At 37.6% G+C, this 144,179-nt stretch overlaps 1 protein-coding gene across 1 annotated transcript; it reads left to right on the plus strand.

Annotated features, from left to right (window-relative positions):
- The first annotated feature begins 21,830 nt into the window (after positions 1–21,830).
- LOC114247935 (suppressor of lurcher protein 1) lies at positions 21,831–113,520 on the plus strand. The gene is made up of 15 exons (XM_089728136.1): positions 21,831–22,086; positions 31,854–31,884; positions 62,872–62,944; positions 70,347–70,527; positions 102,691–102,917; positions 105,174–105,330; positions 106,085–106,144; positions 106,741–106,829; positions 107,497–107,616; positions 108,435–108,506; positions 109,857–110,043; positions 111,105–111,292; positions 111,763–111,970; positions 112,357–112,592; positions 113,388–113,520. Exons 2-15 carry the CDS (start codon positions 31,879–31,881, stop codon positions 113,456–113,458), a joined length of 1,875 nt encoding a protein of 624 aa, XP_089584262.1. The 5' UTR covers positions 21,831–22,086; positions 31,854–31,878; the 3' UTR covers positions 113,459–113,520.
- The last annotated feature ends 30,659 nt before the right edge of the window (positions 113,521–144,179 follow it).

Raw genomic sequence — 144,179 nt, forward strand, 5'->3', positions numbered from 1 at the left:
GAGAGGCTATTTCAGCGTAACCTTAACTAGTAGGTAAGCTCACGGTGCTCAAACCGGAGTGATGCTAACACTGACCCTAGCAAGAGCAGTGCTTCGCACTGGTGGTAGGACCTCTTGTGAGTCCGCGCGGATAGGTACCACCGCCCTGCCTATTTCTGCCGTGAAGCAGTAATGCGTTTCGGTTTGAAGGGTGGGGCAGCCGTTGTAACTATACTGAGACCTTAGAACTTATATCTCAAGGTGGGTGGCGCATTTTACGTTGTGGATGTCTATGGGCTCCAGTAACCACTTAACACCAGGTGAGCTGTGAGCTCGTCCACCCATCTAAGCAATAAAAAAAAGAATCTATCTATGGGCTAATTCGCTCGTCGAGCCCTTCGTCGCAAGCGACGGGTTTGTCGAGGACGGTGACCGGTGCTTGTGGTTCCTAAAATACCGTTAATGGATCGGGAGGATCCGTAATGACGTGTTTTGGGCGAAGTCGACTGTTTACCATTCGGTCTACAGGATCGGGTATGTAGTTTCCAGCGGCCACGACAAGAGGGTTCTCATGTTGTGCCGCCTTCTCAAAGTGGCGCAATGATGCCGACTGTAGATACTTACTGACTGACCACGTTCCTGAGGAACCATGGTGCTCCGACGGCTATCCTGCAAAATCGGGATTGAATAACCTGAAGGGGTTTCAAGTTAGTGCGGGCCGCGTGAGCGAGCACTACGCTTGCATACGTCATGACGGGGCGTATGCAAGTTTTGTAGAGAGTTCGCTTGCAAAGCATAGGGTTGAGACGTCCTAATATAAAGGCGGCACAGTCGTGTACCGTTTTAATATGGGGACGGAACGTCATCCCTCTGTCGAAGATGACGCCTAGGTATTTGACCTGCGCGGCCCACGGTATGGGCTGGCCAAAAAGAGTGACGGGGCTAGCGGCGGAGGTGTTAACGCGCCTATTAGGGAGTGGGATGCTCGAAGTGGTATTCGGAAGGCGACCCCTTTTGAAGTCTGTAATATATAAATGTGTATTTCTGTATGTCCAAAACATTTCTTTTTATATTTTGTTATTATGTCATACATCGTTCTAAACTTAGAAAATTGAACATGGCTTGTTACTAGTTTATCACCCTTGTGATCAATAATGACTGACACTAGCACATCAACAGTGAACACGCTCAACGTTATCTTTAAAAATACTTGACAAGGCATACACTGCCTGGCAGGACTACCAGAGCCGGCTTGCCTCGATAACTCTTGGGTCGGGCTTTCTAAGGGTGGCGTCGCGAGTTTTGTTTGTAATGTTGACCATGGGAACCCCCTAATCTGGGCGGGTTATAACCCCGTGCGGAGATCGGACGTCGGGTGAGAGACTGAAAGGGGAGTCGTTTGGGAGGTAGGGCTCTAAAAACACCCTTGGACCTGAAGTCTGCACCCAACATCTGCAGACAGTCGAGTCCAAATATACCATTCGTCTCCTAAGCGCGAACACCTCGTATGAGGATCAATTTTATTTCAGTTCATTGAATTTTGAAATCACTTAGCGAAATAATTCGTGTTTCAGAAGTCAGTTAACATGACAGCCTATGAGAGTTTCTCTGCAACCTTAAAAATATCACTTCATGAGATTCTTTTTTCGAAAGCTACCCTAAAAACTAGAGCTTAATTAATATACTAAAGTAAACAATTTCAATGTTCTAATTTTGTTGAACATGGAAATTACTTTTGATACTCATGTTTCGAAACAAAAAGCTATTTTCAGCATTTATTAACATATTATTTTATTGTATTTTGGTAAGCGAATGTGGGATAATAATCCTTTCAAAGCGAACATTGTAATAAAGGCTCAGTCAGAACGCGGTAAGGGTTTGAATTTTAAGCAAACCTTTTTTTTTATTGCTTAGATGAGTTGTCGAGCTCACAGCCCACCTGGTGTTTTGGTTGCTGGAGCCCATAGACATCTACAGCGTAAATGCGCCACCCACCTTGAGATATAAGTTCTAAGATCTCAGTACAGTTACAACCGGACCCTTAATTTGTATCTATTTTGAAATTTGTTTGTATTCATTGATTAGATACAATTACATGTGTATTAACAAACTCCGTAGCGTGGGTAGGCCTTCCACAAGATGGACGGACGACCCATTGAGGTTCGCGGGGATCCGCTGGAGGCAAGCTGCGCAGGACCGATCTTTGTGGCGAGGCTTGGGGGAGGCCTATGTCCAGTAGTAGACGTGTGTGGGCCGAAAGAATAACAAATTCATTTTGTATTGTCGCGGATCATCTGATTTCTAACTTTTTATTTTATTGCTTAGATGGGTAGACAAGCTCACAGCCCACCTGGTGTTAAGTGGTTACTTGAGCCCATAGACATCTACAACGTAAATGCGCCACCCACCTTGAGATATAAGTTCTAAGGTTTCAAGTATAGTTACTACGGCTGCCCCACATTTCAAACCGAGACGCGTTACTGCTTCACGGCAGAAATAGGCAAGGCCGTGGTACCTACTTGCGCGGACTCACAAGAGGTCCTACCACCAGTAATAAATTTCTAATTGTCAATATACCTACACTAAAAGGACTGTTTGTAATTTCCAAACTTTATATAAACTTGTATCTACATCATCACAATCAGCCCGATTTTCCGCTGACGAACCGGTGTATTAAATTAAGTTGATTCGTGGATCTTCACTAACAAAGTAAAAATGAAATGTGTAAAAATAAAATTTGTTTTACATTAATTAAACTTAAACGGAAGCGGCTATATTGTGGCCGTAGTAATGCCGTCTGTTAAGGAAAACTGACAGCCTTTCAATACCATATCATCATGAGTAGTTTCATCATGTCATCATGAATGGATTCATTGGAATTCAAATATAACGCAAAACAAAAATAACATGAACGTTACAATAAGATAGAGGAAAACGATAAATAATTCTAGAGAACTAATCTAAGTTATTAAAAGTTTTACAAACTCTGTTTCGAGTATTCGGCATGTTGGCACTACATTCAGTTTTACGACGGCCATAAATATCGGCCGTCCATTGCCCCGCTGCCTTACACTCAAAGCTATGAAACAATTAATGTACATAATGTTTACTTAGTACGTTAAGCAAATAGTTTATTACTAGCCGGAAAATTTATGTATACGATGTCTCGGAATGACCTTTTGTTAGTTCGTTAATTAACTTCGCACTTTGAACTTTAAAGTTTAAGAACTTATTTACGTGTAGCTTGCGACAAACGTGGTCTCGGGGAGCTCATGAATCACTAGTTTAATTTTTACGTTTTTGTGATAATATGTGCACACGAGTATACCGCCATTCTTTCTTTTTACGCCAAAAAAAGTATTATTAAACATGGATTTCGTAGTAGAACATAGCTTTAGTAATAAAACGACTATCATATAGCAGTATCGGCTTGAAGATGGATGGTGACATATACGTTGCCCCTTAATACAAGATGACGATAATGACATTAATAAAAAAGGTTGTAAATACAAAATTATCTATACTTTCCTGGGTAATCGTCTAAGAAAATTCAAAATATCTTTTTTTTTTTCAAAAATATATCTTCTTTTTCATTTTCAATTTCAAATACCGAACGGAAACATTGAACCTCTTTGAACCCCAATCGACATTGTAAGATTGCTCATCGTGCTAGTTTATATTTATTGAGGGCATTTTTTTTTCTTCATATAACTGCACAGATACACAATGAAAATAAGTCCACAGGAAAAAAAAAATCCAAACGAATGAGAGCAGAATTCTGAAAGTACAATAATCGCGAAAACAAACTTTTAAACGGCTTAACTAAATACAAATAAAGTCTGGATTAAACAAAAACTTAACAACACTTAGACGAAAACCTTTTAATTATGCTAAACTCTTTCGTCCTTGGCTAACGCAAATTCTGCTACCGAACAAGGGGCGCCCTATCCAAATTTATACCTCCACAGGAAAGGGCAAGTGGATTTTATTAAAAAAGTTCTTTAGGTTCTCTGCTAAATGATCATCAAGTGTCTTAATTGCTTCAAGTTTTTTTTTAACATTTTGACATTTTTGCATGGATTTTAACAATGGCAGATTTACCAGAACGTTTCAAGACATATATTTTTTTTTTCATTAGACTAACAAGTTACATGTTAATGTACAAGAGGCAAGGAATTTTTACTGAAGCTCAAAGATAACACAACCCCTCCTGTCCTGGTGAGACTCAAAAGGCCTGCAGGACAAAAGTAGCCCACCACTCTCAAAAAAAAAAGACAACACAACATGAATACCTATTTTGACATACGAAGTGATAATTTCAACTATATGGTATAATGGCTTTTCCACTCATCAAACCGAAACAAATTTGTTCTTCACGGTAAAAACAGGTAGGTGGGTAGTCAGTACCCGTGCGTACCGAGAATACACTCTAAATCAGTAATAAAGCAAAATAAAAAATCTCGTTTTATTTTTAAACTACAAAACGTCATTATTCCATCGCGTAACTATTATTATTATGTTAATTCAAACAATGCGTTTGTTGTTTTTGATCGATTTAAACTAATATTAATTCCAAATAGTGATATGTATATGTGGGATGGTATGGTGAAATCTAATGGATATTTAGTTAAACAATAAAACTTAAATTAAACAATAAATCTTATATCTGTCATTTATATTTTCTTATTTTAAAATAAAACTAGTGTGCCAGTGTGAATTAACCAAAAAGTACCGGTCTTCTTACTTATACCTAGTCAGGTCATAAATGCTGTCACATGTTTAATGTAAAATAATTGAAACAAGTTTATTCATTATGTAATCATTCATATACCAAAATTTACTTAACAAAACATAGATTCTTATGACACTAAAGTTTATTCAAAATGACCTCCGTGATTTTGAATACAGGCCTTCAATCTGCGCGGCCAGTCGTCTATCGCAGCACGAACGAGGTCCATGTCAATATCGGCGGCTGCCTTAATCAAGGATGTCTTGAGTGACTCCAAATTGGGATGAGGCTTTGAGCACGCCTTTTCCTCCAAGTGTTGCCATATCTTGTAATCTAACGGATTCAAATCTGGACTGGAGGGGGGCCAGTCTTCGTGCCGGATGAAGTCGATTTCACACGCCGCCAGCCAGTCTTGTTTGCTCTTCGCTCTATGAGCTGGCGCAGAATCTTGTTGGAATACCCAGTGCCTGTTATTGAACATGGTATGAGAAATAGGTTCTACAAAGTTCGTCAGGACTGTATTTTGATACACAACTGCATTCGTTTTTACACCTTTCTCACAAAAATGTACCTCTGTTAAGCCCCAATAAGAAACTCCCAACCATACCATGAGCGAGGATGGAAAATGACCTCGTTGGACACGCGGAATACGGTTGCTCGCTTCTTCACTACAGTGTGCGTACACCTTATCATTTTGTTTGTTGTAGCTCTCATCTACGGTAAAAAATTTGTCATCTGAAAAAAGAATTTCCCGATATTTTTTTCCCGCGTACCGCTTGAACAAAACGCGGCACCTCTTCAGTCTCAGGTCCATTAGACGAGCATTCAAACGATGTCCTGTTTTTCTTCGATATGCCCGAAGCCCTAAGTCTTCATTTAACACCCTTTTCACCGTGGTTCTGCTTAACCCCATCTGAAGGGCCAACAGTTTCTGCTTACGTTTGGGATTTATTTGAATTCGCGCCTTCACAGCTTTTATCACTGCTGGAGTCCTAACAGACCGAGGGCGACCACTTCTTGACCTGTCATCTACACTAGAGTCTTCATTGTATCGTTTGATGGTACGATAAACGAATCTTTTGGTTATATTCAAAAATTTTCAGTATGTTAAAAATTTGAATTGGCGCGTAACCGCAACGATGCAACGCAATAACTGCAACACGGTCTTCTTTAAGCGTCCACTCCATATTTAAGAATGAGTAAAATTCTAAAAGTATACATTTTTATTTTCATGAACAATTGGAAATTCGAATTCAATAAACTTTTTTGTGGCCAGCATTCTAAAAGAAAAGTTTTTACTGTGTGACAATACTTATGACCTGACTAGTTATATATTTTTTTTTAAACTTCTATTGAACGCCAAAAAAACACAATGACCGAAGAAAACCAGCAATCGATTATCATCGTTCGTATTATCATAAAATCGCCGGCTCCGACCGCGAGTTCCGAATACCCGTGGAATATTATCGCGCCTTCAAAATTATGAGGTCATTTAATTTGTGACAGGCCCCGAACTGTTTTTTATCTAAGGCTCGATTTATCATCTTTTTTTAATGGTTCCGCTTACAGTTGATTTCCCTGTCCTATATAAATGCACGTATTTTAGTAATTCATTTACAGAAGCTCAGAACTTTACAAATCTACATCAGGTTCAAATATGAATGTTTGAAGAATTCCACGTGTTTGGGCTTCAAATTTGAGATTTCAATGTTCTGAACTTAGACAGCGGTATGCATTCACCTCCGGTATGGAATAAGATTGAATGAGATATTTTACCCAACTATAGCAATGGAAAAATATTTGTACACTGATAAACTTTTCAGTGTTATCTGGGCATTATGCCTATGTACCGCAATTAATCGGCAAATGGAATTTAATTGTGAAAGAGCGCAAGGCTGTACGGGTAGGTATTGCCATTCTGTATATTCTTGTCTCGAAGCGGTCATTCGTTCCAGTTGAAGGGTGAGACTGTTGATATCATGGTGGTGGACGAGTTCACGGCCCGCTTGGTTATAAGCGGTTACCGGAACCCAAAGACAACGCAAATGTCTCCACTGACCTTGAGACATGAGTTCTAAGTCTTAAGTTAAATAAAAAATACTATCTTCAACATTCTCCCACCAAAGTACAAAACACATCGATAAGACGTAGACCATTAACTGTATATATGGGACGCGTTATGCGACCACGGTAAAGTCAAGAGTCTAGTGACTTAGGTAATTAAAATTTTAATGAAGGTTTCCATATTTGTACTTCAGCACTTGTTAATTAATATCTAGCATCATTTGCGGTGTTAAGTGAAGCAATATATTTTAATGAGCGAACTTACCACCATTATACTCATACATAAACAATTAAAATTAAATGAATTTGTATTTGTTTAATATTTATTAACCAAAGTAAGTTAGTGGCATATATACTTATAGTATAGGGGTCTAATATCAAAAGTATTACGGTCGATCATACCTTATAAATAAATATAGAAAAATATTTTGGCGACACAAAAGTAAGGGAATGGATATTAATTGCATTCTTCGATAGCCAATATCCAAAAGAAAGATGACGACGTTGACTGGGAATACAAATGGGAACTCTGAATCGAGAACCTGGTCAAGGTGAGTTCACCAGTGAGGATTGTGAATTAAAAAACAATCGATAGTATATTTTATGAAGACGTAATGAGATGGTAACAGTTTTAGCACGTACAGCTACGCATAAAAATCCTATGGTTAGGGAGTTTTAAAGTTGCAAAGAAGCTTTCATTACTGGCAGCGGGTAGAGCAGTCTCGAGCTTGCATATTTGTGCTGCGAAGGAGTCATGAGTTCCGGTTTGAAGGTTCAAACTGTCGCTATACTATACAATTGAGATGCAGACCTGATGTCTTAAGATGGGTTTCACGTGGAAATGTCTATGGACCCCGATAACCATTTTAAACCAGATAACAGGGCTAGCTTATCCATTTGAGCAATAAAAAACCATTCAAACAGTAGGCTTCTAACAACAATTCCTCAACTATCGAGTTTAGGGAAAAGTAAAGAGAGATATTTGTTGGTACTTGAAATATTCCTCTCAGTTTCTGCTACCCCTGAACATAATCCAAAACGATTTTAATTTGAAAATCCGATTCGTGGTCTTAGACCTAAAAATAAAAACTTCGAAATGTCGTAAATTATTAAATGTAGAAAATAAACGCGATATTAAAACTATGTATATGAGTTGACTTAAATGACTGTTATTTCTACGCATTGTATACAAATTTGATGTTTTATTATATGCAATTATTATCTAGATCTTGCCCCAAAAAGCCACTTACGATACAAAGCCACACTTACAAAGGCAATTATGTTGCTTGGAGCTTGTAAAGCGCCATTCTTCTATCAAATGACACAAAATATCAAGGATTTTTCTTTACGGACAGCCACTTATTCACCACAAATTCACAAATTTAAATGTTCCGTTTTTATGTAAAACAATTTCGCGGGCCTTTACACGGCCGCGAATTGTGTAAAACGAAGAAATAAGAGGTCGTAATAACGTTGCTGGGGTTTCATCATACAAAGGCTTCGCTACTAATGTGATAAATTAGGAAAATTCGTTGTTTATTCTTGTAAGCAAACGAGCAGACGGAACCTAAACAAAAACTGCAGTTAATTCAAGAGCTGAAATAGAAATTATGATCGTGTTATGTGCATTGGAGTAGTGGCCATGTGTTCATTGCCTTATTACTTTTATATAATATAAAATATATAGAAGGCAGTTAAGAAAATAAGATAAAAATTGATACCACAGCACGAGCTGTTGAAAAATATTTACTGGCAGTGGATGACTTATTAGTATCCACTGATTAAAAGCCGTAGTGACTGTTTGATTAATGGTCTATTAATTTATTCTTGCCTAGCTATTTTGTAATAACCGTATTTATTTGTCGACAAGTTTTGATCTAAAATTAATCTACCAGTGATACAAAAAAAACATGATCGAAAAATTAAGCTATTGAAAGGTTATCTTATTATAAAGATTTCATTGTCTATTTGTGTGTGTGTATTACAGGTTTCATTATTTGTTTCTTTAATCGACAGAATCACTCAATGATTAGTCATTACAGTAACTACTACGGTACTTACAGTAACTAATATTATTATTTAACTAATTTTATTAAACTATTTTTTTTAAATTCTAAGTTTATTATTTTTAAAACAGCTTTATCATAAATTAAACTACAGCGTGTTTGTTTTTGAACTGAAATCGTAATAATCTCGTGAAATTCTGTAAAATTAATGTCCTCTTTCAAAACTTACGTCGCCCAAGTTGAGTCGAATACATCGTAAAGTTTCCCATAAAACATTTTCACATAATTTCAGCCATTCATAGTTTAGTATTAACATAAATTACTCTTTGACCTCCCAAATGGAGCGTTGTGAAAATTTGAATATTTACACGAAACATGAATTTCGAAGTTCATAAATTCATCTTTAGTGATGCAGATTTTGTAGTATGGAAATTTGATCGCGATCCACGTTTAACATAAATTATGATGATCGAGGGGCTCATTGAGTCTTTTACGTTTTGAACGCTTCAATTTCAAATCTACATGCCAATGTTTTTCACTCAGCCCACCAAAAAACCCAGCTTAAGTATCTTTAACTAATTAGACCGACGTATTTTTTAGATTGCGAGAACACACTGCATGCAAGCAGTTCAGAACCGGTCGCAGCGAAGCTTTGTTAAGGGCTGTGTCCACCAGTGGACGTCACAAAGCTGATAATGATGTTTTAATGAAAACGAACGTTTGTAGGTGACACCAAAAATTGTAAGCTGTTCGAAACGTTGGAAATAGTAAAATTATGTAAATAATCGCGATATTAAATCGTAAAAGTATTTTTTTAGGGGATATCGTCATCATGATGTGTTTACTCAATCGTGAGAATTGTTTTTGCTTTTAACTGGTAGATAGATGACTGATGGTGTTAGTTGGTTACAGAACCCAATAGACCTCACAGTATGAATGTCGCTACCCAAGATGTGGATATTTCAATTATGTCCAGCACCACTGTACCGACCTTAAAATGTGACCCCGTTTTTTACTTATTTATTTATTTATTGCACTGATGGGCAAACGAGTTTACGGCTCGTCCACTGTTATATCAAGGAGGCCTATAGTCATTATAAGTTGAATGTCATTCCTGTCTTGAGACAAAAAATGAAGCCTCAATAATCTGGAATGCATGACAGCTCCGTGACTGAAATAGGCGATATGGTAGTAGTACCCATAGGTAGTGGGAAGGATAAGAGACCCGCTGTATTTGAATTGAGCGAAGCGACTATGCTGGTGTTCGAATCCTGCAGAAAGATACCAATTTTTCTTATGAAATACGTACTTAACCACGGCTAAGGATTAAGTTCGGGTAAGAAAAATCAAACCAGCAAATATTTTAATAAATTGACTCTGATTACCACTTTTCAGATGGATCGTGAGCTCGTACACTCATCTTAGCAATAAAGAATATCTACCCGTACGCACGAATTTACAATAAGCCTTATAAAATGATTGCTTTTCAACAAACAAACAGGATAGTGAAAGTTACAGATTTTATTTTTTCGAATTTTTTTTACGAAAATATTTCTTCACCCTAGAAGTATTTTGTGAACATGTATTTTCTTCCTACAAAAGTTGAAAAGCTTGACATAGCCGCATACGCATCTCGATCACAATGCATCTGGTATCTAACACGCCCGACATAATTCATAAATAAGTTTGAAAACAGTAATTACATTCATTTAAGTCATACATCAGCCAGCTGAGTTTTTCGCCGGATCGTCTCAGCGGGTCGCGATTCCCATCTAGTAATAGATGTATTTGCGAAGTAGCTGCCCTTGAGCTGTTAGGTCTCCTTCGGAGGTATTTGAGCAGCTGTTAGCAAATTATACTGGATTCTCTGGCTTTTCTGGCTGAGCCCGTGCTCACCAACTTATCCTGGTGAAACTGGAAAGGCATTAGGGCAGCCAGCAATCGTTACTTCTGAAAAAAACACTCAATTAAGATTCAAAAGTAAAAAATGATTTGTTTGTGCATTTAGACTTAAATCAGAATATCTTCTAACTCCAAGTTGAAGGCAGTAATTTTATTTTGGGAAATGATGTTGTCTTTTTCTTCTTTTTTGTCGTTTCCTCATTATTGAGGGTCGTGACCACCTTGGGCCAATTTTTGCACCAGCTTCTTCCAATGTTGCCTGCATTCGGCCTGCTTAATGGCGCCCGGGACGCTGGTGTTTGTGGCCTCCTTGACAATGTCCGTCCACCTGGTTGGCAATCTTCCTCGACTTCTCTTTCCTTCCACGTGACCTACAACTATTAATTTTTCCAAGTTCTCAGGATTTTGTCGGGCCACGTGTCCGAAGTACTTGAGGAGACGCTGCGTACAGATCGTAGATAGACGGGTCTTGACGTTTAGTTCCGAGAGAATTGACACATTTGTACGGCGCTCCGTCCATGATACGCCCAACATTTTGCGCCAACACCACATTTTAAATGCGTCAATTCTCGATCGGGTACGGGCCTTGATGACGTTATAGATTATCGTAAAAAAAAACGCAAAGAAAATTTCACTAATATTTTTATATAATTTCCAAGCTCAGATGTCCACGGCGTAATCTGATAATTAGACGTCGGCCGAAAAACGTCCAAGCGTCAAAGTTAATTTTAATAAAGTGGAGACCAAGTTCGGAAAGCTCGTTCAATTGAAAAGTATACTTTTCACTCAGACTAATTGGCGATTCTACGGAGATTCGCCTGTGACACAACGAGATCCGTTATCATAAGACATTTGCGAGATAATGTCTAATACTTTGATTTTATCGATTATCGCATGCTTTGTTAAGTGAACAGTGCGTTTCTCTCAGAAGCTGATAATCTAGAAGTCACAGAGGAATTCAAATCAAACTATTACCATTTAATTTAATTCATAGTTTTTTTATGATTTCACTTTGGTGCATCTGTAATATGGAGATATAAGCTGAATTTTTTTTACATCAATTAATTTACAGGTCTATAGAAGCCTTATAATATATAGCCTATAAAGACTTATAGGCCGAAAAAAACTACACTGCGATCTTATTTTCACAAATTTTACTTTTTTTTTAAATCTATGAATTTTTTTTTTTTTTTCCCTACCTATGCTGATAGCCTTGAGAGGCTATTTCAGCTTCACCCTAACGTTAGTAGGTGAGCTCGCGGGGCTCAACCGGAGAGTTGCTAACACTGACCCTAGCAAGAGCAGTGCTTCGCAGAATCTACCACCGGATCGGAAACGCGACCCACTGAGAAGATCCGGCGAGAAACTCAGTGGGCTGTGTCTATGGGTTAGTTCGCTCGTCGAGCCCTTCGTCGCAAGCGACGGGTTCGACGAGGACGGTGACCGGTGCTTGTGGTGCCTAAAAGCACCGTTAATGGATCAGGAGGATCCGTAATGACGTGCTTTGGGCGACGTCGACGGTTTACCATTCGGTCTACTGGGTCGGGTATGTAATTTCCAGCGGCTACGATGAGAGGGTTCTCATGTCGTGCCGCCTTCTCAAAATGGCGCAATCTATGAATAAGTAGCGTAATAAAAATTGCAGTGTTGTACAAAGTAGAAATATGCCTGATGTTAATGCTGATCTGTGTGGGTTTACAAACATATTCTAAAACCAGTAACTACCGGTTTTCATTTGCATTATACTGAAAAATACCTCACGTCCTTGTCCATTTTCCCGTACAACAAAGTCGCATTGACAGCACCCACGAGAAGATATTGGATGGTGTTATTCTAAGCTAACATCACAAGGCCACAACATTTCCATACCACATAGACCATAAATGAATTTCTAGCATTATCCAACCGTAGTCTATCACTCGAGAGTCTCCCAAGTTTTCGATGGCCCACAAATACCGTCTTTTATACTAGAGATTAAATCCATTTGATCTGGACCTATCAACCGAAGATCTTGTCAAATTTTATTTATGACTAGCTGCCCGGCAAACTTCGTAGTGCCTCAATCGATAAATAAAATACCTAAACTTTTGTATAAAATAAACTTAAAACAAACAAAAGGAATCCGTCCGACGGGGGACACATCAAAGGAAAAACAAAATTGTTATTTTCATTTAATTCCGAGCATTTTCATATTTATCTACCTTTTAAACCTTCTCTGGACTTCCACAAATAATTCAAGACCAAAATTAGCCAAATCAGTCAGCCATTCCCGAGGTTTAGCTAGACTAACGAACGATCTCTCGGATCGTTTGGAACCTCTGGGTCTGCGGAGGGACTTCGGTTCCCTCTGTATTTTGTACCGTATGTTCCATGGGGAGTGCTCTGAGGAATTGTTCGAGATGATACCGGCATCTCGTTTTTACCATCGCACCTCCCGCCACCGGAGTAGAGTTCATCCATACTACTTGGAGCCACTGCGGTCATCCACAGTGCGTTTCCAGAGGTCTTTTTTGCCACGTACCATCCGGCTATGGAATGAGCTCCCCTCCACGGTGTTTCCCGAGCGCTATGACATGTCCTTCTTCAAATGAGGCTTGTGGAGAGTATTAAGCGGTAGGCAGCGGCTTGGCTCTGCCCCTGGCATTGCTGAAGTCCATGGGCGACGGTAACCACTCACCATCAGGTGGGCCGTATGCTCGTCTGCCTACAAGGGCAATAAAAAAATAATAAAAAAACGGCAATTCATTTTTATATATATAGATAGATAGATAGATAGATAGAGATAGATATACAGATTTTTCAATAAAAGAAGCTAGCCAACAAAATTCTTGAAACTGTCACAGGGACCCGAAATGAAACATGTATATTCACACAGTTCAGCTGTAATTTGTTGAGTACTCCTCAATAGAGGCCCGGTTTTTATTTGAAGAATTCCTACATTTTCGATTTTCCTAAGTTATTGAATACATAAAGTCACTCAACAAATAAGTACATTAATTCAAGAGCCGAGTTTCGATGTTAAGCTTACAAGCGTTTTCATTCGCTTTATTTATTCGTTGCTTAGAAATATTGTTTGCTTAAATATATTTAATATTAAAAATAATTATAAAGACAGAAACACGCAACTAGCTAAAAAAAAAAACAAGGCTCTACAGTAGTTGTACGCCTTGTCTTTGACATCTTTTGAAATAACAAATTACGTTTGCTTCTTAAAAAACTTACCCTGAATTCAAATATTTTGTTCTTAATAGACGTTCCAATTTGTTTTTTTTTTTTGATACTTGCTATTATTCGAGACAGGCAAAAAAGTTTTTTTTTGGCATAAAGCCTTTTGGTTTTTCATGACCTATGTACAAACTTCTCACTATTTAACTACCATCACCAGCATTTTACAGGTGGTGTATGTCATCAACGGTAACTTCAGACCTAATATCACAAGATAGCAGCGGCAACATCAGTTGAGCCGCTTCATTTAGCTGCTGGGAGTTTTCACGTCAAGAGATGTCAATGTATGAGAATTCAAACTCTATCCGCGACATCCAAACCGACAGGGCAATTGCGCTGTTAAACGAACTTCTGTCCGAAGTCCAGGATGCTGACGTATTTACCGATAGCTGGGGAATACTTTTTTCTAAAATAATGTTATTTTTAGCATAATAATAGTACTTAATAATTTTAATAATGTTTTTTGTGTTAAGGAGTCAGGCGTTTTGGTGCAAACTGTAAGCCTGACTTTTGAATTGAATGGAATAAATAAATAAATAAATAAATAAGACTCTAGACAGTACATAATTTTGACATCAATTATTTAAGAATGGCCAAGGTACCTTTTAATGTGGCTTTGAGTTTTTGTAAAAAGAATTTGTATGCCTTACTCATGAATAATTATTATAACGAAATAAATAATTATGTCGACTTGGGATAAATATTGTATTTTTACGCTAAGATTGGTGTTGTTCTATCGCATTCTCCCCGCGGCCAAACAATAGAAGCAATTATAATGTGAAAAGTTTTAAGAAGGAATATCCGACCGCGCCTCTAATTTAAAGATAAAAGAAAATATAATTTACTTTCAGAACAGACCTTTTAAGTTTCTCTCCGAACACTCACCTAAACATATTTTACCCATTTCATTTACGACACATATTCAGAATTATGTCAAGAAGTTAGCCGTAAAAATGCCTCGTTGTTGCCGTAAAATATGCCATAAAATATAAAGTGATGTTCTAAATTGACATTTTGGAGATATTGAATAAGTTTTTCGCGTACTTTAACCGCCCGTAAGGCTCGTGACATATTGGACAAGCATTCGCGTTTCGTCCATGAATCAATGAAAATTATTTTTGTTATTGCTATAAAAATACTTATGAGCTCTCGGTCGAAAACTGCTTGTAAGTGCCTATCGACAATTGAATGTGATGTTAACTACCGTCAAAATTCTATAGATCTACAGAAAATAATGAATGTCATTAGATTATTAGAGATATGTAGTAGTAGAAGTAGAATATAATGATGTCCCTTACCTAGTACCTTAGTCGTTAGTGACCATGAAAACGGTAAATATAAAAAGCAGGAAATAATAAAAGTGAGATTAGAAAACTTATTATTTTATTAGAACCAGACCATGGTAAATACGACGAGCGCTATAAGTCTTATTACTAAATTATATACTATAAATCTTCCATACAATAAATCTTCTATACTATAAATATTCCATACTATAAATCTTAATACTAAATTACTTATTACTAAAGCGTTATCTTCCAGACAAATGATAATTAAAAAATAATACGTTTACAGAAAAACAACAAATACATGTTGGTATATTTATGACGAGTTTTAGTCTAATGTTTATTTTATTATTTTATCGCTGATTTCATTGTCGTGTCCTCTACCTAACCGACCACGAGTGTCCGAAACGAATTTGAACAGGGAAAATATTTTGAATGTTATTGCAGACTTTTTGTTACATTGGGCATGGTGACGAGGGTGATGGGCTCGAAGCCTGCCCGGCGAGAACTGGTATCTCTTACCGCTAAATAGATGCTTATTCTATTGAAATAGATGTACACGATTCAGACATAGTGTCATTAGCTTGATCGATTTTTTGACGTGACAACGTCTTATAATTCGATGGAGCCGGCTACACGCACGAAAAAACATGACTCATGCGGCGTTACCTCGCTCTGAGGCGTATTTTCTTATGACGTTGTCACGTTCAACTATCGTCAGTAAACCGACTTTACAGACAACCGATTTTTTAATAGACGTGATGTAACATAGGTTCAAGGACATCGAGCTGAGTCTTTTTTATTGACATTCAGCGATCGAGACAGAGAAAGTATGTTAATAATTTATTGACTTACTGAAAATAATATTTTTCTGTGTACCCTGGATGGAGTAAAAGACGTTTACAGTATTTCGCCAAACTGGCAAGAATTTTCTCCGCTAGCCCTGATTAGGATTAGGACTGAGGTTTTCAGTATAATGCTTGTGACTTTAGTCTTGATCCCAAAGCTAAATTATTACATTTAAATGAAATGAAAGAGCGAGCTCATGACTCATCTGATACCGTCGAAATTTACAAATATCACACTCTGTTGTATTGACTAATTGACCTATTGTATGTATATCCCTACTTTTTTCCATCCCGTTCTAACCTCGAGGGGTTTTACTTAATTCACAGAACTAGCAGATGAGCTCATGGAGCTCAAACGTGACGACGTTGCTAACACTAGGCCTAGCAAGAGCAGTGTTTCGCAGAATCTACTACCGGATCGGAATCGCGACCCACTGAGAAGATCCGGCGAGAAACTCTGTGGGCTGTGTCTGTGTGGTAATTTACTCACCGAGTCCTTCGCCGCAAGCGACGGGTTCGACGAGGACGATAACCGGTGCTTGAAGTACCTCAAAGCACCGTTAGTGGATCGGGAGGATGCAAAATGACGTGGATCTCTACGACTGTATTTATACCTATTGACTATTGTAACCTTTAAGTCGAAACTCATGACTGCTTCGCGACAGAAAATACAAAAATGCACCGTGACATCCATAAAACACCAAGGGAATATTCTGTTATACTAGAAAATATTTACTTTCAAATTCAATTTTCATCCATCTCATCAATATTTCGGTTTCGGGAGAATGTGCCCCGAATTATTTACATTCGGACACCTCTGTTCCTCGGGGGCTTATCACACCATTGATACGTTGTGATTTAACAATAAAATAGTTTATTTATTCGCGAGATACGACCGAAAGTGTGTCATAAATCGTGATTTTGGCCGTGATACTGAATAATAAATGACACTCGTAAATCTAGTATGAAAACCCTATAAATCTAAGCGGATGGGTCAGGTTAACCACGGTCGGCCGAAATTTTCAACATTAACTGTTCATGTTTCCATTAAATGGTCATTTTTGTGGTCAGGATGCTACACCGCTAATTAATTTGTATGTTGCAACTGTTGAGGGTTTGGAGTGTATCGTATGGAGTGTGTTTTTTTTTAAATTAAGCTTAGTCGCATATCAGTTTATATACATACATACGTCCGATCTCAGTGATGCTACATACTCGGCTCAAACTTTGTTCGAAGAAAGATATTTTAGTAGCGACTGCGAAATTTTGAGTAGCTAATTCCAGAGCCATTAGGTAAATACTGTATTTTCAAGGAACATGGATGAAGTCTGATCCGCGGTTGGTATAACGTTAAAACAGAGTGGATGATTTTTTACTAGTGGTAGGACCTCTTGTGAGTCCGCGCGGGTAGGTACCACCGCCCTGCCTAGTTCTGCCGTGAAGCAGTAATGCGTTTAGGTTTGAAGGTTGGGGCAGCCGTTGTAACTATACTGAGACCTTAGAACTTATATCTCAAGGTGGGTGGCACATTTATGCTGTAGATGTCTATGGGCTTCAGTAACCACTTAACACGAGGTAGGCTGTGAGTTCGTCCACCGATCTAAGAAATAAATAAAAAATCTAAAATAAAATTTCTTAAAGCCTTCCCCAAAAAAAACATGTTTAGACAGTCTCTTATGGAATAACTGTTATTAGCTGTTAAACACATCATCGAGGTACGTCTCAAAATCGCGTAACACCACGATACAACCAAACTAATTCTATTCCACGTAAATTTCTTCTAACACCCAACTTTATAGAGTCACGACTCCAAGATGTGACAAGCAAAATGAAAACATATCGCTCTACAGGGGAATCCGGCGTATTCCAACTTTATCAATTGATTTCCTTCCTCTCTCCACTGGGAACGCTACGAGAATTTTATTTCACTATAAATATTTATTTATAGTACTATTTGCATAGTATCAAATTGTTTGGCGTACGTGTCTAATAGGTAATTGTTTTTAATTAAATAAAGCAATCGCTATCGATTTAACGGAAAGAAATATTATAAATGTTGCTGTTAAATAACACGATTTTCATTATGCAGTATATTTAAAAAAAATACGTTATAATAATTGAACACATTTAATGGGCTATTTTCAAAGTATCATCGTATATCTCATATTTATTTTGACACTAGCAACGTAACCCTAATTATATTCGAGAACTAAATACATTAACTGTTTTTTATTACCTAAATGGGTGGACGAGCTGTGAGCTACGAACGAGCTAAATAGTTGGAAGTGTGAAAGGAGCCCGGTAATCAACAAATTAAAAAGTGGACGGTTAGCGTGGTATGGATATGATGTGTAGAGATAGGATGCATATGACTAGGAGATGTATGGAAATGGTAGTGCAAGGTAGGGGGGAAGAGGTCGACCGAAGAAGACATGGATGGAGTGTGTGAGTGACGATATGAGAGAGGAGTGATTGTTGAGATGACGGCTGATGTAAAGAGAATGGAAGAGAAAAATTAGCTGTGTCGACCTCACCTAGTGGGATAAGGTGGAGAAAAAGAAGATATGGGCGGACGAGCTCACGGCCCACCTGATGCTTAATGGTTACCGGAGCCTGACTATAGGCAGGCATATTAGCAACATAAATGCCTGCACCCACCCTAAGACTTGAGTTCAAGTTTCAAATTCATGTACAAGGAGTGCGCATTCCTTCCAACTGAAACGCATTACTGCTCCACAGCAAAGATAGTTAACAAAACCGATACACCACAAATCCGTTGTTATAAAACAAAGAGTCAACATTTCAACATCGAGTAAAATTTATCAATAGTAACAAATATCGATTAAAAATTTCAAAGGCATACTACAAAGGCTCGTTCTGTCCACTTCGACACGTTGTTTGAAGTTAAAAGGCTTTTAAAATAATTATGTCAATTGTTGTGGACCAATACGAAAACATTTTCCATTTATTTCTTGTGTTTGAATATAGCTGACTAGAATATTTTATTATTTGTTTTCTTTGGTATCTGCTATAAAGTTTTTATCTCAAGCGCATGACATCATAATTTAACCTCGATGAGCCTTGAGGAAGTTCTTATTTAAATTTAAAAAAAAAACTCTTCTTCCTTTGCTACCGGAGTTTCACTATAGAGTTAAGAGGTCTATTTTCAAGGAACGTATGTGCAGTAAAGCATTATTAAGGGATGGGGTATGAGCTGTTTTCTTCAGACCGTTCCACTTAATTAATTATTTTGTGGGTTTTTAATTTAAAAATTTAAAAGCTCTTTGACGGAACAGAACAGGTAAGTAAATTAAAAAAAAACTAGTTAGTTTATTCTTTTCGGTACATATGAATTTTTTTAGAACCGGTAGTTGAAATAATGTGTTTTGAAATTTAATTGTTTCACAAGCTATACGATCAATAACATTTTAGAATCAATGATTTGAATTCACCCTTATGAACAAACAGACAGCAGTAGTGATGATCTAATCTCAAAGCAACCTTCCCCACAAATACAGGTAGCAGTTGTTAATGGGATTTTATTAGCTTGATCATAATCAGTTTTTCAAAGTAACTTTTACCAACTAATTAATAATAAATGAATAAACGTCTGATCAATTAGAAAATTTGCATACGTATAAAAAGACCAACTACATAAATAATATAATATATATTGTAATAATAATTTAATTACTTTATTTAATATCCGAACCAGAATCACTAGGACAATAAAAGTGTTTATTTTAAAACTTAGTTCGGCTCTCTAATTCAGTATGTTTTATCTACTTTTATCTACTATATCTACTTTGTTGTTAAGCGCTTATCTCAATGACTTAAGATTCTTACAATAAAATTCATCATATGAATTATTCCTTCATCGTGGTGTAATTCGCGAAAGTGCTAGGAACATAATTACCCAGTATTAATGGTACTTGTTTCACCTAAGGTATTCTAACTTGGCCGATTACGAGTCCACATTAAGTTTTAGGCTTGTTGAATGCTGATGTTAGTTTAACATTTTAGTCAAGCCTCAACGCAAGATGAGATGTTTTTTCATTTCTGCAAACATCCTGTAGAACACGTCACACATTTTATAACTTTTATTATATAATTAGCATTTTTAATATTAGAGTGTGAATAATTGTTTTTGTCTCGTATGTGGGTTTAGCATAAGCGGTGAAGTCTTTTGCAGTCTCCTCGCCGATAGTTTCCATTATTCTGTTTTCTGTGTATCCGTTGTGAACCAGCCATAAATCCGAGATTGGCCTATAATAGCACCACTCCATATCTCCATCTCTTTTTACGATTATGGGAAAAATGCGACAAAGGAATTAATTGTAGAATTGGCGGTAGTGTATTCTAAGTGCTATACCAGCATATTGCAATCGCCAACTTGCATTTACTGAGGGTAATACCCCCTGCACTATAACCACACGCAGAAAAATACCAGCATCTTGCTGATCCCAGCCGCGGTTTTTTTTACTGCCCGTGTAGGCTGAAGAGCATACGGCCCACGTGATGAATGATTACCTGATGAATGATTACCGTCACTCATGGACGTCAACAATGCCAGGGGTAAAGCGAAGCTAATGCCCAAGCCACTGCCTACCGCCAAGCCGTCAGCTGCTATACAATCCAATTGAGACTTCGACCATATGTCTCACAATTGCCAATGATAACTAGATGAGACGTACTTATGAGTACAGTTCAAGAAGATCACATGCGTTTTCTTTGGTGAAATCCAAATAATAAAGTCAACAAGAATTATTACTATGTTTTTAATACATGTTTTTAATAATATTGTTTGCAAATCTATTTAACAAATAGCTCTGCTATTTACACTGTTTACATAAGCGGCTAGCGATCGTGTGTCAATTATAGAGTTCCAGTATTCACTAATTACACGTAATGATTTTTGTTAAATGTTTTGGCTCACATTGCCTTTACATATCATTGTAGTCTTTAATATAATATTGTAACATGGCTTTTTATAAACGAGGATTGAAAGGAGTCAAGACAGTCTAGTGGTAGTCAGCGGCTCAGCTTGTCTTGACGTTACTGATGTCCATAATCGTCGATATCCATTCGTTATGAGATGGGCATGATCGTCTCACATCAAATCCATTAGAAAAATATCTCATGCATGATATTGAGTACAAAAAAAGCGAGTTACGCTTATACTGAAAATTTCGAATAAAAAAAGAAGAGAGCTACAAAAGTGAATTTTATCGTTTAGATATTCATAAAGGCAAACAAAAAAATTACATTTACCTGTCTAGGTCACACAATGTAAAATTTACGTTTCACCTCCCCACTTTAGTACGAGATATCTGGCTTAAGCGTGGTATACAATGTTTTGAATGAAGACGTTTTCGTAAATGACTAACTACTTCGGAATTAATTTTGAATTCGAATTATTGTGTTATTTCTATATATATTTATGTTTCAGATTCATCAAAAAAACTACTAGAGAAAATGATACATTAAAAAAAAAGCTGCAAATTTGAACTTCTTTTGTTCAGTTTGTGGTTTCGGTGCGATCCTCTGGACCATAAATTTTAATAATACATCAACAAAACAACAATAAAACATCAGTCTTTGGAAACTAATCTTCATAAAAGCTATTTTATTGTAGTCACGAGCTCGAAGTAAATTTGAAACCGTCTCACTTAACAATCTCTTTCTTCTTTTTTAATTTTTTTTTATAGCTTAGATTTTTCAGCGTATCTTTATTTAGCTTTTAGATAGATCACAAAAACGAAATAGAAAAATTGGGCATTTCACAGAAACACAGTATTTGAATTCAATACTGCGACGTACGTATATTCCCTAAAGTGAATCGAGCATACAACATGCCCGAACAGTCAGTCTAGCGTTAAAGCCTCCGGGAACGGTCGCCTACGGCGTAGCAATGTCGTAGCATAGAGCGCGCTACGAAAAACAGTGATCATAAGTTTAAATATTGAACTATTCCTAATTAAGTTGTTTTAGTTTTTTTATTTATGATCTAAGTGTAATTCCATGAATAAAGAATATTCATTAGAAATGTAAGTATTGAGAACTACTTTTTTTTTTGCTTTGACAAGTATAATAATTTAAGACAATTAAGTTAATATGTCGATTTTAAAAACTTTTTGGTGCATAAAATATTAATGTATTTCAGTGTTAATTATATAAATTAGTGATTTTTATTATTCAATTTACTTTTTTAGTTTAATCATAAAAAAATAATAAAGTATTCTAAATATAGTAAATATTTTACTTTAAATGTTTAAATACTAAAATTAAAAGTTGGTTTGTTGGTTGATTTTAAGAATCATGGTTGATTAGCGAAATATTCGCTGAAAACGATAAAAGCTTTATTGTAAGTTTATTCTGGCTTACTAATTAACTTTTTAATTTTCATCATATCCACAAACTATATCTTGCAATAAAAAAGGTGAATTTTTAGAGACAATAAACTTCTAAGAAAAATGTATGGTATTTTCTCAAACCACACGGTTGTGGCTAACCTTATTTTGGTTTTTTTTTTCCTACCTAAGTCGGTAGCCTAGAGAGCTAACCTAGAGCATAACCGTAACTAGTAGGTGAGCTCACGGGGCTCAAACCTGACGACGATGCTAACACGAACCCTACCAAGAGTCGTGCTTCGCAGAATCTACCACCGAATCGGCAACGCGACCCACTGAGAAGATCCGGCGAGAAACTCAGTGGGCTGTGTCTGAAGGTTCCTTATTTTGGCATGAAGCAGTCACTATAACTAAACAATTGAGTCTTTAGCTTTATGTGTCAAGGTGTTTTTTGATAACGCTTTCAACATAGCAGTAAAAATAGTTGTAATTTTTTTGACGTGACAACGTCTTACAATTCGCTGGAGCCGGCTGCACGCAAGAAAAAACATGACTCATGCGGCGTTACCTCACTCTGAGGCGTTCTATTTAAGGCTTGAAGTGCAAGCGAGAGCGCGCAACCAGCGACAATATCTATCAAACAAATAAAATTTAAATTTTCTTTTGAAACATTAAACCATTCCGTCAGTATTTTCTTATGACGTTTTCACGTTCATCTATCGTCAGTAAACCGACTTTACAGACAACTGTTTTTTTTTTTTTTTGTAAATTTCCCAATTACCTACACTTGAAACGGACAGGTACAAAACTAATTGTCACGTTCAATATCGTCCTAACGGCATGATCCTTAAAATTGATCCGCTTAGAAAATATGCTTGAGTCACGGTGAAATTACGAACACCCTGTAGCGTTATTAATGAGTTTCCGATATTGCTCCGGCGCCGCTTCGAATTTAATACCGAGCCTAAAAATATATATTTTTTTAAAACGGTTCCCTCTTTATGAACGACGTTTTTTCAATATCTTTTCCGTGTAATTTTATTCGAAGGGTTTCGAGTGTTAAGATTAGGGATAGCTGTAATCATCGGATCTCGTCACTTCAATCTATGTGAATACAAAAGTGTCACCGCCTATTATTAGCCGAATGCAGTTAATAATTTCAGATTTTTCGTTTTGTATCATTTCTCATTTATATTCGTATTTGTATTAATTTTACTTATGTGTATTGGATTGCACAAACAATTTGAGTATTGTACATTTCAATTCACATTTTTGAAAATTTTTACTTGCTTTTTTTTATGATATATAAATTAAACAGGATAAAGTATGTTTGCTTCTAATATAAATAATTTTTTATTTTTAACTACATAATGCTTTTTTATACTTGAAATACGATAAACTTACTGGTGGTAGGACCTCATGTGAGTCCGCACGGGTAGGTACCACCACAGCACCTATTTCTGCTGTGAAGCATTAATGTGTTTCGGCTTGAAGGGTGGGGCAGCCGTTATAACTATACTGAGACCTTACAACTTATATCTCAAGGTGGGTGGCGCATTTACGTTGTAAATGTCTATGGGCTCCAGTAACCACTTAACACCAGGTGGGCTGTGAAAGATAAAAGAGAAAAAAAAAACTAGTCTTTGGTCCATGATCAAGACTCGACTATAATTACTAATACCACAAGATTCATTTTGAATGATAAAAAAAATCAAATGATAGAAAATATTAATTTTCGGTTACTTCTTTTTTTTTATTCCGGTATAACTAAGGCGAACAGAAGAGAAATCGATGCTCAACTGTTTTAACTTTGCCTATTCATACATATTTTTTAAGTTTTATTTATTGACAATATTAAAAAAAAAAAAAGTCACATTAAGATATCATACAATAATGTCATTATTTAACTATATTTTTAAATTTTCAATTGGTAATATTTTCTTTTTTCAATATAAGAAAAAGTATTCTTGAGTTACATTCATTACCTTATATACTTAATAATTTGCTATAAACAAAACATCGGTTACCCAATTATTACCCAATTATTTGATATGATACTGCAAAGGGGAAATATGAAATGAATTTATTTAATATCTCGTGCAGAATAGACATATCGATTTTTATGAGATAACTAAACATGATTGGACATTGGTTTTTATGAGATTGGTGAATTAGATTTTATGTGTGATCATAAATAAATTATATCTTCTTATAATCGTGTTATGATAATAACATTGACGGTATTTATAGGTTCCGATTAATTCCAGTAGGCAATGGTTTGACTGAACCCCTCGCATTGATAAGATTCACGACGGAGAATATTTATCATCAGGTAGACCTTATCCTCGTCTAACGACTGGCAATATTTTGATTTTTATTTTATTTCGTTAATTTACGTTGCCGCTAGAATAATGCTTAAGAGTTGTTTTGTCACTTTAAAATATAAATATTTTTGGTTTTAAGAGCAGATTAGCATCAGAGTTGATGAGTGTAGGTGTTTCTATTGCTAAACTTTCTACTACTACTACGACTACTAAAATGAGTGCTATTGCCACGCCAAAGGACACTTCAGATAGACAATTCCTTTGGAGAACTCCCAACGGAATAACCAATACACAACACAAAGTGAACCAAAGTCCCCCTTCGAAGGTATTATGAAAATCTTTACTACGAAGTTATGTACAGATTTTAATAATTCATTAATTATCTTTGAGAATCAATCTACAATTAATAAATTGGAGATTGATTTTCACAAACGAAGATGTCTGAATTTAAATTATTGTGTGTTTACACATGTACTTTTGTGTGTTAATTTTTTTAAAGACTATACTTTAGTAAATATTTTCAATTCAGTATACAAATAGGAATTTCTGAAAATTCTCACACCCAACATTTTAATTTTTCATCAACAGGTCACTACAAGCCCTTTTAAATATTCGTATCTTCACCTCTGATTTAGAATGGGCTCATAGGCTTTGACAATCATTTCGTATAGAATTTTTTATTTATTGCCCGAGCAGGCACTTGAGCATACGGCCCATCTGATGGTAAGTGGTTACCGTCGCTCATGGACGTCGGCAATGCCAGAGGCAGAACCAAGCCGCTGCCAACCGCTTAATTCTCTCCACAAGCCTGGTTTCAAGAAGGACATGTCATAACGCTCGGGAAACACCGTGGATATGAGTTTTACCATCTAGAATAATAACAATCCCTTCGACAATATATTCTGTTCCGCCCTACAAAATACAAACGCTTCGCGTCCGAAATACAGAAATTACGTATGGTATCCTATTCTTGATATTTTAAAAAACCTTTTTTAGTAAAGTACGCATTTTGATCAATTTAAAAGCTAGTTCGCCTTTTTATCTCGGTTGCATTTTCAGTGGTCTGATTTCTATTTATGTTGAAACTAGCGACCCGCCCTCGCTTCGCTTCGGAAACATTAAAACACACAAGAAACAAAAAAAATAAATAAAAAAAATAAATAAAAAAAGTAGCCTATGTTCATCAGGGACAATGTCGGCTTCTAATGGAAAAAGAATTTTTCAAATCGGTCCAGTAGTTTCGGAGCCTATTCGAAACAAACAAACAAACAAATCTTTCCTCTTTATAATATTAGTATAGATATAGATATTAAAATGAAATCTCGCGAAAACAATTCTGGTATATTAATAATAATATTAGATGATGACCGAGCTTTGCTCGTTTTTTTTTTATATCGCCTTCTTGTTGTGTCTTTAAAGCGGTTAGTTACCCTCAATTAAGAAAAATAGTATTATTATTCGCCAATAAATGTCGGGAAGAGTTGATTATCAAAAACACGAATAAGACAACATTTTTTGAAAATAAATCGTGGCTAGATCGATTTATCGCCCCCGAAATCCCCTGTATACAAATTTTATGAAAATCGTTTTAGCCGTTTCCGAGATTCAGATTATATATATATATTAATATACAAGAATTGCTCGTTTAAAGGTATAAGATAATTTATCTTCCTTCAAATGATACTTAATCAGATTCTGTTAGATAGCCGCCATGGAGTTGAGACCGAAAAGAAAAACACACGTACAGACCAGCCATGCAAATTGGTCCCCCATCAATCGTGCTACGATCTATGTGTGCTTATCGAAGAGACCAACTAATCTGAGTTGGGTTCGCGGGATCGCTCTCATAACAATCGAAACGAACGGACACGCCCCGAACCGGACTAGCCACGCGTCAATGCGTTGCCAATAGTGGTCATTCGACCCATTTACCGTCGAGTGCACTCGCGAAAATAACACGATGTTAATTTAGTATTTTCTACGGTTATTTAAAGTCTGAAAACAAGTCATTTTCACTTATGTTACGCGAACGTACTGTAATAAAAAACCGTACTAAATAACCGAGTAAATGGTTGGCAATTATCTAATAATACTTGTTAAAATCTTATCTGTTATCGTGAAGACGACAGCCCAGGTACAACGAACTGGCCAGACCTTCAGATACTGATAATTCTTTCTGTATACAAAGAGATGTAAATATCAATGAATATTTAATAAAAAAAAATAGATACGGCTTAGCATAATTTTCAAATTTCGACAAATAGCACCGCAGTTGTTGGTGTGCACATAAACTGTAAAGTTAAAAATGTCGGAAACACTAAAATAAAAATGACAATAATAAATAAGCCAAGTTTAACTGTCCGGGAATCCGAACAAGAAAGCTATGTCCTTGATATTTAAAGTTTTACAATTGATAACGACACCCAACAGAGGCTTTGAATAACTGCAATCATTAGCTCAATAATAGGACCTAAGAACACAGTCCCGGTTACGGGATATTTGTATGACGTTTGTACATCATATCTAATTGAATTTGAAGTATATATATTTTGTTGACGAGTAAGTGGTATTTTGAGACACAAATAAACACAGCTGACTTTAATGGAATACAGCACATCGACCGGTCTTTGTCAGTTGATAAAGTCGCATTTGAAAGTTCAATGCGGGTAACTACATTTCAATGCGTATATTATTTGTAATTAATTACGTAGGTGTAGTGTTTTGCTGATCTGGCTCGTGAATTTTTGGAACGAAGTTCCTTATGGGACGTTGCGGAGGTGTACCCTAACCGGGAAAAAACGTCAGTAACGTAAGATTTTTATTAGTAATGCACACAGTGTACGACTTAACTTTGTAATAACGTACAAAAAAAAAACATATTTTTTTATCATACATTGACCACGATCTCAGAGCGTTCGTTTAGCTACTTTTATGCAAACAACTGTGAATGAAGTGTACCACAATAAGTTCGCACGTTACCGAATGACTGTGGGTTGTTTCGAAACCTCCAGTTTTCTTTTTTTTATACCTCGAACAGAACTTAAAATTAATATTTTTATAATAAGGGACTTCGTTCCTATCCGGTGTCCCACGACACCACACATCTTTTTTTGTAAGTATAAAACTACTGAACTATTCAAACACTATGAATATTTCAGGCAAAGTTTTGTCATAATATCATCGACATATATTATGATACTGTGGCGGATGTACATCATAGAACGCAGGATATCTATCTGAAGCCTGAATATTGCTAACGACATTTTCAAGATAAGCTTACATATATACAAGTTGCGATCAACAGCATTTGTACCGTCGGTATACCGAGTAATCTGCTCTGTGGAAGATCTTCCCGATGCCATTTACTAGCTCATCAGCAGTATTAACAAATGGGTGCAGCTCAAACACTTAACGATAATCACACCGTGACTCAGACCATGTCCGAATTTACTAGTGAGTGACATTTAAATCTTATGCTAGAAAGAACACACTTACATTGTACAAAACAAAGTACATTGTACAAAGTTATAAGGATAAAGCGTCCTTTGAATCGCATTTTTTACTCAATATCACTTTTTTATTTGAGACCCGAGATTAATTCCCGATCGGAGATAAAAAATATCGTAACCTGGTACTGTAGTTTTTTATTTTTATTGCTTAGATGGGTGGACTAGCTCACAGCCCACCTGGTGTTAAGTGGTTACTGGAGCCCATAGACATCTACAACGTAAATGCGCCACCCACCTTGAGATATAAGTTCTAAGGTCTCAAGTATAGTTACAACGCCGCCCCACCCTTCAAGACAAAAGCTGCAAAATAGCAATCATCTCTTTAGTTTGAGTGTGAAACATTCGGCTTAAAATACAATAAAATAGAAACTTCACCTTCATAATATCTCAAGATGAATTCTATCAATTCTTATGAAAATTTCTTAAATAGAACCTTTATTAAGTGCGTAGTAAGATTTTGATAAACCTTTAATACCATCTTATAAATTTCGGATTTTAATGTGTGTTGCTGTGTCTAATAACACAAATTCCGAAGTGATTAACGCTACACAAAGTTATTAGTAAAGTTTCTGAGAACGCTATCTCAATGCTGAGCTAGGATCTAACCGCAGAGCGGACCCCGCAACTGTAAGCCACTGATTGTCTTAGTTCGTATGCGCGTGTGAGACTAGCCTTTGTCATTAGTTCAAAGGGGATTAATTAAATTCTAACGATATTAATTACAACTTTATCTTTGTCGTCATTTGTCAGAGGAACGCTTGGAAAGTATCTGAATATGTGATAGACATCGGCTTAGGTTTCTCTGATTCGTTCATAAAATATTTTATGCGGCGTTACTAGGAGCATACTTTTCTATATGTATTAAACACATTCCTACCCGATTGAATAAGAACGTTCGTATCAGGTGATAAATAATTATTTATATACTTAGTCTGGCCATAAATACTGTTACAATTAAAAACAAACAAAATATTACATTTGAAATTGGAATCTGTCATTTTTATATGATTGCTCATTGCCTCATTGTTCCGCCTGGTAGAGTCGCCGCGCCGTACCATGGAGACAAACGTCGTTGGTCGTCGACTATCGTCTCGACGACCCGTTGAATGGGCGTCGTCGGGGTAGCGCCGCGAATCTGGCTGTAGTGTTGACCGCGGAAACCACCCTACTCAGACCGGGTTCTGACCCAGGATGGAGATTGGACATTGGATGTAAGAGTGCAGGGGAGTCATTTAGTACTGTAGGAGAGCTCTATGGGCCCGCGGTCTGCTCCCAACATCTGCAGATCGTCAAGCCCCACATACCCCGCGCGCGCCCTAGGCACGGGGACCTCGTAGGAGGTTCGGTCTCCGGCCCGAAAAAGAAAAAGAAAAGAGTCGTTGTACTGTAAAAACTCAGACCTTAGAACTCATACCTCAATGTGGGTGGCGGCATTTACGTTTTAAATGTCTACGGGCTCCGGTAACCACTTAACATCAGGTGGGCCGTGAGCTCGTCCGCATACATAAGCAATAAAAAAAGAAAATCTCGCGACATTTTGATAGATTGAAATTTATATTTAGTGAAAACTGAATATATACTCAAACTCAAGCAGTGTTTATAACGTAAACAATGTTTCCTCAAATGAAAGATTTCATCAGTGCCAACAATGTTAACAATGGTTGGAGTTGCCATTACAAACTATATCCACATACGGACTTCAAATATGATTTTGTCAAGAAAGTCGTACAGTAGGTACATAAAAAAAAAACTTTTCAAACCAAAAAAAAAAGTCCAGAAAAGCTAATTAAAATTGAAGTAGGGCTTAAACCTTCATTTGTTGAGATAGTGATTAATGCAGAGCATTAGATAGTGCCTGACCTCCATTTGAACCCGTAAGGTTTGTCGACCGGCCGATTGACTTCTGACGAAAATTAAATAGATACGGTTCTGTTTTTAATGTTTTATGGCCTTTGATAGATTTGGCAGTAAGCGTGGCTTAATGATATCAAGGTAATGGCCACTTACGAAGCCTTTACCATTTATAGAAATTCCAATCACAATACTTCTGATGCATTGAGGAACTTTTCCGAAATCTAGTTCATCATGAAATTGGATAAAGCTTTGAAGAAATTATCTAAGATGCTTAGAGCCCTCACAGGGTATTTCGACATTGGGAAGTATCAACACAAGATCCTACCTGATAACGCAGCTTAATAATTCTGCAAAGAACACGTTGAAATTATGTGTTATATACTTTGTGACGGCCTGATAAGGATAAAAACGAACGTCTTAGGCAAATATTTCGTATGGTAAGGCGAGTATTTAGTCCTCTTGATCAAATGATTTTTATTGCCAAACGCCATTGCTTGATTCATATGAACAGTGTTTGAAGATTTGAACTGGTGGTAGGACCTCTTATGAGTCCGCACGGGTAGGTACCACCACCCCGCCTATTTCTGCCGTGAAGCAGTAATGTGTTTCAGCTTGAAGGGTGGGGCAGCCGTTGTAACTATACTGAGACTTTAGAACTTATATCTCAAGGTAGGTGGCGCATTTACGTTGTAGATGTCTATGGGCTCCAGCAACTACTTAACACCAGGTGGGTTGTGAGCTCGACCACCCATCTAAGCAACAAAAAAAAAACTAGAAGCTGAAAATTACACAAAAGGCACCCAAGGGCTAAACTATGGGCAATTGTTTGTCCTGTTGCTAAAATTCAAGACAGGTGGACGTGGTTTCAGGAGATTACTGTACAATAAGTTAAGTCCTACCGAATTTACTGATGTGGCCGTGACCATAAAGTATCAGAATAAAACAAAAGGATATTTTTTATTACAAAATTATAAAAATTACTATTGCAATTTGTAAAAACTAAAACTGTAGAATCATTCCACCCAAATTACGGTGCCAAAAATTAGGCATGTCAATGCGTATACCAGAATTTACATAAAAATATGAAATTACTTTTAAAACTGTTTTACTGTTTGACTTTTCTTGAAAACGCAAAAGAAATATTGCAGTTCTATTTATCCAATTTATTCCAAAGGCTTCAAAACTAATTCATTTTATTTTCATTTATCATCATTATAATTAATTAGCCTATCCTATCCTACATAATATAAATATTCCCGGAGGTTCGCCACAATTATATTTTTAGTTAACACAAAAACCAAAATTGTTCGTTCGCAGTCAGTCTTCAAAAGGTTCTCAATTAATGAGAAGGCCCCGTAAAGCGGTGTCACAATGAAATCTTTACTAGCCTCTGTGAGGTAGATCCCTTCTTGCCGCGTAAAATGTCTCTATGTGGACCCTGCCTTACACAAAATGTTTGATTAAGTCTTTTGGCACGAGGTCGTATGGGAATTAAAAAGATTATACGGGATCTGTTTTTCTTGTTACTATTTCTATAGGCTCCCTTTTATATCTGAATGTAGTCTGAAAGGAGGTAACTAGTTAATAAATATAGTTGTAATTGAATTGCCAATGGTATTGTAGTTTTTATTTTAAGGTCCTTTACAAGCAGAAGTACTCACGGCTCACCTAGTGTTAAGAGGTTATCGAAGTCTACAGTCGTAATAACCTGAACACATGAAATGTATAACGAATAAAGTTTGTAAAACGTTCTTAATTATTATTTCTTTTGTTTCAGAGTTTACGCAGGCTAAAGAAATAGAATGAGGGTAAGTTAAAAAAAACATAATTAAGGAACAAAACTGACTTTACTATTATTACATACTTTAAATGACATTATTATAAGTGTTAGGAAACCTCTGCCGGAAAATGATGTCATTCAAACAATTTAAACAATCACACACCACCGGAATAGAGTTCAACCCTGCAATCTAGAACAACCACATTCTTGAACAGTATCTTTCTAAAGATATTTCTTGCGATCTGTCTCTAGAATCAACTTACCCGAATGATCTATGCTGTGCATCAGTGTTATAACATATCTTTCTTCAAATTAAGTTTTAAAGAAGTTCAAAGCAGGAGGCAGCCTCTTGGCTCTAATCTACTGATGCCCATCGGCAATGGTTACATTCATTATTATGTACTATACTGTAGTGTACTATTCACAAATCTGCTTCCAAATACTATTGTCTAAATAAATTTTTTTAGAGGGCAATCATTTAAATATTATCTATTTTCGTATGAGGTTCGATCGACGCTCACGGCTCATGGCTCAAAAACTAGGTCTTGCAAGAAGACAAAGATATTATGCTATTGAAGTGTTATTTGCATTGATTAATTTTAACATCTAAGACATAGAACTGTTGGTTGTATTCGTTTGCAAGATATTGTAGTAGTAGAAAATCAAAGATAAATTAATTTTCATACATTTTATTTATAATTTTTTTATTCCTACGATGGATAGATGAGCTCACGGTCCACATGGTTTAAGTAGTCACCGGAGCTTATAGACATTAACTACGTTAATGCCGCCACCACCTTGGTATATAAGTTCTAGCTCTCAGCTTTTATATAATAGTATAACGGCCACATAAAATTTCAAACCGAAACGCATTAATGCTTCACGGCAGATATAGACAAGGTGTTGGACCTTACCCGTGTGAGCTCACAAAACGCCCTACCACCAGTAATTTGAATGAATCTAATCATAGACTTTGTACATTAAAAGTTAGTTTCGGATACATAATTCAAATACATTGTTCATACACTATACGAGTATCTTAGCCATTGTGTTACAACAATATTTATGGGAAAAAAAAATTGTTATTCTTTTTTGTCGGGATCACACCCTGTATGTAGTTAAGCCAGTTTGACTCTCCTACTCTCAATTAACTCTAGACTAATAATTCAAAGATTTAAAAAATTATGCTCATTCACCTGTAATAAATGTAGTGTCATCGACAGCCCGTTGAAAAGTTTTTTGATTACAACTCCTGAATTTTTTCACGAAAAATTAAAATTCCCTTCGACGAAAAAATATTCTTTGATGAAAAAGTAATGAAAGGATGTCCCATAGGAAATTACGATGTTACGTCAAACGCTTGTGTATTTTTATTTACGGGGAAAGTAGTAGAGTACGGAGAAATCGTCACATAAAATTTGGATGAGAATCAATGCCGAAATTGTTATCGAAAAATTAATTACAATTGTCTAAGGACATGATTGCAACTTTTTATTATTTGTTGCTTTATAAAGAAAGACAAGCTCTCGCAACTCACCTTGAGACATGAGGTCAAAGTTTTAATTGTACTATCATATTTCGTAATAGTGCAAATGATGACGGTATGATTGAGGGTGATTGAGGTATGAGGGGGGATTGAGGGCATGATTGAGGGTACAAGATCGTGTGGCACCAATACGATGGACCGATCAAACAAAGGCAGCCCTAAGCGTTTCCGTTAAGGAGTGCACAGGAAAGACCGCGGTACGCGAAGCATGCGATGTCTTGTAAAGCGTACCACCACCTGAGCTGGCGACCTTAACCAAGTGTGCCAAGAGTGCAAACGACTAAGAAGAATCATATTTCGCGGTTGTTCTATAGTTAATTTCCAAATAAGTTGGTTTCGGGACAAAAATGACAGTATAGTGGTACTTATCGACTTGGGTCCAAGCTTTGCCCTATCACTAGCAATTCTTCTTCACCCAGAGAAAACAAATTTAATGCCATAAATGTCGGTTTCTTGGCATATTAAGAATACCCGTTAGCGACTGTTGGATTTGGGATCCTTATTCCTCTGCGATGCATGCCAAGGGAAGTCGTGGAGTGAACCTCTAGTGCAAGCGGTATGTAGGCCACGTAAATCTAAAGGCACTCTGTGGCGTTGTAGATGAAGATAATTGGGCAAACCTAACCCGAGGTAAAGCGCGTAGCCGAAGATCAATCACAATGGCGAACTGCTGTTAAAGCTCTTTGCTCCCCTAGAAAGCCTTCGGGCCTTAAGCAAACGAAAAACAACTTGTCTCTCGGTGCAAGCTAAAAACTGCACTCGTAGTGATTGGTAAATCACTCGCCAAGCATGCAGCATGTATTGATTTCTCGAAATGAAAACCACGAATCACAGTAAACTGAAGTCAATACTAAATGAACCCGCACGAAAACAGCTCACGTACACTCCCGGAAAATTTTACGTAAAACTCAAAGCAACCAGTGAATGAGGAACAATCTTCAACCAACTTGTGCGCTTCTAAAACAATGGAGCCCTTAACAATTAAGAACTCTCAGTGATAATTTCGTTTACGTGAAAGAGCTTGAAGGGACAATGTGTTTTGTGTTTGAGAAAAGGCTCTAGCTGTGAGCGTTTTGTTGATTGAAATATAATTGTACTTCCGTCATTGTATTTGTTCTTGAATTCGGTACGAAAATTAGAAAAGGTAAGTAGATCAGTTATGATGTATCTTGTGATTAACATTTTTAGCATAAATGCCAGGGTCAGTCGTGAAACATGCTTTTATTTCATTAGATAGTCGCAAAAGGTCATGATCTACCTGTTGGTAACATAAGTGTAATACACGAGCCACTAAAAAGATTCTAAGTGATGCTACAACAGAGGGCATGCTAAAGGCCCAGAAGGAACATATTGGTCCTGGAGAACACTTACGCAACATAGATCTGGCTGATGCTTTTGCTAGAGCTGGTGCTGGAAATTGCTCTAAGATTGAGCCCCATCAGCTCACTTACTTATATAGGTCCCTAGGCTTCCAACAATTAGCATAGGAAAAAAAATTTGCTAATGACAATACTGACAGGTCCCATGTGGACTATGCATCGCATACTTTACGAGTACTGTGGTTTAGCAAGCAAGGACACTTTGGCCAGTAGAGGTCTGGACCAAGATGTCTATTGGTTTTAATTGATAAACTTCTTGATGGAATAGAATATTTCCAAGCGGTATTTGGATATCAAGCCTAGAAGTACTTGACTACTATTTTCCTATTTCCTCAGATTGTAAGATATGATAAAGTTAGCTATGACCAAAGCCCCTATAATTTACGCGAATACCAAAGTCCGCCTTTGATATGAGGTTGCAGTTTAAATTTAACTGTAGTAAAGCTATTTATTACATATTATGCTATCGTTATCGAAGTGTACAAATATTTTCAAGGATAAAACTTCTTTTTTCTGGCGTCAAAGCGATCGTCGAGGACCAGTGTGGCGATCCAGCTGGTGCTCCGATACAGTAGACCGCGGTCTGTTTCTTACCGACGACTCTTCCTTGCCGAAGCCGGAGCAAGGCGAAAGCTTTTCTGCAGGCACCGAGACGGCGACGACGGCGAGGACAAGGCGCTGCTTCAGCCATGCGGGACAGTGCGCCAGCGTATGCTTTGCCGGGTCTATCAGAGTGACAGCGGTCACAGTCCATTGTCGGTCCTCTCTGGGCGACGTGGTGCAGGTACTGATCGAAACATTTGTGGTCGATGAGCACCTACGTCTGCCGAAAGATGAAACACCCTCGGTCACGGTTCACTCACTCCGCGAGAACCAGGCTCACAGTATCGACAGTTTGTGGATCGCAGGAAGATTTCATCAATCGAGGCATAAAAGCTGGGGTTAAATGCTGTACCAATAAATTATGAGCTAGGAAGAATTTGGAAAATTATAAGCGCGACCATTACTACTACGGATGAATTGAGGAAATCTGGGAGCAGTAATCAGGAATGGTTGGGCTCCATATTCGAATTTCCAGAGCAGTCGGACAGTTTAGGACATTGACCTACAATTTTGAATATCTTCTGACCTAAAACCAAAACTAGTTAGCGAGACTTCACTATAATGCTGTTATATTCCAATTCCAACATATAAACAAACCACATAATGTCTACCGATGTACTTAGCATCCAACTTATTCCAAGTTAACCCAACTTAGGGTATTTATTCACCGAAACTTTAGTTCGGCTAACTTTTAAAGTACTTTGTGCTCAGTTTGTGTAACAAAGGTAGTTCCAACTTGTGCCTAACAAATGGTCGTCTAGTGGAATTAAATGGTTGGAAATAAAATTGCGACCAACATCACCAACATTTGGCCCTCTTGTTATGCAAATCTCTCGCCTCGAGAGATGACAAATTGTGATGCATTCGTCCAACATAAATTGTGATTCGGGAATCGTGAAGAATGTTCCATACCCCGCGTAAAGTTTTTATCTCTCATTGTTATTTATATCTGTGCGGAATTCTTAGTAAGAAAATATCTGTGTGTTCGAACATGGATATATGAATAAATCAATGTTACTACTCTTGTGTACATTTGTTTCTTCTATTGTAACATGACTTTATATATTTGGTACAGAAAATCAATCACTGAAATTTGCTTCTACATCTTTCGTCTCAACACGGATTCTTTTCGTTAGAACTTCGATATAAATATGACTACATAATGACTAAGAGTCACAGTAATCACACATCCTTGTCTCACCACACAGCAAAAACTTCATCACATTAGGTACTAATATAGTGAAGTTAATAAATAACTAATATCAATGTACGTTCACTAATAATAGCTGGATCCGGTGGGATTTACGTTCTTAGATGGTTCTTGAGTGCTTGTAAATAAATAATGCCTGCCGACCCTCAGTCGAGAGTATTAGCGTTCTACTATGAAATCCTCAAGCTTGAGAGTAAATCTGGTATGTTAATAAGCAACGGATGACGCAAGATAAGGTTAATGTGAACTTTGTGGCAGGGATTTACTTTGAATTAGAATACTTTTAGGAATGCGAAAAATATCGGATGCTTTCAAAATTGTGAGTCAACACGCGTTTGTTATCTGCCTGTCGAAAGAAACTTCCGTGATTTATCTACTTTGTACCGTTTGTTTCACATGGAGTGCTCTTGGTGATCCTGACATCCTTAGCGATGCGTTAGCATCGTATTGGACACTTGCTATCAAAGCAGAGTTTATTTTTACTATCCGGAATCTCTGCGCGCCCATAAATACTTATCCAATCTATAAAATGTATTTGGTATTTGAATATTCTCTTTCAAAGGAGGATCGAGGGGTGTCGTGGCGTGCAATCTCTTTGACAGGACATACGACTTATAATGACTAGACATCAACTATGACAGACTTAGCATGTGTGATTCGGGGAGACTGGAAAAAACAAATGAACGACATGACTTCAACTCCATTCTGTCCACAGGGCAATTCCCGGGTATTTGGAAGCCCGGCAAGCATAGGAGAAACCCCTCCAGTTATCGTCCGGTCATCCTTTTTTTTTTTTTTTTTTTTTTATGATTGAAACTTTACTAGTGGCCCGAAGGCCTTTCCAGTTTCACCAGGACAGGTGGGCGAGCAAAGGCTCAGCCAAGAGGGGTGGGATTTGCTAACAACTGCCCGAGCGCCTCCGAAGGAGACCTAACAACTCAAGAGCAATTGTTTCGCGAATGAATCTACTACCGGATCGGAATCGCGACCCGCTGAGAAGATCCGGCGAGAAACTCAGCGGGCTGATGCATGGGTTAGGTTGCACGTCGACCTCTTTGTCGAGTTCGACGAGTACGGTTACCGGGGTCCCTAAGCCTGCCCCTAGTATTAGAGCTGAAGGCATCTAATGCAAAGGTTATTGGATCTGATGGATCCGTAAGGACGTGTCTAGGGCGTCGACGGTGACTGGCTCCTGCATGATCAGGATTCGGGGAGTAGTCAGCGGCGGCAACGATAAGGCGATTATCATGACGCATAGCCTTATCGAAGTATCGTTCCGACGCTGACTTCATGTATTTCCGAATTGATTCGAGGCCCAGGTCGTCGTGTAGGTCAACGTTCCTCACGAACCACGGAGCCCCGACAGCTAACCTGCAAAAGCGGGATTGTAGGGATTGGAGGGTGTCTATGTGTGTGCGGGCCGCGTGAGCGAACACCACACTCGCGTAAGTCATGACGGGCCTTATGCAAGTTTTGTAAAGTGTCACCTTGTTCCGAAGGGACATTTTACTCCGCTTACAGATCATGGGGTAGAGTCTACCGAGAATAAACGCGGCACGGTCACGGACTGATTTTATATGCGGGCGGAATGTCATCGATGCATCCAGGGTAACGCCCAGGTACTTGACCTTCCTGGCCCAGGGTATGGGTTGTCTAAAGAGAGTAATCGGGGGTGTGAGATTCCTCCTCCTAATCCGGGAGGAAATCCGTGTGGAGCTTCCCCTCTGAAATAGCACCGCAGTACTTTTCGCTGGGTTGATGTCTATGCGCCATTTTCGGAACCACTGTCCTAGGGCTAGGGCTGCGCTCTGAAGCTTCTTCGCGATTAGGGACTTATTTCTACTAGAATAGTAAACAGTCGTGTCGTCGGCGAATAAAGCTAAATGGGTCGGCGGCGACCGGGGAATATCGTTGACGAATAAGCTAAATAGGAGGGGTGAGAGGACAGAGCCTTGCGGGACTCCAGCTGTGAGAGGTCGTGGGGAGGAGCGGTTTCCCTCGACTCGATATCGAAAAGAGCGGTTCGACAAGAAGTCCCGTATGATGAGCACGAGACTATCCGGCACGCCCATGTTGAATAGTTTGAAAATCAAACCATTGTGCCAGACTTTGTCGAACGCTTTTGCGACGTCGAAGAAGAGAGCTCCCGTGTATAACGGTTTTGGTCGATTAAGCCCCACAAGAATGTGCTCCGTGAGGCGGTGCACCTGTTGAACGCATGAGTGATTTGTACGGAATCCGAATTGTTCATCGATGAGAATGCCCTTGGATGAGACGAAGTCTCTGAGGCGTTTGTAGAGCAGACGCTCATACAGTTTGCCTAGAGACATGAGGAGGCTAATCGGGCGGTAGCTCGTCGGATGATTTTTTGGTTTACCGGGTTTATGTATGCCGATAACGTCCGCTTCTTTCCACACCGCGGGAAAGATACAGTTCGCCATAGCGGCATTGAAAATAGATGCCAACATCACGATGAGTTGGACGGGTAGAAGTTTAATAACGCGGTTAGATATACCGTCGGAACCGGGAGCCTTGCGAGGACGTAGGTCTTTGATCAAGTCTTTAACTTCTATCGGGGTGACGGGTGGTAACGCATCCGATGGTGGCAAGGAGGCTCTGCGTTCTACCTCACTGTCTACTAATTCTACATGAACAGGGTCCACGGATTGAGTGCTGGGCGTGCACTGGGTTTGCAATGTATCGGCCAGCAGCTCTGCTTTTTCGTCATCATCGAACGCTGCGAGTCGGCCTGAGGGGCCTACAAGGGGGGGCATAGTTACTACCGTATCCGATTTGAGAGTACGAGCTAAGCGGTAGTAAGACCTTTGGGAGGGCGTGAGTCCTTCTAAGAAATCAGACCATCTGGCATCTCGGACTTCGGCGATGCGAGACTTTACGTCGCGTTGTAGGGCACGCATTCGAATACGATTTTCCGCGGTAGGATACCTGTCGTAGGCGCGTATCGAGGCGTTCTTAGCTCTAAGGAGTTCCCTAATATCGTCGGACAATTTGAAGCGGTGAAGGAAGTCCTCCGCTACAACTTGTTTCGATGACCTATCTAATGTCGAGGTGATGTGTGACGTTAAGATGTCTATGGCTTCAGCGGTATCCTGAGGAGACGGGATAGAGTCCGGGTTAAACGGGAGCGATGGTGGATCAGATTCAGCCAGGCTGATGCCCAGCGTGTGCCAATCCACCACAGTCCTCGTGACGGGAACGGAATCGGGAGCGCGACCGAGCTTCATAACGACGGGACGGTGGTCTGAATCTAACTCTGAAACTACTTCGATCGAGTGTAAGCGCAGAGTTACGTTTTTTAATAACGCTATGTCGAGTATATCCGGGCGATGCGCGATATTTAGCGGGTAGTGAGTCGGGGTTAGCGGAGCGACGATATCGAAGGCGAGATCATCGACTAACGCGTCAAGCCGCCTGCCATTCGGGGTTGTGGTGTGTGAGTTCCACCTGATGTGTTTACAATTTAGGTCGCCCGCCAGAATGACAGAGCTCCCCATACCGAGCAGCGCCTCGATATCACTGCTTAGAACGATCTTATCCGGTGGAAGATAAACGGACGCGATAACGATCGGCGCGTGTCCCGTCAGTGAGATTCGGCACACTGATGCTTCGATATTAGCGAGCGCGGGAGGATCGAGCGGGACGCAATGCAGGGCTCTTCTATAGTAAATGACGGTACCACCACCACGGGCAGAGAGCCTGTCGTTCCTGACCATGTTATAGTTCGCGATTTTAGGGTCACGGCGCGCGGGCTTAAGTAGGGTCTCCTGCACTAAAAAGATATCAATTTGATGGTCACGCAAAAAGTCAGAAACCTGATCACGTTGATTTGCGAGACCGTAAGCGTTAAAAAATCCTATCGTTACGGATAGGGGCTTCATTCTACTTATATACGCCATTGATTACCGGCGGAGTGAGGGGAGGACGTACGTATTTAATGACGCGTATACGTCGGCGTATTCTTGCACAACGGCGATAAAGTGTTGTGCAGTGGAGGCAGCGCGAATGGCGTCGCCCAAAGCGTTAACGCGCTCAAAGTTGATCGACTGAAAGAAGTCGATCGCTAAAGCGAGATTTTCGGACGCGGTCGGAGGGCAAGTCGCGGGAGAGGGACGAGTCGCGGGGGCGGGACGAATCGCGGAGGAGGGAGTTGTAGCCGTGTTCGTGTACGGCAGCGGTTTTGCCCAGGCCGAGACACTGGGCACCGCCGCCGGAACGAACGCTGGCTTAGCCTGCGACGCAGAGGGTGCCGTGGCTTTGATGTCTGGGCCGGAAGCTCGGAGGCGGTTTTGGCGGGCGACGCGGCGATTTATTTTAGGGGCTCGGGGGCAACCACGGTAATTCGCGGGGTGACCCTGTGTTCGACACAGGACGCAGCTAGGCGGTTCCGTCGCGGTTTTTTGGTCGCGAGCGCAGAGGGCCGTGGCGTGATCGCCCAAACACTTAACACATCGGGGGCGCGCGTGACAGTTACGGGAAGAGTGCCCGTACAATTGACAGTTATGGCACTGGCTAGGAGTGCCTTTTTTATGGGGGGCTTCGATGGCGATACCAGAGAGCCTACAGACGGTCTGTGTGTTGAAGATTTTCTTACCCTCGGGGGTAGGCTGGAGGGTGACTAGAACCATATTATATGGCTCCCTACCGCGACCGGTTTGCATACGGTGCACAGAATTCACTGGAAAGCCCTGTTCTAACAGATCGGCCTTGACGAGCTCTACATCTAACTCTTTAGGGATTCCGCGTATTACAACGCGGAGTTCGCGCTCCTCCTGGAGCGTATAAGTATGGAAACTTATACGTTCCTTACGGAGGTAAGAAGAGAGGGCCCTATGGTCGTCGGGTGTTTGAACCTTAATTTGAATGCCGTTCGCGAGGTTACGGGCATTCGTGAAATTTATATTTTTGGCCTTAAGGGCCAGGCAAACTCGATCCCAAGCTGCCTTCTCCTGAAGGATAACCGGGGGAGGGGTCTGGGTTTTATTTTGTGCCACCGGACGCGGCGACGGAGTGGCACGGGCTGGGGGCGCAACGGGAGTCTGAGGGCGGGGGCGCGACGCGTTCACGGCTTTGCTAATTTTAGCGGCCGCGGGAGCTCGAGACTCCGCGGCACGCTTCTTACCCTTCTGTACCAGGGTGAATCCATCCGTCGATGAGGCGGGGGCGAGGTCGATCTCCATGTCCGAGTCAGAGTCGGAGCACGAGGAGGCGGGTGCAGGCGACCTACGAGCAAGTGTAGGTGTTTTAGAGGGCACGACGGAGGCCGCGGATGATCGCTCAGCTGAAACGATGGTCACGGCGGACGACGCAGCAGCTTTTCTCGCCAGTATAGGCGACACGGGAGCGGCAGGCACGACAGAGGCTGCGGTGCTCAATGCAGAAGCTCTGCACGCAGGTACAGGCGACGCAGGAGCAGCGAGCGCGGCGGAGTCGTCGAGAGGGCTCGCAGTGTGATTGGCCTTGAAGGCCAGAAACTCTGAGGCGAGCTGTGGGTGGCGAAGTCGGAGGAATTCCGCGAATACAGCGTCCGTGATCGCTGAGTACCCAGGTGGGGCGGCCCCGGGTCTTGAAACACTCGCCTTGCGGCGAGGCCCCAACTTCTCGGACCTGAGCGGTTCTATTGAACACAGGTGGCAATGCGGCGCGATTACTACAGGACAAAGAAAAAGCACAACAAAACAGAAATTACAAAAAGAAACAAAACAAATAAATACTTGCAGGAAAACACTTTGTCGGCAAATGTTCCACGAACACAAAAATAACTAAAACAAAACAAATAAACGCTTCCAGGAAACACACTTGGTCGGCAGATGTATCACGAACACAGGCCGCGCGAACAATGGCCGGGCTAACAAAAGCCGGGCGAACAAAGACCGGGCGATCGAGTGGACGATGAGCACGTCCGCACGTGACGGGTGCCTCTATCGGAATGTCCGGTCATCCTGCTGTCGCACGTGGGCAAGTTGTTCGAGCGGCTTCTGCTGAGAAGAGTGTCGTCGCACATCCTTCTCAGACCCGAGCGATCCGGGTTTCATAGCGGTCACTTGACAACGCCGCAAATGGTCCGCGTTGTGCACCACTTGGCGGACCGGTCCGACGCGCGCCAGTACACGGCCGCAGTCTTTCTCGATATCGAGAAAGCCTTCGACCGTGTCTGTCATGCGGGACTGATTTTCAAGCTGCTGCATAACACGGACCTCCAGCACGCCTACGTGCGATTGCCGGGGTCGTACGTGGAGGGAAGATCCTTCCTTATCACGGTCGAGGGTGCCAAGTCGTCGGTGCGCCCAGTCACGGCCGGGCTTCCTCAGGGAAGCGTCCTGGCACCACTCCTCTACGCTCTCTATACCAATGATATTCCCACACTCGAAGGCAAACTCCGAGCATGGAAGGTCGACATGAAGTTGGCGCTGTTTGTCGACGAAAGCGCCTACTTCGCGTCATCCAACTTCCCCTCTGCGGCCATTTCGAGGATGCAGAGGTTATTGGACTTACTGCCCCAGTGGCTGGACCGATAGAGAGTCGCGGTCAACGTGGGGAAGACCGCGGCAATCCTCTGCGGTCCGGTCCGTACAAGAGTTGTCCCGGGACAGTTCAGTCTCCGTGGCGTCAATGTCGATGGCCGTCAATGTTTTTTTTATTCTACGAAATAATAATAAAAAATTCCTTTTCAGATTCTGAGAATTTTTGATTGATGGTTGAACAAATATCATCAAAGAAATCGTACGGCCTGCTAAATTTACCTGTTTGGGGATCGGCTTCTCGGTTATCCGATAAAAGCTATTTAAAGATAAAATACGACGTAGACAAGTTACAATTTGTTTAAATCATAAAATTAATTCATTACATCATTTTATATATTTACACTATGAATAGGTTACCTCTGATGATTACAGTCTGTCCTAAGTTAGGTTTATAGGAGTGAAAATTAATTTGCGTAGCTCGTATATTTCCACTTCCAAAAATGAATCATTTACTTTTCGACAAATAATGAGTCCTATAATAACATTTTAAATAACGTTTATGAATGTCAAAAAAAGGTCATTCTGAAAAAAGATTTTGTGTTAATATTGCGTTCGGAATTTGAACGAGAAAACGTAGAAGGAACGGAAATTTAGGGTCAAAAAGGGTTGAGCATTTCATTTTTGCGCTTGACGTCATGTTTGAAAATTGCAGACAGAGTCAATTTCATTTATCATTCATCATTTTAGATACTACTCGGTCCTACGAAATGTTCAAAGAGCAAGACAAAAGCACACTATATGACGATAATTTTTGTTACTGCTATTCTGCGTAAGACACTATGAAGGAATAACATCGTGTAATAAAATTTTCACAAACACTTCATTAACTGGTCTTCTTCTTGGCATCTTTTACAGTGTTGACCGCAGAATACATCTTACTTTGCTTAGGTTTTGTCTCGGGCAGGGATCAGGTGTCATACGAGAGTACAAGGTAGTCATACAGTGGGTGAGTTTTCACATCTTCGGTCACCGAGTCCCACATATCCCAAGTATACCCCAGGACCAGGAACCTCTTAGAAGCCCCCGAAACAAATGCAGTAATGCGTTCCGGATATAACTGATACTCAGAGATCATGCCTCAAGGTGGTTGGCGATATCCACATCGTGATTTCTGTGGGCCTTATAGGCACTTCACACAAGTCGGGCTGTAAGGGTGTTTAGTTATTTACAACAATTATAATAAAATAGATTCGAAATCTCCGTAAATCTTCGATTTATTGGCTCGATTACTCGATTTTGTTAGCTTCGAGTATTAATTACCTCTGCTTCTAACTCAGTATTCGTTGACAGACTGTTGTTTTAAAGCCAGATTGACCGAATTGAATCGTACTAACACAGCAATAAAATTAACAAAAGAAACCCATAAAATCTTAATCTAATTGTGCGTATTGTGACGTATAAATTGGCTCTGATACGCCTTCTGTGTTCTGACTTAATTTAGAAGACGCATTATCTAGTTACAATGCGACACGTTTTTGCGGCTAATAAAGTTTGTATTTACATAGTTGACAAATACATAATATTCCATTTCGTCTACTTTATTTCAAAATACTACGTCGTTGTTTACCCAATATTTTAGACGTTACCGTGAATCCGTCGACCACTCCGCCTACAAGCCCTTAAAATTCTGTCAATTTATTTTTTTTCGCTCAGTTTCCAGCTCCTTTGTAAGCTAGGGGTGTTTTTTTTTTGTTTCACGCTTTATTTTAGTTTGTTTTCGATGATTGAGTTGTATTAAGGCGATCGTGTTCAATTACTTTTTGTGCGCGTGTTGAATTCGACTTTAGTATTTGAAAACGTATCTTAGCTTGATTTCTTTGGAACTTTCTTTTGTGGAAAAATCTTAACTGCTATTCAATTTTATTTAGCTCAAATTAAAGTACTGGAGGTAGGACCTCTTGTGAGTCCGCGCGGGTAGGTGCCACCACCCTGCCTATTTCTGCCGTGAAGCAGTAATGCGTTTCGGTTTTAAGGGCAGGGCAGCCGTTGTAACTATACTGAGACCTTAGAACTTATGCCTCAAGGTGGGTGGCGCATTTACGTTGTAGATGTCTATGGGCTCCAGTAACCATTTAAGACCAGGTGGGCTGTGAGCTCGTCCACCCACCTAAGCAATAAAAAAAAAATTGTAAAAAATATCTATAACTATCATCATTAATATTGATTTATTGTAGTATAAATATATTAGTGATGCTCCTATCAGTTAGCAATTAATTGGCACGTGGAATCTGAATGAATGTTAAATTCATTCGTCAACTGTAAAAAAAAATCGTATTGAAAAATTAATACACAATTTCGCTCGAAGCCAATAACCTCTACGCTAAGAGAGGAAAAAAGTAGAATAACAAATAATATTTTTCGAACGGTAATCCGTGCAGTGTAATAGTATTGCGTGTTCAAATAAAAAATTTGGAACAATTATATTTAATTATTTATGTATCGGCATTAGTTGCCACGCATCGAATGAATCGTTTTTTTGATACTCTTATTATTTATGAATAAATTTTAGATTTGGATACGCGTCGAAAAAATTTCGTTATAAAAAAACTTGATTACGAGATAGGTCGAAAAAAATGCCCTTATTAGATTGAACTATGTATTGTGTTTGCGAGCTACATGAACGTAGGTACTTTACGTACGTTAAGTTATTATAAAGGTACTTTCAAGTTAAAATTATCAGTATAAAAGCTTTCAGAATTTCCATTCTTATTCCATTTCCATAAAAATAATCTTGCATTGTGGAATTTTTATTCAGCATTAAATTTACTATGGATTTTTGTTTAAATGTATTGTTAATGACGAACACATACAACCACTTACGTGTTATATAATTGTGCTAAAAATATTTTAGATTATGTAGGTAGTATATTATATAGTTTGAGCTTCTATTTAATGGAGCTAAGTTTAGTATTGGTTTTGCTTATTCTTTTTACAAAACAATCAGCTAAAATAAAAATATCATCGAGATTTCGACCTTATTTCTAAAGATTTTGTCTATTTTTTTTATCTGTCTGTTTGGCTTTGTAACTAATTAACTTCAAACAAGCCGTGTGTTCCGTGCCCTATCTATGCAAACAAAAGTCTTAAAACAGGCTATTATTGTTATATATACATATTTTCTATGTTTAAAACTACTAACAACAAACATTGCAAATAAATACGATAATCTCAATAAGTATTTTCCGATTATTCTTTAATCAATTTTTCAAAAGTCTTTTGGCAGGTTTTTATTGTCATATATACATATTTGCTATGTTTAAAACTATTAACAACAAACATTGCAAATAAATACGAAAATCTTAATAAGTATTTTCCGATTAGGTTTAATTAATTTTTCAAGTCTTATAACAGGCTATTATTGTAAACTACTAACAACAAACACTGTAAAAAAATACGAAAATCTTGATAAGTATTTTCCGATTATTCTTTAATAAATTTTTCATTTTCCGATCCTCCAATTACAATGTAACGAACCGTATTTGCGTTCCCACAAAAAATCCCATCACATTCCCGCCTATAAAGTAATATTCGTTGGCGCCGAAACAATTTTTCTTTTGATCCCCGCGTGGGCGGGGTCTTTTAATCCAGTGGCTGATGCCTGAAAAGCGGATCAAGTCGACGAATATGGACAGTGATAGAATGGAAGCCGGGAAGCCTATTTAGAGCAGCTCAAGTTTAAAGATTAGTGCAGAGCCTCTGGTACTTATATAAGTTACTACGTAGATACTTCGATTACAATTTTTTTTATTTATATTTTTACTGATTTGGTTTCCACGTAAGTTAAAAATTATTGGTATTAGTAAAATTAAAAGAGGACAACGCATACTTGATTTGCTTATTCCAATCAGTGATAGCTCGAGATTAGAGTCGAGTCCGTCAAGGTAACAAAATCTAGTTGAATACAAATCTAGTTGAATACTACATAGTAATGATTGATTTTAAATAACCCATTACGAAATATTTTGATATACGTAGTAGCCCAAGCAATTCGCTATCGAGTTCAATTACTTTAAAGACTTTTTTGCATTACATAAAAAGTACGAGTAGTTACTCTGTAGTACTTAATGAGTTCCCTCCTGGCTGAGTCAGTGCTCGCTCACCTATCCCGGTGAAACTGGACAGGCCTCTGAGCCTCCAAAATTACTTCATCATAATCATCATCAACAGCCTACATTCGTCCACTGCTGGACATAGGCTTCTCCCAATCCACACCACTGAGCCCAGTCTACGGCTCTCCTCGTCCACTTCTTGCCGGCCACCGTTCGGAGGTCATCGCACCACCCAGCCAGGGGGCGTCCTACGTTACGTCTTCCGCTGCGCGGTCTCCACTCGGGAACCCGTCTGCTCCAGCGATCGTCAGTCCTACGGCATATATGGCCAGCCCACTCCCACTTCAAAATTCCTTCATTTGATAAAAAAAGAATCCTTTTTGAAATACTCTTGTTATAAATATTGCAATCTCATGAAAACTGGGACAGTGTTAATAAAAAAATTGTTATGAATATAGAAACGTTAAACCGCGACATGTTAGAGGTAATACACACACAAAGCAACAAACAGATTTGCTCACCTGGCACAATCAATGCGAAAAAATGCTTCCTATTTTTATATTATCTTCTGCACACAGCCATAGATAAAAGACATGCAGGAAAAAAGAAATCACAATATAGTATTCAGTATATTTCCATTATTAAAACATTTATGTTTCGTTTTTTCATTTTATTGCTTACGACTTTCCAATACACTAAAAATCATCTGTGACTACGAAGTCTACAAGATTAAGCTGTTAAAATAATTTTAATTATTAAATTACATCAGCATCTCTGTTATAATTGGAAGCTATGGTATTATATTCAGCTAAAATAATAGCCGAGGGCAAAATTTGATTTTCTTAAGCCACTGATGGTAGCACCTCTTGTGAGTCCGCGCGGGTAGGTACCACCACTCTGCCTATTTCTGCCGTGAAGCAGTAATGCGTTTTGGTTTGAAGGGTGGCGCAGCCGTTGTAACTATACTTGAGACCTTAGAACTTATATCTCAAGGTGGGTGGCGCTTTTACGTTGTAAATGTCTATGGGCTCCAGTAACCACTAACACCAGGTGAGCTGTGAGCTCGTCCACCTTTTTAAGCAATACAAAAAAAAATCATCATAATTTTTTCGTTTCTTTGACTTGAATATGTAATCTTTAACGATATTCACTGAAACTGTCAGCTTACAATACATCGCTCTTCTTGTGCTGAGGCCCTAAGAATAAACGCGACTCGACACGGAGCCTAATCCTCTTATCCTAATATGAGATGCGAGAAGCCTTTTATACGCGCTTGCACCACCTACGTGGTTCCATTTTGAATTTAACTGAATTGGACGTCGTAAAAGAACGATTTTTCAACTGTTACCGTCATTTTGTTTAAGGAAAAGGTGAACGTAGCAAGAATATTAAGAATATACGTCCTCCGTTTGTTTGATATAACGAAGTTATTATTTACTTTTTGTTTGTACGATTTTTTTTCAGCAAATTGGCTATCTCAGTAATACCTGTTATGACTTTGTTTTGTTTGATTCGGGGAGCGCTATATATACATACATGTTCTTTTCTTTTTACAACGTATATGTATGAAAGATGAACGCTTATGGGTCAATGAGCTCACGGCCCATCCGTTCCAAACAATTACCGGAGCCAGCACATATTGCACCGATAAAGTTTCTACTCTTCTTGAGACATGAAATCGAGTTCTCAATTGTTATAAAACAGCAGTCTCCTCTTTTGAACCGATCTGCGTGATAGACTCAAACATATAGGGTAGTGGAAGCTACCAGTGCAGGCTCACAATATTCCCTAACAGTAAATGCGAGGCGATCGTATTACGCTGGCATGATTTTCAGACTACGATGTTGTCTATTTTCCGGTAAATTCATTAGTCACCGTTTAAAACATGGATAATTAAGTTATGCAAGTTCCGTCCGAGCATAGCTGGAATAGCCTCTTAGGCTGGCTACCTGCGATTCAATAGGAAGAATACACGTGTGGCACTCGGGAACTGCCGCGGTAAAACTTTTGCATAGCATTTTTTATCAACTTATGCAATTATAATTAAGACAATAATAATTTAATATTAAAACAATAATAAAATAAGACCACGCTATATTTATAAACATTAACAAAAGCAAAACATTAACTGTCCCCTTCACACTCATAAGCTAAACCGCGCGAGAGAGAGATGGACAGACTTTTTATGATGCGCATGCAGTGCGGCGTCACGCCGCGCGCTTATTCACAAACACTACACAAGCCCAGCGTTTGAATATGTTGAACGCGAGCTACACGGTAGGCGGAGTGGGGGTGTTAGGTTTTATTTTCGTTACGGAATTTCATGATTCGGTCGCCGCACAAAGCCCGCGATAAAAGCTATGCAATAGCTTAAAACCAAAAATAAATCGTGTAGTGCAATAATTCTAGACCATAGCTTGCGTGGAAAAATTTACATTCATATGAGTGTTCTTTTTTGACTTCTTTCTTTGGTCTAATATTGAGCGCCATAATTAAGTTTTTGTGTCGTTTTATCGAGAGAATATTCCAGCTCACTGAATGTAGGTAGTCCTAGTAGAGCACTAAATGTAGGTACTTGCTTACTGACAAACTCCAACATTTTATTTTTGCTAACAGTCTACTCAATAACTTCATGACTTTTTTTTTTTTTTTTTAAATAATTTTGTTTATTATTTATTCTAGAATATCCTTCATTCGTGAAAGCTGTAGACTTTTTACAACTTATTTATTTGTTAATGACGCTATTAATATTTGTTTTAAATCACCAATTCGTTTGCTACTCTAAAATATATTTATACATTTTTAATATGTAGTACGTTTGAAACTAAATACTATTCAATATTGTCCTGACTATATTTTTTTATCATTTACAACGTATGAAAGAGGGATGATACTAAAAAGATACGCATATTGCACGCGTTAATACAACAAAATGAAATGTTGAATTAACACAATGTTATAATTTATAATTGAATTTTCTTAAAGGTTATTACGGCGAAAAGAAAATTGACCAGTCGTATACCGCAAATCCCAAAACAACTGTTGTATATCGTTAATGAACTTGTTTTATTTGAAGAATGATATTCACTTTGATCTCATGTGTCGTGGTGAAAAACATTGGCATAAACAGTATGTGGTTTGCGGAAGCACGCTCGAGGGTTCTCGACCGATTTAGGGTTGAATAAAATGAAACGAAGATCTGAATCAACTCTCGAACTAAGCATTTGTGCTATCAGACTATTAATGTTTCAACACCACTAAAATTCACAATATCTAATTTAAAAAAATCTATAAGCACTCGTGAGTAAGCTCCCTGGATCTTAATGGAGTCTGAATTGTAACATTCACATATTTTATTATATAATTGGAATCGTGGCGAATGATATAAAAATAGTCCATTGTTTCACTTTTATTGTTCTTTTCCAAAATCTTCTCTGTTATTATAATCGTAATTAAAAATTAACTGACACCTATTTTACGCCTTGTTAATTCAATCGTCTTCGCCAACTTGCTTTTCTCTGTCATTCTCTTTTCCTTTTCTTACAGTTTTCTCTTGCTCACATTTTACCACTCTGTTCCACACTCATTCATACATTCCGTTCTTACCAATCCTACATTATCAAAATATATCTTAGATTCTAAGTTCATGGTTGGATTGTTAACTATGATAAATAAGAACAAATTGCAGTTTAATATTTTAAAAATCGGATTTACGTAACTTTATATGTTTGTGTTACTTATGTTTGGATGTATGTTGGCACTACTGTTTATCGCTTTCCTTGTAATCAGACATGAAACTGTCACCTTAATCTCGCACTAGCAATATCTATCAAATAGATGAATTTTGAAGAAGTCATACATATTCCGAACAAAATTTATATTGTGTGTCAAAAGTATCTTGGCTTGGTAAAGGTTCCCTAAAAATGGCAATATCTGAAAAATCTTATTTTGTATTCGAGTTCGCACGATAAGGTACTACTACTCTTACATCTATTTCGACTACAGATCGAGTATACTTGCGATTTGTACAAGTAAAATATAATAACTTATTTGAAAATCTCAAATCGGCGATGGAATTAGGTTGGTGGTGCTTGTGTTGTTTACAGTAATCTCATTATATTCTGCCTCATTATATAGCCCGGTCGCTAGTTCATTTACACATAAGCTTCACTAAAATATTGTATGTGAACATTTATTATTCATGTTGTATTGGTACCGTCTCGTAGTTAGATTGGTATTATAAGAAATAATATAATTTTGGGTCAGCGTCGACAAATTAAGCATTTGTTGAAGATTATAAGTATAAGAGTATAATATATGATTACTCAATGGTAGGCAGCGACTTGGCTATGCCCCTGGCATTGCCGACGTCCATAAACGACGGTAACCACTTCAAATTTAGTTTGGCCTGAAAAGTAAGAGAACAAAATGTTCAAGTGAATGAAATTACGGAGGCTCACAAATAGAAAAGCTGCTTCAGATACGATAACCATAAAAAAATCTGCAAACATATTGTAGTAACGCCATCTATCGCCGAATACTCGAACGAATATCGACGGATCGAGTAGCACCTAGAATGCTCGAGACTCTTCAACGCCACCTATTGTCAGATAGCGGAAACACAATACTCGAAATGTGTGGAATATTTTCGATAATTCCAGGGATGTGGTATCGGCTATAAAATCGTTGCAGTGATGGCACGCAGTCAGTTAGTAATCGGAACTACTCGAAGCGAAACAGCGAACGGATCACCTGAAGCGAAGTGGAAGAAGCGAATTGAGAATTTTAAAGTGTTTGTGAAGTGTTCTAAGTGTTGTCTACAGTTTTTAGTTGTACTTTGGTGGAACATTTATTTATCTCGAACCCCAGCGCGTAACAATATTCTAGAACAAAAAATTCTAGAATATATTCGAAGAACGTCAAACAGGACACTAAGCTCACAGTGTTTACTAAGGACACACTTCTGAACTACAACAAAGGAACAAACAGACAGGAATTAAGAAATCCGGACACGCCGAGGTCACGGATTCATTGTAAGGATCGCGAGTCATAGTCGAGGCCTGAACTAACAATGTGTTAGTTAGACCCTCTGAAGTGTCCTGAAGGGGTGACATAGGCTACAGTTGTCCCTTTTCGCAATGAGAAAAGGACGGGCGTCCGAATTTTGATTGGTGCGGGTTTTTGTGGTTAGATACGGGTTCAACAATGTAGTTTATAGGTTACATGCAAATGTTTTCGTTAGAAAAAAAATCGAAGACGTAAGATACAATTTTAAATTTGAAATTGCCAAATTTTTCAACACGCCTTTAATAGCTTGGATTTACATATACATAATACTGAGATGTTACTTTAAGATTTTTGTTTTGATTTTGTTTTTTGTTGTTCTTTGTTATTCTTTTGTTAATGAACCTACCATGCATAATCTCTGCACCACCCTATGGTCAACTGGAAGAGAATGACCATGGCACTAAGTCCGCCTGTGTACATCTTTTGTTTTGTGCATAAAGTATAAATAAATTAATTAATTAATGATTAATTAATTAATTAATAAACAAATAAATAAATAATATATTTATTTGTATCTAATATCTGTATCTAACATCCTGATCAGTATTAAATATAAATAAATATGAATAATATAACGCGATAAAAAAAAATTAAACTAATTGTTAGTTCGATTTGTTATTCATGCGTGTGTTTTTAATTTTTTAAACTACATACAAACTATTCACCTTGAATTTTACAAATAAGAAAGAAGTAATATTGCAAAGTATATTCGTAAATAAGTAAATCGAAAATAACCGTGTAAGAGAACTTCAGTTTTAATAAACCCAAATGAATTGAGAGGTGCATTCGTATTGAGCGATGCACCGGTGTTCGAATCCCAGGCGGGTACCGATTTTTCTATTGAAATACGTACTTAACAAATGTTCACGATTGACTTCCACGGTGAAGGAATAACACCGTGTAATAAAAATCAAACCCGCAAAATTATAATTTGCGTAATTACTGGTGGCAGGACCTCTTGTGAGTCCGCACGGGTAGGTACTACCACCCTGCCTATTTCAGCCGTGAAGCAGTAATGCGTTTCGGTTTAAAGGGTGGGGCAGCCGCTGTAACTACTTGAGACCTAAGAACTTATATCTCAAGGTGGGTGGCGCATTTACGTTGCAGATGTCTATGGGCTCCAGTAACCACATAACACCAGGTGGGCTTTGAGGTCGTCCACCCATCCTAGCAATAAAAAAAAACAACATTAAAATATGTGTGACGCTGTACTTGATTTTGTTGCTGATAGCACTGATTAAGACGTACACGAAGAGGTAGGCAGAACAGTAGAAACGTTGAAGTAATATCAGAGTACCACGAACGTCTAAAACAGATTTCAAGTTTGAATTACCAATCAATAAGAATTAATAACGTCCGTCCAGTGCTCAAAAATCGATAACATTGAGTGGCGCCTCAACATTTGCGTTATTATGTTACGTTCTTTTTTATGGTTTATAATTCTACTTATAATTTAAAGTTGGACATCATGTATCTATGTGACGGAATTTATCTTATGATATCTATGGGCTTCGATAACCACTTAACACCAGGTGGGCCGTGACCTTGCTCTCGCATCTATGATATAAAAATAGTTTATAAAAAACATAGATCTAGTACCTTATTCTTAATCTATTCAACAATCGTTTTGCTTTTGTTTATTTATTATTGACGATCTTTAATAGTAAAGATAGTTCATGTTTAGGAATACAACTACATGTTTATCTTTTTTTTTTTGAATAATGTCCTAATTTTCAAGCCGTAATGTATATTATTATAGCGTGGTGGTAAGAGTAAGTAGCAGGGCCCGCTCATATTAGCTCATAAGACATCGTACACCGTACCGTACGTAATTATAACTATTACTATTACATACCTGATTCAATCCTAAGCTTAGCAAATAAATGTGATTTTTCGCTTATCCCTTTCTAATATCAATAACTAATAGTTCATTCTCAAGTATTAGGCTAAGTGAACCGTATTACTTCCTTACATGTTTAACGTAGTCGCTCCAAAACCGATGAGAATTTCGGGGGATATTATCTAAAATTAGTAAGAATAAAATAAAAAATCAGTACAATAGTTTCAAAATATCTATCTCAATATTCCTCCAAATACTTACAATGTACCACCTTACCTTCTATGTTTAATGCATAAATTGGGTTGTATACAATTATTACCAACCCAAGTGGACTTATGTCAAAGCTGAACACGATTCATGCATTAGTTCTCTCACATAGACCTTCGACATCAGATTAATCGTAATAGTTTATTATTAATTTGTCGATAGTTTCTGTATTACGCAGAATTTAAAAGCCTTTCCTTTGATATGGTAGATGGGCACTATTAAATGATCACTACAGTCTGTCCGTAAATGTTTGTTTTTGCATAAGATTACTTAGTGAAAAAAAACCCTTGCTATATATCCTATCCTATCCCTCAGCCCACAGATGTTCACTGCTGCACATAAGCCTCCCTCAAGCCTCGCCAGAACGACAGTTTCTCTGCTGCCTGTATCCAGCAAATTACCGTGAACATCAATAGGTCGTCGGTCCTCCTTGTGGGAAGCCTACCCACATTACATCTTGGCTTCGTACGCGGTTGCCACTCAAGAAATTTCGGTCTCATCAGCCATTTGTTCTACGAGCATCGTGGCCACGACCACTTTGGCGGCGCAATCCTTTGGACTATGTCGTTTACCATGGTTTTCCTGAAAATCTTCTCATTCTCGATTCTCACAGGGAAAATCCGAGCATAGCCCTCTTCATTGCTCTTTGGCTGACTTTTGCTTACCATAGCAATCTACAACTGACAAATCGCCTTCTTTTGTTCTGTCAATTGAAATATTTTCATTGTAATATTGTGTAACACGCGTCTAGTTCTGAAGCCATACTACACCTAGGGTTGTCAATGGTTGACCTATTTAATGTAGCTGTATTAACTTAGCATCATTGCCGTTGTTTATAAAAATGATTTCTATGGATATTTTTGAGTTTATTCAATCTTAAAATGTTTGCCTCTGAATTTCAGGTTTTGGTAATAATTTAGGTGTTAATACATTGATTTATAGACACCATGAACTCTTGCAGTAGTTTAAAATTTACACGATTTTTTTTTTGTGGGCCGGCTATCTTTAAGTAGTCTCCGTCTATGATTGACGTCAGCAATGCCAGGGGCACAACCAAGCCACTGCTTACTGCCTTATTTCAAAAGAAAAACAAGTTTCAATCTCAATGATTTTATTGCCGCGCGTTAGTTCCTCAGATTTGTTTATCTCAAGTTTCATCAATGCCTTTACCGCGAAAATTTGTTGCTTCCAAAAGTAAATGTTCCGTGAAAAAGAAAAATATAATGCCACCGTTTTAGACACTTTCTTTTTCGTTCGTTTTACTGATGCGCCTATTTGTCTTTCAATTCAACTTAGATTAAGAAAAAAATTGAGAAAAAGAACTAGAAGTAGGATTATTTTGGATGAAAAATGTCTAATCTTATTGCGGGAGTAGGTGCGAGACAAGAACATTTTCTCAATTAAAACCAATCCTTCTGTCTAGTGGTTGTCGAATTTTGCATGACAAGACTGGCATTGAATCCGCATATAAAATTTTATATACTTCATCGAAAACTTCGAGCAGGAATTGAATTTTTGAACGACTGTCGTAACTTTGTGTGAGTTCATGTGACATGTTTTCTTCTGGAAGTCAGTTTTCAATTATTTTTTCTTAATTTCCAAGAAATTATAAATTTTAATTTAACTAGGAGAGTTACCTTAGCGAGATTTTACTGGCAAGCCGCAACGTTGCTGTCATTTCTCCTAATGAAAAAGATATGATTTGGAAATTAATTTGTGGCGCAATAATTTAAGCTGTTATTACGAATAAAATCAAATACCGTTCATAGCGATGCAGGAATGAAATAATAACTTTTTTATCCTACCTAATTGCCGGTAGCCAAAGGGACTATTCCAGCTATCCACGGACTGGTAGGTGAGCTCACGGGCTCAACCTAAGAGTGCTTGCCAACACTGGCCCCACCAAGAAGCATTGCTTCACTGAAACTACCATTAGGTCGGAATCGCGACCTATTGAGAAGATCCAGCGAGAAACTTAGTGGTTAAAGAATCACACAAATGTAACCTAGATATAGTATTTGTTTTATAGTCAGTCAGATGGAACAAATACATAGTTGTGTAAATACAAGATAATTAGACTTAACTGTTATTCAATTAGGGCGTTGTATATTGATGTCCCAATTAATGTTGCTGAGTGAGCAATGATGTAATTACTTAAATCAAATAGTGTGTACTTAGCTGTGTATACAAAGGTGTCTGGTATCGTGTTGGAGGTTGGTTTATGTTTGCAGCAATCATATTTAGTTCGAAAATGTTCGTGGATTAAATAATGACGGCTGACAATCAAGATACTATTGGTTCGTACTTCGTGAAATTAAAATTTAAAGTCTTGGAATATTTTCCTTTATGGTGATTTTTTTTTGTTATAAAGAAATCTGGCTCCAACGCCTCTTGGCATTGATTTTGTCAATGTCACAGTATGCATAAAAAAGAAAAAAAAAGAAAATGTTTTTTTACTATATACAAATAAAGGACAATGCCCATGTTCTTAGGGCGTTTGGGCCCCTAAAAAAGTTGTCGGGTCATGATGGTTTTAACTTAATTTGATAGACAAAGAAATATCGTTTCATATTCAGAAAACGATTTTTATATTCTCACCCAGGTTTAAGAGAAATCTGTTTTTTTCTGCAGCTAAAATTAAGTTGTTAATTGTTTTCTTCGAAATCATTAATCACTCTCATCATTAGTATTAAATAAGTTAATTGTGGTTAATGTTGCTAGAAATAAGCCCTTACGTACATTTTATTATTATTATATCCTCATAATAATAATAAAATGAAATGAAAATCCGGAAGCCGGCAACGATATTGTTATTATTGTTTTTAAGTTCGCCAATAAGCAGGCAAAGAGCGTAGCGTATTGATAACTGGCCTCAACGTTTAAAGGACTGTATTGCAGCCAATGGAGACCACTTCGAATAAGCTTTTTATACTTTAAATTGTTTTATATTTATGTATTAAACTAACACAGTGTAAAAGTAATAAACGTTATTTGCAATAGATTTTTTTAATTTTTTATTGTAACAGTATTTATGGCCAGACTAAGTATTTCGTACCAGTTATAAGGACACTGGTTTAACACACGTCACCAAGGATTAATGAAACTGACTTTGGTAAAGCAGTGAACATAATTATCTCGCAGCTCGAGAGATGTTACACGAAAGAGAGCTAGACCAAAGTAAACTTGTCCTTTTATATTATTAAGGTGTTGTTTCTCGAAGATTCTGCATGCCAGTGATGTGAAAGGTTTGTCGTCGAATAATAGACAAAATCGCAGTCACGACATGCAGTGTCGAGTTAAAGAACTTATTTGTGTGTATTGAATTCTCCACACTGCGCCACGTACAATCGCAAGATGGCGTTAATTTAAAAAAAGGTTGAAATTAAAGGAAATTTTCTGGCGTTACACACTGACAAAGAGTTTAAGGTGTTAATACTTTGTAAGTTAGCTATTGAGTATCGCATGATCTGTTAATTTGTCTATACACAGCTACAAATTTCAGCCGAATATAGCTCAGTAGTGCACACCTCTCGAATATATTAAGTGTATAATCTATGGTGCACACGCTTGATAAATACAGAATGGACTTTTTGGCGGGAACGCGAGGAGTGAAGTTGTGTGATTTGTTTTATTTTGTCTATTTAGTGTTTCTTCGGGTTTAAATGTGTAATAATGGTGGTTTATTAACTGTTTAATGTCTGTGAAAGTGCACAAATGTGGGAAAATGAAACAAAGTCGCTGGACGTAACTTCTCGGGATCCTCCAAAAAGTCCACTGAAAAAATCTTAGTAAATGACCACCATTTTACTGAGATTATATTTCATCCCATTTCATTTCATTTCATCCCAGTTGATTAATGTCTCAAATTAATCATCTTCATTTCATTTCACTCCATAATATCATTTTTCATAAAAATATGAATAGGTATAAATTAAAATAAGACATGACCTAAAGGTCTTAGTTACCAGGTCATAAAATCCATTAAAATAAATACAGAATAACTCAAAAAACGATATAATTTTATTAGACGCCTGACGATTACTTGTCAGCTAAACGTCAACTTTACGTAACTGTTAAAATAGACATTGTCCTTTTAAATTATTTTCCGCGTCCTTTAAGACAATTGTTAGCTTTCGAAAACTTATTCTTACATTGTTTTCATTGTATCCACGTCCAAGAAAACTCAAGACAATTTATGTGAAAAAAAAAATACAATACTTCTGAGTTTCTTAAGTAAATTTGACGTTCTTATTATTTTGATTACATTACATTATTAACGTATGAAAGCATTGACTGATAAAGTTTTGTTTTTAGAAATGATTTAGCGTTCGATATCGCGATATTTATATGAAGTAGTTTATTTTATTCTTACTCCTATTATAATTGCTAGTAGGACACATTGAGAACGGAGTTTTAATAATTCATTGACTTAGGTTGTGTCTAGTAAAAAAAATATTCTGAGATATAAAATCATCACTGATTTTATTTATTGCCCAGATGGGTGGACGAGCTCGCACTCGAGCACGGGTGGCACGAGCCACTGGTGTTAAGTGGTCACCAGAGCCCATTAATATCAACAATGTAAAAGCCGTCACCCACCTTAGGCATGAGTTCTAAATTTGAAATGTTAAGTACAATGGCTGCCCACACTTCAAACCAAACGCATCACGGCAGGAATGGGCACTCTTATATTTTCAATACCTTGGGCCCGAGGTCTGCTCCCAAAGTCTGCAGATCGCCAAGTCCCAGTTCCCCGCAAAACCCGTAGGCGCAAGCACCTCTTAGAAAGTTTGGCCCCTAACTCGAACAAAAACCCTATTTTCAAGGTCATTTATAGTCGTATCAGTTATTTTTAATGCCATCTTAGCATCAGCTTACCTTGCGACAACTGCTTAGTCTTTCCTTTAAAAAAAGAAAAAAACAATAGTGTCTTAAGTAAAAATATATATATTATTACATATTAAAAAAAACACAGGCAGTTGAGCACACGAATTTGTAGGGCGTGGTTGTACGGCCGATCTGACTCTCCCTCTGTAGGTTACCCTCCTGAATTCCGGCAGCCAACGGACGTGGGTTGACCCGCTGAAGCACCACGTCTGGACTCCTGGAGGTTTCCTGGGCTGGCTAGATCACCAGGGTACGGGTTACTGGACGGAGATGACCCTTTCAGCACAGACGCAGTTATCGGGTGAAGCAATAAGCAAGAAGCGTGAAAAAAACAGCTAGGCATGAACCCTGGAAGCGATAAGACCAATTTCACAAACTGGTTTATCTACCTTCCGATCTGGTTGACCAACGAGAACTCGAGCAAGGTACCCACATCTTGTGGCGAGATTATCGTGGTAGTGGTCAACCAGAACGGAGTAAATGCACAATAAAAAAAATTAAAGCAATAAAACAAATGAAGTATAGCTGTGCATGATTAGCAAAAAATAAAAAAGAAGTAATGCGTTAAAAAAATAATAATATGCCATTTCCAACTCACCCTAAAAGCGGGGTCGAATCCGTTTATTTTAATCGTGTTAATATTAAACAGCACACGATATTGCTGTACTAAATTTTTTTTTTTTTAATAAATTATTTGTAGGTAAGTCGTCTGTCTAGGTTTGAAAACGAACTTTAACTGAACTCGAATACAAACGTAAGACTAATAAGGAAGTCTAGTGACGACTCCGGCGGCTGCGCAGTGTCTCGCCAGCCGAACCTACGTCTCGGGGGGAGGTGGGAACTATTGTTCTCACCTCAGCGGTACAGTCGATAAAATAACTGCTTTGAACATAAATACTTTTGTTTTAAGGTTTTTTTTTTCTTTTTATTTTGCAGACGATTTCAGTTGTAGCATTACGTTACAACCTCTTACCGTAGGTGGACGTCCAAAGCAACTTAAGGCTTAATCGGAGAATGTGGAATAGTGTATTCTATCAAACTGCGATAGCCGAGCGGTATCAGCAGTTAGTAGAGAAAATTACAAGGCCACATTGATAATATACCATCCCTTTGGCTGTTTCTGCCGTGAAGAAGTATGTTTTCAGGTGTGGTGTTTGCGGCTTTGTCCAGCAGTTAAATTAAGCAATCATGACTTTCATCTCATATTATCCTGATTTTATTCATCTTTCGCGTTATAATATCAATGGGAGCTTAGTAGCATTTTTTCCATTAGCTCGTCTGTCAATATAGAGGAAGGTGTATCATCATCATCATCATCATCAGCTTAGACCAGTCCACTGCTGGACATAGGCCTCTCCAATAGCATGCCACTATGCACGAACCTCGGCTTCTCTCATCAAACTCTTGAAAATAAACGAACAGAAACGATTTTAGTATATTTAGAAGCCTCTAAAAGTAGGTCTATGCTGTGAATTATTACCATGAAGGAATGTCATGTTTGGCCAGAATAGCAGAGTTCATGTTTCCGGTTGGAGGGCGGTAATTGTGCTTATATATCTCTAATGCGTCTATTATTCATTAATTTTTTTAAAAACAGGTCAGAACAGAATCTGAACAATGGAACCTAGATATTAAGTAGAAACAGTTTAGTCTTTATTAAGATGAAACATTCATTAAGCGCCTCGTTTGACTTTACTGAGCAGACTAGATCTATCCCTCCTATCTATCTATGCTATCACTTCTCTAGAGATATTTAATCAACTCTTTAGTAACACTAATGCCGCTACAAAGAAATATTTAGGTTTTTTTTGTTATCATGTCAAAAGTCATCCGTCCTCATTTAATAGATCAGTCTCAATACTTTTCAAATAACTGTGCCTGATTTCTAATTTCATTCAGAGATTGCGTATAGTGTTGATTCCATTAATATTAAATTGTTAATTTCGCACAGAGCTGTCACCGTGTCTTATGGCACAAGCCCGCGGATTAACGTGAAACCAATTCATATACATACATACATATGTACTACAAATGTAACACATATTAAGCACGGGGGTTGAATAGCATTAATTTGGCTATAATGTATAATACATTACGAATGATGTAAAATACTACAAAACGTAAGTGAATTTTATTCATGGATTATTTTGTAATTCCAAATTAAGATGTATAAATATATCATGCATTTTCATTAGCGAAAATAAAACTATTCTAGTGAAAAAGTTTACTGGTGGTGGACCTCTTGTGAGTCCGCACGGGTAGGTACCACCACCCTGCCTATTTCTGCCGTGAAGCAGTAATGCGTTTCGGTTTGAAGGGCGGGGCAGCCATTGTAACTATAATTGAGACCTTAGAACTTATATCTCAAGATGGGTGGCGCATTTACGTTGTAGATGTCTATGGGCTACAGTAACTACTTAACACCAGGTGAGCTGTGAGCTCGTCCACTCATCTAAGCAATAAATAAATAAAAGTCTTTATTAAGATCGAACTTTCATTAAGCGCCTCGTTTGACGTTGTCTTTACTGAGCAGACTAAATCTATCCCTCCTATCTATCTATGCTATCACTTCTCTAGAGATATTTAATCAACTCTTTAATAACACTAATGCCGCTACAAAGAAATATTTAGGTTTTTTTTGTTATCATGTCAAAAGTCATCCGTCCTCATTTAATTTAGATCAGTCTCAACACTTTTCAAAGAACTGTACTTGATTTCTAATTTCATTCAGAGATTGCGTATAGTGTTGATTCCATTAATATTAAATTGTTAATTTCGCACAGAGCTGTCACCGTGTCTTATGGCACAAGCCCGCGGATTAACGTGAAACCAATTCATATATGTACATACATACATATGTACTACAAATGTAACACATATTAAGCACGGGGGTTGAATAGCATTAATTTGGCTATAATGCATAATACATTACGAATGATGTAAAATACTACAAAACGTAATTGAATTTTATTCATGGATTATTTTGTAATTCCAAATTAAGATGTATAAATATATCATGAATTTTGATTAGCGAATATAAACATATTCTAGTGAAATAGTTTACTGGTGATAGGACCTCTTGTGAGTCCGCACGGGTAGGTACCACCACCTCGCCTATTTCTGCCGTGAAGCAGTAATGCGTTTCGGTTTAAAGTGTGAGGCAGCCGTTGTAACTATACTTGCGACGTTAGAATTGATATCTCAAGGTGGGTGGCACATTTACGTTGTAGATGTCTATGGGCTCTAGTAACCACTAACACCAGGTGAGCTGTGAGCTCGTCCTACATCTAAGCAATATTTAGATGGGTGGAAGAGCTCACAGCCCACCTGTTGTTAAGTCCCCTAGTTATTGTAACGCACATGGATTTATTCTAAGTCAAACTGGACTAATTTCCTTGAATGTTTTTTTTTTGTACATTATTTGAGCAGAGAAATGAGTGTGACCATAACTGTACAATAATAGGCCAGTTACAAATGTGCAACTACTTAAATTTAATTTAAACAAAAACAATTGTCCCTGAAAGCTACAACAAATTGCAAGGATTTCATTTCGGGGTCACAATTCAAATCCACTCTCATGGTTGGGTCCTTTGTAAATTAATTTTAATAATTTCCTTGTTTTCAGACGTCGACGACCTTAATCCTGGTGTTTCACTTATCCCTCCACACGGTTGACGAAGGACACGCCATAAATCCAAGTAAGTGAAACAAATTTAACTAAAATCTTTTGGGGCTCTAGGAATCTGCCCATGTGATCACATCTATGGAGTCTGATGGCAAGCACTTTATACGCGCCAGATACGAGTTGAAGATAACCGTGAGAATGCATTTTCTCTAAAAAAAATGTGGTTATAGCTCTCAAGTTTCTTTCGTTAGAGAGACCATATATGCGTAGCCTTAACTAGTAGGGGCTCAAACCTGACGATGTTGCTAACACGAGCCTTAGCAAGAGCCGTGCCTCGCAGAATCTCCCACCGGATCGGAAACGCGACCCACTGAGAAGATCCGGCGAGAAACTCAGTGGGCTGTGTCTGTGGGTTAATTTACTCGTCGAGCCCTTCGTCGCAAGCGACGGGTTTGACGAAAACGATGACCGGTGCTTGGGGTACCTAAAAGCGCCGTTAGTGTATCGGGAAGATCCGAAATGACGTGTTTTGGGCGACGTCGACTTTATTTAAAAAAATAGACTAAAGATCGCAAATAATTTTACTTGGTTAGTCTTAATCTGTTAACTAGCCATAAGAATTGGGCTAAAATGTTTCGCGACAAAAATGCATAGGGCGCTCGTAATCACTCGTGCGGGTCAAGAATTTGTCTCTTTCGTGCCTCTGCCTATGTATAAGTCAATTAGATGTTTTGCTGAGCAAATGATCTAAGGGCGTACCTAATGTTAGTCGGATATTGGGTTTTATAAAGAACATAACATGACCGCCTCCGCCTATCGAAGTATGCGGTATGAGATATAAGTTATACTTGATATAAGTAACTAGTTGAGATATAAGTAACTCTACTTGAGACCTTAGAACTTATATCGCAAGATGGGTGGGGCATTTACGTCGTAGGTGTCTATGGGCTTCAGTAACACCAGGAGGGCTGTGAGCTCGTCCACTCAACTATTCAATAAATAAAAAATTCAAAGTCGTCGTTGTACTTGAAGATCAAAGAGATTCTCCTAACCCTGTCCAGCCGGGTGAATATTTTCAAACCGAGATCTAAAAGCAATGATATATTTTTCCTTGAAAAAAAAAAGTGTCAGTGTTAAAATAAAACATTCCTCTGACCTGCGAACTGGAAGTATTAAAAGAGCAAAGATCCGATTTAGGTAAAATAAATTCCCTTTTAGTACTCGTTCTCTCGCAGTTTCCTTGAAATATGCAAATAGGGATTCCTCGGCGAAGCGGCTGACAGATGATCGACGTTCCAACTTATAAAAAAGACTCATGAAAGCGTTATTACGTGATGAAAATACTGTTTTATGCAATAATAAAGAATAAATTAAGTTATTGAATACCCTTCATTCGTGAATCAATATTATAATTATTTATAATGTTATATTTACACAGTTTGCTTCTAAAGTCAACGGTAAATATCTTCCAAAGTAAAGAAAGAAAATGATAAAATACAATTACCGAATAGTTTATTCGTAAAACTGAAATGACTAGTGAAGGAACTCATACGTAGCCTACCCATTGTAAAGTTATACCGAAGTCCATGGAAATCACAATGTTTGCTCTAGAAATACTACCACCCAGCCTATTTCTACCGTGAAGCAGTAATGCGTTTCGTTTTGAAGGGTGGGGCAGCCGTTGTAACTATACTTGAGACCTTAGAACTTATATCTCAAGGTGGGTGACGTTTTTATGTTGCAGATATCTATGGGCTCCAGTAACCACTTAACACCACGTGGATTGTGAGTTCGTCCACCCATCTAAGCAATAAAAAAAATTAAAAAAGAGAGGTACCTTGACATTTAGACTCACGATAAGCCTTATCATGAGCGATTTCGGGTTGATGACCGAAGTACGCTGGTATAATACCCAGAGAATACTGCTCTGGTGAATGAATGCCTTAGTGACCTTTGATAAGTCACCCCGATGGAAGTTAAAGACTTGATCAAAGACCTACGTCCTCGCAAGGCTCCCGGTTCCGACGGTATATCCAACCGCGTTATTAAACTTCTACCCGTCCAACTCATCGTGATGTTGGCATCTATTTTCAATGCCGCTATGGCGAACTGTATCTTTTCCGCGGTGTGGAAAGAAGCGGACGTTATCGGCATACATAAACCCGGTAAACCAAAAAATAATCCGACGAGCTACCGCCCGATTAGCCTCCTCATGTCTCTAGGCAAACTGTATGAGCGTCTGCTCTACAAACGCCTCAGACTTCGTCTCATCCAAGGGCATTCTCATCGATGAACAATTTGGATTCCGTACAAATCACTCATGCGTTCAACAGGTGTACCGCCTCACGGAGCACATTCTTGTGGGGCTTAATCGACCAAAACCGTTATACACGGGAGCTCTCTTCTTAGACGTCGCAAAAGCGTTAGGCAAAGTCTGGCACAACGGTTAGATTTTCAAACTATTCAACATGGGCGTGCCGGATAGTCTCGTGCTCATCATACGGGACTTCTTGTCGAACCGCTCTTTTCGATATCGAGTCGAGGGAACCCGCTCCTCCCCACGACCTCTCACAGCTGGAGTCCCGCAAGGCTCTGTCCTCTCACCCCTTCTATTTAGCTTATTCGTTAACGATATTCCCAGGTCGCCGCCGACCCATTTAGCTTTATTCGCCGACGACACGACTGTTTACTATTCCAGTAGAAACAAGTCCCTAATCGCGAAGAAGCTTCAGAGCGCAGCCCTAGCCCTAGGACAGTGGTTCCGAAAATGGCGCATAGACATCAACCCAGCGAAAAGTACTGCGGTGCTATTTCAGAGGGGAAGCTCCACACGGATTTCCTCCCGAATTAGGAGGAGGAATCTCACACCCCCGATTACTCTCTTTAGACAACCCATACCCTCGGCCAGGAAGGTCAAGTACCTGGGCGTTACCCTGGATGTATCGATGACATTCCGCCCGCATATAAAATCATTCCGTGACCGTGCCGCGTTTATTCTCGGTAGACTCTACCCCATGATCTGTAAGCGGAGTAAAATGTCCCTTCGGAACAAGGTGACACTTTACAAAACTTGCATAAGGCCCGTCATGACTTACGCGAGTGTGGTGTTCGCTCACGCGGCCCGTACACACATAGACACCCTCCAATCTCTACAATCCCGCTTTTGCAGGTTAGCCGTCGGAGCTCCGTGGTTCGTGAGGAACGTTGACCTACACGATGACCTGGGCCTCGAATCTATCCAGAAATACATGAAGTCAGCGTCGGAACGGTACTTCGATAAGGCTATGCGTCATGATAATCGCCTTATCGTTGCCGCCGCTGACTACTCCCCGAATCCTGATCACGCAGGAGCCAGTCACCGTCGACGCCCTAGACACGTCCTTACGGATCCATCAGATCCAATAACCTTTGCATTAGACGCATTTAGCTCTAACACTAGGAGCATGCTTAGGGACCTCGGTAACCGTACTCGTCGCACTCGACAAAGAGTTCGCCGTGCAACCTAACCCATGAATCAGCTCGCTGAGTTTCTCGCCGGATTTTCTCAGCGGGTCGCGATTCCGATCCGGTAGTAGATTAATTCGCGAAGCAGCTACTCTTGAGCTGTTAGGTCGCCTTCGGAGGCGCTCGGGTAGCTGTTAGCAAATCCCACCCCTCCTGGCTGAGCCTTTGCTCGCCCACCTGTCCTGGTGAAAGTGGAAAGGCCTCAGGGCCACCAGTAATCCTTCAATCATAAAAAAAAAGACTTTTGATAGCACTCATGAAATATGGGTGATGCCATTCTAGACACCACAGGCATGTATATTTTGATTATTATATCCATTCCCTTCGTTAAACAATGCAGAATAACTATTTAAAATTTGACTTGATTACTGTAACATGGATCATTGACCGGGGTTGGTACCGGAATTATTGTTATAATGCCAGGACTTCGATAGCAGAATGATACCACGTTTTCTTCTTTTAATTAATACCATCTACATAGCTTGAGAGATACGTGGGACAACCGAAAATTATTTATTTATTTTTTATTACTTGAAATAGGCAGGGCGGTGGTACCTACCCGTAGTCGGTAGGGACTCACAAGAGATCCTACCACTAGTAAATACAAAATTAGCAGTAAAGTAAATTCATCAATCAGGAAATAATACCCAAAATACATGAACCAAGGAAAACTTACAGCCAATATAACGATTAAAGTTTGCCAAGTTTGTGTCCTCGTCAACAAATACCTACTTGCTAAGATATGACGCTCTGGCTATGTAATACATAAAGTGAACTAAATTTAACTTGAAGTCGCGGTATGTTTTGGGGCTATGACAAAGTACACAACAAATTAATTGTACGATTTCGGTTGAATATTATTAATATTCGACTGAGTTTATGAGACTCATTTCATTGACACGCTCATGTAAATTATTGCAAACGTACGAATATTGTCAAATTTTTGATTGTCTTTTTTGAAGTCGTCGTGGCCTAAAGGATAAGACGTCCGGTGCATTCGTAACGATGCACCGGTGTTCGAATCCCAGGCGGGGGTGCCAATTTTTGTAATGAAATACGTACTCAACAAATGTTCACGATTGACTTCCACGGTGGAGGAATAACATCGTGTAATAAAAATCAAATCCGCAAAATTATAATTTGCGTAATCACTGGTGGTATAGGAGACCACTTGTGAGTCCGCGTGGATAGGTACCACCGGCCCTGCCTATTTCTGCCGTGAAGCAGTAATGCGTTTCGGTTTGAAGGGTGGGGCAGCCGTTGTAACTACCTATATACTGAGACTAGAACTTGTATCTCAAGGTGGGTGGCGCGTCTACTTTGTAGATGTCTATGGGTTCCATTAACCACTTAACACCAGGTGGGCTGTGAGATCGTCCACATATTATATAGGCAATAAAAAAAAATTGATATTACATATTCATGTCTAAAAAATTCTTTTATGTTGTTCTTTCCTTAGACTTTATTATTTTTGTTGAGCGTTAAATTGTTATCGGAGCTAATTATCGTCACAAAGATATAACACGAGACTTGAAAATGAGACTTAAATCTTATTCCAAGTCTCATTTTCAATTATATAAGTACTATTGTATAGGTCTTTCACAATTAAAACCATATCCATCTATCTCTATCTCCGATTTCATTCGGAATAATGTGTGAAATGTCTCCATTCGACGCGGCGGGAAATTTGAAGAACTCAAAAAGCCGGTTAGCGATTTCAACATGAAACACTCATGAAAGAAAACTGCCAAATCGCGTGTTTTATTTCATCGTCACCTCTTATTGTTGAATTTTATTTCATTAAGGGCGTTTGTATTAAGCGCTCGTGGTAAAGTGATTTGCGTCTCTGTTATTTTTTTCTGCTTGTTTTTGACGTATTTTTGAGTATTTCACAATCAGTTCTGTATTAAGTCTGAAGTTTGTATAATGTGTACTAATGCTACTCAATGCCCAGTTGTTCCTTTCTTTTTTGTTGAAATAGGTTGAAAAACTACATTCTCCCGATGTTCAATTGTTATCTGAAACCAAAGATATTAATTAGTACGTAAACATCGCTGTATTTTTTTGGTTAGATTCTGTGACGTGTGTTCTATGGATGTATAAGTTGAGATATCATTTAGGATTTTCGGATGCATTAGAATAAAATATATTCATCAGAAAGGATTGTAAAGTTGCTTCCCAAAACCAAAGGTAGAAATTAGGTAAAGATTACAATAGCACGATAATTACTGCTATTAGTTTAACGAGATCTTATATCCAAGATCCCTAAGCATCATTATTAATCTACTTATTGATTTTTTGCTGTGCTAAAATACTTGCTAAAGTGTACTTAACATTATTTTGTATAGTACAGTTACTTTGAAGTTTCTTTCAACAATCTATCTTTCATCATTATTTACGTCCTTAAATATACTACAAAGTTTAATTTTTATATACCTTCTTTAAGTTCTGGGTTAATAATTAAAGGCCACGCTCCTCCAATAAATTCGAGATGATGCCTCGTAATCTTCTTATAAACGTGGGTCTAGACGTCAAACATTCAACAATTTATCGCGGTTTTCTTTGCCAAGTTAAATACGGAGCGTTCAAGTAAACTGATCTGTGTCGTAAAACTCAACCAAACGGCAAATAAGTTTTGGGCTGAAACAAAACGGGGACGCCGAGCATAACCCTTCACATTTCTTCCTTACACCACCTTTGTACGCTTCAATAAAATTACTTCCACTACATATACCTGATTTCGTTATCTATCCCTTTTTGTTTTCAAGCGTGCGAATGTATCTTTCCCTTTCTGTCACCAGGTTGTTAATAATGTTTCGTGCCTGTATTACGTTTCGCGACAATGTACAAGGCTTCCGTTGTAATGTGGATGATCTGCGATATGAAGTTTCTTTCTGGAGTATTACCAGGCGTTTATGACTTAGCTTAATCAACTACAAAATTTACTTGAGATAAACCTTTAAATTATGATTAGTTCATAATAAATAATAGTAAAGCACTATTGCTTATTGAAATACTGTTGTATATTTTTTGTATAACAAATGATTTTTTTTTATTGCCTTTGTAGACAGACTGCCAGGAGCAGAGCTAAGCCGCTGCCTACCGAATAATTGTGGTTATTGATGATAGCGAATGTAATAAATAAAAATCAAAATTGTATTCACGAAGGCCTGCAAACATGAACTTATTAAATTTCGTGAGAGTGTATTCTGATCCCGAATGCGGTAGGAAAGGCAGGTTTGTGGTAAGAATCCGTGCGAGCTCACAAATCAACCTATCACCGCGCAAGTGATGATTTTAAATATTGTTCTATTTAATCTATAGCTCCTTCCTTCATCTTCCTAGCCTCCGGAGATATAGCACAACTTCTCCTCACACGGGAGCTACCGATATTACTAAAAAATGGATCATCTGCTTAAGCTGAATACAATAGCATTTCATCCACACGTGCAAAAGAAATCTGCAAAAGAATTTTTTAACAAAAATATACAAAATACAAGAGTATAAAAACAGTAAAGATCGTAGGCTATACAATATTTAATCTAATATCAACATCCAGAGCAAAAATAGCCCGTACGTCCAACCACGGAGGGTTCAATTTAATATCCTATTAATAAATTGTTCGTGTCGTTATTATTCAAAAGTCATTCTTTTTCTTTTTCTCCACCTTATCCCACTAAGTGGGGTCGGCACAGCTAATATTTCTCTTCCATTCTCTTCTATCAGCCGTCATCTCAACACTCACTCCTCTCTCTTTCGTATCGTCATTCACACACTCCATCCATGTCTTTTTCGGTTGACCTCTTCCCCCTCTACCTTGCACTACCATTTCCATATATCTCCTAGTCACTTGCATCTTCTCTCTATGCATCACATGTCCATACCACATTATTCAAAAGTCATTCTTGTCAGGTAGCATGTTTTTGCTTATCCTTTACTTGTGTAATCTTCAATATCTTCTTTGTGTTCAGGTTGTGAGTGCATCCGCTTCACTTCGACATACGGCAAAGAGCGCGGAACCTTCAGCAGCCCCGACTACCCGCGTCCGTATCCGCCGCACCTCTCCTGCGTACTCTACACGTTCATCGCTGCACCACACGAAATCGTGGAACTCATCTTCACCGACTTCGATATCTACAAGGAGCATCTTGAGTACGTACCTAATTGTATCTTTAAGTGATATAGTAATGTTAATATTCGTATTAATGTTTAATAAAAAACCGTACGTGATGTGATGTAATTATAAGTGCTTTTAGAGTTTCAGTGGTCACGGACGATTATCTGTCGTAAAATATTCGTAAAGTCGGGAATAACGTTTCTTCTCAGTCGCATGCACTCTTGGCAGAGCGGTCGTGGTCATCACTTCGGGTGGTGGTGCGCTTCACCAGACACCAGTTTAGAGCTGCCTTTATTTAGTCGGTCCATCTGACGATGATCTGCCGCGCGGTCTTGTACACCTTCTATCATGCCCTGCACCACAAGGCGCTCAAATGAGTCGTCGCCCCGCCGGGCATGTGTCGCGGCGGGGAAATTTGATATTAACTAGCTGACCCGGCATACTTCGTAGTGCCTCAACCGATAAATAAAAGACCTAAACTTTTGTATAAAATAAACTTAAAACAAACGAAAGGAATCCGTCCGAAGGAGGACACATCAAAGGAAAAACAAAATTGTTATTTTTATTTTATTCCGAGCATTTTCATATTTATCTACCTTTTAAACCTTTCCTGGACTTCCACAAATAATTCAAGACCAAAATTAGCCAAATCAGTCCAGCCGTTCTCGAGTTTTAGCGAGACTAACGAACAGCAATTCATTTTTATATATACTTACATAGATTATGTTCAATCTACGACTCGCGTAGACCGAAAAGCATCGTAAATTTATATGAAACAAAAAAAGTTTGACCAAAAATATGCCATGTCATCAGCTACTTTGAGTTGTATTTGTCATTCAATTCACTTATCGATTCAAGTCGAAACGCACGATCATGCTTACCCTTAACTGCTGTTTGAATTCTAAGCCAATTTTACATAACGCTAATTCAGACGGTTAAAGTATTTAGATATGACACCAATTAATGTGATATACGAAAAAAAGTGATTAAAAAGTATTATGTATGGAAAAGGTAAAGGAAAAAGTATTATTTATGGAAAAAAGGCGACCCATGTAGTGAGATTTCACGGTATCATAGACACAAGGGCGGATCCAGCTTTGGCGCCAGGAGGGGGTCACATAGTCAAATTTAGATGCGTTCGTTCCCAGACGTTTGCCATTATACAAAGTTATTATATTAAATTAATTAAATATTGAAGGTAAGTAGTTACATAAAATCTGTATGGTTACAAAATATATAAATAAAATCATTATATTCAATTAGTGGTCCACCTAAGTCCTGGAACCAGCTCAGGGGGTGGTCATGACCCCATGACCCCCCCCCTGGATCCGCCATTGTAGACAAAAAACAACTGAGAATATAAGTGATAAATATTTTATAAGGTGACTTTCGGGCTTACTTTTTATTACATGAACCATTACCTTTATACCACCAGTTTGAGCAATAAAAATAAAATAAAAAAACAAAAGAAATAAAGCCATCGTTCATTGCCCTCGAAAAATGTTTAATACTTCACAAACAAATTACCCGTTACAACGATAAATAGCAATACCGGTATTTTGTCTGAGAAGAAACGTAAATGTCAATAAATAATTTTACAAGAAATTATTAATATAAACTGTACAATATTTTTTATAGTATAAATGTGTGAGTGGGTTCATGTTGAGTAGTTACTGAAGTGCTTAGATACCATAGAGTACATACATACAACGGCAGTCGCATTCTTCAAACAGTGTGCTTAGTGCGAGTTTTTTAACGCTCTGGATAGCGTAAAAGTTAACTGAAATTTGTATGCGTTTGAATCAGCGCCTCTAGCGACAAACGTAGGCAAATGTTCCAACTCCGTACAAATTTGAATTAGCTTTTATGCTATCGAGAGCGTTAAAAAACTCGCACTAAGCACACATGAACACATGACCGTTTCGCGGTAAAAATAAGACTTTACAAAACTTGCATAAGGCCCGTCATGACTTACGCGAGTGTGGTGTTCGCTCACGCGGCCCGCACACACATAGACACCCTCCAATCCCTACAATCCCACTTATGCAGGTTAGCTGTCGGGGCTCCGTGGTTCGTGAGGAACGTTGACCTACACGACGACCTGGGCCTCGAATCAATTCGGAAATACATGAAGTCAGCGTCGGAACGGTACTTCGATAAAGCAATGCGTCATGATAATCGCCTTATCGTTGCCGCTGCTGACTACTCCCCGAATCCTGATCATGCAGGAGCCAGTCACCGTCGACGCAATAGACACGTCCTTACGGATCCATCAAATCCAATAACCTTTGCATTAGACGCCTTCAACTCTAGCACTAGAAGCAGGCTTAGAGACCCCGGTACCCGTACTCGTCGAACTCGACAAAGAGGTCGACGTGCAACCTAACCAATGCATCAGCCTGCTGAGTTTCTCACCGGATCTTCTCAGTGGATCGCGATTCCGATCCAGCAGTAGATTCATTCGCGAAGCAATTGCTCTTGAGTTGTTAGGTCTCCTTCGGAGGCGCTCGGGCAGTTGTTAGCAAATCCCACCCCTCCTGGCTGAGCCTTTGCTCACCCACCTGTCCTGGTGAAACTGGAAAAGCCTTCGGGCCACCAGTAATCTTTCAATCATAAAAAAAAGAAGGTAGAAATAAGAGTTCTAATGATAGCAACATACCGTGCGTGCGCAGAATACGGTCAACCACCAGCAAAATAACTAATTTATTGTATATGTTAATCTCACAAATATGCGCGTATATATTTTGTAGACAGATGCTGAAGGTCATGGACATTGCAAAGTCACCGTCCGCTTTAGAACACGAGAATAAAGTCGCATTAGTATTGTTATTGAATTAACCCAACAAACGAATGATTCACCTCTGAAATAGGTACTAATAATCAGGCTCATTCAAATAAACAAAAAGCTCTTAGCACGTCCCAACTCTTCAAGCCTGTATTTAAAATTTCGTCATGTCGTCAGTAGTAAAATTCATGTTGTAAACGTGTAAAGATAGGGTTGTTAGCAATGATGTTCGTTTTATGGCTTACGATGTGAAATGGGCAATAAAATGAAGTGTTTTGGATATTGTAGAGGGGAAATGAGCGCTTAAAGTAGGTACGTACGAGCCAAAACGCTTGGTGATTTTTTGTTGTTAGAGCTGAGAAGTAGGGCTAAACCAATATTGAGTAGTTACTGAAATAGAAATAGAAATCATAACATGAATGTCGAAACCTACATTAAAACTCTTCTCCTTCTTGCCTTATGCCTATATGCCTATATAACTATATATTGCGTTGCCGGCGGCTCGAATTAAGAAAATAAGCAACACTTTTAGGGGGCTGGGTGTACAACTTTTCAACAAGATCCCACTAAACGTTCAATTACTACCTGTTCATAGATTTAAGAAAACTGTCAAGGAACGTTTGTGCAACAAGGCATATTATAAAGTTAAGGATTATTTACTAGATGGCACTACGTGGGAATGAGGCGTTCGCTCCTGGACTTTTCATTTTTCATTATTATTATTATTATTTTTAATTGTATTTTTTGACTTGTTCTTTACTTTATTGCAAATATTTTTATTTATTTAAAAAAAAAAGTAAATATTTGAGAAAAAACAAAAACAAAGCCCGCTGAGTTTGTTTCGACGGATCTTCTCAGGACTGTGGCTTTTTTTGGAACCGGTGGTAGAGTTAAGTTGCTATGTGGAGTCGCCGTTACATGTTCTTCTCCATTTACGCCTATCATACGTCATCTCTTGTGCCGGAATTAGCCGGAATATTTATGTCATTCAGAATACACACAACAGTACGTTACCGGTACCTCAATTTTCAAATTCACTTCATATGTATTTTAAAACGATTTCTCAAAATTTTGATAATTATTTAAAAATAATACATATTATAAAATCGATGATAAATGGTCCCGTTCCGCTGCTATCATCGCTAATTATGTGAAAAGCATGTATTTTGCCAATTATCGTATACACTGCAGGCCAAAAGTTTAAGACCTACATAATTAAAATAGGAACACGAAATAAAACTCCAATAAAATATTAAATGTTTAATTAAATTGTTATAAGAGAAACCTTCCCTGTAATGCGAACCATAACAGTAGGTAGTAAGTTTTGTCACCATCAAATAAATGGTTTACATAACTCATAAAAAGGAAACAGACATATGTACGTACATACATCCAAACTTTGATTTTTATTTAGAAAGAAAATACAATCAAGAAGCCAACTAAGCCATTTCGTATACCAGACCTAACTTTGTACTTAAATATTTAATAGTGAATGTCCCCTTAAAATGTATTAATTCCAGGCTGAGACCCAGAAAGGGTAATATTGTAATGAATTTGAATGTCCTACAAACCCGTGTAGATTGAATCCTAAGATTAGGTAAAGCATTGTTTAAATGTACTTGAGCTAAGTGCGCATGAAGTGAAATATCAAATTATCATCAGCCGTTTCGATGAAAATGAAGACTTTAAGTTTACTTTACGCTAATTATTTTTTAATCTTTAAAACTTTTCAGATTCGGTCTGTATATAAAGTTGATTCAAAATATCATTAATCGTTCGATTAGTAGGCGAATTTTGGGAACGAAGTTCCTTATGGGACGATGCGGAGGGGTACCCTAACCGGGAAAAAACCTCCGTAACGTAAGATTTTTATTAGTAATGTACACAGTGTACGACTTAACTTTGTAATAACGTACAAAAAATAACATATTTTTATCATTCATTGACCACGATCTCAGAGCGTTCGTTTGCGCAATACACTAACTCTTATGCAAACAACCGTGAATGAAGTGTACCACAATAAGTCCGCACGTTACCGAATGACCGTGAGTTGTTGCGAAACCTACAGTTTTATTTTCGTTATACCTCGAATAGAACTTAAAATTAATATTTTTATAATAAGGTACTTCATTCCTATCCGGTGTCCCACGACACCACACATCTTTTTATTGTAAGGCTACACCATTGAGTACCATTATCCTGATTATGTTTGCTGCGTAGCATTGATACGTTCTGGTTTAGTGGAAGTGGTTGGTATGATGGAAGGAGGAGTTACAATGTGCTCCAATACCCGCTTAACATTATCGAGCCTACGAAGAACGCTACACTGGAAGGCATGAATCCAATTGAACGATCCAAATTAGTTCAAAAAATTGAAAATAGTTTAAACAAGGAGTTTTCATGTTTTCGGATGCTATATTCGAACATTGGCCCGTTAATTGATGATTCTTGACAAATTTATATACCTATTACCTTGTGTGTCTAACTAAAATTATTGGTAGCTTCCCACTTCCATATATCCTTCGCTAAATAAAGCAAGTGTGAACAGCCAAATATCTGTGAATAGACTTCACGATATACCTAGTCGTATCGGATGATATGAAAGGTGTCTTACTACGTATCTTAATATAATATTATCGAGAATTTGGTAACGCATCTAGATGTGGGTCATTGGGTCGTTGTGTTTATTAGCTCGGATAAGCATTTAACACTAGGTGCCGAAACAATCATTTTCATTGTTCTCTAGATAGAACACCCAATCGAAAATATCGTTTACCAATGAAGAGGTACTAAATCTTACCTATGTCCACTATAATGGGACGGCGGGATGGATGTAATATGCTCTGTGTCAACCCTGTGCCGCCGTCTCAATAGCCGGGACTGCTCTGGTTCGGTCCGAGGTAGGGCGCCGGCTGGGAGCGGCTGAAGTTTTTAGTGAGGTTCAACTTCCACATACCCCACCTGCCGCGCGGGAAGAGAAACGGCGACTTTGTCCTGTGAAAAAAAAAAAAAGTCCACTATCAAGCATGTGTTGCCTTAAAAAAATCAGTCCCGCATCCCAACAGATTGCGTAACATCCAAACATACGTTATAGATTTCTATTGTGTATACGTAGTGTCTCTTGTTGCGATGGTACACCATAAATATAGCGCGTACGTGTGGAAATAAGTGGAAATTGTTCACAACGCTAGCGACACGACCAGTGTTGACGAGTGTAAAAAGTTCCCGAAATATCTTTAGATAAGAATTTAGTTTTATATTTTTTTTATTGCTTAGATGGGTGGACGAGCTCGCATGGTGTTATGTGGTTATTAGAGCCCATAGACATCTACAACGTAAATGCGCCACCCACCTTGAGATATAAGTTGCAAGGTCTCAAGTATAGTTACAACGGCTGCCCGACCCTTCAAACCGAAACGCATTACTGCTTCATTGCAGAAATAGGCAGGGCGGTGGTACCTACCCGTGCGGACTCACAAGAGCTCCTACCACCAGTAATTACGCAAATTATAATTTTGCGGATTTGATTTTAGTTACTTCGTATTGTTTTAATATACTGATGGCCTTTTCAATGACTCAACAAATATTTGATGTTTTTGTTTTAGTATTAGTGAAAAGAATTCTTTGAATTAGAATTTTTGAAAAGTTCTAACTACCTTTGTCAAGAAAACTTTAACTACGCATTTCATATTTTTGCTGATGCTAATGAATCTTCTAATTGTTTATCTTAGTAGCCATCGCCAGTTAATCACAGTCAATTATTACGATATCCGAGGTATTCACGAGAAAACTGGATTTCATGAACATGGCAATACCATAAAGAAAGATATTTCTCGGTTGACATTGTTGTATTTTTAACAGATTTCCCGTTATCTGTTTCGCCTGTCTTTTATTCTGATCCACTTTCTCTTGTTCCGTTGATAAATCTTCTGATATTGTTGGATTATACACTAAGGTGATTTATCTTAGACTTTCTCTTTTGTGTTTCTTGTGGTTTGAATACTTACAACCGTATATGGATTAAGGCCTCAAAGATACGGAATTATTTATTTTTGTTGGCATATGTAATTCGGTTTTAAATTTTTTTTTATTGCTTAGTTGTGTGGACGAGTTCACAGCATACCTGGTGTTAAGTTGTTACTGGAGCCCATATACATCGACAACGTAAATGCACCACCCACCTAGAGATATAAGTTCTAAGATCTTAGTATAGTTACTACGGCTGCCCCGGCCTTCAAACCGAAACACATTGCTGCTTCACGACAGAAATAGGCGGGGTGGTGGTACCTACCCGTGCAGATTCACAAGACGTCCTACCACGAGACTAAAAAAATTTAAATGTATTTTAAATGTTTTATGTGTTTAACAGTATTAAGGTAATAATGTCAAAGTTTCATTTTTATTGGTTTATCAGCTACCTATCATACCTAACTAGGAATTAACTTGACATGTTTGATTTTTGTTACAAAATCATTCATTTAACATGGATGTCGTTTGTGAACACGTGTTCTTGCATTATATTTTTTTCAAAGAATTAGAAACCAATGACATTGAGTACGTATAGTCACATCATTTCATGCGAGCTCACATACGTATTTCCCGCAAAACGTATATTGTTACAAATTATCTCCTGAATTAAATTTAATAATATAGCTGGAGGCCATATTATTATGGCGCCGATTGGCTTTAAAAATTTTTTTGTTTTATCCCTTTCTAAGCTGAAATCAGCGTAAACTTAACTAGTAGGTGTGCTCACAGGGCTCAAACCTGACGATGTTGCTAACACGAATCCTAACAAGAGCCGTGCCTCGCAGAATCTACCACCGGATCGGAAACGCGACCCACTGAAAAGATCCGGCGAGAAACTCAGTGGGCTGTGTCTATGGGTTAATTTTGGCTTTAAGAAAAGAGATCGCCAGTATGAAAATTGTCGGTGAAATACAATAAACAATACATTTGTTTCAAAATTACGTCTTTCGATGTTTTATTTTTAATTATTTTTTGTTGCTTAAATTAAACGGTTAAGTAATCCACAGTTCTCATCTCTCTTCGTCAAATTGGATTTTACTAGTGCATATCCGCATATGTACTAAGTAAATTAACAGGTACAAGAATTTTTTGTCTTAATAACACTCCAATACCTTAGATTTGGTCAATTAAAGTTATCATAAACACTAGCGACCCGCCCTCGCTTCGCTTCGGAAACATTAAAACACACATGAAACAAAAAAAAAAAAAAAAGTAGCCTATGTTCATCAGGGACAATGTCGGCTTCTAATGGAAAAAGAATTTTTCAAATCGGTCCAGTAGTTTCGGAGCCTATTCGAAACAAACAAACAAACAAATCTTTCCTCTTTATAATATTAGTATAGATTAATACTAAGTATCGAACACAAGTTCGTACTTAAAGACGATCATGCTCATATCGAAAATTCATCTTTCATTCACGTATATATTTGCTTTGGAATCCCGTCGTTCGTTTATGCGCGAGAAATTATTCATGGGCCGTTCGTTATTCTCGCAGTAGGGATTCTCGTCGTAAATTACTTGATTCGTTGCCGCGGTAACGGCACAGCTGAGGTGACGCTGCGTGTAATCGCGCGGAACTAACGAGCGATATGCGAAGATGCCCTGCGAATAAAATCCAAACGTACATACATAAGTCTGGCAGTTATTTACGAGACGCGAGCAGTACACGTTTTGTTTTCAATTTTCAATGTTTATGTTATATATTGTTACTAGCTGACCCGGCAGACTTCGTAGTGCCTCAATAGATAAATAAAATACCTAAACCTTTGTATAAAATAAACTTAAAACAAACAAAAGGAATCCGTCCGAAGGGGGACACATCAAAGGAAAAACAAAATTGTTATTTTTACTTATTTCAGAGCATTTTCATATTTATCTACCTTTTAAACCTTCTCTGGACTTCCACAAATAATTCAAGAACAAAATTAGCCAAATCTGTCCGTTCTCGAGTTTTAGCGAAACTAACAAACGGCAATTCATTTTTATATATATAGATTATTTCTTTCTTTATTTTTTTATTGTTTAAATGGGCGGACGAGCTCACGGCCCACTTGATGTTAAGTGGCTACCGGAGCCCATATACGTCTACAATGTAAATGCCGTCACCCACCTTGAGACGTGAGTTGTAAGGTCTCACTTTTAACAGTACCTTATTTATTATTATTATTATTATTACTATTATAATATATGTTATTTATTCATTTATGTTATACTAGAGGTCCCACAGTAGTCGAAATTCGACTATAATGAAATTGGAATTGTAAGTTTGTACACATACTATAATCACAAACTTCGCCAAGGCTACACTATAAAAAATATTAATAAAGACAAACAATATTTAATCTATTCTCAATTTGACCAGAGACATCAAGAACAAAAGTTTGACAATAAATAGTATGCATGGTATGTGGTGTGTGTAATCTTTTCTTTATTGATTTAATGTATCTTTTATGCATTATTTTAGAAAAATATTAGCATTGTGCACTTCTTCTCTATATTCTCTATAAGCGTGAAAAATTTCATACTCCTCCGTCTGCGCAATTTTCGTAAAAAGGGATACAAAGTTTTTGCTTCACGTATTAATATATAGATACATATAATTTGCGTCAAACAATTTCAATAGTAGCAATAATTGCAAACAGTGGTATTAGTGCCAATTATCTGGAAAGTTTTTTTGAGTAGTCATTGAAATTGTGTCGTATTTCTTTGGATTTGTATGACGGAGTAGGGACGTCCGTATTGTTTGTAAAAAGTGTGACGTCAGCACCGCTGACGTCGCGGTCATCACTTTCTTGACGAATGACTCATGTTTGGGTTTCCGAAACAAAACTTCACGAGAACTTCACGAGAACTTCGTATATTGCACGAGAAGCATAACAACGTTACAGAGATATCCGTACAGTACAACGGCTCGGACACGAATCAATCAGTGCTAGACAGCACGGCCGTATTTATGGGGCTTCGTACCCGTGAGCGTGTTGACACGTTTTAAACACGTGAGCGTGTTTACACGTTTTTCAAACACGTGAGCGGGTTTACACGTTTTTCAAACACGTTTTAAAGTATTGAAATTACAATAAAAGGAACTGTTTAACATCAATTTCTTATCACAGAGTAATTAGTTGATGATCAGTAGGTAAATAGTCATATTTGCGCCGACACGGCCATACTGACAGGCGGTGCGCGCTCTGCACCAGCCGCCCATGTATGGTGTATCACCAGAGAGTTCTTGGAGTCCATCTGAAACAATGGAATGTCTGTTTCTGAGATTGGTATCTGTGTACCTTTTTATGTTACTTTGAAAGTAACTTATTTTGTGTAGTTTTATATTGTGACGTACACTGTGGTACTTATGTAGTGGACGTACACTGTGGTACTTATGTAGTGGACGTACATTGTGGTACTTATGTAGTGGACGTACACTGTGGTACTTATGTAGTGGACGTACACTGTGGTACTTATGTAGTGGACGTACACTGTGGTACTTATGTAGTGGACGTACACTGTGGTACTTATGTAGTAGGCGTACACCGTGGTACTTATGTAGTGGGCGTACACTGTGGTACTTATGTAGTGGGCGTACACTGTGGTACTCATGTGGTGGCGTACACTGTGGTACTCATGTGGTGGCGTACACTGTGGTACTCATGTGGTGGCGTACACTATGGTACTCATGTGGTGGCGTACACTGTGGTACTCATGTGGTGGCGTACACTATGGTACTCATGTGGTGGCGTACACTGTGGTACTCATGTGGTGGCGTAATTTTATTAATCAAAAATAAAAACTTATCCTTATGCAGATTGTTGATTTTGTTGTTCGACCATCCTGGTTTGTGAAGTAGATGGTAGAGGTTCATCGGCTGATGCTGGTGGGTAGTCTTCTTCCACCGATACGGTTATCTGGTCTCCAGGTTGTTGCTCAGCGGAGGCGGCATGTGATCCCACTTGGGCGGTGCACGCTCTGCACTAGCCTCGTTGATTCTCGTAGGTTTTCTTTGATTCCCATTGATCTGCAGGAATAAAAAGTTTCTCTGAGTAGCGCATCTGTTATACTTGCGTTACTTGTAACTATATAAGTTTGAGACTATTAATGCGATTTTATTGTAGGGTTCTCGGAGGTTTTCGTAGATTTCTCGGAGGTTCTCGTAGATTTCTCGGAGGTTCTCGTAGATTTATTGAAGGTGGGATAAGAATGTGTAAGGTGTTGTTCGTTGTGTAAGGATATCATGGTCTTCAGATGAATTTTATGGTGAAATTTTAGTAATCAAAAATAAAAACTTATCTTTTGTATTCATTGATCAGTTGATTGTTGATTCCGTCGCTCGACCATGCTGGTTTGTGAAGCAGACTGTACAGGCTTATCGGCTGATGCTGGAGGGTAGTCATTATCCGCCGATACGGTTATCTGGTCACCAGGTTGTTGCTGAGCGGAGGCGGCGTGTGATCCCGCTTCTGATGACGGAGTAGGGACGTCCGTATTGTTTGTAAAAAGTGTGACGTCAGCACCGCTGACGTCGCGGTCATCACTTTCTTGACGAATGACTCATGTTTGGGTTTCCGAAACAAAACTTCACGAGAACTTCACGAGAACTTCGTATATTGCACGAGAAGCATAACAACGTTACAGAGATATCCGTACAGTACAACGGCTCGGACACGAATCAATCAGTGCTAGACAGCACGGCCGTATTTATGGGGCTTCGTACCCGTGAGCGTGTTGACACGTTTTAAACACGTGAGCGTGTTTACACGTTTTTCAAACACGTGAGCGGGTTTACACGTTTTTCAAACACGTTTTAAAGTATTGAAATTACAATAAAAGGAACTGTTTAACATCAATTTCTTATCACAGAGTAATTAGTTGATGATCAGTAGGTAAATAGTCATATTTGCGCCGACACGGCCATACTGACAGGCGGTGCGCGCTCTGCACCAGCCGCCCATGTATGGTGTATCACCAGAGAGTTCTTGGAGTCCATCTGAAACAATGGAATGTCTGTTTCTGAGATTGGTATCTGTGTACCTTTTTATGTTACTTTGAAAGTAACTTATTTTGTGTAGTTTTATATTGTGACGTACACTGTGGTACTTATGTAGTGGACGTACACTGTGGTACTTATGTAGTGGACGTACATTGTGGTACTTATGTAGTGGACGTACACTGTGGTACTTATGTAGTGGACGTACACTGTGGTACTTATGTAGTGGACGTACACTGTGGTACTTATGTAGTGGACGTACACTGTGGTACTTATGTAGTAGGCGTACACCGTGGTACTTATGTAGTGGGCGTACACTGTGGTACTTATGTAGTGGGCGTACACTGTGGTACTCATGTGGTGGCGTACACTGTGGTACTCATGTGGTGGCGTACACTGTGGTACTCATGTGGTGGCGTACACTATGGTACTCATGTGGTGGCGTACACTGTGGTACTCATGTGGTGGCGTACACTATGGTACTCATGTGGTGGCGTACACTGTGGTACTCATGTGGTGGCGTAATTTTATTAATCAAAAATAAAAACTTATCCTTATGCAGATTGTTGATTTTGTTGTTCGACCATCCTGGTTTGTGAAGTAGATGGTAGAGGTTCATCGGCTGATGCTGGTGGGTAGTCTTCTTCCACCGATACGGTTATCTGGTCTCCAGGTTGTTGCTCAGCGGAGGCGGCATGTGATCCCACTTGGGCGGTGCACGCTCTGCACTAGCCTCGTTGATTCTCGTAGGTTTTCTTTGATTCCCATTGATCTGCAGGAATAAAAAGTTTCTCTGAGTAGCGCATCTGTTATACTTGCGTTACTTGTAACTATATAAGTTTGAGACTATTAATGCGATTTTATTGTAGGGTTCTCGGAGGTTTTCGTAGATTTCTCGGAGGTTCTCGTAGATTTCTCGGAGGTTCTCGTAGATTTATTGAAGGTGGGATAAGAATGTGTAAGGTGTTGTTCGTTGTGTAAGGATATCATGGTCTTCAGATGAATTTTATGGTGAAATTTTAGTAATCAAAAATAAAAACTTATCTTTTGTATTCATTGATCAGTTGATTGTTGATTCCGTCGCTCGACCATGCTGGTTTGTGAAGCAGACTGTACAGGCTTATCGGCTGATGCTGGAGGGTAGTCATTATCCGCCGATACGGTTATCTGGTCACCAGGTTGTTGCTGAGCGGAGGCGGCGTGTGATCCCGCTTCTGATGACGGAGTAGGGACGTCCGTATTGTTTGTAAAAAGTGTGACGTCAGCACCGCTGACGTCGCGGTCATCACTTTCTTGACGAATGACTCATGTTTGGGTTTCCGAAACAAAACTTCACGAGAACTTCACGAGAACTTCGTATATTGCACGAGAAGCATAACAACGTTACAGAGATATCCGTACAGTACAACGGCTCGGACACGAATCAATCAGTGCTAGACAGCACGGCCGTATTTATGGGGCTTCGTACCCGTGAGCGTGTTGACACGTTTTAAACACGTGAGCGTGTTTACACGTTTTTCAAACACGTGAGCGGGTTTACACGTTTTTCAAACACGTTTTAAAGTATTGAAATTACAATAAAAGGAACTGTTTAACATCAATTTCTTATCACAGAGTAATTAGTTGATGATCAGTAGGTAAATAGTCATATTTGCGCCGACATGTACATTTGAATAGGCAAGCTTTAAAAAAATATTTAATTTTGAGCGAATCATAAAACTTTTACTGTTCAACAATTTGATTTTTTTAATACAGAAAACATTAAGAGAAATTTTTAACCTTTCGAAATAAAATACTACACAAGGTTCGTTTATAAAATAAATTAGATTTTTCTCGAAGCATCAAAATGCTTATAGTATTGCTTTTATTTTACGGGCTAAGAACAATTTAACTTATTTAGTTATTTTTTATTACATTGAATTCCAGATAAAAATGAAAATGGATTATAAAGTTAAAAATCTGAAATATCTGTTGAAAGGATTTCTGAGAATTTTCAATGCCTCTACGTGTAAAATATTTTGTTTTAATACGTGTGTCGAAATAAAAAAAAAAAACTATGGCTATATTGTATACATTCAAGAACTTAGTGTATGAAATATTATAATATTATGTATGGAAGTTTGTTATGTGTGAATTTTGAAACACTTCAATGAATATAGTATTTAACTTATTATTCTAATATATGATATTCCGATATTGTTTCAATGACGATATACTTAGTCTGGCCATAAATACTGTTACAATTAAAAATAAACAAAATATTACATTTGAATTTGGAATCTGTCATTTTTATATGATTGCTCATTGAGTTTTCTTATTTTGGCACCAATACATTGTACAATATTTTGCGATATTAAAATGGAATGGGGTGATAAAGAGAACCGGATCGCTGTGATTGCATTACATAAAGTAGGTATGGAGCCAAATGCAATTTTTAAAACTCTCCATACGCTTGGTATTAGTAAAATATTTGTGTACCGGGCTATTAATAGGTGCAATAAGATCTCCTCTGTTTGTGACAGAAAAAGATCTGGCCGTCCACGTAGTGTTCGTACGAAAAAGGTGGTCAAAGCAGCAAGGGAAAGAATTCGAAGAAATCCTGTCCGAAAGCAAAAGTATTTATCTCGGGAGATGAAGATAGCACCTAGAACCATGTCGCGTATTTTAAAAGATGACTTAGGACTTGCAGCCTATAAGAGACGTACTGATCATTTCTTAACTGATAATTTAAAAGAGAATAGGGTAGTAAAATCGAAACAACTACTGAAGTGGTACGCAAAGGGAGGTCATAGAAAAATTTTGTTTACGGATGAGAATTTTTTTACAATTGAGCAACATTTTAACAAACAAAATGACCGTATTTATGCTCAAAGCTTTAAGGAAGCTTCCCAATTAGTCAACAGAGTACAACGTGGGCACTATCCGACTTCAGTGATGATTTGGTGGGGTATTAGCTATGAAGGAGTCACTGGGCCATACTTTTGTGAAAAAGGTATCAAGACATCGGCACAAGTGTATCAAGATACTATTCTTGAGAAGATAGTGAAGCCCCTTAGCAACACCATGTTCAATAATCAAGAATGGTCCTTCCAGCAAGACTCGGCGCCAGGTCATAAAGCTCGGTCTACGCAGTCTTGGTTGGAAACGAACGTTTCGGACTTCATCAGAGCTGAAGACTGGCCGTCGTCTAGTCCCGATCTTAATCCGCTGGATTATGATTTATGGTCAGTTTTAGAGAGTACGGCTTGCTTTAAACGCCATGATAATTTGGAGTCCCTAAAACAATCCGTACGATTGGCAGTGAAAATTTTACCCACGGAAAGAGTACGTGCTTCTATTGATAACTGGCCTCAACGTTTAAAGAACTATATTGCAGACAATGGAGACCACTTCGAATAAGCTTTTTGTACTTTAAATTGTTGTATATTTATGTATTAAACTAACACACTGTAAAAGTAATAAATGTTATTTGCCATAGATTTTTTTTTGTTTTCCTTTGTAACAGTATTTATGGCCAGACTAAGTAATTATATAATGCATTAATGCTATTAAATAAATGCTTCTTGTAGTTTTGTCATTCCACTTATACTCGTATTAATTAGTAATGTCTTTTCCGCGTAAGTTCTGGTATGAAGTACGATAGCTATCTTTCATAAAAGCAATACGAATGGGATTTAGGTCTTAGGTACGTACTACATCACTATCGCCTCGCCATTTCTTGCAATTAATTGTTTATAGTACCGGTACTTATACACGCTTTTGGCTGTGGGACTGTGTCCTTCATTGCCGATCATTAAGCGCAATTGAGCCGATCGATAGCTCTGCCAAAATCAACTTAACGTTTTTCTCACAAACTACTGGGAACCAATCATCACAAAGCTACAGAATCGCAATAGTACCGACCCATAACAAAGACAAGAAAGCGACGCCCGACAACAATACTAGCAAAGCAAAAACAAGTCGCAGAAAATAACAAACTTGGACGTCCTCGGACTTAATCTGTGTAGAAGACAGGGTAATTAATTTTATCGAAACGAGGTTAAGGGACAAGAAAGGGTTTCGCCATTCACGACTTGATTATATGCCCTTGATAACGGTATAACATCTTCGTATTAAAAAAAGATTTAATTTTATCTACTCTGTTCATTTTGTTTGTTCGTGTCTAGACATAGCCGAAGAGAAATTAATGGGGTTTTTGAACGCATTGAAGAAGGGTGAATACCTTATGATTTGCTTCTTTTTGTTTACGAATTGAACATATGGTTATGTTGGATAGGGTTGGTTGGTTAGGTTGGGTAGTTTTTGTAATTTGTTTTGTTTGAATCAATTTTAGATTATTATTTCAATAACTGTATTTCATAGTAAGGCTTTAATCTAACAAACTGCTAAAACGATCAACATTGCTAGTGACGAATACGATAAGATTGATTTTGTTTCTGCATAAATGAAAAATCCATTTAACTGCGAAACTAGATGGATCACTAAAACGTCAAATGAAGACAAAGCCGTTGGCGATCGTCAATACTTCGTTAAACCCATTTCGGACGACAAAATGGCTAAACTATTGCCGGGGGTTTGTCAGTGTTGATAAATCGCTCAAGTTCTCGGAGTTTCAAACATTTTAAAGGAATTGCGGCTTATTTTTAAGAAGTTAAGATGTTTTCGGAATGAGTGGCAAATAAGTGCTTTTATTGACAGTCTGCCTGTAAAAGGCTTCTCAGATTGACGGATTTAATCAAAATTAGGCAAATGGGGCTTAAAAGAAAATCAAAGGGCCTTTTATAACTGCGAAACGGCTGCATTACGAGATTTGTTTCGAGACAGTGAGCCTTTATAAATTAAAAAAGGACCTTCAAGAAACATTGACATTTAAATAGAGAAAGCCATTACTTTTAAGAGTATTTCGTGGAGGGTGTTGTACTAAAATCGACATCGCAAGGCTTTTATCTTCAGAACCAAAGAGAGTAAAAGGCATCAGGACTCAGCGGGGGTCGGGTAACAAAGGCTTGGTCAAACGCCTTTATACCGTTCGCAGAATGTGGGTTTCAGCTTATTTTACAAGCATAAACACGAGTATTTTTTTTCTTTGTCTTAGTTTCCCATTAGGGAAACCATACATTAATACGCTATACCAGGATTTTTTTTATTTTGTTTAGGCAATAAAAAAATGTTAGCTGAAGCATTTTATTTTTTAATTAAAATCACACGTTTCTTCAAAGTGACTTTTGTTTGAAGATATGAATTTAAAAATATATTATTAACTAGCGGCCCGCTCCGGCTCCGCTCGGGTCTTTAACAAAAATATCAACGTTGTTTTATTTTTTTAAATAAAATAACACTTATTGCGGCATAACTATAATAGGCATATGCTGTCGCGACACCTTTTGTAACTAATAATGTGTTCTACAAAGTCGTAGTACATTATTGTATTCTATCATTAATAGTTTTCGCAGGGCACGCGATGTAAAGAATATTTTAGGTATTTTTTTAAAGTGTGTTCCAAACACTCAAAGAACTTTTCAAATCGGTTCAGTAGTTTCGGAGCCTATTCAATACAAACAAACAAACAAAATTTTCCTCTTTTTATTATTAGTACAGATAACATAAAATTACGACAAATGTCGTGAAGGTTTGAAAATAGGAGCCGAGTGAGCAATATCCATTAAAATTAAAAAACAAAAAAACATTTTCAAAGTCATTGACTGCTCTGAATTAGATTGGACGTTGTAGGTACCCATTTTGTTCAATACAAAACGTGAAAGCGAGTCATTTTCGTGCGTCATAAACGTTCATCAATCATGATGACGCGAAACGCACCTGTACCGCACTATACAATAATCGGGGGCTATCCAAAATTTTACGGCTTTTGTTTTAATATTCATATAACAATGACTTCGTAGCGGTCTGAAAAGCGAACCCTTTTTGCATGTTTTAAAGGTAAACGTCAAAACGCTCGTACATTAATTATTAAAGTTGCCTAATGTGTGGTTAAATATTCCTCTTGAGGTTTTTACTGCATCAAACCATCCGCTTATACATAGTTACGTCATTAAGAAGTACCTACCAAACAACGCGATTGAATTTAGTTAATTAACTGGTTAATGTTTACACAAAAAAAATGTGCTTCGAAATAATTAGGCCCGACTTTCAATTTACCCTGAAAAATAACCTAAATGGAAATTTGCAGTGGTTTGTATCTTTCAAGGAATCCTAAAACAACACGGCATTAGCATTAAAGGCTACGGCTGCCAAGCCATAAGGGGACGGTGTCATGAATAAGGCAGTTTTACAGAATTTACCGAACACTGAATAGGCAGCGTGTCTCTTTCAGACAAATTATGGTTGTATGAACGCCGAACGCAGATTCGCATTGTGAATGCGACTGTACTTTTATTGCCTTCTTTGCTGAGATCGCGAGTGTATGTTTCGGGGCAGTGAAAAAACAGCCTTTGTACTACTTAATTTAGTGTTATGCCTATTTTAAATTGGCCGTTCTGCTTCCTGCAGTAATAAAGGCTTAGGTTTTACGTTACGGACGCGATTAATTGTTAAGCGGGTTATTTTTTGTGAACAAACACATATAGCTGTACTTACTTCGTATTTTTTCGATGGAAAATGCAATTTTTAATATGGAAACGTAAAAAAAATAAAGGATGATTTGGTTATGAATGTTTTTCATTTGAATCTACATATTCACATTAATTCAGTAATACACGCTTCGTGTGTCCATTTCTGTCTTTGTCTATTATATCTCCTGTCTATTATATTATTGCTGAGAAGCGGTCATGTTGAGTTTGAGGGTTGAGATTGTCATTTAACAGTATAATTTTTACTTTTGAAGGCGGGTGGCGGCAGACATGTAGCAATTTCTATGAGGTCCGGTAGGCACTTAAAATTTCATGGTCCGTGAAGCATTTCAATTTAAAAAAGAAATTTCTTGAAATTGTCGAAAACAGCTTGACAGTTTGATCTCGTGAGTATCAAATTAATAATAATTCATTATGGCTTAGAGCATGTTCGTATATATCACGGCTGCTGTGGTTATGGGAAACTAGATAAAATTTATTTTATCAAAGGATTAAGCCGGAATTAAACCTTAAAACTGTTTTTATTCCGATTCAAGATTGGTGAGATTGAATCGAACATTAATATTCACACTCAATTTATTTTATGTAGACCATAAATCAAAACTAATCAGAGATAGATCAACGAAGACATCGCAAGGTAAGCGGCCAGTTAAGAGGGTCACAACTGAGAGCACGGCGACCTAATACTCCTCTCGAAGATTCGGGCCAATGCCTTTGTTAATTATCCTAGCCGAGAAGTTGGACTCATTGATTTCTCGAGTTCTTTTGGCACAGATTGGATGCCAATAATTATTCGGATTCTAAGAGACAAAACAAACAGGCCGTGGCTTAATAGGGTATCTTGCCGGTATACTTGTATCCAGTAATCGAATGAATAAACTAGAGTTCAGATCATGGGGCAAGTAGGAATTTTTTTTCAAAACTGGTACCTGTGACAGACAAACTTAAAGCCCAAATTACTCCAAACCTATGTAGTTACTGGTACCCACAAATCCCATATCGTGAATCGCATTTATCGTATTGGCATGGCTATTTAACTCTTCATACCAGAACAACTGGATTTAAACTTGAAATTGGGGCTCCCAAATTATCCTAGCACGAGTGCTTAAGATGTTAGTACTTAGGGAATTATCCAAAAAGAAACGGTATTAATGGTGGTAGGATGTCTTGTGAGTCCACACTCTTCCTATTTCTGCCGTGAAGCAATAATGCGTTTCGGTTTAAAGGGTGGGGTAGCCGTTGTACTGTAAAAACTGAGACTTAGAACTTATGTCTCAAGGTGGGTGGTGGCATTTAGTTGTAGAGGGCCCCGGACTTCCACCAGGCGGACCGTGAGCTTGTCCACACATCGAAGCAAAAAAATATACCTAATAATTATTGGAGCGTAACAGGGAAATACCTAATGTACATAGATAACGGTCGATTAATTCTACGTTCATCTTTAGATCAACAGATAATTACATTATTGTTGAAATATCATATCTCTGACTTGCTGTCAAACCAATCTTTTTAGAGTCCAAGGGGACAACTGTATCTGTAACTGAATACAATTTCGAGTTCGTCATAATGTTTCAGCAAGGTATTACTAGGTCGAACCATATTGGTGGCTTTCAGTAACTGCCGCTGTTCATTTTGGTTAAAAGTAAAAGAGCAAAACAATATATTTTTTCGGTACTTCCTTATTCTGTGGCTGACAGATCTGATAATTGCTGGTGCGAAGGACCAAGTTTTTATCTCTGGACAGCCGCTACATACACTGTTATCAAGGAGTCGAAGAAATCAATAGCAACGGACGCCTTATTAGAAAAGTTTCGCAATAGTTTTCTATGAGGGAAAGTAGTTTTTTGTTGGCAATACACTGAATCTTTCAGATTGTGTACGAAATGGTCTTTTGATTACTGTTCGTGGACGCGTGAAGGGATTGGAAACGATAATTTGATTTAAAGTGTAGTTTTAATAACTAAAAATAGTTGTTGAGTTAAGAAAGATGGTATTTTTTTTTTCTTAGACGGGCGATCGATCTCACGTCTCATCTGGCATTAACTGTTAACCTCCAGTAATATAGACATCATCAATAACAACATCATGGCCCGTAGACATCAACAACGTTAATGCCGCTACTTACCTTGAGTTCTATACAGTACAACATTGTTAAAATTAATAAAGCTAATTAATTATATTTCTCGTAAATGCTTCTAGGCTTAATACCAGTTTCGAAATCTTTCTAGACGCAAGTATTCTGTTCTGCCCTGAATAAAATGCTGGGTGTACTCATACCAAGAGCTGTAACTTTTTTCATGTTTGAAAGATTACTCTGGGGGCCCGGAGGCCTTTCCAGTTTCACCAGGACATAAGAAAACATATGCTTAACATGCGTTCACGAACCACATTCGCGATGAATGAATTAAATGGCGTAGCAAAAATCAAAGTCGAAGTTAATAAAATGGGGTAATTAATAACAAAGCGTTTTAAAATCCCCCAGGAGTGGATACTAGCGTTCTCCTTTTTTAAAGGTGAGATTGCCCATAGACAAGACGATTATGACTTCTAGATCTCATATTTCAAGGTAGGTCGCAATATTCACGTTTCCAGAACGACTTAACAATAAGTAGATTAAAGGAAATAAAAAATAATAATAGGTTTTTTAATAAAAATCAATGCAAAATTTTTAGGTGCTATCCGGTGACGCCTCTCTTTTCCAGAGCTCTTTTTTGCCACGTACCATCCGAGCTTTGAAATGAGCTCCCCTTCACGGTGTTTCCCGAGCGCTATGACTTGTCCCTCTTCAAATGAGGCTTGTGGAGAGTACTCAACGGTAGACAGCGGCTTGGCTCTGCCGCTGGCATTGCTGAAATCCATGGGCAACGTAACAACTTACCATCAGGTGGGCCGTATAATTGTCTGCCTACAAGGGCAAAAAAAATAATAATAAGTGAGCTATATGCGCGTGTCTCTTTCCAAGTGTCGGACTGGTAAGGCGTTGCGCTGCGCGGGGATAAATGGCAACGTTTATTGTCTGAGGCCAGGACCCATTCCGGGGTCATAGCGCCAGCGCAGTAGTAGTAGTAGTAGTAGTATATGCTCGTCTAATTTCACGGGAACCCAAAAAAATGAAAGTATTCCACTGGAGTCATGCGAATTCTAAAAATTACCTGAGTTTTCAAACAAGTCACGTTTTATATTTCGCAGTGAACTTGTTTTTCGGTATGTTTTCAGTAGCTTTTTGCATACGGGGTATGATTTCATTACGTTTTAATTTAAAAGTTTTCTATTAGGCATCTCGGTTACGGCTTAAAGTAGCGATGCATTTTCGCGGATTTTTCGATCTAAATCTTCCGGTTCATTAAAATTTAGATAATATTTATAAAGGGCTAAAATCTACTTCATTGATAAATTACGGCAGACTACGGTAACTTTAAACTTTTACTCCTCATCGAAGTAAAGTGATCGGAAAGTTTTTCAAATTTTAGAACGAATTTCCTTATGGGACAATGCGGAGGGGTACCCTAACCGGGAAAAAGCGTCCGTAGCGTAAGATTTTATTTAGTAATGTACACAGTGTACGACTTAACTTTGTAATAACGTACAAAAATAACATATTATTTTATCATTCATTATGCAAACAACCGTGAATGAAGTGTACCACAATAAGTTCGCACATTACCGATTGACCGTGGGTTGTTGCGAAACCTCCAGTTTTATTTTCTTTATACTTCGAATAGAACTTTAAATTAATATTTTTATAATAAGAAACTTCCTTCCTATCCGGGGTCCCACGACACCACACATCTTTTATTTTTCATTCTTATAATCGTAATTTGGCAGATGAGTTGATATCTCAAAATAACGAAACGCGTGCGCCTTGAAATGCAGCGTCGAAGTCGAAGCAAAATGGCCATTAGTCACATCATCTGTTAACCAGAACGCCTGGACGAACCTACTCGTGTGGGACTATCAAATTTTCCACTGTAATCAGTTGGCGATCGCGGTATACTGGTATAATAATATTCGGAGACCGCTGCCTTTGACGCTCCGATGAATATCTTAGACAATTTTTATGGAACCCGGAGGCGCCATAGTGCTTGCTGTTTTAGGACACCACACTCGTCAGATAAAAACAAAAGAACCCACATAATATTGTCAAAACCTTTCATATAAGAATATAAAAAAAAAAAAAGAAACACTTTCTAGAGAACAAACACTAACAAACATTAACTTTATTCATAAGGTAGTTTAGTTGAGATTTGTATTGAACGGAGATGTTTCCATTTTGTGATTCGATCATAACAAGTCTATAGACGACGTCATTTAAAAAGAGTGTTACTGGAAAAATGAACGATCACTGCGGCTTATTTGAAATGGAATCCAGTTGTGTAATTCGATACACAGTGGCTGCCAGAATGTAAAGCTAGCACTGCACATTGTTGGCACCGCGCGAGCGTGCTTAAATTTTAATTTGTTTCCATAACTGTCCAATGAACCTTTCTGGTATTTGCTAATAAAGTTTTTGTACTGAATTCATATATTTTTGAAGTTTCCTTAATTAAATTACATTCGTTTTTGTTAGTTAATCATTAATACCAGACAGATTCAGTTTTGGTTCGAATGTGAAGGCAGTTTTGGGACTGCGAACACATTTGCTGATAAAATAATACACCAGATAAATAAACGTGCTTGCTTTCTTATCAATAAATCGTGTAAACAAACAAACAATTGACGATAATATATTATTATCGACTATTGGCATAAAAGACTCCCGTTGGAAGATGTCACCTGGTTGCGCTATGCGGTTGGTAGACCAACATTGTAACGGTCATCTATTACAAAAATGAGTGTGGACTGTATTTGCGTTATTTAACTATGACACTTTCTCGGGCCGTGGCGGGAAGAAACAAAGGAACACAACCCGAGGGAAATTGTGAAGGAAAACGCCGTACCTGGAGACGATGGAGTCGTCCGAATCACGGCTGCTAAAAGTGCTTGAAGCCAGTTGGTTTATCTTCTATCTTGCACGACACTGTGATACACTGACACTAATGTTGTATAAGAATAAAGTCTTAGGCCATCTCAATAATTAAATCACAAAATAACTGATTTCTGTAATGCGGAACGCGCGCGAGGTAACCGCCATATTTTTATTCTTTTTTCTTTTCTTGCCCGCGTCGCTGGTACTAGCCAATCAAGGGCGCGGGGGATGGGTGAGGAAGGGGAAGGGAAAAGTGTCATAGCTGCCATATTATTATAAAAACATCTATCTACAAATCTGTTATGACGCTGGCGCAACCATCACCTATTGTTCCAACACTAGAATACACTATTTAACTGTTGTTAAGTAGCTATCGAAACCCACATAAATCACAGGTTAGAGTCACAGGTCGGAAAGAAATACACAACATAATGTTCCACCCTGTGGATGTATAATACAAAACGATCTATGACCTGCAGCCCATTCTCCGCTGACTTCCTGAGCTGTCTGTACGACAACCACAATCAGAAATTAGTTAGTGCTATTCTAGGTCGCCTATAATGCATCAGATACCCTTTATTTATAACAAAGTTTATATTTCTTCTTTTTCTTCACTTTGTCCCACTAGGTGGGGCCGGCACAGCTAATTTTTCTCTTCCATTCTCTTTTATCAGCCGTCATCTCAACAATCACTCCTCTCTCTCTTTCTTATATCGTCATTCACACTCCGTCAATGTCTTCTTCAGTCGACCTTGCACTACCATTTCCATACATCTCCTAGTCACATGCATCTTCTCTCTACGCATCAATGTTCATATCACGCTAGCCGTTCCCACTTTAATTTGTTAATTACTTTCAGACTTCCTCTGATATACTCATTCCTTGTAATGTCCATTCTTGTCTCTCAACACATCCATCTCAACATTTGCATCTCTGCCACTCCTCTTTCATGCTTTACTTTCGTCGCCCAACATTCAGATCCATACAGATAAAAAAGCTTATATAACAGCTAAGTATGTCAAATTAATAATCAGGTAAAAACCGCACACGGTTATCTGTGCCGACACTAGCATTCCTTGTACTATGGAAACTAGAGATATACACATAAGAGTATAATGCTAATATAAAAATCTAAAGACCCGTAAAAAGCATATCCGAGTGAATGATAGCTTTCGGTAATTAAAAGCGACATCGCTCGAGGTGGCCTTGGTACGACACATCAACAGAGCCTTAAGTACACACGAGCGTGTTGTTTATACAACCTTAAAGGACATTTTCTAGTTTTTTACCTTTTGTAACAAGATGACACTTAAGATACTTAAACAATAAACTACCAGTTCTTTTAGTAGTCTCGTTTTCTTAATTTTCCTCTCGATTCGCTAGATCTGGAGCTCGGCATTAGATTATATCAATGTTCCGTAGTTTTGTCTGACTGGCAAAAATACTCGACTGTAGATCGAGACAGACGTAAATGTATATTGGGCTTGATATCCAAAAGGCCTGATGTATCACACTCTCTGAACTTAGGATAATGTTTTCTGATTCAAAAATACTCAAACAATTTTCTGTTAATGCGCTTCAGTAGATGAATGAAGTGCGTGTTTGGGATGGTATGGACATGTGATGAGACGAGAAGAAAATGAGGTTGGTAAGAAAATGTTAACTATGAATGTGTAAGGATATAGAGGAAGAGGTAGACCTAAAAAGAAATGGATGGATTGCGTGAAAGACGATATGGGTAAGAGGGGAGTGAGCGAAGAAATGGTATACGATAGAAGAGTATGGAAGGAGAAGACATGTTGCGCCGACCCCAAGTAACTGGGAGAAGGGCAGGATAATGATGATGACGACGCTTCAGTAGATGAATCTGAAATTCGTGTGGTTGCACATTATTCGGCATGACCCTTGTATCGCTGTGAACACGTACATATTCATCGTAGAGTCAGTTCATTGATTATTCGAATTCATGGATAGTGGTTCTAACTAATGTACCACGGAATCCTAGTTGGATTCTTGGTTGAAGTAGAGAAATTTAGTATTATTAATTAACAAAGACCTAATTTCTACATACGATATTTTTCGATACGCATATTACAGGAACAAGCTAGTCTAGCTAGGAGCTAAAATTACAAGTTATACTATGAACGCAAAGCTTCCATACCGTTTCAAATTACGAAGTATCTACTCTGAATATTTTTTTAACCCTTTACCGCCAACATCGTGAAGAGTTTTTACATCTTATTTAGTATTTTCATTAGGTTCCTTTTTATTCTAGTATTTGTGTTATGAGACACGAAGACTGTGTGAGCTTTGCTGAGCGTTACTTGTTTCTCCCGAAGAAAATCTAGGACAAATTTAGATTCAAGGTCCACTTTTTTTATTACCCTTGTTAGCAGACTATCATACGGCCTACCTGATGGTGAGTGGTTACCGTCATCCATGGACGTCAGCAATGCCAGGGACAGAGCTAAGCCGCTGCATACCGTTAAATTAAAAAAGATTATTTTGTTTAGTTGCCCATTTTAATAAGTTCTGTGTCTCAATGCGCACATAAGCCTACAATTACCATCTCGCCAGATTACAACTAGCGCGATGCCCTGAGGCGTCTTCCCCGAAAATTCCTTCTATAAACTGTAATGATTTGATCTCGACATTCCCGAGAGATTCCACGCTTTATTATGCCGAAATCAAGTCAATGTTATATTTTAATTTATACTCTGGTACAACCAAACTTAATATATTGTTAGGAAAATGTTATAAAGTTTTGTTAGGTTTGTCTAAAATATTTATGTTTATCCCTATATACACAGAAGCAAGTTAATTTTCCACTCGCGTCGCTTGTTATCATAAAAGCTACATTAATTTGCAAACTTGTACTCAACTTAACTAAAAATGTTCGATATCTGTTCCCAGGAGGCAAGGGCTTGGCTGTGGCTCTGTAATAATAATAATAATAACTCTTTATTTTCATGTACAGAGTAAACATGGTAGCAGAGTATAACAAATAATAGACGGTGACATAAATTGGCGGCCTTATCGCTGAAAGCGATCTCCTCCAGGCAACCTTACAAGGAGAGGAATAAGCAAACTAGCATGGAGGATGCTGTATCTTAATAAAATTATATACTAATATACACATGTGAAAAATAAATACAATATAAGATAGACGTACATACGATTAAATACAAATAAATACTAAAAATATACAAGATAAAATACAAAAGAAGTAGGAACTTATACAGTTATATCGTAGGATTGTAATTGTATTAATGACTGTAACCATTTCACGAGGTGAATCCTATACCTGACTACAATGTCAATAAAAAAATATTGGCGTACAAGTGTAGTGAATGCTTTAATTATAATCACTCAAGAAACTAGTCCAATAATAATAAATCGTACAAATCAATATCATTTTTCGAGGTACCTATAGCTAATTGTCGTCGTCGTCGTGGCCTAAAGGATAAGACGTCCGGTGCATTCGTATCGAACGATGCAACAGTGTTCGAATCCCGCAGGCGGGTACCAATTTTTATATTGAAATACGCACTAAATGTTCACGATTGACTTCCACGGTGAAGGTTTTTTTTTTTTTATTGCTTAGATGTGGCTGCATTTACATTGTAGATGTCTATGGGCTCCAGTAACCACTCAACACCAGGTGGGCTGTGCGCTCGTGCACCCATCTAAGCAATAAAAATAAAATAAAAACTTAAATGAATTCAACAATTGAGAACAAACAAGAATAAAGTGCAATAAATCCCCATTTAAAAAACACAACGCTCCAACTTTAATTAATTACAAGAGAGAATCTGAAAAATGTCAAGCTAAGAACAACTCGTGTGTAATTTTATTATGTTCATGTATTTTCGGGTGTGCCATAAATCCTTGGGCTGTAAACATGCCAAGCGTCCTAATTGAATACTGAATCGGTGGAGAGTGGAGCGTTTAAAAAAAATCTCATTTGCGGTGGACACGTTACGAGATTACAGAGTTACCGCGCGCTTTGTTTAACAAGACTTTTACGTTTTAACAGTCACACGTAGAGATACTTTGCAGAGACGGATCTAGATATAATCTATCTTTAAATATAAAAATGAATGCTGTTCGTTAGTCTCGCTAAAACTCGAGAACGGCTGGACCGATTTGACTAATTTTGGTCTTGAATTATTTGTGGAAGTCCAGAGAAGGTTTAAAAGGTTTAGATAAATATGAAAATGCTCGGAGCATAAATAAAAATACCAATTTTGTTTTCCCTTTGATGTGTCCCCCGTCGGACGGATTCATTTTGTTTGTTTTAAGTTTATTTTATACAAAAGTTTGGGTCTTTTATTTCTCGATTGAGGCACTACGAAGTCTGCCGGGTCAACTAGTGTGGAATAAATTATTAAAGGCCTAATAGTCTTAAAATTTTCAGAGTAAAATTCAAGTGGTTCTTTTAAGATATTTCGACTACCGAAGCACCGCTTCTTGTAAAAATGGGCAGAATATAAATGTATCATTTTTTCATCAAATTTATCAAATACTTGAATGATGAACGTCACGACCATTTTGTTGTTTTAAGTGAGTTGAGTGTGACAGTAAATACGTAAATTTCAGAATTCATCAATTTATCGAACGCGCTCTTTTTCTCTAATTAAATGACATCGTGTAGACATGACTAGGTCACATTTTGACATTACTCTTTAATAATTTTTTCTGAAACAATTAGTTTTCAGAATAGTTTTAGATTGTGAAAATCGATCCCGAAAACTACTGGAATTATCAAGACCTACATATTCATTAAGTGAAATTTAAAAATGAAATTGAATTCAAATATAAAGACAAAATTTTGAGTTCGTCCCTGGTAGGTGTGGTGTTACCTAATTTACTTAAACTCGCTCGTCGGCGTATCGTTTCGGTACAATCACACAGATATACGACTTTATTTCAATGTGAAAGTTTTGTTTTCCTAAAATTCCAACAAATGAAAATTTAGCACCACGAGCATTGACGTCATTTATTGTGCCAATCTAAATTATTCAAATTTAAAATTTTGGAGTAAAACGAAAAGCTTAAACATTTTTGAAAACAGTATGTCTTACAGCACGAGATAAAGATTTATATTCAACCAAGAGATTTTGTAGGAGTTTAACATTAGGAGAAAACTATAAGAGATTAAGGGATTAGTAATGGCTAGATATCTATACCCTATTTTTAATAGCAGTATCAAATATCATCATGTCCAATGGCCTAAACGCAAGATTACGGTATAAAGACCCGTAAAAAGTAAACAAGGTCAAAATGCTTTTATTTGATATAATATAAATAGAGAAATGGTTTAAAGAACAATTGAAGCCTATAAAATCAAAGGCAGCTAAATCCAAGTTTGTCAAATATTCAGGTAAACTACAAAAATCGGCCCTAAACACGTCATTACGGATCCTACTGATCTATCGAAGTACTGCTCTTGCTAAGGCCAGTGTAGCAACACTCCCGACTTGAGAATCTGAAATTACTTTGTTCGGATAGCTACGATATTCTTTATTTTAAAGCAGATTTATAAAGAATGAGAATATTACTAATAATCTGAATTTTAAATGATAAAACTTCGTTTATTAGTACTTAGACCAGAGTAAAAATAAAATTTTTGAACTGAATTTGTTAGAGATTTAGCTGCAATTGTTATAACATGAAAACACTAAAGCGTATCCAACTAACTAAACAAGATAGCGCCATTGTTAATCCATTTTACGACATTAAGGCGTTTAGCTGCCTTTGATTTTATAGGCCTCAATTAAATGTACCTGCATCGGACAATTAGCCGTTTAACTATTGCGATATTCATTAGAAGTTCATATAGATAAATTTGTTTAAAAAAAAATTAATGGAAATGTTTGCATTTTCTGGGTATTGAACGACGAACCAATAATTTAGCAGTTTGAAACAGTTTGTCGTTACAGCTGTTTTAATGAATTCTGCGAAGTTATTGCCGACGCTACGCCCACTACGAGATCGGTTTGAAATTTGTTAGTGAACCGTTTGTGAATATGGTTTCAACGCTAAACGATAATTTCGATTGAAATTAGCCACTAATATGGCATTTATGGTTAGCGATTTCCATGTATAATTGGGTAAATGGTATTGAAAGCAAATATGTTTAGAAGACATTGGTTTTCAAACAAGCCATTTTTCTAACATTGGATTTAATTAAAACGAAATCATTTATTCTGTGAATCGTATTGATATGTGAGATGCATTAATGAGATAAAGTCCCAGAATTGGCTTTTTTATTATGAAATGATTAAAAGTCCTATGGAATAATAACAGAAGGATGTAATTGAATTTTGAAGTGTTTCTCCTGAGGTCAGTTCGTAGAGGGACCTCCGTTTATATTAGGGAATTTCATTTGTCTTATTTCTCCAAGAGTTAAGTCTGCAGTTCCCCTCGTCATCACAGCTCTTAGGCAGGAATGTTCTTAATGAAGATAATTATCTAGTAGTCCATCCACTCGACTTACCTTGATGCCTGTGTTCGAATCCCGCAGGCGGGTACCAATTTTTCTAATGAAATACGTACTCAACAAATGTTAACGATTGACTTTCACGGTGAAGGAATAACATCGTGTAATAAAAATGAAACCTGCAAAATTATAATTTGCGTAATTACTGGTGGTAGGACCTCTTGGGAGTCCACACAGGTAGGTGCCACCACCCCGCCTATTTCCGCCGTGAAGCAGTAATGCGTTTCGGTTCGAAGGGTGGGGTAGCCGTTGTAACTATACTGAGACCTTAGAACTATATCTCAAGGTGTGTGGCGCATTTTACGTTGTAGATGTCTATGGGCTCCAGTAACCACTTAACACCAGATGGGCTGTGAGCTCGTCCACACATCTAGGCAATAAATAAAAAATTGTCTTATTCCTCCAAGAGTTAAGTCTGCAGTTCCGCTCGTCATCACAGTTCATAGGTAGGAATGTTCTTAACGAAGATTATCTAGTAGTCCATCCACTCGACTTACCTTGATGCTTTGTCTGATTAATTTTCCCCTATTTATCATTGTTCGTAGAATCTCTAGTTTCGCTTTCTTAATAACGTTAACCTATCATGTTTTTCTCTGGTCACTAATTATATGTGTCGTGACTGTATTTAGGGGTTTTAGGGCGAAAAGCTCATATGAGTCGGTAAAAACATCCTTATTTCTACTGCGCACAAATCATTTGATGTACGAAATAACATATCAAAATTTATCGTTTCAAAACTTCAATTTAAACAATGTTTTTTTTTGCCTACATTCATTGTTTCTCGTACAAAAATGTTTACTACAAAACGATAAAGTCTCATTTTACTCGAATGAATCATTTTCGAATTCTCATTTTAATCCGTTAAGTGGAAGCACTAAACAACGTTTGTATTTCAACACCGTACTTTCAATTCCTTCCTCTCGGCTTCACAGTTCATAGGCAGGAATGTTCTTAATGAAGATAATTTATTTAGTAGTTTTCCACTCGACTTACCTCGATGCTTTGTCTAATTAATTTTCCCCTATTTATCATTGTTCGTAGAATCTCTAGTTTCGCGTTCTTAATAAAGTAATTGTATTACAATAATACCTGCATTCATGATAAGTTCTCTGATCCGTTTATGTAATGCTTTGATATAACTATGAGTATTAATGTATTGGGAATGTAATTATATGTATTGTTCTGTAAACATTGTATGGCACCTTTGTTCTACTTTTCTTTCTATACTGATTTTTGAAGTGAAAACTTCTTTAGAATCGTTGTGATTTCAAGCCGGATGCAACGGAAAAAACGACAGGTAAGAGACACAAATACAAAAATGTGTAGGATGAAGCCAGCAAAGAATGAGACAGAAATATACATACTATTTAATACAGCGCCATCTTTGAGATTTTTTAATACTAACGTGTGTATGAAAGCTCTTGTAGTGAATTTTAATTTAGGATTATACGTGAAATTAAAATATCAATTCACAGAGGGCGCTACCTTACAATTATTTACTAATGACAAAATTTTACATATACTTAAGACGTTTAGGATAATTGTATTTTAATTTTGGAAGGTTTCACTTCTACCACGTGTGAATTGCACACATTTTGTTTTTTTTTGGAAGAAGGCTATGCGTTAGCATCGCCTTTAAAACTAAAGTGATTGATGTTGTGTACAATGAAGTGTTCATAGATAAACGCTTGGTGTAAATTACAATTGGTTTTCTTTGATATTTTCTCAGAGTTGAAGATTTAATTTATTTTAAATCTATCCTATAATTAAGAGAAATTTTAATAATTTAAATGACATAAAAGCTATATAACACAATTAGTTAGTTTTTATAAAAACCTCTTTGTAACAAGTATTACCACAAAACAACGACTATTTTAAACTTGTACAAAGTTGTATGGTCATTAATTGTTTTGGATTGTTATATTTAGTTGTAAATTTTTCTTTCTTTCAAACAAAATAGAAAATTCCAATCACTGCTGAGGAGACTCGTTCCTAAATATACCTACCAAATTCACATTTTCATTACGTTTACAAGCTAAAGACCGGTCACCGTCCTCGTCGAACCCGTCGCTTGCGGCGAAGGGCTCGACGAGCGAATTAGCCCATAGACACAGCCCACTGAGCTTCTCGCCGGATCTTCTCAGTCGTGTTTCCGATTCGGTGGTAGATGCTGCGAAGCACTGCTCTTGCTAGGGCCAGTGTTAGCAACACTCCGTTTTGAACCCCGTGAGCTCACCTACACGTTAGGGTGACGCTGAAATAGCCTCTCAAGGCTATCAGCATAGGTAGTAGAAAAAAAAAGCTAAAGATACACAAACAAAAAGGTTTAAATGGCTTTTTGTCCTCAGATGCGTTCATGGCGACTACATCAAGGTTTATTCTGAAGGGATCCACGGGCCTGGTCCTCCTGGCATCAACGAGTATTCTGCCTGGTCGAGGATACTTTGCGGAAGCAGAGTTGATGCACCTCCGGCACTGTATTCCCACGGACCTGTTCTAGTTTTAGAACTACACACGGGAACAAAAGCATCAAATGCCACTGGATTTGTCGGGACGTATAGGTTTATTGATAGACGTAAGTGTGGAACAGAATATACACATTAATGTAGATAATTACATTTTAAACTTTTTAAATACTCATGAGTTCTGTAAAAAAATGATTGTGTGGTTTTAGAAAACCACGGTAAAGGTGAAACTTTTTTCACATTATAGACATTTAACTCTGACAAACAATATTTACATTAAACACTGACAAAAACAAAAAAAATAGAGTGGAGCATTGGCACAAATGAGTAATAGTCTATAGACTACACGGTCAGCTGCTGCGAACTATAGGCGCCGCCATATTGGCCTTGGCTGCTCTGACGAGCGCCTTTCACTTTATCCCTACTCCGCGGTCGACCGTCACGCGACATGCAACACACGGACGAAAAAGTTTGAGACCATGTAATAAAAAAGTTTCACTTTAAAAACTCTAAATATTTTTCGCACAATGTATAAAACGTCTAAAACTGAAAATGTAAACTAGTAGCTATTGATTAATTAGGAATGAATTAGGAATTTCAAACTTCGCTTAAGGCGTTATTCAAAAAATTGCCTGATTAAACTAAAGCACACAATGCATTTATACACAATACCTACAATGTCAGTTCAATTTATAAGCGAACTGATTGTATTCATTACTCATACATATTAACCACTAGTTTAGAGAGAATCAATTATATTTATCTTTCCCGTAACAAAGCATTGAATTCTACCCACAGGTTCATTTGTTATTGTCAGAAACGAAAAATAAAAAAAGTTTTTCGAATACCTTGATTTTTTTCATAGATTTCGATTCATCAACTACGTGAACTCTAGAAAAGTTTAAAATTTAGTAAAAATTCTTATAATTTTCTATTAAGTGACTCTTCTAATTTATGGCATTCATTTTCATATATTTTTTTTCTCTTTGTTTGATCCCTGAGACTGCTTCAATTACAATAAACGAGGCAATTAATTTGCCTGCCGCGCAAATAACCTGAATAATATCGGAATTAGCGGCCAACCTCTCATGAATAAAAGATTACGTAAAGTGAACAGTTCTTTTACGTCACATGCCCTTAATTTCTACAAATTAGGCAGATCTCACTTTCAAAATTGAACGCCAAATAGTCATAATGAATTATACAGTTTTTGTTTCACATATTGTTGTCCTCGGCGGGATATAAGCTTATGGTTTACGCCGTAATGAGCAGTAGCCGTCATAGGACCTCTTGTGAGTCCGCACGGGTAGGTACCACCACCTATTTCTGCCGTGAAGCAGTAATGCGTTTCGGTTTGAAGGGTGGGGCAGCCGTTGTAACTACTTGAAAGCTTCGAACTTATATCTCAAGATGGATGGCGCATTTTCGTTGTAGATCTCTATGGGCTCCAGTAACCACTGAACACCAGATCGGCTGTGAGTTCGTCCATCCATCTGAGCAATAAAAAAAAATCGTGATGCCAGAGGTACAAAGATGAAAGGTCCCTTCGATCAAGCGAGAATCAAGAATCTACGAGTGATTGATATCCGAAGCGTGTTTTAGATATAATCATCTGTTCGTATTCGATAAACTATTCATGTGTTAACTCGGTTATTAAATTTCTCGTCACTTAATAGGTAAATTAATTTACGAAGCTATCACGCATAGCACTTAGTAATTTGTGTACGTGTCTTTTTATTGTATTTTTTATTAATTCAAAATCTTTTATTATTATTTCCTGTCTCACTAACTGTTCACTGTTCTTTATTTTTCGTTGTCTGCCTGGGTAGGAACTCAATGGTCCTTTTTCCTACCTAAGCTGAGAGCCTTGAGAGGCCATATCAGCGTAACCTTAACTAGTAGGTGAGCTCACGGGGCTCAAACCTGACGACGTTGCCAACACGAACCCTAGCAAGAGCCGTGCTTCGCAGAATCTACCACCGGATCGGAAACGCGACCCACTGAAAAGATCCAGCGAGAAACTCAGTGGACTGTGTCTGAGGGTTAACTTACTCGTCTAGCCCTTCGTCGCAAGCGACGAGTTCGACGAGAACGATGACTGGTGCTTGAGGTACCTAAAAGCACCGTTAGTGGATCGGGAGGATCCGAAATGACGTGTGAATGGTCAGTGATCGACGTCGCGCATGGACATTAGCTATACTAGCTTTCGAAGCACAAGTCATGATAATCAGAAAACAAGTAATAAATACAACAGGGTGTGATCACTACCACCCAGACACAAGACAGAAACAAGTACAGTACGCGCACTAAATAATCCGCTGGCGCTAAGTCACGTGTATTCCAGGATAAAACTTATGTTTCTAAAGGAAACTTTGAAACGGACGGCATCCGAGTCCCGGACACGTGGTGCGACTACGTGTTTAACTCGCAGCCGAATAGACCGGTACACGGCCGCCTATACAGTCCGAGATACCCATCGAGCTACCCCAGTAATATGCGGTGTAACTATCACTTTTATGCCAGGTACGTATTTAGGACAGAGTTTCCCAATTAGTGCTGTGTACACGTCAAGAGCTACGCGAAACTGCTTGAAACGTTGTACGCGTGGCTTGATTAAGGTAATTAATGTCCTCTAATTAAAGGCCCCAAAATTGCACACAATAACATTTTTAAACATCAATTTTGATTAAACATATTACCATAGCACACGGTAGGCAGCAGCTTGGCTGTTCCTCTGTCATTGTTGAAGTCCATGGGCGACGGTAACCACTCACCATCAGGTGGACCGTATGCTCGTCTGCCTACAAGGGCAATAAAAAAAGCAGATATTAAGGGCTTCAGTTATTTCTTAAAACGGTTTTAAAATAAATTTCATGTGGGACCCGCTGTCCTGCTTCCTTCTAACGCCTTATTTCTATTTAAAAGTAACTCTTTCATTCTCTTTTTCCACCTCTCCAAATAATGATTTACTATTTTAGTAAGAAGTGAAGCTAAATCGAAAATTTTCAAATAACATATATAGACCATATTTTCATAATGACGTCTATGAATCAGTGAAATTTGAATATGGAAATAAAATATCGTTTTATATTCCGCATGAATTCGTAATTTGAATTACTGAAAATTATTGATAGTGGAGACGTAATTGGAAAATTTGCGACGGTGAATGATTTGTATTCGCTGTATTTCAATGAGAAACAAATTTTCGTTTTATTTTTAAATTTTGTTAGTCCTTTTGAAATTTTCATGTAATATTGTGCGAACCAATTTATTTCAGACAAAATGAAAGGATCAAACTAGTTTTTGACGAATCTTTTCTTCAGAAAGGAGACATGAGGTATGTTTGTTATTATAATTTATTCAAGTGATAAATAATGCGAATTTTCGATTGCCAAATTTTCTTTTCTACAGGAAATCTACAGATTTTTTATAACTTTATCACAATGGAGAAATCATAAATTCTAAACACGATTTTATAATTTGACATTTGTGTCTTTTTTCTTAAATTTATTTTTAGAAAAATCTAATTTTCAATTTTGTTGTTTGCTTAGTCTCTTTTCTGAATTACTTGATTAGTTGAGACAATGAAACAGTCAGTTATGTGGGTAGAATTATCTATATATATATATAAAAATGAATTGTTGTTCGTTAGTCTCGCTCAAACTCGAGAACGGCTGGACCGATTTAGCTAATTTTGGTCTTGAATTATTTGTGGAAGTCCAGAGAAGGTTTAAAAGGTAGATAAACATGGAAATTCCCGGAATTAAATAAAAATAACAATTTTGTTTCTCTTTGATGTGTCCCCCGTCGGACGGATTCATTTTGTTTGTTTTAAGTTTATTTTATACAAAAGTTTGGGTCTTTTATCTGTCGATTGAGACACTACAAAGTCTGCCGGGTCAGGTGGTATTAAATAAATCAATACATTTGCAGTTGTCTGAACCGGGCGGATATAATAAAAGTGTTCGATGGTCGAACTTCAACCGCACCTGTACTCGCGATGCTGTGCAACGAGCTTATTGGTAACTTAATAAGCTTGCTTTTCTAGCAAAATTTATTTGGATGTCACTATTATTTTCAATTCAATAAAGACTGATACTTAATTTGTTTTTTTTTTTTTTGTTTCTATTGCCCTAGAAGGCAGATGAGCATACGGCCCAACTGATGATGAATGATTACCGTCGCCCATGGACATCAGCAAAGGAGAGCCAAGCAGCTGCCTGCGATTGGGTGTGATGGAATGAATTAAAATGAAATTACAAGAAATTAAAAACTTGGTCTTAATTGTATTCCACCTTTAACTCCGACCTTCAAACCGGAAAGCTGTACAGATCCGTGCAAGCCCACAGTACCTACATCCTAATACCAGTTAAAGCCAATCTCTAAGGTCATAACTGACTTACAATGATTTTTATATAAATCCATGGAAAATATATAAGGGTGTGAAATAAGACAATCTTTTTTTTGTTTTTTGCATTGATTGGTGTGCGTTAAAGCTTACATTGCGATTTCCGTCGCACTACATTGTATTGTATTGTATCCGACAACGCTTAGCGACAACAAATATGAAATAAAGTTAAATTTGAGGAAAGTGTGTTTCAATATTCTAAGTCCGATATCTTCGTGGTTTGAAAATTAACAAGCCAATTTCAGTTTTGGAATGTTATTTATTTGAATTTTTCTCTTTAGGTTTTGAAATACTATCGACAGGGCCTGAGCTATTGGTGCAATTTACGGCGAATTCCGATACACCAGGCCAGGGTTTCAAGGCCAGCTATCAATTTCAAATGCAATATAATTCTAATACAGGTTAAGTAAGCACTGTGGTGTGTATTTTTTTTTTTAATTGTACCTCTCAAAGTAAATATCATTTTACTAGTTATCAATGCGTTTAGGCATTTCAAGTATCGGTCATCGTTTTCGGAGAACTTTTCAAATACGACGTTCAATGTGTAACTGAACCTACAGACACACCCACTTAGTTTCTCGCCGAATGTTGCAGTGGATCGCGATTCCGTACTCGCGGTAGATTCAGCGAAGCATTTCTCTTTCTTTATCTGCCATGCTAGCAATGTCTGTCAGGCAGAGCCCCGTGAGCTCTCCTATCAATCCGTTGAAATAACAATAGCCCTTCGGAGCCACTTGTATTTAGTTTAACAAAATAAAAAAGTACTTGCAGTCGGAATTTTTAAAGACATTGGTATTTCGCACCTACACATAGATGAAATTCGTAATTTGGTAACATTGTATATTATTTTTGATCTCGTAGGGAAACTCCGAGTATAGCCCTCTCTATTGCTCTTTGGAATCCGCTGGACGCAAGCAGTGTAGGACCGGTCTTTGTGGCGAGGCTTGGGGGAGGCCTATGTCTAGCAGTGGACCTCTGTGGGCTAATAAGAAGAAGAAGAAGTATATTATCATGGAAATTTTCCATATTTATTCGATGTAACGATTATTTTAATGAATACAAAATCTTCTATCTATCTATGTAACTTTCAGCCCACAGACGTCCACTGATGGACATAGGTCCCCCCCCAACCCTCCGCCACAGCGAGTACATAATTTAACATACTGTACAGTAATAATTTTCAAAACTGCTAACCTTGATAAACATTCTTATATCACAGATGGGGACATTAATAAAAAATCAAGCACGGCGGACGCAATATCCGGATTGGGCCCAGCTGTGAGTGCTGCCAGTAAGTATTAGATACTTAATATACATATGACTTACTGTTTTGTGGATATTTTTTTATGTGAAATATTTATAGCCTCACGTAAAGCCGATCGCATATGATAGTATATATTTTATACAGTCTATATTTTTTTTGCTTCACGTGGATGACTTTTAAGAAATGTTAAGTCGCTTTCATTTACGGAATTCTTTAATTCAACGGCAGAAATTGATCGCAACGTCTGGAAAACTTTCAGAAACAAAATAGAGAGTAATAGGCAATGTTACAGCCTAGTATTAAGCAGCCTAGTCATCAGACCCCAATAGTCACTATAATGTTCACTGTCCGTCTAGACGTCAGGTCAAAATTTTACATATACCGGGTATACGGAAATGAACAAAATAACGGTAAAAAGAATCGGGACTTAACGAGTCACTGAAGATAATATTATCAAGCAAACATTAATAATCGTAGACTGATCATGAGAAATAAGAACAAAGCTTAAGGTAGCTCGAAGCAGTACATAAAAAATATAAAAAAAATATATTAATATGAAGGCTTTGTCAAACATCAAATAATAATAAATAGTAATCGTAATAATATATAAATAAATTTCGCTTAACGATCAATTTGCTATGACCACAAAAATTCCACATTAAATTCTGGAAACAAAGCCCTAAGCTTAAATGGGACATGAATTCTTGCAAACCCATATAAAAACGCTACTGGCATTTTAACTACCAGATAATACCCGTATTTAAAAACACTGCCTTCGCGGTTCCTCTTAATAGTTGAATTACCCCATATTTTACGTCTCGGGACCAAAAACTTGGCAAAGAATTGGCTACGCAGGCTTTCTATCGGGATTTTGTTAAAATGTTAAATCAGCTTTGACCCTAACGACTTTAGGTCAACGTAGTATTACAATTAAACATATGATTTTAAATTCGCAGGCTAGTGCAATCTAAGAGAACTAGTACTAATGGTACTATTTACTAGTATACATACAATATACTATTGCTTCATAATATACTAATGCTTTTCAAACCGCTTAAACTTAAATTAATCTTAATCTATTAAAATGTGTTTTGGGAATCATTTTAGATACATTATAAAAATATCCTCTTTCCGACTCTTTAGCAAACATTGAACTGCGCTGCCTTTCTATATAACTTAACGATTCACTGCGCTACAAGCATTGTCGTAATTATTCTTAAAGTAATTTAAGAAAAACAAAAGAAACATTATCTCACCAACACTATTTTTAAAATGTTTCACAAAACACCCATTTAATGAATTCTTACGACTGCCCCTACAAATGGGCTCGGTTAACTCTAGTGTTCCAAAAAAACATGATCTCGTAAATATTCGCAGCATCATCGTGCCATCAGGTATTCAGCAGCGACAAGAGCAAAAGCGGCAAATTAACATCTCCGTTGTACCCCTCGCCGTATCCACAGAAAACGCATTGTCATTATGACTTCATGGCGAGGGGAAGGGAACGCGTTAGACTCGTGTTCGAGGATTTCAGCTTACAACGAATAAGCGACAGTGCTATTGAGTGAGCATTGAAATTCACTATTATATTAAGTTACATATTATGGTGCTACTTTTAAAAAAAATGTGGCTCTTAAGATTAGAAATGTTGCCAAAGAAATACCGAGTTCACTTTAAATTTGTTCATGTTTTTGGAAACAATAATGTGGGCTTAGGAATAATTTTACTACTTTTTTAAAAAAAAATGTGGCTCTTGATATTACCATAGAAATACCAAGTTCCAAATCGGTTCATGTTTTTTGAAGACAATAATGTGGGCTTAGGAATTATCGCTATATTTAGAGACATAAACTTTGCCCAAGTACTTAAATTTTCTTTACGTACTACCGATTTTTCTTGAAAGCTTTTTTTATTGCCCTTGTAGGCAGACGAGCGTACGGCCCACCTGATGGTAAGTGGTTACCGTCGCGCATGGACTTCAGCGATGCCTGGAGCAGAGCCAAGCCGCTACCTACCGTTAAATTAATGTGTCAATGACAGCTATTTTATAAGGAATGTTTTTCTAGAAAAAAATAAATAAAGGCAAAGTAGTTAGACAACTAAGATTAGAATACACGCTATTTCATTTGGTCAAGGCAAACTTTAGATCACTATAAATAATTAATCACTGCCAATCAGTTACAGTTGAAGTCCCATCTTTGTATACAGAACTAGGCGATACACATAGGGGTTTAATATACGCCTTATGACCAGCAGCAAGATAGATACATATAAATACATATAAATACATATAAATATTTACTAACAATCACGCCACGTTGACTGGTCCCGTGATAAGTTCGTAAAGTACTTGTGTTACAGGTACCAGATAACGGAAATAAATGTAAGATTTTTATTTTACACATACATATATTTAAGATACATCCATAACCCTGGAAAAGACATTTATTTATATTTATCATACAAATATTTTCCCTTGGCGGGATTCGAACCCGCGACCCCCTTGACCCCCAGCCGTAGATAGATAGCTTCTACAGTTATGAATTGAAATTGATATTTCTTAAAACTCCATACGCAGATACAAATAACAAAACTTTTCCATTTAATTTCTTATTCTTCCTGCAGTTGCGAGAGCTCGGATTCCATAGATGTATTTTTGTACGTGGATGGGCGGCTTGAGAAGATGGCGTCATTTTGCAACGACACGCCAAAACCAATAATGTCGAATGGACCAAAGCTATCCATCGAATTCAGGGGGATTTTCTCTTCGAGGAACTCCAGGGGTTTCAAGATATCGTATTATTTTGTCGAAGGTTGGTTTCACGTTTGATTTATTTCGCGTTTTCAGCGTCGAAATTTAAAAATACATTCGGTTCAATAACTTTAGTAGTAATATTTATTGATCTTAAGAAAAACGCTAATACTAAATTTTTATGTACCTTGGTAGTTCGTATATCAATAAGAATATATAATCCATATTATTTTGTTAGCGTACCTACAATACCTCATACTGCTCTTAAAATATTTGTTTGTTTCAATCTTGTTTGTTTCAAAGTAAATATCAAAAAGTGCTAATGACAAAAAATGATATGCGTTTACTGATGACATTTTTTGGGTTTTTTTTTGGATAATGCTATAAATTTTACGGGTAGATTTTGCAATAAGAACAAATAGCTGTATGGAAATTATGGAATGTAGATAATAGACATTAGTTTTTGTTACGAAAGCTTACCTTCTTTCCTTATATTAAATTGGAGTAACATTAGAATATCTTAATTTCTAGACTACGCTATTTCAACGGGAATTCAGCTACAGGAGTTTCCGTGTGCCTTCGTATACAATAGCAGCGAACGGTCCAAGGGTGTTGTGACGTCACCGAATTATCCCGGCTTCTATCCTCGTGATACCGAATGTAATTACTTCTTCTACGGCCACGAAAACGAAAGAGTCCTTCTACACTTCACCTACTTCGATGTTGAAGGCGTAATGCCGTGAGTATTGCTATCAGATAAAAGGGAGTTTTCGGAACTAAGATTTAATTATTACGACGTGGACTTCAGCAATGACAAGACTAGCCAAGTCACTGCCTACTATAATCAACTATTTTCCTTCCAATCAAACCTTTTTAGATGTCCTTATCATATTTCGCGGCAAATACCTAGGAACAACGGAATTCAAAGAAACTCGGCAAACAAACAAACAAACCCGGCGAACACAAGCAAACAAACAGACTCGGCAAGCAACAGAAAAAAATAATCCCATTTCTCCTGCATAACTTGCAATATTTGTACATAGTAACTACTTTTTCATACTCGAAGTGCATTTACACAGCTCAATGTTTATCTATTTTTTTACAATTTATTTGTCTTCTTAACAGATGCGAGGCGGTCTCGGCAAGCGACTACGTACAATTTTCAAGTCAAATGATAGACTCAAAAAGTCAGCGCTACTGTGGCCAGCTGAGGGAGCTTCAAGTTACGTCGGATAAAAACTTCCTGAGGATCACATTTAGATCAAACGATAGGCTAGACGGGACCGGCTTCAAATGTGATTATATTTTCTTGAGAGATTCGGAGATGCACAGCATGACAATGCCAGATTCTCATGACAAGGGTGTGTAGAAATGTTACTATAAGTTCATTAATGAAAAAGCTCACAGTATATTTGGTAAAAAAGCATTTGGTATTCTACTATGCGATGGACCTTCATCGATTGAAATACATACGTTCTAATTATTTTGATACAATGAATTATTTACATCCTACAGTACTTATTACAATAAAATTGAGACTTCAACCACATGCCTGAAAGGCTATTTTGGGTACTATTTAGAATACATACATTTTTGGCAATCCCTAAAATGTTTTGTAGCTGCGCCAATGGACTTGAGAATCAATTCTATTCACAACAACGTGGTTCAGTATCAAATATTTTTCTAAAATTCGCTTATTAACAAATCACTAGATGATGATCGAGCTTTGCTTGGTTTTTTTTTTATAACGCCATCTTGTTGTGTCTTTAAAGCGGTTAGTTGCCCTCAATTAAGAAAAATAGTATTATTATTCGCCAATAGATGTCGGGAAGAGTTGATTATTGAAAACACGAATAAAACAACATTTTCTGAAAATAAATCGTAGCTAGATCGATTTATCGCCCCCGAAATCCCCTGCATACTAAATTTTATGAAAATCGTTGGAGCCGTTTCCGAGATTCAGATTATATACATATAAATGAATATACAAGAATTGCTCGTCTAAAGGTATAAGATTAAGATTGGAGTTAGTCGAGAGTTATCGTCAAAGATTGTTCAAATACATTATGTTTGAAGATTTGCTGCTGGTGTGTATTCGAAATGTTTTTAAAATTACGTCATATATATTATAATAATAACGTTTTATTTTGTTACAGGTACAAATATTCGGATAACAAAACTGCTATTATTAATTTGTTTTGAGTTCCGAACGATAGCATTCAGATAATAGGAAATGTGTAATTTGTGAAATCGAAGAGAATTTATCTGTGAAATAAATTATGTTACTAACTGAGCCTTTCATTTCCTATTTGTGTTTCATGCTTCATTTAGTTTAATTAACAAATATTTTGTCTGTTATTTAACTGGTAATGGGTTTTGTTTGAATTCTAGTATTTTATAAACTACTAGCTGACCCGGCAAACATTGTGTTGCCTTAAATAAGTTTCTAGGGAAATTCTACTGTAGAAAAAAAAACCTCCTTTAACCACATAATACCTCATTATAAACAAAAAAAAATATCCAAAAAAATTCACTTAGGGGTATGAAAAACAGATAGTAGCCGATTCTCAGACCTACTGAACATACTATTGATACACAAATAAAACCAAAAAAACATGGCTGAAAAATGTATAGTATTGTATAGCTCTCAAATATATTAGGTGTATAATCTATTATGTATAGTGAGTACGTAAGACAGGAGACCGGCTTCGTCCTCATCCCTACTACGTGATGTTTGCTGGATGAGTGGTGACACCTGGCGGGGATAGCTGATCGATTGATAGTTGATCAGTAGTCGACCGCCGAGGGCGGGAGATCAAATTCAATTTAAAAAAAATCAATATAAAGGAACTTGATATTATAAACTCTGAATAAGAATTTATCGTACTACAATTATAATATTTGATTGCCATCTTGCAACCTTATTGCGGATCTGTGCATAGAATAAAAAAAATATTAATCGGAATGGAAAAATAGGGGTTGATCGTATAAGAGTGAAAATTTAGAGTAATATGATTTTTTTTATTTTAAGTCATGACAAAACAAAATAAAAAACTTGCCGAAAAAATTAAAGTTTATAATTAACAAATAAAAAATAGGGGTTGATCATATAGGGATGAAAAATTGAGAGTAACATCTGATTTTTTATTTTAATTCATGACAAAATAAAAATGAAAATCTTGCCAAAAAAATTAAAGTTTATAATTAACCAATAAAAAATAGGGGTTGATCGTAGAGGGGTGAAAATTGAGGATTGTATGTATTTTTGTATGTTGTATCATAAAAAAATAGAAATTAAAAAAATTGTCTAAAAAATAAAAAATAAAATTTAGGGGTGGACTACCCCTAACATTTAGGGGGATGAAAAATAGATGTTGGCCGATTCTCATAGATACCGGATAAGCACAAAAAATTTCATCAAAATCGGTCAAGCCGTTTCGGAGGAGTATGGCAACGAAAACTGTGACACGAGAATTTTATATATTAGATGTACGTATGTACATCGAATAAAGAAGTATTATAATATATTATCATATTACTAGGGGATGACAGAGTTTAGCACGGATTTTTTTTTATAAATTGTTTTTTTTAGAAATTATATTTAAATACGAATTACATATTGATATTATATTATATTATTTGTTATTTTCTTTCAATAAAAAAAAAACAGTTTATGTTTAAGTTGATTATCGATAAGTTTGATTATTGAAAACACGAATAAAACAATATTTTCTGAAATTAAATCGTAGCTAGATTGATTTATTGCCCCCAAAATCCCCTGTATACTAAATTATACCTGTATACTGTATATTATAAACATTGTTGGAGCCATTTCCGAGATTCAGATTATGTATATATATATACAAGAATTGCTCGTTTAAAGATATAATAAGATATAGAATAAAGAGTATTAAAATTAATCTAAAAAAATGATTTGATATTAATGATATTTTAATTGAAATCTATAAATTGTTCATAATATAGAAGTCTAAATTCCTCGGTACTAACATTCCACTGGTCTGGTGGCACTGGCACTACATTTGAGCAGTTGCATTGACTCAATCACAGTCTACCTTAAGACAACATTCAATCGCATTGATACAATCACTATACTGACCTTCAAAGCATTTTTTTTCCTACCTATGCTGATAGCCTTGAGAGGCTATTTCAGCTTCGCCCTAACATGTAGGTGAGCTCACGGGGCTCAAACCGGAGTGATGCTAATACTGACCCTAGCAAGAGCAGTGCTTCGCAGAATCTACCAGCGGATCGGAAACGCAACCTTCTGAGAATATCTGGCGAGAAACTCAGTGGGCACCTTCAAAGCAAAACCTATGAGCAGTATTTTGCTCTTAATAAATCCTATAAGAAATTAGTTTTTTCTTGCCGTAGATGGGAAATCGAGCTTTGAGTCCACTTTGTATCAAGACATTTCTAGGACATAATAACATGTATGGTAGTCCACCCATCCTGAGGTTTTGGGTATATCTAAGTCTCAATTGTATTGAACAGCGGCTGTCCCGCCTTTCTAATCGGAACAAGTGAGACCTTTGCGCCAGAAATCAGTAGGATTGTGGATATCTATCCAGGAGGGCTCATATTACCTACATCCTACAAGTCGATTAGTCCGATAGAGAATTGAGATATTGCAGTATGCTGATATAAAGCATAGAGAAGCTCTGAAGCGTTTACAGTTGGCCGCAGCTTAGCAGTGCTTCTGTCATTGCTAATCTCCATGAGTGAAGGAAACTACTATCATCAGTTATGCCGTATGGTCGTCTGCTTACAACGGTAATAAAATGAAACAGACTTCAACAAAATAATATAATAATTTGTTTAGTATGTCTAAGTCATAAATGTTGTTGAAATCTTAATTAAGAATAACGTTAAAAAAAGACTGGTTATATCTTTAAAAAATTATTAAAACATGCACCAGATTTCAAATAAAAAAGGAAGATTAATATTTATTCATGTACAAAAAAGTTCTGAGGTTCACATTAAAAAAAAAACAGTCGAATTGATAAGCTTTTTTTTTTCTGAAGTCTGATAAAAATCTGTAAACTTTAAAGATACAACAATTGGATATGGATGAAACGATGAAATTAAAAAAAAAACAGTTGCTTGAAAAGTCTCGGAGTTGCATATCAGTATCTTCCATTTAATAATCAGATAGATGTTTTATTTAGGTTTCTTATAATCAATATTCAAAGAAAAAAATATGATTAATAATCATTAACACAACTACCAGTAAAATCGAGAACTCGGAAAGACTCACTAACACATTCCTTTAGGAATGATGCAGGAAATTAAATGTCTTCTCCCTGTGAGTAATCATGCAAATTTACGCCATTTACGCCCTGAGTTAAGTTAGGATCCTGATTTAAATGTACCAGAGAGTGCCCTTCGGATGTAATTGATTAGGTGATTTGAATATTGTTACAAAAATTATCCTAACAAGGAATTTTACAAGCACAACAGATAATAATTTCATATTTAATATTAGTCTGGAATTCTTTTAAAAAAATCATTAATTTAGCTTCTAATCATTTTGTAATAGTTGGTTTATTTAATTAACGACACTTTTATTGCATATTATATTAGGCTTTCTTCTTTACATTTCGAAAAAAAATGCCCTGTAATAAATTACAATCTCACTAAAAATTACATTTTAATAAAACAAAAAACAAGTAAAAACACATACATAAAATTTAAGAAACGCATAAAAAACATGATAATAAACCAAAAAATACAGTTTAACTACAATAGTAGCTATTCCTTAATGTGATGATAGGTTTAACTTCGAAATATTCACAAAAAGCACAAAGTTTTCTTTGAATTATTCTTCTTTGTATACCCAGCATATATTAGCAGAAACGAATCCCTAAAGCGTAAAATGAGATTCTCACATCTGTCGTAGTAACAACGTTTCCAGGCAAACTCAGAAGCCAAGTCACGTACATATTGAAATCGAAATTCAAAGTTTAGCTTAAAGAAACTTGAGGAGAGCTTCTCGGGCGAGAATCCGAGAAAAACTTGTTAAGTTTGACGACTGCGAAATCGATAATGTAGCCAGATAATTTATTGTCGCCTCGGATGGTAAAATACATCTAAGTCTAATTTAAGCAGTGAGCAAGCGGTGTGATAGTTTTAATCTATCGATTATTTTTTTCAAATATTAGTTATGTTTTTGTTTACTGTTTATTGTTTATTGTTACATTATTGTTTACTTTCAAACACAATTTTTTTTTATTGCTTAGATGTGTTGACGAGCTCACAGTCCACCTGGTGATAAGTGGTTACTGGAGCCCATAGACATCTACGACGTAAATGCGCCACACACCTTGAGATATAGTTCTAAGATCTCAGTATAGTCACATACTTACTTGTATTCAGTATAGCCACTAGGAAAAGCTGTAGATGAAGCGTTGTAGCTAAAATTTGGATCGGATGTGATTTGACAACTTTTCAAACATTTTGATATAGCTAAACAAATGAAAAATATGACCTCGCCGTAGAAATAATACCGAAACGAATACGTGTCATGTGAAACTTAATTTAAAATATAAAATAACGTATTTAATAAAATGCTATTTACAAGTCTAAACGACTTCTTTCTTTATCTACAGGGTGTCCCATAAAAGGCATCTAAAGTCAACAACTGTAGGTAGTGTTGTATCAGAATAATCGATTCGACAACAAGGCTATGTTCATAAGTAATTAGTTTTAGAACAAAAAGAGACATAAACAGAAAATAGCAAACAAACTATTCTTCTGCCAACCCTTGATTTATGTTTTATCGTAGTCGAAAAGTAAGGATGGTCACATATCAAAAGCTGCGAATTTGTGACGGAAGTAAACATATTAATACTGGCCGTAAGAAATGAGCGCACACACTGAATACGTTTTTCTCTGACAAATAGAAAATGTCACTGTGATATCGCTTTCATTAAGCCCTCTTTCAAACGTGATGAAAATCTATATAATCTAGGTCCAGTTTATGTAAATGATAAATTGAAGTATTATCTTATCTTACAAATATTTATGTCTGTAAATAAAGCTTGAGGCCTAAAGAATAAAAATTATTATAAACAATAATTAATGTAAAAAAATATTGTACAAATCCCCTTTTTTCCCTGCCTAAGCTGACAGCCTTGAGAGGCTATATCAGCGTCGCCTTAACTAGTAGGTGAGCTCACAGGGCTCAAACCTGATGATGTTGCTAACACGAACCCTAGCAAGAGCCGTGCTTCGCAGAATCTACCACCGGATCGAAAACGCGACCCACTGAGAAGATCCGGAGAGAAACTCAGTAGGCTTAGAAGCCCCAACAACTTCGTATTGTTTTTAGAAGTCAAATAGTATACGAAAACGCAGCAAACGCAATAGTTAGGCCGCCCTAATCTTTGAGTTCCGGTACGATAACCACTTAACATCAAGTGTGCCTTTACTTAGCCTTTACCTTTACTCTTTGTCGAAAACCCTGAATAATAATATGTTACTACTATAGCCAAGTTACTACTGCTAACTTAATCAGACATCAAGAGGCTATAAGGCTCTTTCCTGGAAATAATGCGAATTTTGACGGTTTTTAACACAATATTCAAATGTCGACTAACAAGAGCTTGATCGTCTGCGATCACGAAAACTAAAAAGTATTTGAAACATCAGAAATAATGAAATGAGAATAATAAATGCGGAATTAAGCAGTAAAAATAGATTTTTTTATTGCCTTTGTAGGCAGACGAGCATACGGCCCACCTGATGGTAAGTGGTCACCGTCACTCACGGACGTCAGCAATGCCAGGGGCAGAGCCAAGCCGATGCCTACCAAAATAATTAATTGATTTCAATAAATCCAAAAAAAAACCCAAAAAATCGAATAAACAATGATAAAGTCAAATTAAATACAAGATTATATTTAAAACCCTAAAACACGTAAAAATTCCAATAGAAATAGCACGAAAATACATTTAGAATAACAATGTATTCCCTAAGCAGAGTTTTGAACTCATGAATTTATATTGCTACGACAATTTTGTAAAAACTATCGAGTATCTCATTAGTTAAAGTAATTCACAGTAATCCCTGTTAGTAATTAGGATTAAATTTCGCATGATATTCGTTTAATAATAACCTAGACCGATCCTATCTATAAACATCGCTTGTTTAGCCGCTAACGTCTTTAATGCACACAGCCCACCAAAGTTATGTTTAATTAGTTTACATCAGAAGCAAACATGTCTTGAGGCGATCCAAAGTTAAAATTATGAGCCTTTGGACCCACTTTCTCTAATTCCGCTGCACTAAGTGATTCTGGAAGTTAATCACTACTCCTTTAAACTTGACTTTCGACTTAAACGTAATAGGCTTTAGAGATTGATTTTTTTTTGTTGCCCTTGTAGGCAGACGAGCATACGGCCCACCTGATGGTGAGTAGTTACCGTCGCCCATGGACTTCAGCAATGCCAGGGGCAGAGCCAAGCCGCTGCCTACCGTTTAATACTCTCCACAAGCCTCAGTTGAAGAAGGACATGTCACAGCGCTCGGGAAACACCGTGGAGGGGAGCTCATTCCATAGCCGGATGGTACGTGGCAAAAAAGACTTCTGGAAACGCACTGTGGATGACCGCAGTGGCTTGGATGGATTTTTACGAAAATTGCGAGTATGAAATTTCCCACACTTATAGAGAGTATAGAGAAGAAGTGTTAATATTTTTTAAATTATGCTTAAGAATACATTATATCTATAAAAAACATTACACACACTACCATGTAGTTGACATACACACACGCATGCATAGTACCTACTATTTGTTTACTGTCAAGCTTTTCTTATTGCTTATAGTGTGGTCAAATTGAGAATAAATTAAATATTTTTTGTTTTTAATTATATTTGTCTAAAGTGTAATCTTGGCAAAATCTGTGATTATAAAAGTATAATATAATAGATAATTTCAATTAATTATAGTCGAATTTCGACTACCGGGGGACCACTAGTGCTAGTTGAGTTGCAAAGGTTTCCCTTTCGAAATTGTCCGCAATGTGACCACGGCTGGAGAGTACGTTGTGGAATGGGTTTTGTTCAATGAAACTATTCGGTTCCAGAGCCTATAGCGAAGGCAAACAAGTAAATGCTTTTTGTCTCGGCGACTTGTGTTCGTTAATAAATTAGTATCGACAGGTATTTGGAACTCAGAGCCAATTATTCCCTCAGAAAGAGCTTATTTGGACCCAATTAGTAGTGCCGGCATATGTCTGGATATACATAGTTACAAGGGTACGCTTTGATCATTTTGGATATTGAATATAATAAAAAATAATACACTAGACAAATATATTTCTATAGATAGCTTTAGTTAAACAAATTTGTCTGTGTGTTATCAGATTTGTGTGTTATCCGATTTGGTACCAAAACTATGAACTAATACTTTTAGCTGAGGATAGTTAATTAACTATGTCACCAGAATTAGATAAGGATATATAGACAGTACAGTTTTTTTTATTGAATAGATGTTTGGACAAGCTTACGGTCCGTATAGCGTTCAGTGATTACCGGTACCTATAAACATCTACAACGTAAATGCTGTCATCGAGCTTGAGACATCACTTCTAAATAAATAATTGAAGTGAAACTTCTTTATCGGCGTTGGAAAAAAATTTACCGTCACATTTTTCGGTTACGCGTCACATTTTTCCGTTACGCGCCATCTTTTTTGTATTCATGTCTATGATAATAAAATCCTTTTGTTTAAACTTTATCTAATTTAACTTTTTTGTATTCATGTCTATGATAATAAAATCCTTTTGTTTAAACTTTATCTAATTTAACTTTATTTAACCAATTTCTAGAAAGTTGCATGTAGATCATTTTTCGAAAAATAAGGCCATAAAGAAGTTTCACTTCTTACGTGTGTACACTAGTACACGCACACATTTTTTATTTTTGTGTAATAGTACACATAATTAAACAAAATAAGTGATTAAACTAAGTAAATTATGTACTTTTGTTTGGGTTTATGTAAAATCTATCTAAACAATTATCCAAAAGCCTTAAAGATTCTGAGGAACTGTAACCTTTCGTGGATAAGCTCCAGAAAAAACCACACAGCGTGATGCGGTAATTTCTGTTTCTTCCAACAAAAAAAAAGGTCAGAAATCGGACCTCCATATTTACACCGTTTTATTGTACAAAGTAATGAAAAATAAACAAAGAGAAAATAAGACTGCTCGCAAAGCCGCAGCGTCATGAGGATTCTAGCAAAAGTAATGAAATTTACGGAATTAATCCATTTCGCCGACCAGTCTAACGTCTGCTAATGGAAATAAGGTGTATTAAAAGCTGAAGTCTTCAGTTATACATTTTTAATACATTTAAAAATTATGGTGATTTGCAACAGAATTAAAGTAGTTAGTATTCGTTTGTAGCATTACCATTTAATTGGCTTCATTTAGTTCTTCTTTTACTTTTAAATTAATTCTTGCTTTGTCTTTTTATTTTTTTCTTTCATAATGGAACTTCTTTTTGTTACTTTTATTCTCTTATGCTAATCTAAGCTGTTGACCTTGAGATAAATAAATATAATTGTAGTATTTATCTAAGGTTCATTATTCGGATGGATAAATGTAATATTTTGCACGATATAATTCATAATTTGGTTTCGAGTTGAAGCTTGTCGTTTCTCTTGGGTGTAACTAATTAATGAAAACAATTGACGATAAATTAAATTTTAGAGACTCTGTTCTCTTGTAAACTACCACTGTGAATTAGGTAATTAGTATATAAGTATATGTTTAAGATTACTATAACAATACCATATTTAAAAAAATATATATATAAAATTATATAAGCTTTACTTTCATGCTTCATTGTAATATTTATAATGAAATTAGATGAAATTAGAATATTTATAAAAAAATATTAACGTTATACACACGGCACAATTATTCTCCCTAATGTCTCCTATTTTCCTGAGAATACCCTAGCTATCCTACTGATTATTACGAAGATCATGTAGCCTATATCATATTAAATTTAATTTTATAACTATTATGGCTGACTGCGACGATGATTTTTTGTTTCCGTTAAGGTAAATTATCCGACGAAATCACTGCATTGCTGTACTGTGTAATTTTCTTAAAGGGATTTTATGACCTGGTAACTAAGACCTTTAGGTCAAGTTTTATTTTAATTTTAATGAAAAAAACTCTTTTATATGAAAAATGATATAATGAAATGAAATTGATTCATATGAAATATGGCATGAAATGAAATGAAAACGAAATGAAATGAGATGAGATCACATGAGATGAAATATAATCTCAATAAAATGGTGGTCATTTACTGAGATTTTCAGTGGACCTTTTGGAGGATCCCGAGAAGTTACGTTCAGCGGCTTTGTTTCATTGTACCGTGTAACGAGGTCCCTACGTGGTAGATTAATTTCATGTACACTCTCAGTCACCGATTATCGGGTATTGCGAAGATTTATAAAAGATTTATTAAAAGTATCATAACAACACACAGCTCAATAATCGAAAGCACGTCACTACAGCAAAATTCCTACCTACCCACAAAGCATATTTTAAGGTATCATTTTTTCCACTTACCTATGGAATGAATTCCTATCTAAGATATTGCAATAATACAATTATTTTAATACAGGGCTCTCGACCCTCCTAACGTTGGCCACTGTAGTTCATAGTCATCATAACCTGAATGGTCACTACCTGAATCATTATTTGAAGTCCTCATCATCATCATCGGTGCATAGTCAACCACTACTGAATACAACAACAAACAATCTATCTATAACTATCTACAAAAAATCTATTGATTGTTGTGTGAATTGACTTATATTCCTTCCTTATATTCCTTAAATACTTCCAATAGGAAGCCGTAATTGTAATTCTATTATCAATATCATATCATTTTACGGCTGTCCCACACTTAAGCAAAAACGAGTGGATTTTTTGCAGAAGAAATAGGCAGGATAATGTATATGTACCAGTGCTCGCTTACCATTTTCCTACTACTATATAAAAAGTCCACTCGATGACGGTATAAATAGATTTTTTTGGGTTTTTTTTGTTTTTCATGTTTGCTTGTGTACGTTAATATACTACTACTACTACTAACTATATATCTGACTTTATACATTCGCACAGTGCAACTTATCGACTTGTACTCGATAACGATCGGTAATACCGTATTTGATGTGTTCTCGACACTCGATAACAAATATCTGAACATTGACATAACATTGTTACCAGGAATAGTACGCATGAAAATAAATGCGGTAAAAGAAAGAAATATTAATATCCTACAAGTTATGATTTACTGCTGTTACCTACACTTACAATAAATAGGATCACTGACCTCTTGACAAACGAGGTGAAGCAATTACGGAAAGGAATCTTAGCTTAAAACTATCAAATAAATTTAGTGTATTCTGAGGATTTTCTTAGTTTAGGAATTAGCTGTGATTCTGTTACCGGAGAAAACTCTATGGGAAGGCCGTTAAGTATGTCGTTTGATATTTTTATGGTTTCTTCGTATTTTATATTTTATTTTGAGTTAGCAGCTGGTTTGTGGTCTTTTAAATGCTTCTAGAATATAATTAATGTTTGCTGGTTTGCTTAGTTTAAATGCTTTTAGTTAAGAGCGAGTTCTGAGGTCTTTATAAAAATGTATGACGTTTGATTTCGGACAAAAATACTGTACTGTGTCAAGCCTCGAGCCGCTTAATAGTCACGAATACCTTTGAGTAGCATGTGCAACCAAATCATTTTAAAATGAAACATTTCTATTCTATTCTATTCTGTTCTGTTCTGTTCTGTTCGGTTCGGTTCTGTTCTATTCTATTCTATTCTATTTTTAGTCTATTTTCAACGTCAATGCAACTGCAACTGCTTGATGCCATCGATTTTAGTGTACAATCGACATCGGCAAACATCACTAGCATTACAAATACGTCCTTATGTTGGCCTCAAACATCGTTATACAGATTACCAACACATTCTGAATCAGTAACTTCACGATCATCAATCGATTTGTAGCTAGGCAGAGAACTTCTGGAAACCGAGCAAACGAATTAATTAGCTGGAGAACTGACTAATTTACTTGGGTCATATTGTTACAAAAACTACTTAATCGTGCTATGTTTGTAATGAATGATTGAATGTCAATCTGTCTTACTATTATAAAACAATATTTAATGCCCTTTCTTCAATAATTCTTTATCACACATTTCACAACGTCCATTAACCGAAAAATTATTTAAACAACTGTCAATTGTCATATGACAGATTGACATTCAATCATTCATTACATGTTATTATCTTTTTTTGTTTGATAGATAATTAGATTTCCCAGGTTAGTCAGGGAATCAACGATTTAGCCCCTCTTTTTTGGTCACTGGGAAATTATCTGACTTTCAGCTAAATGTTGGGAATGCTATGAACTTACGTTTTAATCCTCTAAAGCTAAATGTTGCCTAACAGTCCCACCATGCCACCATCGAAACTGGAGATAATTGCTATACATCAAAAATAGTGGTACATATGTTTTAATGCTAAGCAGAAATCGGTAGGATATTTGGTAAGAAGTTTTTAAAAGTTTTGTTTGCATTTCGAGCTCATATACCTTAGTTAAATAACACTCTATCATAGCCTAATAATACAAATTCATCAGCATGACTGTCTTTTCCTGTTAACAATATATTTGTTAGTATTTGGTTCGCAAAATTTGCCTACTGTACTGTACTGCCGGAGTCAGTGACTTTGTTGAAGCTATTTGGTATTCCGAATCTGAGTGTATGTAGGGAGAGTAAATTTTTTTCTAATCCCTTTTTTTTGTAGATGCTACGATTTGAGTCTTTGTGTTATGGGACACGAAGACTGTGTGAGCTTTGCTGGGCGTTACTTGTTTCTCCCGAAGAAAATCTAGGAAAAAGTTTCAAAACGCCAAAACTTTAGATTCAAGGTCAACTTTTTTTAATTACTCTTGCAGGCAGACGAGCATACGGCCCACCTGATGGTAAGTGATTACCGTCGTCAATAGACTTCGGAAATACTATGGGCAGAGCAAAGCCGCTGCCTACCGTGATATTTATATTATTAGATTGTAGGCAGCGGCTTGGCTCTGTCCCTGGCATTGCTGGAGTCCATGGGCGACGGTGACCACTCACCATCAGGTGGGCTGTATGCTAGTCTGCCTACAAGGACAATAAAAAAAAAATACATTTGTGCAATTCACACGTGGTAGAAGTGAAACCTTCCAAAATTAAAATACAATTATCCTAAACGTCTTAAGTATATGTAAAATTTTGTCATTAGTAAATAATTGTAAGGTAGCGCCCTCTGTGAATTGATATTTTAATTTCACGTATAATCCTAAATTAAAATTCACTACAAGAGCTTTCATACACACGTTAGTATTAAAAAATCTCACAGATGGCGCTGTATTAAATAGTATGTATATTTCTGTCTCATTCTTTGCTGGCTTCATCCTACACATTTTTGTATTTGTGTCTCTTACCTGTCGTTTTTCCGTTGCATCCGGTTTGAAATCACAACGATTCTAAAGAAGTTTTCACTTCAAAAATTATAGACTTCAGCAATGCCAGGGGCAGAGCCAAGCCGCTGCCTACCGCTTAATACTCTCTACAAAGTTTAATACTCTAAACATATATAAACATATATGTACATCTATAAATGTACAGAAAGCACTCTGTTCGCTATACTTATGACCAAACTGTTTTATTTACAATTTTTTCGCAATTGAAACCTTATAGTATGCCTTACTTGAGGAGTCATAGAATCATATAGTATTTATTGAGTTTTATTATTATTAGGGTACTATCGCTTCTTTTTGACCAATGTCTAAACCAGGGGTCGGCAACGCGGCGCCTGCGGGCGCCATTTTTAATTTTACGCGACCGATTTACTTACTCTTGTCAAACGGCGGTATACAGCAAGTAGTCAGTTGAGTTTAGGATTGTGCATAGATGAGCAGTTTGCTAACCTTGAGCGTATCTAATAACACGCACGTATTTTTTAGTGTGTGATCGTATTTCGAATAGACCACGCGTAGACCGTGCATTTAAAACTACCAAGTAATCCGAAATCATTAATTTCTTTCAATACCGAACAAAGCTTAATGACTCACATTTAGATAATTGTTTAAGGACCGGGAACTCAAAATATATCCCCAATTATAAGACATTAGCTGAAAATATGGACACACAAGTTTCACTGAATTATATGTATCATTATGTATGACACCAACAAAATAAAGTTATAAAAAATCTGTTTATTTTAATGCCTATTGATACCTGTTGATTATCTGTAAAATTTGCGCCCTCGGTGATTTTCAGATTTAGTATTGCGCCCTTAAGGACAAACAGGTCGCCGATCCCTGGTCTAAAGACTAGTCTGAGCCGTAGATTTAACATAAATCTAAGGTTTAGGCTTAGATTCTCAGTTCGGACAAAGAACTCAGTGGACTTGGTAAAATTACTAAAACTTAAATTAAATACTATATAATTAAAGCGGCTAAAAGAAATTCACTGAAATCTTTATAAAATAAATAATGTGTAAATTTCAAATCTCTGCGATTTTTACTTGCAGAGCAAAAACCGGGAAGATGTCGGTTAGAAATATCAAATCTCATACCAAAATCGCACTTTATTGGTTATTAATAATGAAATCGAAAATTGCATTATCAATAATACTACTGAGGTGCACAATCCATAATATGTATTAAACCTACGAAAACATCTTTGTTTGTCAAGCTCAAACAATTGAACGGAATTCGACGAAATTCGGTAAAGAAATAATTTGAACCCTAGGAAAGAACTGGTTGGCTACCTTTAATCCGAATGCTGAGACCGGGTTTCTGCCCAAACGATATAATTAGAGTCCACGAGGGCAAAGTTGCAAGCGATAGCAATACTATACACAACATTGTTGGACGGTTAAATTTGAGAGGACTAGATTTCGGAGGTGAGGGGCTATTTAAAAACACTCTGCTTCATGGTTAATATAATTATATTTCAAACACTTTGTACACTATTACACTATTACAATATTTTATTTTTATAAAACCCTAAGATGTTGCACTGTCTGTGTCTAGATGAGAAGCTATTGTCATCACCGAAGAGAAGACAATTATCTGTTTTAAGCATTTAAATAAGCATTGTAATATTCGAAAACTGTTACTTTACATGTGACAAGTGTTGCCTGCCATTATTTACATATTCAAACTCCAACAAACATTACACACAAATTTACTCAATAACAAATTCCACATTTATCACTACATAGTATAAAACAAAGTCGCTTTCTTATCTTTAAAACTACGCAACGGATTTTGATGCGGTATTTTTTAATAGGTAGAGTGATTCAAGAGGAAGATTCATATGTATAATAACATCAATCAAATAGTGGAGAAATAAATAATAAATTATAGCTTCCGAAGCTTTGTAGTCGTCGTGGCCTAACGGATACGACGTCCGGTGCATTCGTGTTGAAGCGATGCACCGGTGTTCGAATCCCGCAGGCGGGTACCAATTTTTCTAATGAAATACGTACTCAACAAATTTAATGTTCACGATTGACTTCCACGGTGAAGGAATAACATCGTGTAATAAAAATGAAACCCGCAAAATTATAATTTGCGTAATTACTGGTGGTAGGATCTCTTGAGAGTCCGCGCAGGTAGGTACCGCCACCCTGCCTATTTCTGCCGTGAAGCAGTAATGCGTTTCGGTTTGAAAGGGTGGGGCAGCCGTTGTAACTATACTTGAGACCTTAGAACTTGTATCTCAAGGTGGGTGGCGCATTTACGTTGTAGATGTCTATGGGCTCCAGTAACCACTTAACACCAGGTGAGGTGTGACGTGTGTGCCACCAGGTGTGAGCGAAGCGAGGGCGGGTCGCTAGTTATTTATATAACACGTCGATTATTCGACCGTACGCATAGAATGTGTTTCTGACCTAACAATTTATTCGAAACCGGTTAAATAAAATATTTAAGAGGGGATAAAAGCAGGGAAAGGTAAACAAGGAAAGCTCTCGAGTCAGAATTTCGTGTGGTTCATTTAACGCAGGTGAAAGTACATGAAAGCTGTAATGAAATACGGCGGTCGGCCAGCTACCGATTCTTATTATTTCATTCACCTTTCGGTACATTTTTACTTGATACATTTTCAAATTACAGTGAACAATATTCAAATGATAATATAATTGTATTCGTGCAATCTCTATATATTAATACGTGAAGCAAAAACTTTGTATCCCTTCTTACGAAAATTGCGCGGACGGAAGAATATGAAATTTCCCACGCTTATACAGAATATAGAGAGGGATTTCAGAATGTTAATATTTTTTTAAATTATGCATAAAGAATATGTACATTAAATCAATAAAAAAACATCACATGCACTACCATGTATTTGACACACACAAGTATGCATTTACTGTCAAACTTTTCTTATTGCCAATAGCTTGTGGTCATATTCAATTGAGAATACTCGTAAATTAAATATTGTTTGTCTTTATTAATATTTGTTTTAAGTGTACCCTTGGCACAATTTGTGATTATAGTAGTACAATATATAATTTCAATTAATTAAAGTCGAATTTCGACTACCGGGGGACCACTAGTATATATTATAATTGGAGGTATAAAGTTGATGATTCAGGAGTTGAGAAATTGATGAGTCCGGTGAGGAGGCAGTCTTCTCCCGGTGATGACCACGGGGCGACCTGAAGGGGTAGAGGCTGCGTCGCACACTATTGTCACTTTAACGCGCTGACACCAAGAGCATGGGATTGTGCGTAGTCCGAAAATACTGTTGAAAAGCAATCAGATCGGGCGTCTTAGGGGTGACGCGGCGAGTCTGGTTGTAGTGTTGACCGCGGAAACTCCCATACTCTGACTGGGCTCTGACCTCGGGCGGAGATCGGACGTTTTTTATTTATTTATTTTATTGCCCTTGTAGTCAGACGAGCATACGGCCCACCTGGTGGTGAGTGGTTACCGTTGCCCATGGACTTTAGCAATGCCAGGGGCAGAGCCAAGCCGCTGCCTACCGCTTAATACTCTCCACAAGCCTCGTTTGAAGAAGGACATGTCATAGTGCTCGGGAAACACCGTGGAGGGGAGCTCATTCCATAGCCGGATGGTACGTGGCAAAAAAGATCTCTAGAAACGCACTGTGGATGACCGCAGTGGCTCCAGGTAGTACGGATGAACTCTACTCCGGTGGCGGGCGGTGCGATGGTAAAAACGAGATGCCGGTATCATCTCGAACAATTCCTCAGAGCACTCCCCATGGAACATATGGTACGTCGGGTGTGAGAATGCAGGGGAGTCGTTTAGGGCCCTAAAAATATCATTGAGCTCACGGTTCGCAGTCGCGGACCAGTCCCACACACATCGCGCGCCCCCTGGGCGCGCTGAAGTAGCAGTATATTCGACCCTCGCCTCGAAAAAACAAAGGGTAGCAGCATTTACGTGGTTGATGTCTAAGGGCTCCGGTAACCACTTAACACCAGGTGAGCTATGAGCTTGTCCAAACATGTTAGCAATTAAAAAAAAAGCTTAATATAATCAGTTATGTGTATAGCTTGAAGCGAAAATACCATTAAACCAATTGTTCATTATAAAATACTAAACCATTTAACGAGTATACTATGCTAAAAATTTCGAAACTATTCTAAAAACTTTACTTAATGGTCGTAAGCTATGACAAATGTTATATTTTCACTTAAAACGAACTCAGTTTTGTTACAAACTCATTTCGTATCACCAAAGACATGTTACTTCGACTAACTTGTCACTCCTTTGCTCTCTTATAAATTATCTAGTAATATTTTATCACTGAACACAGAGTGCTTCTTCCGACATAAATTCTTTTTTTGGTTTATTTATTGCGTGGACGGGTGAATGACCTCACGCCGCTGGGAATCGGCAGACCAGCCTGAAGTCCACTTTAGAGTACTGGAGCATAGAGACTACTAAATATCCTACATGTCTGCATTGTGTCAAATATGCACATACCTATGCAGACTCGTTGCCTTACCGTTATAACAAGTTCTCGATTCACTCGTTGTGAATATTACTAGTACATCCTATGCACTTAGAATAGGTTTAAGAAATCTATAATGTTCATACAGACTTAGTATTATTGACACCACTCTTAATGTTTGAACCCTAGTATATTCGCTTCGTTCAATACGATTACATCCGGCTTAGATTTTAAGTCACAAATACTCCATAAATGTAGGTGTGGGTCTAAATGAAATCACTATTTCTTCGGTTTAACTATACTTTTTATTTAATTTCTTATAGAGCACATTAAACACATCTTACTCATAATGGCGGCGTCGTGCGAGAGAGCGAGATAGAGCTACATCCGTCCCTTTCACACAGCATGCGTTCAGAATCTTTCCCTCGTTCAGAAATGTTTTACAATAATTAGAAATGTTAGTAATAATTAAATCTTACATAAATGTAGTGCATATAGCCACGGGTATCGAATCATCTATTTTTTCTTCTCAGTCGTGTCACTCTTGACAGAGTGGTCGTGATCGTCATGTAGTGTTGGAAGGGGCAGACTTGATGCGTCTCACGATGTCGCGCCATCTCTCCCTGCTCGAGGTCATTCTACTGCACTCATTTAGGGGACCTCCCACTGCAGTTTTAATTTGGTCGGTCCACCGCATATAATATCTATACCAATATTATAAAGAGGAAAGATTTGTTTGTTTGTTTGTTTCGAATAGGCTCCGAAACTACTGGACCGATTTGAAAAATTATTTTTCCATTAGAAGCCGACATTGTCCCTGATGAACATAGGCTACTTTTTTTTAATTTTTTTTTATTTTATTTTTTTGGTTTCATGTGTGTTTTAATGTTTCCGAAGCGAAGCGAGGGCGGGTCGCTAGTATAATAATATATCGAAACAAGAACAACTAAATAAAGATACTAACAAAAACAGGCAAAAAGAAAATAATCCAAAAATGTTTTTTGGTTTATGGTTAATTTTTGTTTTATTTTTGACCCGGCAGACTTCGTAGTGCCTCAATCGATAAATAAAATACCTCTAAACTTTTGTATAAAATAAACTTAAAACAAACAAAAGGAACCCGTCCGACGGGGAACACATCAAAAGGAAAAACAAAATTATTATTTTTATTTAATTCCGAGCCTTTTTCATATTTATCTACCTTTTAAACCTTCTCTGGACTTCCACAAATAATTCAAGACCAAAGTTAGCCAAATCGGTTCAGCCGTTCTCGAGTTTTAGCGAGACTAACGAACAGCAATTCATTTTTATATATATAGATATTTATGTTAAAAATCACTAAGCGTTTATAAAATAAATCCATAAATAAATATAACTTGCTCCATTATTTAACTTTAAGGCCTTGTGTGCATTTCGATCGAGAAACTTTTATGCGGGCGGGACCCCTCCTCCGGAAATTTAAACGGTCTGTTTTATTACGTCGATAGGATAGTTTGTTTGTTTTCATATAAGAATTACGGGAACAGGACGTTGTTTAGAATGTTGATGTGTCCTAGGGGTAATATGTGATAGTCGGTACACTAGAAGTTACTTGTGAATGAAGACAACCCTTTTTTAATGCTCAGGGGTGTGGACGAACTCACCTCAAACCGGTTGTTCAGTGATCACTGGAGCCCATAGACATCTACAGCGTAAATGGCGCCACCCAACTTGAGATACGAGTTCTTAGGTTTCAGTTTTTACAGTACAACGGCTGCCCCACACTTCAAACCGGAACCTATTACTGCTTCACGGCAGAAATAGGCAGGGTGGTGGTACCTACCCGTGCGGTCTCACAAGACGTCCTACCACCAGCAAATCTTTGAGATAGAAGCGAATTGTAGGTAGAAGCCTGGTTATATCTGCTGTGGAACAGATATCCAGTTTTCCAGATAGAAGAGTAGATTTAAAAAAAAAAAAATTTTAATTTACAAAGTAGATTTTAAGGGACATTCACGTTTGTAATCAGGGCAAGGCATAAAAATCAACACTTGTTACTAAATATCTGTTGTACCGTTAAGTAGGTGCCAAAATATAGTATTAGTAATTTTTGGGTCAGATCTTTACTTCCAGTTTTGAAATTCAGATGAAATTGAAACCTTTTTTCATCCATGGAAGGGATCGAAGATATTCGTGATTTGTTTTTTTTTTACTGTTTAGACGGGTGGACGAGCTCACAGCCCACCTGGTGTTAAGTGGTTACTGGAGCCCATAGACATCCACAACGTAAATGCGCCACCCACCTTGAGATATAAGTTCTAAGGTCTCACTATAGTTACAACGGCTACCCCACCCTTCGAACCGAAACGCATTACTGCTTCACGGCGGAAATAGGCGGGGTGGTGGTACCTACCCGTGCGGACTCCCAAGAGGTCCTACGACCAGTGATTACGCAAATTATAATTTTGCGGGTTTGGTTTTTATTACACGATGTTATTCCTTCACCGTGGAAGTCAATCGTGAACAATTGTTAAGTACATATTTCATTAGAAAAATTGGTACCCGCCTGCCGGATTCGAACACCGGTGCATCGCGTCATACGAATGCATCGACGTCTTATCCTTTAGAGTTTAGGCCATGACGACTTTTTAAAAGCCCACCTGGTGTTAAGTGGTTACTGGAGCCCATAGACATCCACAACGTAAATGCGCCACCCACCTTGAGATATAAGTTCTAAGGTCTCAAGTATAGTTACAACGGCTGCCCCACTCTTCAAACCGAAACGCATTACTGCTTCACGGCAGAAATAGGCAGGGTGGTGGTACCTACCCGCGCGGACTCACAAGAGGTCTTACCACCAGTGCTTTGTTGTTGAGTTTGTTAGATTCATTCGAAAATAACCAGTTCAATTACGACTTTAAAAATCATAGAATCGTATAAACTTCATACCTTCTCACACAATACGTCACAAAAGTTCTGAGAAAAACTGCCCAAAGATAAGTCACCGTAAGCGAAGATAAATAATGCAAACGTTAAGCCGATGACAAAATAATAAAGCACCCAAAACGCCCAAGGGACCTGAGTTTCCTCAGTAACCGTTGTATCAATAGGAGTGATTGATACACCCACGAGACACCGACCCAAGAGATCCTCCAAATAAATCTTTGAAAAGTATTTTTGAAATAAATTTTATACCCCAGAGCGCTTTAACAAACATGTATACAAATCTAACGAAGTTTTTCTTCAGTTAGATTTTGACGATAGCTTTCAAATAGTCAAAGCGATAGTCATAGCAATAGACATACATAAAACTTTGAATGTATTAATTTAAACAAATCGACAACCGTTGTCGCGATAATTTACGTCGACAGCAGAACTCTTATGCTGTGTCACGTTTCGCGTAATAGCGATGAATGTGAAACGTCAAATTTTTTACTTTTTAAGGAAAATAACATTCTTAACATTCTTAACTTCTAAGCTTTATGAAATATTTTATTTTTTAAATTTGTAAAGCTTTGATTCAAAATATCTGTTTGTTCTTGGTTCATATAGGTTATTTGATTCATATAGCTGCATAAAATCTATTCAAAGTAAAACTTGACTATAAAAAAAGTACTCACTGCAAAACTTGACTATAGAAAAAAGTAAAATATTAAGTTTAAATACAACTAACATGAAATCAGTTTTGTTACAAGTCATAAGATATGAATGCAAGAATTAAGATGAAAAGAGAACGTGGCTTTTAAATTAATTTTAATTGAAGAGAAGCGCTAGAGAATCGTGCCAAAAAAAATTTACACATTGATTTTATCACGTAAACTATTAGTCAAGGAAGTCCTGCGATTGTTGGGAGAGCGTTTGCCAATGCTATTTTACGATTTCATAGATTAAAAGTTTTTCGATTACATAAAAGGAGATCCGAAGGCGGAGCATTAAAATAAATACATTCAAGTACATTATGGAAATCTATTTGTTATTCTTCTTCTTCTTCTTCCAGTGCCTCTTCAATCCTGAAGGTTGGCCGTTAGCTTTCTATATTCGTTTTTATCTGCAGCCAGCCGGAACAGCTGTTCGACGGAGGCAATACCGGTCCACTCCCGGATATTCCGGAGCCATGATTTCTTTCTTATTTGTTATAGATAAACTTATATGGAAATATAATATTAGCTACTTTACATAGTATGCTTTAAAAACTCCGTCCGTCTCATAAAAAGAGCTCTAAATTTTTTGTAATATAATATATAGCTAGCTAGCTGACTCGGCAGACTTCGTAGTGCCTCAATCTATAAATAAAAGACCTAAAATTTTGTATAAAATAACTTAAACCAAACAAAAGCAATCCGTCCGACGGGGGACACATCAAAGGAAAAACAAAATTGTTATTTTGTATTTGATTCCGAGTATTTTCATATTTATCTACCCTTTTAGCCTTATCTGGACTTCCACAAATAATTCAAGACTAAAATTAGCCAAATCGGTCCAGCCGTTCTCGAGTTTTAGCGAGACTAACGAACAGCAACTCATTTACTTAGTCTGGCCATAAATACTAAGTAAGTAAGTACTAAATATAAGTATAGATTATTCATTTTCTTTGGGCGATAAATAGACTTAAAAAGTTGATTTTTTTTTCTCTACCTATTCTCTGGTAACCTAAGAAACTATTCCAGCTACGCCCGGTCGAGTAGGGTGAGCTCACGGGCTCAACCTGACAGAATTTGCTAACACTGGCCCTAGTAAGAGCAGTGCTTGTCGAATCTCTTTTAATTCTATCAACTGGGCTTTTAGTCATAATAAATATATATCTGCTATGTAAGGTATTCTTTTTAAACTCTTTTTTAAGAAGATGTTTACTAGTTATACTGGATTAAATAGAAAAAAGATACTGAGTAATATTATATGGACTGTGATCGTAGAAAAGGAAATTATATTGTACTCGCTGAGTCCCGCGATGTAACCCACGGTTACTGTCATACTGCGGGTGACACCGCGGGGTAAAGCTAGTCTAAAAAAGTAGCCTAAGTAACCTAAGTTACTCCTTATATCATTAGCTACCTATCAAATCCCGTACGCCCTAGAAAGTCCGTCGGTCCAGAATGTTCTAGAGATTAGTCGGAACAAACAGACAGACAGAAAAAAATTGTAAAAAATGTTATTTTGGTGTTTGTCCCGTATTTATATTCATTTAAGCTTGTAGTAAAAAGCGGCTATTTCAATATTACAAACAGACACTCCATTTTTATTTATATGTATACATTACATTAGACCGCGCAAGGACGAATGTTTAAATAATTAAAATGTTATGTTAATGTTCGGACAGTGATTTGTTAAACGTAAAATTCGAGCTACCCTCAACAAGTTTAGTAAAGTTTCAAAGCATTACTTGTACGGGCTTTGGTTCTAGTTTACATAAGGGCTTCCGATGGCGGGTTAAATCTCTACCCGATGATTCGCAAGGGAAGTAAATAATCCCTTTGTAATAAGGTGGCTACAAAACTTGCATACGGTCCGGTCATGACTTATGCAAGTGTAGCGTTCGCTCACGCGGCCCGCACTAACTTGAAACCCGCTTAAGTCATTCAATTTCGTTTTTGCAGGATAGCCGTCGGAGCGCCGTGGTACGTGAGAAACGTTGATCTTCACGACGACATGGACCTGGACTCCATCATCCTCCATTTGCAGTCAACATCAGTGTGCTATTTCGCGAAAGCGGCACGACACGAGAACCCTCTCATCGTGGCCGCCGGTAACTACATTCCCGATCCTGCGGACCGAATGGTAAACAGTCAACGTTGCCCTAAATACGTCATTTCGGATCCTCCTGATTCACTAACGGTGCTTTTAGGTAGCTCAAGCACCAGTTACTGTTCTTATCAAACCCGTCGCTTGCGACGAAGGGGTCGGCGAGTGAACTAACCCATAGACATAGCCCACTGAGTTTCTCGCCGGATCTTCTCAGTGGGTCGCGTTTCCGATCCGGTGGTAGATTCTGCGAAGCACTGCTCTTGGTAGGGTTAGTGTTAGCAACGTTGTCAGGTTTGAACCCCGTCAGCTCAACTACTTGTTAGGTTACGCTGACAGAGCCTCTCAAGGATATCAGTTTAGGTAAAAGGAAAAAAAAAACGGGTAAAATAAACCAGCTGAGTTTCTGGCCGGATCTTGTTGACGGGTCGCGATTCTGATCCGGTGATGGATTCAGCGAACCACAGACACAGTCGAGTGCGAACTGCCGGACTAGTAGAATCAGTTGAATACACGAAAAGGGAAATATACTGCTACATGTAAACAAGTTTCTTTTTTATATTAGTTCACCGAGCGTGAGTGACCACCACAATGATGACGTCACGCCGTCTAAAAACATCCACGGCCGCGGCGTCGTCACTCATCGTAATATTTTAAGAGATATTTTATTGCAATTTACAACAAAAAAATCTGGATGTGGATAAGAACGTGTGTCCGTCATGATACATATTATGCGCTGCCTCCGGTATAAACAAACCTTGCAATACTTTTGTAACTGTGAAGCAAATTAAATCATCAACACTTTACAATATATATATACTATAGACACTCTTTATATTAGAATTGAAGTATATACAATCTATATGTTACAATTAAAGTATATTAATTGATAGCAAAGCATAAAACGAAGCCTTGATGAAGATAATATGAGTATACACATACGTTGCTTTGAATTTATACATAGCCGGTGAGCAAAATTCGAAGCTACGAAAAGGAAGGGAATTTTGCTTTTCAAAAAAAAACAACATTTAATTTAAACTCAACAACCGAAAAGGCGGTACTTGTACGTGCATTAGCGAGATTGGCTTAATTTGAAAACGTCTACCCAAGCCCTGTATTTCGCTGAACTATTCAGGCGAGAGCAAAGAGATGTTGATAACGGTAACATTGCAAATAAATGCAAATTAAACTACAAATACATTGTATATTTCAATTCTGTTTTTTAGTTGTGTATTTTTTTATTAGATCATAGATGAACGGATTATTGCAGTGATAAATTTTAATGTGAATTCTGAGGTGTGGAAACTATTTTCTTTTATTTTAAGACTAGCTGACCCGGCAGACTTCGTAGTGCCTCAATCGATAAATAAAAGACCTAAACTTTTGTATAAAATAAATTTAAAACAAACAAAGGGGGGGCGGGAGACGTCAAACGAAAAACAAAATTGTTATTTTCCTTAATTTTTGAGCATTTTCATATTTATTCTACATTTGAAACCTTTCCTGGACTTCCACAAATAATTCAAGACCAAAATTAGCCAAATCGGTCCAGCCCTTCTCGAGTTTTAGCGAGACTAACGAACACCAATTCATTTTTATATATATGTCGGCGGGGCGCCGGGCCAGAGATGGCTAAGCGGTAGTTTCCGTCATCACTCGTATTTGGTTGAACTCAGTTTATAAAAAGTCAATAAAACCTTTTGAATAATAATTATTTAAACTCAACACACACAACTTTCACAATGACAGGGTAAACCGACAGTTTCGTTCCACATACCGACAGACCGACTGACTGACTGCCTGCCAGAAACTCACTGACTGAGACGGACCGACCGTCCGATACGGACTGAATGACTGTCTGACACGGAATGCCACGACTCTGTCCACGTACCGCCATTTTATACTGTGGAGTCTACCCTACATTTTGTGATATTTATCGAAACAACATTTCATCATTTAAAATAATAGTCAAAACAACGTCTTAATATTGCTAAAAGTCGTTAACCACGACATATAGATAACCGATCCATTTCGTCGTAAACGATTAGTACGTAAAACTATTTTCCATAATGAAATTATACTTTAAGACTTCTTCATCTAAGTACCAGACTTGAGGACATCCTGGCATGGGGGAGGAAACCATTTACTTATTTATTAGAGTGGCTGAAGGATCCGAAAATAATCTTGGCCTCCAAAAGGAGGAACTCGTAATGATCCTCGCTCTCCGCTAATGCATACAAGTATTGGACTTCAGTATTGCATGGAGTATTGGAGTCCATTAGTGGCATGGCAATCCGATTCTGAAATTATTTTTAACTTCATCAATTCACCGGTATATTGACTGTCCGATCGCTTGCTTAAAACTCTAGACGCGTAGCTCCATTCCCCATCTGAGTAGTAATCGAAAGGCCTTTCTCACCTTCATTATATTTAGTTTTGCCGAAATTTTGTTAATCTCACTATTTTTCATCTATTTCAAAATTTCTGTCTAAAACCATTCTTTTAGTATTATTTATAAGTATTTTATTTAATTTGGTGGCCAATAGTCACCGTCGTTCAATCATACCAACGATGTTAGTGGCACAGCCAAACTGTTGAGGACTTTCCTAAGACCTCGTTTAAAGAAGGACATATACATATGTATGTTGCAACAATAGCACTCGAGAAGCACCATGGAGGGAAGTTCAGTTCAAAGACAAATGGTAAGTAGCAAAAGAGTTCTTTCATAAATAAACTCTAATCCAGTAGCAGTGTTATGGTAAAAATAAAACGAAGGAATCATCTCATACAATTCCTCAAAACACCCCGGAACAGACTCACGGATGAAGTAATTTCAAATAACTTACGCCCTTCTGTTTGGTTTACTGAAAAAACCTTCTGGAACTGATCAACACAAATCAAAGGGTTAAATAAACATGTCATACAAGGAATGTGGTTTACTTTGAATAATCTCGAACAAACATGTTTACAGAACGGCCGTTTCATTTTGGGGGAATATTTTATTGTCATCATTGAGTGTTCAATCAGTTTTTAATAATTGTGGCGGGTAGCCATCATATTTTATAACGCAAGATAATTGACAGATGCCTGAATCTCGCTTACGACATTTTCAAGATAAAGCGCATATATACAAGTTCCGAACAACCACATTCGGACCATCGGTCTACCGAGCAATATCACCCGCTCGGTGGAAGATCTTCCCTTTGTCGTATATCTCCCCAAACTGGTGACCTTCGACGTGATGTGAACACGCAACCTTCTGATTCATCATCAGCGCATGAAGAATTTCGGCTACCACAATCCTCCGCATTCTCGTAGATAAAACAAGTCATCGACAGTCGTCGCACAGCAAGCCAGCATCGCAGCCTCAACAGGACCATCGCAGCCGACTCACCGCGCTTCCTGGTCCTACGGCACGCACCTACACTGCCACATCGCGCAGCATTCAAGCTCAGTCTCGACTCACCGCAGACTTCGAGCAGCACTGGCGACAATCACGCAGCATTCAAACTCAGTTTCGACTCACCGCAAACTTCGAACAGTCAAGCTAATCTCAGCACGGACATCATCATCATCATCATCAGCCTGCGGCAGTCCACTGCTGGACATAGACCTCCCCCAAAGCTCGCCACTGAACCCGATCTTCGGTTCTACGCATCCAGTTACTGCCAGCTGCCCTGCGCAGGTCGTCGCTCCATCTAGCAGGAGGGCGTCCTACACTACGTTTGCCGGTTCGCGGTCTCCACTCCAGAACACGTCTACCCCAACGGTTATCGGTTCTGCGACATATGTGACCAGCCCACTGCCACTTCAGCTTACTAACTCTGCGAGCTATATCGATCACTTTGGTCTTTGCCCGAATGACCTCATTGCGTATTCGGTCTCGCAATGACAAACCGAGCATAGCTCGCTCCATAGCTCGCTGAGTAACTTTTAATTGGTGGACTAGTCGCACAGTCAGTGTCCACGTTTCGGCTCCGTAGGTAAGCACGGGTAGGACGCACTGATTATAGACCTTTGTCTTCAGACATTGTGGTATGGGCGACGAAAAGACCTGACGAAGCTTCCCGAACGCTGCCCAGCCCAACTGAATCCTTCTAGTCACTTCCTTCTCAAAGTTGTTTCTACCTAGTTGTATGGTCTGTCCCAGGTAGACATACTCTTGAACAACCTCGAGAGGTGTACCGCCAACATCGATTGGTCTCGGAATGACGTTTCCGTTAAACATTACCTTGGTTTTATCCAAGTTCATTCCGAGGCCAACCCGTTGGGATGCAGTATTAAGGCTGTGCACCATTTTTTGTAGGTCCTGCAGCGATTCCGCCATGATGACGATATCATCGGCAAAGCGAAGATGTGAGATGTACTCGCCGTTTATGTTAATGCCACGTCCGTTCCAGTCCAGAGTCTTGAAGACGTCCTCCAGTGCGTTTGTAAACAGTTTCGGGGATATAATATCCCCCTGTCTTACACCTCTGCGCAGCTGGATTGGTTTCGTCTGGTCTTTCTGTACTTGGACGGTCATTGTAGCGGCATCGTATAGGCATCTTAGTGCATCGATGTATCGCCAGTCCGCTTGACACCGCTGCAAAGATTCCAGAAAAGCCCAGGTCTCGATCGAGTCAAAGGCTTTCTCGTAGTCCACAAACGCCAGACATAGTGGCAGATTATACTCTTCAGTCTTCTGTATAATCTGCCGAACTGTGTGAATGTGGTCCACGGTACCAAATCCTCTTCGGAATCCTGCCTGTTCCGGAGGCTGGAAGTCGTCAAGTCTCTGAGCAAGACGATTCGTTATGACTCTTGAAAACAATTTGTAGACGTGGCTCAGGAGCGAGATAGGGCGATAATTCTTTAAAAGTGTTTTATCTCCTTTCTTAAAGAAAAGGACAACTATGCTCCTGCTCCACGTCTTTGGAGTTTTACCGGTAAAGAGGACAGTGTTGAAGAGCTTCTGGAGCTCCTTAATAACAGGAAGACCTCCTGCTTTCAAGAGCTCAGAAGCACGGACAACGCTAACTAAATGACACGACCTCCGGTCTCGGAGGGGAGTGATGTGGCGGGTAGCCATCATATTTTATAACGCAAGATAATTGACAGATGCCTGAATCTCGCTTACGACATTTTCAAGATAAAGCGCATATATACAAGTTCCGAATAACCACATTCGGACCGTCGGTCTACCGAGCAATATCACCCGCTCGGTGGAAGATCTTCCCTTTGTCGTATATCTCCCCAAAATAATAATATTAAAGATGTCTTAATAGTTTGTTTTCACTAGCTAGTCTCCACTTTTATTGCTTTAGGTTGACAAATGCACAGGGCCATGGTGTTAAGTGGGAATCGGAGCCTAAAACTCTTTTTTTATGATTGAAGATTTACTGGTGGCCCTTTCCAGTTTCACCAGGACAATTGGGCAGTGATCAAAAGCTAAGCCAGGAGGGGTGGGATTACGTAACAGCTGCGCGAGCGCCTCCGAATGAATCCTAACAACACGAGCGCAGCTGCTTCGCGAATGAATCTGCTACCGGATTGGAATCGCGACCCGCTGAGAAGATCCCACGAGAAACTCAGCAAGCCGATGCATGTGTTAGGTTGCACGTCAAACTCTTTGCCGAGTTTGACTAGGACAGTTAACGGGGTCCCTAAGCCTGCTCCTAGCATTAGAGTCCAAGAGTTAGTGGATGTAATGGATCCATAAGGATGTGTTTAAGACGTCGACGGTGACTAGCTTTTGCGTCATCAGGATTCGGGGAATATTCAGCAGCAGCAACGATAAGGCAATTATCATGACGCATAGCCTTATCGAAGTAACGTTCCGACGCTGACTTCATGGGTTTTCGGATACAGTCTAAAACACACAGCCAAAGACGATTTCCATTTCCAAATTCTTCGAAAGTGACGTTTACTTGCTATCTCGGTCTTTAATTAAGCTTGTGTTTCATTCCATAGAGGCCCTTCTGACTACATATTATATTTCTGACTATTGATTGTATCATCATTCACGAAAGTAATAGTCAAGAGGACATAGTTGCTAGTGCTTTTTGTAGCATAGGGCATAGTATATAAAAATTACTTTTATTATATTTATTGTATTTTGTGAAAACGTCTTTATCAATATTTTACTAGAGTATGTTTCTGTAGATCTAATAAATTACAGTGGTTTTAAAAATAAGTTGTGCCTTATATAATTTGTAATAAAAGTGGTTAGAGATCCAGATTGAGAAACATCTTCACAAAATATGGCGAGTTGAGATTGCTTTCTATACCAGGCTGCTGTATCCGAGCTATAGCAAAAGCCTCTTAAAGTATTTCAAACTTTTACTACACAATTTTAGGAATAGCACTATTTGGTAAAACGGAGTAGGTATAACACCACAGGGTAAAATCTTTTTTATTGCTTAGATGAGTGGACGAGCTCACATCCCACCTGGTGTTAAGCGGCTACTGGAGCCCATAGACATCTACAACGTAAATACCGCCACCCACCTTGAGATATCATTTCTAAGGTCTCAGTATAGTTACAACGGCTGCCTCACCCTTCAAACCGAAACGCATTACTGCTTCACTGCAGAAATAGGCGGGGTAGTGGTACCTACCCGTGCGGACTCACAAGAGGTCCTACCACCAGTTAATTATTATTATTATTATTTTTTTTTTATGTACACACAGAAAAGAAGACATAGTACAGAGTAATAGGAAAATTATGTACAAAGGCTTATTTCTTTAAGAAATCTCTTCCAGCAGACCTGCGAGAGGATAATGAGATTAATAATAAAAAGTGATGAGTGTGTGTAGAACAAATAGCACATAACTAAAATAACAAATACAACATGAGAATTATAGTAATGCACATACACATAGCAAATATTGTTAAACTTGAATACAAAATATTATAAGTAACAATGTAACACTCGTATATACGAAGAGTATAGGACCATGATCATTCGGTTGATGAGAGATAAAATTGTTAATTAAAGTTTATTATGTTAAATAAATTTTATTATGATATCTCACGAAATTAACAATATTACTTCAGTCAAATAAATTTACCTTTACATGAAATTCATTGCAGATAAGCATTAAATTCATTCGGATGTAAAGTCTAATATCCTGAGAGCTGGCTGCTTTGAGTTCTGTTTCCTTTGTCTTTAGTAGTCATTGGATTTAACTCGGCCCACTTTGCGCTTTGTTCTCTGTAAAACACTATTCCCTCAGTCAGATGCAATGAAGTCCTACGTTAAAATAATATCTTGTGGGGGTGATTTAATTAGGTTCTTCAATTGATTTGAATTGTACGCGTTAATCCACTTTCATGTATACTAAGCTGATAAATTCTGATAGATTAATTAAATTCTAGTTTTCTGTAATTATAAAAACTACGATTTAATTAGGTAAAGATATGCAAAATTATTTGTTTAACTATAATATTTACTCCACGATTTCTATAAGTTTGTAATACATATTATTACAGTATAGCTATATAGATTTAGCTATATACATTAGCTATATAGATAGTCCCGAGGATAAGGCCACAATACTTCTAAAGTATAATAATATGGTGTATAATATTTACTCCTTTTTTAAAAATCTGTAGGTTACGTCTTAAGCCACGTTCATTTTATGACTGTAAAAGTGACTCAAGGACCCTTGTAAAAGTCACTTCGAAGGCTCGAAGCAGATTATTTAATACTGGATAGCTTCTAGATTTCAAATTAAATATGGTTTGCAATTATTTTACAGATAACTGTATTGGTATACCATATTTGGTAGAAGCACTGGTGGTATTTTATCACTGGTGGTAGGACCTCTTGGGAGTCCGCACGGGTAGGTACCACTACCCCGCCTATTTCCGTCGTGAAGCAGTAATGCGTTTCGGTTCGAAGGGTGGGGTAGCCGTCGTAACTATACTGAGACTTTATAACTTATATCTCGAGGTGGGTGGCGCATTTACGTTGTAGATGTCTATGGGCTCCAGTAACCACTTAACATCAGGTGGGCTGTGAGCTCGTCCATCCATCTAAGCAATAAAAAAAAATAAAAATAAAAGTTGGAAGTAATCCTTATAGATTGAAATTTTTTTATTGCCCTTGTAGGCAGACTAGCACACGGCCCACCTGATGGTGAGTGGTGACCATCGCCCATGGACTTCAGCAATGCCAGGGGCAGAGCCAAGCCGCTGCCTACCGCTGAATTATA

This window comes from Bombyx mandarina, chromosome 06 (genome assembly GCF_030267445.1).
Source record: "Bombyx mandarina strain Sakado chromosome 06, ASM3026744v2".
In the NCBI taxonomy this organism is placed as follows: domain Eukaryota; kingdom Metazoa; phylum Arthropoda; class Insecta; order Lepidoptera; family Bombycidae; genus Bombyx; species Bombyx mandarina.

Excerpts from the sequence above, each read along its gene's own strand:
- LOC114247935 (XM_089728136.1), top strand. Across the intron at positions 105,331-106,084 it reads AACTATCACTTTTATGCCAG|ACAAAATGAAAGGATCAAAC; the intron begins GTACGTATTTAG and ends AATTTATTTCAG. Across the intron at positions 111,971-112,356 it reads GATGTTGAAGGCGTAATGCC|ATGCGAGGCGGTCTCGGCAA; the intron begins GTGAGTATTGCT and ends TCTTCTTAACAG.